Source organism: Sceloporus undulatus, chromosome 2, assembly GCF_019175285.1.
Source record: "Sceloporus undulatus isolate JIND9_A2432 ecotype Alabama chromosome 2, SceUnd_v1.1, whole genome shotgun sequence".
NCBI lineage: Eukaryota > Metazoa > Chordata > Lepidosauria > Squamata > Phrynosomatidae > Sceloporus > Sceloporus undulatus.
The window spans coordinates 123,819,958-123,964,136 of record NC_056523.1 but is presented as its reverse complement, the minus strand read 5'-3'; the positions used below and the strand labels follow the sequence as shown (position 1 = coordinate 123,964,136).

Sequence of the window (144,179 nt, the reverse complement as noted above, 5' to 3'; positions counted from 1 at the left end):
CCCAGAAGCCGATTGGCAGCTAGTGGAGATTTTAAAAAAGGTGTTATGTGGTCAAATCTGGATTTACCAGTGATCAGCCTGGCTGCCATATTCTGCACCTTGGTACCAAGTTAGCCCCATGTAGAATTCATTGCAGAAGTTGAGATGAGAGGTTACCAGCCCATGTACCACCATTTCTAGGTCCTCTGGCTCCAGGTAGGGTCACAGCTGGTGTATCAACCAAAGCTGATAGCAGGCACTTCTGGCCATCTATCTGAGTTGACAACTGGAGTGACGAGTCCAGGAGCACTCCCAAGCTGCGAACGCAGTCCTTTAGGGGATGTGTGACCCTGTCCAGAACTGGTTGGCATATCTCCAAGATCGGATTAGGGTTCCCTATGGTGAGTACCTCTGTCTTACTAGGATGCAACTTGAGTCTGTTTTTCCTTATCCAGTCCATTACTGACCTAAGACATTCATTCAGAGGAGAGATGCCTTCCTTAGTCACGAAGCAGTCCGAAACATGGAGAAACATATCTGGGTGTCATCAGTGTACTAATAACACCCGGCCCTTTACTCTGGATTATCTCACCCAGCTGTTTCATGTAAATGTTAAATAGCATAGGAGATAGAATGGCTCCTGAGGGACACCAGATTTTAGCTCCCTTTTCCAGGAGCAGCTGTCTCCTAGGCATCACCAACTAGAATCTGCCTGAGAGATAGCAATGGAACCACCGCAATAACAGTGCTTCCAATTCCCAGTTCTCCCAAACGTTCCAGAAGGATACCATGGTCGATGGTATCGAAGGCCCCTGAGAGGTCCAACAGGGTCACACTTCCCCTGTCGATGCCCAGACGAAGATCATTGATTAAGGCGGCCATAGCATTCGCAACTCCATATCCTGTCCTGAAGCTGGAGTGTTTATATTTTTAAAAGATAGCTGGATTGTAACCAGCTGAAAATCTTCGATCCAGGGGAGGCTTCCAGGGAATACGCAGGGGGATAATTTGCAGCAATTCCCCCATCCCCTGCATCATGCTCCCATGCCACTCCAACCCTGTTTCATGAATTCTACCACCCTTTGGAGCAGGCTGGGGAAGCAGGGTGTGGGGCCCCTCTTTAGAATCTGTGTGGGAGATGATGCAGGGGGATTCAGAAGGGAGGGGAGGAATTACTGAAAATTGCCCCTTCTCATCCAACTGATGGGTCAAAGACCATTCCACCCATAGAGTGGTGTCGTTTATTCTAGCTGATGTAGGTCCAAAACACACTGCAGAAATAATCCATTTGAGACCACTTTACCTGCCCTGGTTCAGTGCTAGGGAATTCTGGGAACTGTAGTTTTGTGGGACATCTGTCAGAGAACACTGGTGCCACAATAAGCTAAAATTCCCAGAATTCCCTAGCACTGAGCCAGGGCAGTTAAAGTGGTCTCAAACTGGATTGTTTCTTCAGTGTGTTTAGTACAGGGGTAGGCAACCTGCGGCCCGCGGGCCAAATGCGGCCCAGCGAGGCCTTGGAACCGGCCCCAGCCCGGTTCTGCCACCGATTGCCGCTGGGGCCTTTGGGGGGCAATTGTCTATAGAAGCCTCAGAAACATGCATTTATATTAAAAAAATTTTAAAAATCAGCAAATTTTTTTTGCATGTCCTCCATTTTTTTTAAAAAAGGGTCTTCCATTTGAAAATTTTGTCCTACATTTGTCCTGGTTTATTTATATATTTAATTTTTTAAAAATTATTTAATTATTTATTTTTTGGCTTCGGCCCCCCAGTTGTCTGAGGGACAGCAACCCGGCCCCCGGCTCAAAAAGATTGCCTACCCCTGGTTTAGTACCTCAGATAATTGATACACATCCACCTCAGTCTCAGGGCTGGGAGCCAAAGAATTGTGAGATCAGTTCTCAGAGGCCATGGATGCTTTTTTCCTGTTTCTTCAAAGCGTAATTCTCCTCCTCCCCTTATCATGAGACACATTGTTTTTGAAGTTGAAAAGAATTTCAAAAGCAGCTTGTGAATATTTTAATGGGGCAGCTGTTCAGAGAAAAAAGGTCAGATTCCACTGGGTTAGTGGATGGAGCTCATTCATCTTTGGACCCCAGCACAACATTTTAGTAAGCATGTGAGGCATTGCATTTCAATCCATAATGCATTGCCAGCACAAGTGATTTCAAAGTGGAACTTAAGGGAAAGCCATGAGACCATACAGAGTCATACATGATTATCTTTTGAAGCAGAGTCACTGCCTGAAAACCCGCTGTTCTTGTGCCCAAAGGACAGGAGATGTACAAATGCCTGAAGATTCAAGAGAGACACTAATCTAGTACTAATAGCCTATGGTAACTATGGTAACACAGTGGAGGCATTTATTCTCAAACATTTCTCTGCAATTTTGAGGGGAAATAGCCAGTTATTTTTCTGAAAATAGGGGGGGGGGGGAAATCATGGTATTAGCAAATCATGATGTGCATCCTTGTCCTTTTCAGAATCCTGGTGTGAAAGCCAGTACTTCTCTTTTTGGCGATTGTAGACCTTATTGCATTCTTCAGGTGTGTGAATGAATACATATGTGTGTAGCTGAGATCTTTATTAGATGGTTAAATGCACCTGTTTCATTTTAAGACATGAACTGTGACACACAGAATATGAATTGCAGCATAGCTATTAGATTGCATTCTGATTGATCTAATGATACTTTGCTGAGCCTCAGTGTCAGATGAAGGCAAGTTAGGATTTCTGCACAAGGCATTTTGTACACCATCAACTTACATAGCTGTAGCATCTTTGCAGCTTTTTCTCCTTATTTATTTTGGGTTTAAGTCTGTTGCGAAGGACAAGAGGTGCTTCGGGCAATATCAAATAATTATATTCATTGTGCTAGAGACATGAGATCTAACCATTAAGCTACTAACCATTGTTGCTAAAACTCATCCAGCATGACTTCCTATACTGGCTTGCATGTAATACTCCCAGTATAATGCAGTTTCCTGATCCATCTGTAAATGTCCTTAAGAGTTCTTTCTTTTAGTTATATGTCTGTCTTATGGTAGAAAGTTGTCCTTGGTACACTTTCTTTAGACTTAGCACAAATTTTACTCTGAGGATATTTATAGTAAGACTCAACAATGAAGAATGTCCCTGGTTTAAGCTCATAGAGTGCTCCCACTGCCCAGCACTAGTTCAAGGTTTTGATCAACATACCAGGGAAGAAGAATAAGCTCATCCTACATCCCTACCCATGTCATACACCTTTTTGCTTAAACTTCTTTAAGTCATATTTGTCCTCCTTCCTGATCTTCTGTTCACTTGGCTCAGTTTAAAGCCATGTCACCTTAAATAAATAATAAATAATATTTTTTTAATTTCTATCCCGCTTTTTGCCAGGCAATTAAAGCGGTGTACAACAGGTTAAAATACATCCATATATACATAATGCCCCCTGCCCCTTAAAACAAGATTAAACAATGTAAGATTAAAAACTACATATTAAAACCGACTAAGCTAAATAAAAATCATCATGGGCAGAGTTTACTGGATGGGAAGTCTTATTTGTGGCTGAGCATTTTTTTCTGGGAAGGCTTGCCGGAAGAGATCCGTCTTAATGGCCTTTTTAAAGCTCTCTAGATTGGTAATTTGGCGGATCTCATCTGGCAGGCCATTCCATAGGTTGGGAGCGGCTGCAGAGAATGTCCTCTGGGAGGTCGCTGTCAACCTAGTCTTTAAAGGCTGTAATAAATTCCTCCCAGAGGACCTGAGTGTACAGGGCAGATTATATGTAAGCAGGCGATCCCTTAGATAGGTTGGGCCCAAGCCATGTAGGGCTTTAAAGGTGATAACCAACACCTTGTGCCCGGAAACTGATAGGCAGCCAGTGGAGTGACTTCAGTATTGGTGTTATATGGTCACTCCTTGCTGTTCCCGTGACCAACCTGGCTGCCATATTCTGTACCAACTGGAGTTTCCGGACTAGGCACAAGAGTAGCCCCATGTAGAGCGCATTGCAAAAATCAAGTCTTGAGGTTATCAGTGCATGTACTACAGTTTTGAGGTCACCCTGTTCCAGGAAAGGGCGCAGCTGGCGTATCAGCCGAAGCAGATAGCAGGCACTCTTGATCGTTGCATTCACCTGATTCCTCATCTGAAGCGACAGGTCAAGAAGCACCCCCGGACTGTGAACACAGTCCTTTGAGGGGAGCGTGAGCCCCTCTAGGACTGGAGGTTGCAGCCCAATCCCTGGTTTGGGGGCCCCTACCATAAGTACCTCCGTTTTGTCTGGATTCAACTTGAGCTTGTTTTCCCTCATCCAATCCATACTGCCTGAAGACACTGGTTGAGGGAGAGATGCCATCTGTCATTGTTGCTGATGACTGGGACATGGAGAAGTTACTTGGGTATCATCAGCATATTGATAACACCCGACCCCTATCCTCGGATGATTTCTCCCAGCGGCTTCATATAGTGTTAAATAGCATCGGGGACAGGATGGCGCTTGAGGGACACCACAATTAGCTCTGTTTTTGAAGAGCAACTGTCCTGAGCATCACCCTCTGGAACCTGCCCAAGAGCAAAGCAGTGCCTCCAATTCCTAACTCTCTCGGGCATTCTAGAGGATATCGTGATTTACTGTATCAAATGCCCCTGAGAGGTCCAGCAACACCAACAGGTCACGCTCCCTCTGTCGATGGCTAGACGAAGGTCATCAGTTAAAGCGACCATGGCATCTCCACCCCATACCCGGTCCTGAACCCGTTTGAAATGGATCAAGAAAATTGGCTTCATCCAAGAGCGCATGGAGCTGAAGAGCAACTGCCCTCTCGATCACCTTGCTCAGAAATGGCAGATGAGAAACAGGCCTATAATTTTTCATCTCCAGGGGGTCCAGGGAGGGTTTTTTAAAGAGCAGTCTAATGATCACTTCTTTCAAAGTGGATGGTATATGACCCTCCCCAAGGGAAGCATTGATGATACGTCTAAGAAGTGCCATCAATGCCTCACCCCCCTGGACAGCCAGCCATGATGGGCAGGGATCAAGAGGGCATGTTGTCTTTTTTACCTTTCCAAGGATCTTGTCCACATCATCAGTACTCACAAGCTCAAACTGATCCAGTTTTAATCTCATAAACGGGTTTCTGGACCCCTCAATAGTCAGTTATTCTTCAACATTGGCATCCAAATGGGCTCTATCTGAGAGATTTTGTCTGCAAAGTAGTTGTTAAAGCGTCTCAGCAGGCCATTGTTGGGTTAAGTAGAGGGTTCTGGATAGATGGCATCACCGTCAGTTCCCTTGCCATATAGTGTACATGCAGCATTATTGAGGCTATAGCAGGCCATCCGTTTCCTTCTGTACACTGTTATAAACCAGTGTGGCATTTTCCGGCCTGTAAACCACTAACATTCTGAAGCTACATGCATAGATGCCAGCAACTTGATTAAGCTGAGATACATGCTTTGTGGGGATATGGTGGCTCAAGTGGCTAAGATACTCGACTCTGCTGATTGCAAGATAAGCAGGTTGGCAGTTTGAGGCCAGGTTGCCACATGATGGAGTGAGCTCCCATCACTAGTCTCAGCTTCTGCCAACCTATCAGTTTGAAGCATGCAAATGCTAGTACAGTCATCCCTCCTATCCACGGATTTGTTATCCATGGATTCAAGCATCACGGCTTGAAAATATTCCAAAAAAGTATAAATTCCAAATAATGAACCTTGATTTTCCATTTTATTATTTTATATTATTTTATTAACCTTTATTTTGAAGCGCTGTAAATTTACACAGCGCTGTACATACAATCTTTTAGTCGACGATTCTCTGCCCTCGGGCTTACAATCTAAAAGACAAAGACACAGAAGGAGAATGGAGTGGTGGAGGGAAGGGTAAGAGGTCCAGCAGTTTCTCTCTACTTCCAAGGCCTGGACCAAGGCAGATGGACTGGGGGAGGGCGAGGCTTCATAATGGATGGTTAATCATTTCCAGGGAAAATACATCTCTCAAGTAGGATAATACATATACAGTACATAGCAATACAGGAATGGTTCAATAAACAGGCACCACAAGAACATCAAATAGTAAGCGACAATTATGCAATGCCTGGGAAGGCTTTTCTAAACAGGATGGTTTTCACTCCGTTTTGAGCTGGTTAAAGAAGTTGATGCTCTTGCTTGTGGGGGAAGAAAGGTTTCCAGGAGTGAGGGGCAGCGAGTGAAAAGGGTGAATCTGAGATGGGGCAGAGGAAATCCTGGGCTGAGACAGGACCTTGACTACCAGAACGGAGGGCCCGATGGAAGGTGAGGAGAAAGAAGGTCTGATAAGTAGGGAGGGGCCAGTCCATGGAGGGCTTAAACAGGAGATTATACTGATGCGGAAAGGGAGGGGAGCCAGTGAAGGGATGCCACACAGGAGAGATATGGTCAGAGCAGTGGGTGGAATGATAATGTGTGCAGCTGAATGCTGAACAGAGATTAAAGGGATGAGGTGAGAAAGGAAGCCCGCCCGGAGGACATTACAGTATCAATCAAGTCGTGAGACCACTAGGGCATGGACCCGGATCTTGGCAGTAGAGGCGGAGAGATATTGTCGGATTTTGGCAAATAGTACAAAAAGAATCTACAAGCCTTGGCTGTGGTCTGGATCTGAGGGATCACGACAGAGAAGAGTCAAAGATAAAACCAAGACTGCGGGCTAGCGGACTGGTTGAATAGAAATGTTGTCCACAGAGACAGAAAAGGAGTGTTGAAGGGTGGACTTAGGAGGAAAGACAAGAAGCTCCGTCTTGGACATGTTGAGCTTCAAACGCCGATGGCACATCCACTGCGAAACAGCTGTGAGGCAAGACGAAACTTGCTGTTCAAGCCTGGAGAAAGGTCAGGGCGGGAAAGATACAGCTGGGGGTCATCGCATACAGATGTAGGAAAAGCCAAAAGAGCTGATGAGTTTTCCTAAGACAGTGGTAGAGAGAAAAACCGAAGGGGACCCAGAACAGAGCCCTGGGGAACTCCAACAGATAAGGGAACGAGAGAAGAAGCTGACCTCCTGCAACCACTGCAAAATCTTGCCAGACAGGTAAGATCTAAAACAGTCGAGAACAGAGTCTGAGAACCCAAGGTCAGAGAGTATTCAACTAGAAACAGTGATCAACGGTGTCAAAGGCTGTAGACGGATCAAGAAGGATGAGAACAGAGTAAAGGCCATTAGCCTTGGCCTGTAAAAGGTCATTCGAGATCTTGGGGAGCTGTTCTTGTGAATGCCTTGGGCGGAAGCCAGACTGAAAGGGATCAAGGAAGGAATTGGCTTCAGAAACTCAAGACAGCCGATAGACCACCCGTTCCAAAACCTTAGAAAGAAAGGGAAGAAGAAAATCGGACGATAGCTAGACAAGGAGGAGGGGTCAAGAGAAGGTTTTTCAGAATTGGGGGAAATGAGCGATGTTTGAAGTCTGAGGGGAAGGAGCCTGTAGAGAGAGAGAGATTGAAGATATGAAGATAAGGGACACCATTTTGCTCTGCCATTATACTTAATGCCATGGATTTGTTATCCACAGGGGATCCTGGAACCAAACCCCAGTGGATAACAAGGACCCACTGTAGATAATAGGTACCAATCTGGTGGGAAGGTAAACAGCATTTTGTGCAGTCATGCTAGCCACATGATCCAGAGTAGTCTCTGACAACGCTGGCTCTTTCGCTAGTAACGGAGTAAGCAACACCCACTATGGTCAGACACGACTTGACAACCTTGTCAACAGGGTACTTTACCTTTATGTGCTGTGTGGAGGCCCTGCATGAGGGAACTACTGTTTCTGGGCTCAGAGTGCTATGATGAAAAGGCAGTTAGGTTCCAGCCTTCACTATCTTGCTTCAAAAGCCACCCACAGATAGTTCCCATTGTGGCCTCCACACTGGATTTGTGTACTCAATTTACAGACACATAGTGAGAAAAGATAACAGATAATATCTCTCAATTAGTTATTGGTGTGATTTCACACAGTATATAACAATGTTGTTGCTTAAGGAGAGGCCTTCAGATTTTGAAGTTATTTATCAAAACACTTTTGAAATAAAACTGGTAAGTTATTCCCATTCATTTTCAAAGAGACCTGAAAATAATGCTTACTAAACTGCAACATGTATCATATTGGTTGCACTTAGCCAAAGAAAAAATCTGTAGATAGATCATAAATAGGAAGGGCGGAGAATTTGTTGCCAAGTACAGTGGTACCCGGGATACGAATTGATCGCGTTACGAAATTTCCGGGGTACGAAAAAGTTAGCTTGGAAAAAAACTGTTCCGTGGAACGAAAGATTTTTCGGGCTACGAAATTTTTTTTTGTGGTTTCGGCGCTTTTGGCACGAAATTTAAAAGCCGCGGCTTTCCAGCGCTAGCGGTTTCGGGTTGCGAAATCTTTCGGGTTACGAACGGCGCCGCGGACGAATTAATTCGTAACCCGGGGTACCCTGTATTATAGTCCCCTTCAGTTCAAAACTAAGTCTGGCTCACCCTCATGTGGTTTCTTTAAACCTATGACTTTCATGCAGAGGTACTTGCTATACAAGAAGCCATGGTAGAGGGCAGCTAGGGGAGTGCCAAGCAGAACTTAGGATAATTCTGAATTCTACATCTTGATCCTAGAATTTAGTTAGGGTACCAGTACATTTTTCATGAAGCTGCTGCATTGGTTCTTCAGCACTCTGCCTTCAGAAACCTTTGGGGTTTAGGGTGCAACGGATCCTGCTTAAAACTTGGTCCAAGTATTGCTTCATCTTTGCTGACTTTTGTCTCTTCCTCCTTAGCACTGCAGCTTCCTTTACCAATGATGGCAGCAGCCGCTCCTCCTCTTTGGAAAATTCACCCCAGCACACTCATCCATCACGCCCCCGAAATATGCTGGGCTTGCCTCCTCAGCCACCATTTCTCATGCACAGAAGCATGGGAGGTAAGAAAACTTGGACCAAAATAGGTGCTGGTGTTCTCTGTTGAATTTAATACAGAAAGAGTGACTGTCACCTTGGATAAAACCAGGTTTGGGCCTGAATGGCTTCTCCACATTAATTGTGGTTCTTTATTACTGTTGCTACAACATCTGACTATTTCACACTGGGCAGTATGTGAAGGCTTGAATTCTGGAGCCCCCAACTGCTCTCTACTGTTTTGAAAGTGCTGTCACTTACCTAAAGATTCTGTAACTATTACTTAATAGGCTAGTTTACCTGAGGACCTTTTGTAAATTCATTGTGATACCTTTTAGATAATAAGAAGCTGAAACTATGTTTATGAACAAGATCATGTACTAATGGGCTAATAATTCCGCCTATTGAATGAGTCATTTTTGCATGAACTAGAGGTATGCAGTGGGCATGCTAAATATAATGGCTATGATACTTAAATCTAATATGGCTACGAACTGCTGCTTACCATTATTATTACCACCAGATAATAAAAACTCAAGACTTAATGTGCATCATCGTTATTTACAACATGGTGAGAGATTTTCTCATTTGGAGCTGTTCATTGTTATAGGATTGTCTAGGCCCCTGTTGAGGATGGAAGTGTGCAGTCTTCCACTGTGTCTTGTGGGGGGCAATGAAAGAGATATATTTATATTCCTTTGTCATGGTAGGAGCAGCTCTACCACATTTTATCTTTTCTCCCTCTCCCTTTCTAGTATGAGATTGATCAGAAATTACAGGAAATTATGAAGCAAACGGGTTACTTGACCATTGGAGGACAGGTAAGATGATTTGATCTAGAGAGAGGTGAGAATTGTGTGGCCTCCAACTGTTGTTCTCTGCAGCTCCCAGCATTCTTCACATTGGCTGTGCTGGCTAGGGTTGTGGGTCATAGTCTGTACAAGATGGGTCATACCAAGCTGATAGCTAGCTAAGGCGGTGCCTTATTGGGGGCTGAGGAACAGGGAAGAGCTTGGTATCCTATTAATCTGATGCCTAAATGGCCCAGTCTGCACTTAGAATGTGGGGTTTTGGAACCTGTGTATCATTTCACTTTTATTCTCTTTATCATAGTGCAAATGATAAGTCGAAGAGTTAAGGAAGAAGTGGTATGCCTTTCAAAAAGACAAACCCACTCTCCTTGTGCACCCCAAATTTGTGCCCATGTCGGTGTGAAAACACATTGAAGTTGCCTTTGTATTTTATTTCCTCTTTATGTCACAGTACAGTGGTACCTCGGGATACGAAATGCGCGGGGTTACGAAATTTCCGGGTTACGAAAAAAATCCATAAAAAAAACTGTTCCGGGTTACGAACGTTTTTTCGGGTTACGAAAAATTTTTTGGTGCTTTTCGGCGCTATTTCACACCAAATCGCAGCTTTTCCCATTAGCCGCTATGGCATTTCGGCTTGCGAATGCTTTTTCGGTTACGAAAGCGGCGGCGGAACGAATTAATTTCGAACCCAAGGGAGCACTGTAGTTTCATGGGGCACATTTTAGCATATGAGGTGAGGGTGCAGCAGTTTAAAATAACTCAAAATCTGTTGGATAAGAGTTAATTTAAAAAGCAGTCACCTTGTTCTCCGTGTACAACTGATTGATAAACAGCATCATTATTTGTATTTGGTGCTCATCTTTCACAGACGATACCAAGCGAGAAATCAATGATTTAGAAAATCTGGGTGAGATATGGAAGTGGAACTTGTGGACAGGTGTGGAAAATGCGTTTCAAGAAGACAGGACCCTCATAGCTGTAAAGGTGAGGCAAATCTACTTGGGTGTTGAGGTACAGGCACCTTAAACTGAAAATAAACGTTTACAAAGGAGAGGACAGGATCCTGCATGGATTCACTGCGTATCAGGTAAATATTTAGGAGGCAGGATGATTTTGGTTCTTTTTACAGCCGTTGAAGGGGTGGGATTGGATGGGGATGAATAGTTTGATTTGAGGCTTTTAACTTTTTGGATGGAGAATGGTGATACTTCTTAGGAAGGAGACTCCGCCCTCCACAACCGCCATCTGCCGGCCTGAGAGGGAGTTCGCCAGGCAAGCCCAGCTCCATCAGGACTAAGCCTGAAGGAGGAGGACTCGCCCTCCCCAACTTCTGCCGGCCTGAGAGGGAGTTGGCCAGGCAAGTCCAGCTCCATCAGGGCTAGCCTGGAAGAAGGAAGAGCCCTCCCTCCAATCCATCTGCCTTGGTCCAGGCCTTAGAGGGAGAGAAGAACCACTGGACCTCATCCCCTTTCCCTCCATCATTCCCTTCTCCTTTTGTTTCGTGTCTTTTAGATTGTAAGCCTGAGGGCAGGGAACTGTCTCATTAAAAATAATATTGTAAGCCGCCCTGAGAGCCATTAGGGCTGAAGGGTGGGATATAAATACCTAAATAAATAAATAAATAAATTATCATAAAGAATTAACAGACTGTTGTGTAAAACCTCATCACACTCTGCTCTTCTCCATCTTCCCACTTTTGTTCACATGTGCCTCATTCTGTTTTCTTGTGTTCAGCAAATGCGTCGTTCGGGTAACAAAGAAGAGAACAAGAGGATCCTAATGGACCTGGATGTAGTGCTGAAGAGCCATGACTGTCCTTACATTGTTCAGTGCTTCGGGACTTTTATCACAAATGTATGTGAATCCATTGTTAATATCTTTTCTAGTTTATTTTTATGTTTAAATGCAATGTGATTAGCCTAGTCCTGTGATGGCGAACCCATGGCACGCATGCCACGGGTGGCACATGGCGCCATTTCGCCAGGCACGGGGCGAGGGAGAAGGCGGAATGGGTGCATGCCCGTTCCACCTCCTCCCTGCCATTTTTGGGCCTCCCGCTGTCTCTCTCAGAGAACGGGAAGCCAGAAAATGGTGCCTGGAAGGAGGAGAAAGAGGCGCGCGTGCGTCTGTCTCCTCCTCCCAGCCGTCTTCCCATTTCTCAGCACGAAAGGGCTCCATGGAGCCCTTTTGCGCGGAGGAAAGGGAAGCTGAGGAGGAGGAGGCTGGGACGCGTGCCCAGCCTCCTCCTCCTTGGCTTTTCCTACCCCCGTTCACCCTCCCAGGCCCATTCGGTTTGGGAATGCAAGGAAGGAAGGAGAAACGGCCCGTGCCCGCTTCTCCTTCCTTCCTCCCCTTCCCAGGCCCAAAGCTTCTCCTTCCCCTGCTCGCCCTCCCAGACCCACGGCTGCGCTGCCGTGGGTTTGGGGAGGCGAGGAGGGCAGGAGAAGGGGCCCCAGCTGGAGGCCAGGGAAAGGGTGGGGGGAGAAGCCCTGCCCCTGGAGAATAGAAAGCCCCACCCCCTGACACTCTGTCCCCGCCCCCAGGGTGTAAACCCCACCCCCAGCACACGGTCCCTGTCCCCAGGGGAAGAAGCCCTGGCACGCGAACCAAGAAAGGTTCGCCATCACTGGCCTAGTCATTGTGGCCTTAAAACAGTTTCCTTTGTTTCTTCTTATTTGCTGTTTAGACTGATGTTTTTATAGCCATGGAGTTGATGGGCACTTGTGCAGAGAAGCTGAAAAAACGCATTCAGGGACCTATTCCTGAGAGGATCTTGGGAAAAATGACTGTGGCGGTGAGTGCTGGACATCTCTTTTGCAGAATCTTAGAGAGCAACAAGGTGTTTTAAAAGGCTTCTCCCACTTGAGAAATGCGTTCTGTAAAAAAGTGATCTACTATACTCATGATATAGTAGTTGATGGGCACTTGTGCAGAGTGATTGAATACTTTTTGTTTTCAGAATGTATCTGCTTGCATGCCTTTCATTCATGTGGCCATAGTTTTCATCATCTATTGTAAACCACTGGAGGGTTCCTTCACTTACAGAAGGGATGGGCTTCTTCAGCATGGCCCAGAAGCCAAGTTTCTGCCTCTGGGATCCCCCTATAAGGGTGTGTAAACTATCAAAAATGCAAAAACAGCCCCCCCCCCGCCCCATTCTAGGAGTGGCTGGAATTGTATTTGTTTTAAACTGTGCAAACCATACCTGTGACTTATTTAAAAGGTTAATTGCTACTTTTTTGGAGGCTTCTGGAAGAGGCAGTGCTTCTCAGGCTGTCTGATGTGGATGACTGGCAATTTCCCCCCTTAATATACCAGAGTGCAGTTCCATATTTGTGCCATAGTTATTTTTGCTTTATTTTCCTGGAAACTTGGTCTGGCTGCCAACTGACAGATCGCAGACAAGCACAGGTCCATGGGTAGCCACTTTGAAAAGTTCTATGGGAATCAGCAAAGTTAGAAGATGCATACAATAAAACCATAAAAGAGGCCACATGGGAGCTCAGGAGCTTCATTCACCCTGGCTTACAGTAAATTGTTGATAATTTTTGTAGTGTTTTGTTTCTGACTTGATGCTTCCAGATTGTCAAAGCACTCTACTATCTGAAAGAGAAGCATGGTGTCATTCATAGAGATGTGAAGCCTTCTAATATCTTATTGGATGAGAGGGGGCAAATCAAACTGTGTGACTTCGGGATCAGTGGGAGACTAGTAGACTCGAAAGCCAAAACACGAAGTGCTGGTTGTGCAGCATATATGGCGGTAAGAATCAGAGAGGATCTGTGTCTGATATGTGATTCAGTTAATTTGTTAGAGTTGTAATTGCTTCTTCCTCCATTTTGCTTAGCCTTACATGTGATTCTTCTGTAGTCTCTGATCCAGACCTGCTTTGTTTGAACGGCTGAAATATAGCATGGGCCAAAGACCGTTCTCTGGGTCTCAGGTTTACATCTCTTTTTCATACTACTACAGAAAATTGCCACTAGAATCTTACTTGTGTGTTCAGAAAATGTGCTACAGTATAATCATAACTAACAAAAACATGTCCTTTCTGTTCCAAAACTATATTTTGGTTTGGATCATGTAATAAGAGCAATTTAAATAAGCTCAGATGAGAAACCAGCAGCAAAGCAGTGTTCTTTTGTTTGAGTTTCTAACAGCATTTTTATTTTTAGCCTGAGAGAATAGACCCCCCTGATCCCTCAAAACCAGACTATGATATCCGTGCAGATGTGTGGAGCCTGGGCATCTCTCTGGTATGTGAAACCTTCCGTTTTTAAAGTACATATGGGCAACCCAAGGGCTTTAAGGCATTCTTCTGTGTTGTATGCATGATACAAAATCTCCATAAAGTTAAGGAAATTTTATTTACCCTAACTATGGCTGTGTCTACACTGCAGAAATATTGCAGCTTGACAACACTCTAGCTACCATTGCTCACTTCTATGGAATTCTGGGATTTGTAGTTTGGTGTGGCACCAAAGTTCGCTGACCAGGAAGGCTAAATAGCCTGCAGAACTACAAATCCCAAAATTCCATAGCATTGAGTCAAGGCAGTTAAAGTGATGTCAAACTGCATTATTTCTGCAGTGCAGATGCAGCTATGTCTTTTGGTACTTGTTAGTTCATGCCCTAAGCAGTGCACAGATTTTTGAAGCTGGGCACTGAGATTGAAAACAGGAATTTGTTGGAGGGCATCATGCAGCTGATCTGAGATTTGAACACTAGGTTCCCTTCAGGAGATAATATGGGAGTGGCTAGACAAATAACCAGTGCTAGTTATGATGGCAGCCTGTTGTGTTCAGTATCGAAGGCAGTATGCCACCCAATGAGCCAGTGTGGTGTAGTGCTTTGAGTATTGGACTATGATTCTGGAGACCAGAATTTGAATCCCCGCTTGTCCATGGAAATCCACTGGGTGACTTTGGTCAAGTACACCTTTTTAGCATCAAGGAAAGTCAAACTCCCTCTGAACAAATCTTGCCAAGAAAACCCCAGAATAGGTTCGCCGTAAGTTGGAAACAGTTCGAAGGCACAGAGCAAGAAGAAATACAGTTCACTTATACAGCACACCAGTCTGCACATGTTTATTCAGAAGTGAGTTCCATAGTATTCAATAGGATTATTTCCTGATACTAATAAATATTTGATGTGATAATTTTCAAAAAAAATATAGCCTCACCTGAAACTGTAACGGGTATTTTTTCATCCTTTTCCCTCATGGAACTATCAACTGTACTGAGAGATTTGGGATTCTTGCTAGACTATTCTCAAACAATAGTGTTCCTTCTCATTTTCAATTCAGGTTGAGCTGGCTACAGGGCAGTTTCCTTACAAGAACTGCAAAACAGATTTTGAGGTCCTCACCAAGGTTTTGCAGGAAGATCCTCCTCTTCTCCCAAACAATATGGGTTTTTCTGTTGATTTCCAGTCATTTGTGAAAGACTGGTGAGTACAGTGTCACAAACACCATTTAATGCACAATGGTTGACAGAACTTTCTAATTTGTAGTTCTCTAGCGATGGAATGCTCTTCACTTGAAGCCCTGACTGATAGCAGCATCATCCTTATTTCACTGTCAGATCAAAGCTTACCTATTCACCCATTTGGGGTCTGTCTGTCAATCATGGCTGGGGGCTTCATGGATTTTACTCCACACTGAGATCTGTTGATATGGAGTGGGTTATTTACTTAAACAAATAAGTGATGGAGACCTGCCATAGTGTTAGCTCTGTAATTTCTATGATTCGTTTCCCAAAATACTATTACTATTGTCCTATGTCAGTGACTTCTTGGAATCGTGGTTTGAATATGTGTTTTCTTCTTTGCAGCCTTACTAAAGATCACAGGAAGAGACCAAAGTACAACAAGCTACTTGTAAGTATTCAACACACTGTAAATATTAAACATTTCCTCCGAGCTTGGCAAACAGTTCTATAGTTTTTAGAAATGGTCATTCCAGGAAATAATCAACATTTTACAGTGCTCATTTGTGCTGACTGGTTTGGAGTCTGAGATTAGTCTTACTTATCTCAGTGATCTTACTTATTTCTTAAAGCAAGGTTACTTTGATCATTTTTCACTTCTATGATTTTCTTTCCACTTACATTCATTGTAGAGGAGTGTCGTTTCTCCATGTTAGTATGCCTGCTAATATTTGTTCCATCACACTGTAAAAATATGTATGTATTTATTTAGAGCAGTGGTTCTCAAACATTTTTGGATTGCTGCTCCCTTACCTCTTGGATGACAATAGCACCTCCCCTCCCAAAAAAAATACCTTCAAAACAACTAATCTTAGTTGCTGCTTCCTTTGCCACCCTGGGAGCTGTTTCCTTTGCCACCCTGGGAGCAGCAACCAAGTGGCTGGGTTAGCATTGACTGAAAAGCCCCTTGCCCATGCCAGCGTTATGGCATAGTTGTCACTAGGGGATGAGGGGTGTGTACACCACACTGGGTGACACTACAGCCGTCATCCTACCAACACCACTATTGCTTCTTTTTGGAAGAAACGGGGCATACCATTTAACATACCTTGTAAGATACGAGGACCTCAGCAGAAGAGAAGGTGTGGCCAGAAAGTGGAGCAAACAAGGCCTCTCCTTTCTCTTTCCACTGAGCTTCAGACACCCTCTAGGAGAAGAGAAGGAGACATGGCAGGAGTTTGTTGGTTTCCCCCTACTCCTAGTATGGCCTAGTCCCATCTGTGAGAGAGGGAGAAGCAGGCAGCTTCAGGAGTGGAGTGCATGAGGAATCCAGGGATTCTTGTACCTCTTAACTCCCAAAGCAGAAAACTGTTGAGTCAGTTCTGCTTCAGTGGTAAAGGGGAGGAAGAATCCCAGGATCCCTCCTACATTCCACTCCCAGAGCAGGAGTCTCTTGTCTGAATGGGATACAGCAGCCTCCAGTTTAAGGAATTAGGAGGACAAAGTAATTGTTTAGGAGTTGTTTATTTCACAATTACATTCAATGATATATGGAATCATTAAGGTGTAACATTAGTACAAAAATATTATTAAGGATTCTGTATGTCCTGGTAGGGAAGGAGGTCTGTGAAAGGGTGACACCATAAGTTATTGCACCAGGTGATGCCAATCCTAATGACACCACTGCCTTGTGGCAAGGGCCAGTGTAGGCAAGAGGCCTCTTGGTGGCTGCTCAGCCAGTTGCTCAGTTGCAGCTCTCAGTGTGACCAGGTACAAAGGGAGAAGTCTCTTCCCAGTGAGGAAGAATGTTGGGGTGAACAGGGGCACAGCCAGACTGGATACTGGCAAAGATACGGAAAGGGAAATAAGAACTGCAGCTTCTCCAAGGCAAAGGACTCCTTCCAAGAATTGACCTCCTTTTCCTTCCACAAATAAGTGCTTTCCCCCACAGTTACAAGTGTTCCCCTCAACCCACCCCAGATACTGTTTCTTCTGCTACCTCTTCTCTTGGCCTGTCCAACAAAAGAAAGCAGAAACAGCAGTGCAACTCCTAAAGCTCACAAAGCTTAAGCAGGGTCCTAAATTTGACAGCTCTTTTCCTGCCACTTATCCCCCCTTGCCATGTGCTCTAATGGCTCAGCCCAGACTATGTTTCTGGAGGTCACGATTGGATTTTGCTTGGCTATGTAAACTCACACTCTCAACTCCAGAAAAGCCCATGATAGGATCACCTTTGGGTTGCCATAAGTTGGAAACATCTGGAACAACAACAATTTGTACCCTGCTCTTCAGCCAAAAACGTTTTCAAAACAGCTGATGAGGGCTCTTCCATCTTGTTTTTCCTCTTTCTTTACAGGAACACAACTTCATCAAACGTTATGAGACACTGGAAGTGGATGTGGCTTCCTGGTTTAAAGATGTCATGGCGAAGACAGAATCTCCCCGCACGAGCAGCATTCTCAGCCAACACCACCTGCCATTCTTTACCAGGTAGCCAGGTATCGTGGCTGTTGTGCCAAGGGAAGGGCCCCTTGGCAGCCAGAGAGCTCATGAGGTGGGGCAAGAGAGAGCACCACAGCAGGCATCTGTCTTCACAAGAGCAGCTCTTCAGTGGCATGAATTGTGTATGCTTCATCTGCTCTGTCATCCTTGCCCATTTCATCTTCTCCTTCAATATTTCCAGGAAGAGATGGGATGGTTGTCTGGTCTTTCTGGAACAGTAGGTGTATGGTGGAGGCTTTCGCATCTTGGGCACCAGGCAGCCTAAGAATAGAAGGTCTTTTCCAGCCTGTGCTTGTATGTTTCAGGGGCTAAGCATCTGCCATCAGGAGTTGCCACCAAATGATGCTGTGCTCCCTGCTTGTCTCTCTTCACCACGAACGGAGGCTCAAGGACATGCAACAGTGATCCTTGCTCACGCACTGTGAACAGACACAAAACACATAAAAGGAAAAAAAAGAAAGATATTTTTTTTACCACTTATTTATTAAGTTTGGACTTCTGGTGCTGTGGGCTGCCTACTGCACCCGTTCATCAATCCTTGTGTTATTATATGTTTTGTTTTGTTTTTGTTTGTGTTTTAGGTTTGTATTTGCTGAGGGGAATGGGGCTTTGGTTAGATGAATCAGTTGCTGCTTTAGATTCTGAGCTTAGCTATTGCTGTTGTCTTGGTTTCTTTTTTATTATTATTAAAGTTGGGAGGATAGGAAAGGGAAGGTTTGAAGATTATTCTCACCCAAGAGTAGCTCAGTTAGAGTGATTTTTTCCCATCTTCAATTCTTTTTGATCTCAGGGGTTCCTGGTTTTTTTAAAGTGTGAACAAAGTTTTATCAGTGGTGTTTTATTTACCAAAGTGTATATTTGGTGCTAGGTTAAATGCTTTTTCATTTTCTTGCAGTATTTTAAGAAAAGCAAAAGCAAAACTTAAAGGTAATCCTAGCACCAAGAAAGCCATTTAAAAAAAAAAAAAGATTCAGCCCAAATGATATGTTACTGCTGTGTCTTAGTGATTCTTTAAAAAAAGACAAATAGATAGTAACAAATTTATATTCTGTTGTAAGTCATGGCCACTTACTGGGCTAGATTTTTAACTGGTAACTTCTGTATTTCCAGTTGAAGAATAGTCGGTTTGCTCTTTGGAGGTCATAAGACAGAACCTGCACTGTCTTTGCATTCACAAAATATGTAGATTTTCAGAAGTGGGATCCTGAAAAATTCAAAAGGTTCAAAGGATGAAGACAGTCTGCCTCAGTCCTATCTGATTTACAAACAGAATTTCTTTCCTAGTGTATTTCACAAATAGAAGAGAGGAGGAACAGGATCTAGTAACCTCTAATTCAAGGGTGCCTCTTAGGTAGACAAGCATTCCCACATAAATGCAGGCTGTGGCACAGTAACCAAAGGGTTTGGCTCATATGATCTTTCATTGACACCAACAGCATTGCATATGAGAGGTGGCCAGAAGCTTTGGGAATGTGTCCAGGGATTTTTCTTGAGTCAGTCTCCCAGTAATAATTTCAGTTTTTCTGGTAGTCTAGAGACAAGCATGCAACCCTCCAGCGCTGCATGTTAACCTGAAAGTGAGTTGTATTCCTGCTTTCTCTTGCCTAAGAAAGGTTTGAGTATTGTGTTCTTCCTTTAGCTAATCCATTCGATTATTTATGTAAATCATGGTCCAGGCAGGAAAAAACTCTGTATGGCAGTAGTTCATCATGCTGGGGCACTGCACTCTCAGATGTTCTACTGAGAATCATATTTGCATACTAAATGCATAGGTCAACATTACAGTCCCAGTTTAAAAAAAAAAAAAGAACAAAAAATAAAAATTATTCCAGAAGCTTGAGGCCAAGGTCATGAACTATTTGGCATGTCCTGAAAAGGAGTTGCATCTGGAGTCATTGATGATCCAAGAATATTTACCTAGTGCCACTCTCTTGAGATGACATAATATGTATTTAAAAATTTATCTGTATTCTGACCTTTTCCAAAATGAGCATTTGCGTTTCCTAAAATGGAGCAGCAAAAAATAGATATGTTCACTGGTAGAATTAGTGTAAGAAGGAGCAGGTTTCTCAGTAGATAAGGGTCCTACCTTCTGTAGTTTGAGTTATGCTCCTCCCTCTCTCTCTCCAGATAGGCAGGAAAGAGAAAAAAGATTTTCCATTGATGTCCACATGGGGGGAACTAACCCATGCTCAGAAATTACTTGAAGATCACTTAGGAGTGAGAATCCAAAATGTCAGTCAGACTGTGGCGGAGCTGTGGATTGAGTGGTTAAACGTGCATGCCTTGGAGGAATATCTGTGTAGAATGTGTGGCTATTAGGATTTTCAGAACTGGCCAGATGCTTGGCAAAGAATGTCAGATACCGAAGAGACAGAGTTCTTATAATGAAAGCTGGGGGCCCTCAATTTATATGGATTGGGTAATGGTTGCAAATTTATGCAATGGCCTGAGTAGTGATTGCTTACATGGCAGCCTTTTTTCAGAATGTGTTGAAAGGCCATTTGTCTTACACACAGACTTTACAAGGCAAGTGGATCTGTGTCAAGAAGGAAACAGTATGAAGCAAGTTTTATAGAGATCGTTTGTATGGGTGAGGATAAGAAATGAAGAGCTGGAGAAAATAAATGCAGAGAGTGGAGGTAGGAGGTTTAAGATTAAGGTGGATACAAGCTATGTTGAAGCAAGGAAGGAATATTTGTGTGTTGTTTTTTTTTAATGAAATAGAAGAAGCCGAGTTATATGTTGTCCTAAGAATGTTTAAAAGTATAGTACTAGGCAGACAGTCTGTTTTAGAGATGCTTACCTTCCAAGATGAATTCCTTTAAAAATGTTCATATTGTACTTCTCCTCTGTGAACAATAGTTAACTGCAATGTCTTCCTAAAATTCCCAGCATCTGAAAAAATCTTCCAAAGGCATTATAGCTCAGTCCAGATTGTATTTTTCTGGCTTGATTAATGCATAGTTTAAAAAGCCAGGAACAAAAGTGGGGCTGTTGCTGTCCCCTCCATTTGGCACACTAATCTTGATTATCTTACACTGCAGTTCCTCCACTAAATTAGTTAGGAGTCACTGTAGACCCCTAACTCCAAATTTCTAATACACTAAATCTACAAAGATGATTTTTTCAATTGTGATTGTGTTGGGAAGAATATAGAGAGGGGTGCAGCCTCTTTCCATAAAATGACGAGAAGAGCACTGTTAGTGGCAAAATACAGTATTTTAGGTTTAAGAAGGGATGGGTCAGATGCAATGAATACCTGTATTGTAAGACATGAGGAAGAAGCTAACAAATTTGATGTGAAATTCAGAGTACACTGGGTAGCCCTTGATGAAGACTGGTCGCAGGAGAATGCTTTAGTAGGGTTGTCATAGAAATTTCAGTGTTTATGTTAAATACAGAGACTAGCTATCTTGGTGACACACTGGTGTTTATCACATTATACTCTTATAGTGCTACTATTCCACTTTGACTGCTCTAGCTGCCTCCTGTTGCATTCTGGGATTTGCAGTTTTAAGGAGGGATATTTAGAATGCTCAGGCAGAGAAGTTCTCTGCCTGAGAATTCTAAATACCCCTCCTTAAAACTGCCAATACCAGAATGCAACAGGAGGCAGCTAGAGCAGTCAAAGTGGAATAGTAGCACTATAAGAGTATAGTGTGGTAAACATCACTGTCACTCACCTGCCAGTTTTTACTGTATAAAAGTTGCTCTTCATTTTACTGTCCAGTTGGGGAATTTATCTTGGAAAGTAGATTATTAATCAGTCAAGTTCAGAGTCCTGTGCATGTATTGTTTTGGTAGGGAAATGAAATTTTCTGGATAACGGGATGTTGGGGAAGGTGAAGAGCAAAGAGATCTTGAAGAAAGAAAGATGAGAGTCCAGATTCAGGTTGAAGAAGAATATGTGCTAGGTGGGAGTGGAACTGGGCCGTGTGGAGAAGAACAACGTTCAGATCTGAACATTGAGTTTACGTGCAGAGTGTAGTGGAAGGTAAGGAAAGGGATAAATGGTTAATAGAAACCTTATTCTGGGAACCAGTTGAGAAGCCATGTCCTTTTAGTTCTTTTGGGTTTCCTGCTTGGCTTCATCTTACTACTCTGTAGAATGTACTTCGGCAAAGTAAACATGCTAGTTGGCAGAGAAGGGATGACACATGATTATGAAGGCTGGAACTGCTACCCCTCCAAAGTTGCCACGAGATCTTCAGGGTGCAGCTAGCTGTGAAATTGATTTCTGCCCTGATAGAAAAGGAATGGCATGGCTTTTAACACAGAGAATCCTTTAAACTTGTATTAGTAGTCACCAGCATGAATTGGTTAGAAATAGACCAGGCCACTGATGATCACTAGTGGTTGCTAGACTCCTGTAAATCTTAGTCAAGTGGTGATAGGTTGGGAGGCATCTGGTTGTGCAGAAATGTTCTTAAAGAAATAGATGGCCCAATGCTAATTGAAACCCAAAGCCCCATTAGTCATGAGATTGGCCTTGTAGAAATTAGAGTTTTCTTCTCTTTAAAGATGACTTGTGAATTGTGTGGTTGTGTACTTTTGTCAGAATTTGTAGATACCTGCTTTGCAGCTCTCTGAGTAAAGCATCTGATTAGGACTTCAAGCAGCAGAATTGCTCACTGCGTGAATACTTGCCTCTTTTTTGCCCTTGTTAGAAAACAATTTTGTCAATTTTTTTTAAAAAAACACTTTAATTTATGCTTTTGAACATTTTTGAGTCAAATCTTTTGAATTTGGACTTTAGTAAATCAGCACATTACTTAAGAGTTACTTAAAATAACCAATACTAAGAACATTGGTTGTGTTCATTCATGCACTCCTACCAAAAGCCTCCAAGATATAGAGACGCTTCACATATAACCTTGGAACATTTGGAGAAAAAAAATCTGTTCTCCATGTTGATTTTAAGAGCAGAGATACTAAACTGTTCTCTATATCACATGGGCTTGGTATCCAGTCGTCCAAGGCAGAAATTGTGCCACTGGCAGCAGGGATTTCAGGGGAATTAGTTTGTCTTGCCCTTCAGTGCAGTCACAATGGGGCTGCAGTGTCTGTCTGCTTGAATAATTATGAATTGGTGATGAAGGAAAGGCAGTGGCTTTGTAAAATGCTAGAACAAATAATAGAATTTTAATTAGAAAAAAATTGCAGTTGCCAAAATTATGCAAGTACTCTAAGAATGAAATTCTAGATAAGGAGTATCTTATTTAAGCGGAATGGGACATGATCAAAAATATGTGGTTTAAATTTTTTAAAAATATGTTTCAGTGAGTGATTCAGAATGATATGACCATTGCTACAGAGTTTGTAAATGGGAAGCAAATGTAGAGGTGCTGTATTTGTTCCCTGCCAGAAATTAGTTTAAATGCAGTATTCTTTTGCCTTTTCAATTTGAAACTCTCAGCTGCACACTGTCCTAAAATGATTACTTAGCCTCTTGAAAATCCTCTTCCTTTTGACTTCAAGAGAAAGCAAGAATAATATTTTTTCTACAGTAGTGAAGAGAGAACCTTTGACCCTCTGGATGTTTTGGACTTCATCTCCCAAAACCTGTAATTGCCATGGCCGATAAAATAAAGGATTATGGGAAATGTCCCAAATGTCTGGAAGACCAAAGAACTCCTTCCTTTCTAGGAGATTGGTTAACTTCCAAATGTGGAAGGCTGTCTTCCTTTCTCAAAATCAGGTTAAAATTTAGTTTGCATGGTTGGGAAAGCCTTGGGTGGGAGGGAGGTTAGTTTTTGGAAAGTATTAAAGGCTTTTTAAAATATTCAAAAACACAGGATATCTTTTCAAGTAAAATTGAGAAAAATGCAGTTTTATTGCATTTTTAGAATTATTTTTTTAATGTATTAATTTAGAACAAATCTTTGTTAATGTTATTTTTAATCTGGGTGGCTAAATGTTTACAATCACCTGCCTGACATCTGCTCTTAAAGTGTGTGGGGATATTGGGCTTGGGTGGGGCACATGTGTGCAGCGTGTGATGCATGCAATTCAAATGGGGGATTTTAAAATAAACAAAACTGTAAAAAAAAACATGCCAAAGGTAAGGCAGAGACTAGCTGGGTAGATGGTTATATTGTAGGCATTAGCATTTCACTATATTCTCTATATATCAAATATTATAAATTTGCATGTTAAAGTAAATAGAAATAACTTCTATCTTATATGGAAAGGGACTTTAATTTTGGATTACTTGTAAATCTGGTCACTTGTCTTGATTCAGGATTGCCTGAACACCTTAAGCTTTAGCAGCTGCTTGATTTTGTTTTGTATTTGTCTTGTTTTTGATAGCCACCAAACTCTCACTTTGCTGCCTTTTCATTAAAAAGGCCATGGTTTATCCAAAGTTTTATAGAGGGGTTTGAAAACAGAGCAATTAAACAGCAGCAGCAAAATTGACTTGAATTGAAGCCAACATAAAACTCGTGGCTAATGTGCATCTTCTCAAATACTGAAATTTTGCTGGCCTGTCAAACTGGAATCTACACAATGGAAACTCCTGAGAGCTTTGTTCCACTGAAATCCACCTGGACAATGCTATACTCTTGTGAGCAGTTGGAAGGTTTCAGTTCAGTTTTATTTGTTCAGCCAACCTCCCTCTTGTTAGTTCCAAGTAATCAAAGCTACATTTGTGCACATTTATTTATTGCCCACGGGGAACTGTGTGTATGTGTTAATTTATTTTTTTAAATGTCCCTTTTTTTGACTTCTTTTGGAGAGTGTATTTTTCAGTAATAGTGTTTGCCAAGTAGACTGTTAATCAAAGTGGAGGAAATGAGCAGATGGACTTAATTTCAAGCTGCACTCTTCAGACTCCTTTCCAAATAAATCCCCAAAGTTGAAAATTTGTAGTGCTCCATATGTGGGCAGGAGATGTGCTGGAACCATGTAAATTTGAAAATCCCCAAGGTTTGGTGGGCAATTATTTTGCTGTCCAAGGGACCCAGACAAAGGTAGATTGTAAACAAGGAAAGAAGGGGACAGGGTTGAGCAGTGGATCTGCTTCTGCTCTACTGGCCTTTGAGCCTACTGGGGTAAGTGAAATTGTTCATAGTCACTATGAGAAGAAAGACCAAGGCTGGAAGTCGGAATAGTCATAATTATATGGATTGACCAAATTCTGTCGAAGAATCATGACATTTGCTTTAAAACCTTAAGCTGGTCTCTATTATTTTTTCTTGTCTACTGATTTCTGACTTCTGATTTACAGCAAACATTGTGTTCAGTAATCAACACAACTTTTAAGGGGGAAAATACTTCATTTTAGAGCAATCAGTTTGAGATTTTCTTTCAAACATTTGATTTACAAAAGTTGCAATCAGGAACAGAGGAACATTCAGCATTATAAAAGAGCTGAAGATAGCTATGATAATTAAGCATTCGTTGGCCAGTAAATGAGATAGAAGGAGAGATGGCAGATATCCTTCAGTAATTCTCAAGTAGGACGAGAGCATTATTTCTCTGTTAAGTCTACCATAGTAGTAGATTTCACCTGACATCAGTGGAATCTACAGCTTCCAAGATTATAACATAGAAATTACAGCAGTTTAAAGTGGTGAACAGCATAAAGCAGGTTTTAGACTGGGGAGATGCAGGAAACTAGGGCTTTGTTCCCTATTGTTTTTTGACAATTCATGATTTGAGTGAGACTGTGTTATTCTGGACACTGTTCAGCGAAACTGTATTAATACTCAAAAAAGCTGTGACCAGATTTGAAGAGAAGCTCTTTCCTATTATCTTTCCTGAAGGAAACTATGTATAAGAGCAAAACCTACAACACCATATACAGTGCACCTGCGCCATGTGCAGAAGCATTTTATGCGGCTTTAAGCTTAGGCGGAAGCCTCTTGGGGAGGGAAAACAATGGTGTGTGCGCTCTACCACATGCATGAGTCCCATTATTTCCTATGGGGCTTGAGCATAGGCAGATTTTCCCTTACGCGGGTGGATCCCGAACGGATCCCCTCGCGTAGGGAGAGGGCCCACTGTGTAGATGTATGCATTGTGTAAGGTTTAAAAAATTATTTGGTTCTAGTTCCACATTGGTACTGAAACTAAACTGTTTTTAAAAGTAAGTGGTGTTTATGCCAGAGTACATCAGTGATTTACTTGGAAGGATGTGGAGGTTGGAAATGCCTGTTCAGATAACATGATCCTCTTTGCTAAGAGCCTGTCTACATGCTACTTATCCACACAGGAAACCACTTGAGTGTGGTAAGTCTCTTCGCTCCAGCATAATGTTTTGTACAATCTTACTCTTCCAACCAACACTGGATGTTCCTAAAAGCATCCAGCACTGATATGGAAAGGGTCCATGTGCCAGGCATACAAGATGTTATAACAGAGTGCAGACTGTGTCTACATGAAAGTGGCATATCCTAAGGAAAACATGCACAGTAGTCTTCAAATGAATGATACAGGAGTTTGTCTGAGAAGGGGAATGTTCTGGTTCTGTGGTTTGCATTTAATTGATTTCAAACACAGACAATATACTGCTCTGGATCCTCTGATTACTTTGTCTGTGTGTGATTGGCTGCTTAGATTGAACTCACAGCTTCTTGTATAGATGGAGAAATCTGGAAACATGCAGATATCTGTTCCCTTCGAAATCCAATTGTAGTTTCAGTTTTAAAAGTTAATTGGCAAATAGTACTTCCTTGAATGTATCCAGGTATCTGTGTGAAATGCTCTTTTCTGTATCATGTGGGAATGAACCCATCTTGTAGGTTTAATGCAGCAGCATAGGACAGCTCTTGGTCACCTGTTTCCATGTCTTGTTTGCTAGTCATCTCTCAGGGTGTGTTTTGTTTCCTGAATCCCATTGCCTATTATTTGGCCTGTGCTAAGACTCTGAATAGGGATTTTGCTTTTTTTTTTTTTTTTGTCACCACTCTCACTTCCTGCCTGTAGTCCAGACAACCGGTCAGAAGTAGTTGCCTGCCTCCAAGTAGCCAGGTCAGTCTGGCCAATTTCAGTAGATCTTTTAGATTTAAAAACACATCTACAGTAGTGTAAACTAAATTACATTCTTCATTACTTTTGAAAGGTTTTTTTTTACTCTGTAAAAACCCTCATAGAAGCTTAAAAATAAAACTTTCTTTCCCTAAGTGTGTGTGCCTTTCTATTTTCCAAGTTCATTTACATTTCTAGAGTTGTTGTCTCCTTTTCTCAGAAGGCTTTCATCCTAACCAAAATCATGAACCAGCTTGTTTTGGGGATTAGTTTAAAAAATGGTATGATGCTAAACCACACGTCAAGTGTCCTGTTTGTGGTTTCTCAGATGAGAAGTGCTGGGTTACTTAACAAAATCAGCAGCACATTTTCTAAGTATCTACTTTATTTTATATTTTCATTTTCATTTAAATTTTGTCCCCCCCCCCATTCACACACCAAAAGCAGGCAACTATTGAATAACAGCAACAACAACAACAGCAATGAATCATTTGCAGGATGTATATTAAAGGTTTCTAAATCGAAGAGTGAAAAAATGTAAAGAGTGTGATGGATTCTACAAGAAACTAGAGAATACATCTGTTACTTGCTATTGATCGTGAACAATGGGAACTGGTGCCGATTTCTCTTGATTCCTCTGTAATCATGGCTGAAGCCTACAATTGTATACCATACATTCCAAAGTGTAATACAGGAAGCATCCATAAGAAACTCTAAAAGTTCTGTGATTACTAGTGATTGCTTTATGAAATCTTCACTTGGCTTCAGCTTTGAATAATTGCTGCCACCCCATTGCATATCACAGCCACAGCCACATAGTTGAGGAACATGGTCAGTGTTTCTTTGAAATCTTGCTTATAAGCAACACTTGTGAGCAAGATGTTCTTCCACACATTTGGATGCCAACTATCCCGACTCAAATCCTTTATAACCCCTGTGCGTGCGTGCACACATACATGTACGTGTGTGGATGCACTGAGTCATGTTAAATGATATTCCTGCCTTCTGTATCCAGCTCACCCACATCCCCATTGTCAAGCAACACTGGAAATGTGGCTGGTGTTCTGGCAACAGAGGATCAGGTGTCCAGATCACACAGTTCTTTCCCTTGTGCTGGCAGCTGCAAAGCAGCAGTGCCCTTGAATAGGGGCTTACATTAAATGCCCTGTTCAGTTCCTTCATCTGTTGAATGCCTTGTATGCCTAATGCAGATGTGCATCAGATCTTAGAATCTACTTCTGCATCAGGATTTTAAACTTTCCTTGATAACATTTTCCTTTAGCAAGTTTACCAGGTTTCATTTACTCAGTTTTAACATTTACTTTATTGCTCAGAGGTACTAGATGCTTTATAGTTGACTTTGTCTCACCATTATATATTATGGTGCTGGTAGGTATCGCTACCTCTTGGGTAGAATGGTATGTGGAGAAATACCTTTAGGTTTATGGAGCTTGAGCCTATCCTCAGAGTCATCACTTCTTTATGGAGGGAGGCTTTGCATTCATATGACATCTGGAAATATGGTCATATGTGAATTAGACCAAAAGAATCAGAGTCCTATCAGAAGATTCAGGTTGTGAAATCGGCTACAGTCTTGACATGGGATGTGGCTAGCTGCTGGCTTAGGTTCACATTCCAGCAAACTCACCTAAGGTGCTGTCTCTTAGCCTAGTGTACTACATTAGGGTAACAGATGCTGGTCTGTTCAACCAGATTGCTGGTCCAGCTAATCCTGGACTAAGATAATGTTGGCTGGCAAGAGATTCCCCTGTTTTTTTCCTAGCTGAGTCACATAAATGGGAGCTCCTGGCAGAACATGAGATACTGTTGTTTTCTGATTCCTGTTAGATATTGGGGGGAGGGGGTGAAGCACTGGCCCTGGCTCAGGATGGTAAGGCTATCTCCTGAACTGCGCTATTTCTCATGTAAACAGTTGTAGTATAAAGATCCTATGCTCATTTGTTTTTGAGAAACGGCTGTAGAATGCAGTCTAAATTAAAGCCTTTAATTTTGCCAAAGTGAGGAGGACCATTTAAAATATGGTGCTTCAGAGAATTTATTTACATTGGCATGGTAATGCTTTGTGGCAAAGCAATAACCCTTGACAATACTTTGAAGTCCCCATGACTTAAGGTGTTTCTCGCATGTTTGTTTTAGGTTAGATAAATGTGGGTGTTCCCTGGAACACAGCAGCCTCTGTGTGTGTGCTTCCTTCCGTTCTGCCTCTCCACAATTCCAGCCAGTACACTACAAGTTGGGTTAGTCTCTGCCCATCCCACTCCATGCTTGATAAGTGGATATCAAAGGTGGATGGGAGCAGATCAAGAAATGTATCAGGCATAGCGAAAGTGGCTTAAAAGCAGGATTTTCAGGTAAGGAAGGAATGGAAAGACTGCCCAATCTCTGCATGGGGTGGGACTGAACTGTAAAGATCTAAACAAAATTGGCTCTCTGTCTTTGATCAGCCTGAGATAAATGCTTCAAGACTACATTATTGTGACAGAGGAGAACTCCGCCTAAAGCATGTGTTCCAGAGGTAACTGCGCAACACTTTTGTGTTCAGTTCTAGGAAAACAAAAAGTTTTTTAAAGACAAGAAAGAACAATAGATGGGAGGGGAGAGTGTGGGATGAAATATAAAGCAGAATTACTACTTTAATACAGAATTATATAAACAAGTTAGATTGAAATGCTGATTTTGAGGTGTTTTCAGGAGTTTTTCTTTCTTTCTTTTACATATGCATTTTTAAAGATTCTGGTTTCAGGGCAGTCAATGTGTGATTTTCTCCCCAGGAACCAAAAGAAAAGCCTGATATCAGCTTGTAAAGGAGACAGGAATCACAGTCTAGATGAAGAGGGGATGAGAACTAGTCAGAGCACACATGGGCCAGTTTTGGAAAGCAGTGAGATTGCCACAAGGAGCATGTAACTTGGCATGGCCAATTCCCACTTGCTGTAGGTGATCGTCAAGAAAATGTTTAGACTCCTTTCTGCAGAGGACAATGACAATCTCTATTCTCCATTTGAGTCTAGTAGAGTGTTTGCTATATTATCTTATTTAATCTTTTATCCCAAGACTAGGTATCATGTGACCCTGCAGATGGTGTTGATTGCAAATCCCAGAAGCCTTAGCTGTGCAAATGGTAAGGAATGCTGGGAGCTATAGTCCAACCATATTTGGAGAACCGTATGGTTCCCACCCTTGCTTTATCCAATGTCTTCAGCCTGGGTTTATTACCAGCCAGTGGAAAATTACCAAGAGCTGCTTGCCTGATGTGCTTGTTTCATGCATCTGCTTAAGTGGTTTTTACTTCATTCAGAACATATATTCAAAAATACATTTGTTAGATTTTTAAGACAGAGCCCTCCGAATGCTTTTGGGCTCCAACTCTCTCAACAATCCCAGCCACCCACTGTCAGACATAGTGGGTGTGGGGGAACCAGCCCAACAATGTTGGCTTATTACTTTTATATCTGTTCTTTCTTCACTGAGCTAAAAGAAGCATACATTGTTCTCCCCATTCCTGTTTCATCTTAACAATGACCTTATGAGGTAGGTCAGGTTGAGAGTGACTGACCCAGTGGTGACTTCAGCCCGGATCTTCCAGTCTAGTGCTCAAACTACTGCAGCCCCTTAGCTCTTAAAATCTGTTTTCTACCCATGCTTTACAGTGCTGCAATGCTCTGCGTTTTGCTTATCGTCTGGAGGAACTGAGGATAGCCATTGTCATGTCATGGAGCTATCCCCTTGCTTCTGTGACCTAGTCTTCTCTGTGAGTCTTAAGCCTTTCCTTTTAGACCTTTGAGTCTGTCTCAAAATCTACCACAGTGTCCTGTGTATCACAGATGAAGGCGGTGTAAAAGAACAACTCCCGCCCCCTCCTCTGAAAGTTTCTTTGAAATTCCTTCTCCATCCCTTGACCAGTGATCCATTAAAGCCAGGCCATTTACCTAGAATTTCCCCTTCCAAGCCTCACTTCATGGGGGTTGGCAGCAGGTCATGCTGACCCGAGTGTGGCACGGCTTGGGGGCCCTCTGCATACCTGTTGGTATCTGTCGAGGAGCCGCCTCCTCTTGTCTGCGTTAATCATAAATCCACCCATCTCCTTGGTAACCCAGGGCCTTGCCTTGTGTTTCTTATTTTCTGGGGCATTGTCAGGCTGAAGGTCACTCTTTTGGTGACTTTCGGCTTCCATGGACCTTTCTAGCTAGTGCAGGGGAGGTGGGGCAAGAGAAGGTACCATCTCCCTCCTTTGACAAGTGATGAAATAGTGACTAGTGGTAGGACAGTGTTGAAATCGGAGGCAGGAGGAGAGAAAGAGTCAAAAGGAGATCTGGATGCAGCTGTGGCTGGTGTCTGCGTTTTGCCTCTCTCTGACACCTTTCCTCCACTGCTAAAGTCCCTTAATAATAAACAGCTGACACCTAATCCAGACATCCTCCCTTGTGACTTGTAACTTATGTTGACCTGTATAATTTTTTTTAATTGTTTGTGAAACCGTACCAATGTGGAAACAGGAGGCACTGTCTGTGATTTCTGTATCTTCTGGAGTAGCGTGCAACTGCTGGCTGCTATCCTTCCTGTTCTTTGGGTCACTTTGTGGCATTTTGTCTGACTTCTGTTTAACTTTCCACTTAAACTGCATCTAGAACAAACCATAGCGGAGCAGCTCTGTCAGGCAAGGTAAGTGTTTGGGGGGCACCCTCTCCAAAATGTGGAATTTTGCAGATTGATTTCAGAGTTTTTACCTGTGGTGGGCAATGCAAAAACATAACACTGTTGAGACCTGCAACCCTTACACATCTTTCTCCAAACCAGAGCCAAACACCAGAAAGCAACCTCTGCAGCTGAGAAGGATAGAAGATTGTAGGGGAATTTAAGTTTGAAGGAGATAAAGTCTTTAATTACACCACTTGTACAGCATGTGGGAGAGGACTGGGACAGAGCATAACTCAGCTGTCAAACACGTAACTGTGCATGACATATTTTTTGGGGGGGGAAATCAGTCCGAGGCATCTTGAACAACTGGAAGCCAATGCTGGGGAAGAGTTATGCTGATAGGCCAGATAACATGGATCAAAGTGGTTCAGTAGCATAAATTTGGCAGTTTTTTGTGCTAAAGCAGTAGAAACAGTTTACAGAAGATTTGGAGCAGTTGGGGGGGATTTTGCTATTTTAGCTAGCTGTAGTTTTTCTCCCCTTTGTCGTGTATATCATTCTTTCTCACATAACTACGCAATCATAGGCACTTTGGTGCAACAACAAACTACAAATTCCATAGCATTGAGCCATGGCAGTTAAAGTGGTGTCAAACTGGGTTATTTCTGCAGTGCGGATGCAGCCATAGTGTTATTAGAGCCCTCCCTCCAATCCATCTGCCTTGGTCTAGGCCTCAGAGGGAGAGAAGAACTGCTGGACCTGATCCCCTTCCCCACTTCCATTCCCTTCTCCTTTTGTGTTGTGTCTTTAGATTGTAAGCCTGAGGGCAGGGAACCGTCTAATTAAAACAATAATAATTGTACGCCACTCTGAGGGTCTTCAATAAATAAATAAAAATCATAAAAATATTCCTGGGATCTTGGGATTGGCAGTGGAGGAAGGAGTCTCAGGAAACCTGAGCCAGGGAGCTCTTCCTCTCCTGCTTCTGAACAAACTACAAACCCCAGGATTCTATAGGATAAAGCCAGGGTAATTAAAATGGAAGCATTGTGTGGTATAATAGCATCTCTGGAAAGACAAGCATCCCCATGATCTGTGTTTACAGTTACTAGATCAGTTAGTATCTGGCATGCACTGAGATGGTGACACCTGTGCTTTCTCTCCCCTCGACCATGACAATTGTGGAGACAACAGGATGGTTGTAGGACTTCACAGTGTAATGAAATTGTTTTTGCCGATCTTGAGTATGTGCCTTTAGATGACATGCTCTGTATGTTTGCTGTGGGCAAAGCAAAGAAACATTTAACCTCCCATCCTGGAATCTGGAAAAGAAATTAAACTAATGAATGTGAGGCTGGGGAGTGGCAGGAAAGTATTTCCACAGAGCTCTGAGGTTCTGGAACAAAGTTCCCTTCAACTCTCTTGGGTCTCTTGATCTAGTTTTCTTTTCTTACCTAGAGTAAAGAAGATTTGCAGCCTTGTTTTGGATTTTGTTTTGGAAGCAATGTGTGGGAACTGCCAGCAACGAAGTTACCTGTGGAGATGGAAGCTGCTGCTTTTCTTCCTTTGGAGTTGCTCTGGTACAGGTAAATTCTATACATTGGAGATAGCTTTGGCATTTAGACTGGCTAGCAACAGTGATTTGCTAGGACTGATGTAGGGATGCCAAGAAGGGTAACAAGAATAATATTTCCCTCCACTTTCATAATAATAATAATAATAATAATAATAATAATAATAATAATAATTTATTTATTTATATCCTGCTCTTCAGCCAAGGTTATCAGACATCTTGTATGGTAATTCCTCAGGAGCAGCCACCTCTGTGGTCAGCTCACTGGTTCAAAATGCCGCATAGAATCAGAATCACAGAGTTGGAAGAGACCACAAGGTCCAACCACCTGCCATGCAGGATCTAATAATTAAAGCACCCCCAAGAGATGGCCATCCAGCCTCTGTTTAAAAATCTCCAAGGAAGGAGACTCCACCACTCTGAGGGAGTGTGTTCCACTGTCGAACAGCCCTTACTGTCAGGAAGTTCCTCCTAATGTTCAGGTGGAATCTCTTTTCCTGTAGCTTGCATCCATTGTTCCGTGTCTGTTCTCTGGAGCAGCAGAAAACAAGCTTGCTCCCTCCTCAATATGACATTCCTTCAAATGTTTAAACAAGGCTATGATATCACCTCTTAACCTTCTTTTTTCCAGACTAAACACCCCCAGCTCCCTAAATCGTTTCTCATAGGTGATGGTTTCCAGACCCTTCCCCATTTTGGTTGCCCTCCTCCTGACATGTCCCACCTTCTCAACATATTTTTTTTAATTGTGGGGACAACGTTTGCCTTACTCCAGTCTACTGGGACATCTCCAGTTCTCCAGGAGTTCTCAAAGATGATTGCCAATGGCTCTGAGATTATATTTACCAGTTATTTTAATACTCTTGGATGTAGTTAATCTAGTCCCAGATTTATTCATTTAGATTAACCAGGTATTCCTGCATACCACTTTATTTATTCTGTACTGCATTTCCCCTCTTGTATCCTCTGCTCCATCTTCCTCAGGTTGAGCACCCTTTTCTGACAACACTGAGGCAAAGAACATGTTGAGTAATTCTGCCTTGCCTCTGTCCCCTGTTAGCATTTCACCATCTTCCCCACACAGTGGCCCTACCCGAGTTCATTCTGTGCTTTAGCTTTTCTGACTTTATCCCTACATGTGCTCGCCATTTGTTTGAATTCCTCTTTGGGGATTTCTCCTTTTTTCCATTTCTTATACATGTTCCGTTTAAAACTTAGCTCAGTTGAAAGTTTCTTAGTCATCCATCCTGGTTTCTTGAGACACCTCCCATTTTTCTTTTTCACTGGAACTGTTTGAAATTGTGCCTTCAGTATCTCCCCCTTGAGAAACTCCCATCCATCTTTTAGTATTCCTGACCATGGGATCACCCCCAGTATTTCTCTAAGTTTACTGAAATCCGCTCTCCTAAAGTCTAGAATGTGTGTCTGTCTATGCCTGGCTTCTCCTTTCCACTGTATAACAAACTCCAGGAGTGCATGATCACTCCCACCTAAGGATCCCACCACTTGCACTCCATTAACTAGGGTCATCCCTGTTGGTTAGGATCAGATCCAAAATAGCTGATCCCCTTGTTGCCTCTTCCACCATTTGGACAATGAAATTGTCTCCAAGACCAGAGAGGAATTTGCTAGTCTTGTCAAGCCTACTGATCATTACCCCTTTCTTTTTGTTCATGTGTGAACCAATGATACTGCAACACATAGTGAATTAAAAGGACTGTGATGTCCTGCCAGGACTGATTGAATCTCCCCCTGCATTTTCTTTCACATTGGTTCAGGCCATTGTATGTTTAGTATAGGAAAAGTTCTTTGTATTAGTTGTGGGAGGAGCTGTAGGATCCCCTGCATTATTTTCAGGTTTGGTTTGCCCTTTTCCAGCATGCTCTGTTGTAGCTGGAAGCTTTTAGTTTTGGAGCAGTTTTTGCTGTGAGCAGGCAGAAAGCTGTCTTTTGGTGGCAAACAGGCCCAGACAGCCGGAAAGGGCATTTCTTACACGTTAGCCATTTCAGTTACCAGGTTTTAGCCATTTTAGATACCTACAGCAAGCGAATAAAGGAATTCAGGAGATGAAAGACCCTGCACCAGCTCCATTGAGAGAGGAGAGCAAACCAACATCAGACCCAGAAAGATGACATCCGGAAGATTGCTGAAACTGTAAACTATCTTTTATTTAGAGCTGGGGAGGAGAAAACTCTTTATTTTTGTCCTTTAAATTAAATTTCCCCCCTTTTGAACTTTACATTCAGCTTCAGAGCCTTTTTTGGGTAAAGAGTTTGATCTCACCAGGATACCAGCGTTGCACACCCAAACCAGCCATCACCTTTAGTTGGGTGTGTCTTCACAAGGACCATGTGGTACCTAAATACCAAATGCCGCAAACATTATTCTTTACACTAAGTAAGGGTGTATGTGTGTTAGAGAGCAAGTCCTCTGCAAAGAACACTACACAGTTGGCCTTCAGTATCATGGATTCTGCATCAATCATCAGTAGCTTGAAAATAATAAATGTTAGCTTAGTTGCATGAACTGAAGATTAGAGGACAGGAAGTCACATTTGTTACTACTGTTACTATAAAAGTTTTTGTTGGTGATTTTGTTATTGTTGTCAATTTTTTAAAAAAATGTTTGTTTGATGATGTTTGAGTGTTCTTAAATAAACTTTTTTTAAAAAAGGAAAAAAAAAGGGGCGGTAACTAATTTCAAAAAGCAAATCTTTATTCTGCCATTTTATATAAGGGTCACTGTTTTACTACACCATTATATGTAATGGAACTTAAGCATCTACATATTTTGGTATTGATGGGGTGGGTGGGTCTTGGAACCAAACCCCAGTGGATATCAAGGGCCTACTATAGTTACTTTGGAATATATGTAAAATAGATAAATAAATAATCACAACACTTAAAAATACACATTTACTTGCAACCTTGAGTGTATTAAACTTGTATTTATTGAACAGGAAGAATTTTGACCTAGATAAACTTCTCCACCTACCAGCCCTCCAACTCTAAACTGGAAACAAGAAGATTGCCACATTTCCTTCTAGTGGAGGATGAATGAATTGGATTAACCTGCTGAAAAACTGAAATACTTTGGACAGGAATTTATTTCTTGACACCATGGATGCTTCTGATAGAGTTATCTTCTGTGCTGTGAATCTACTTTCTGTTCAGTTTTCCTAGAGTATATGAGAGTGAGACACTTGGGTTTGCTAAATATTTCTTGTTTTTGTTTTGATTTTTGTCTGGGGTGGTGGTGATAGTGGTATTTGCTTCCATTGCATAAGATCTGTTTGTGGAATATGTTCCTAGAGAGTCAGGTGTGTACACTTGAGGACATACTTAATCTCCAGCTCTGGATGTGCGTTCTGAGAGAGCCTTGTGGTAGATGTTTCCTCTGGGTGACGTACAGAGTGTTGCTGGAGGTCCTTCAGTTCCAGCAGGATGTGGGTGGCTTCTATAAAAAAGAGAAGCCAAGGTTTTCCAAGTTGCCTAGGAGTCAAAGTTTTTGATTTTAATGGCAGGGAAAAGGGACTCATTGAGAAAGGTCCTCCTCTTGTTTGTAAGACTGAACAGGCACAATGAAAACACAGGTGCAGCATTTGTACGGCATCCTGTTTCTTTCCTCTGTCTCTCTTTAGGACAACTGTACAACTGTACATTGTTACAAGTAGAGCTTTTAAGAAAAAAAGCAACAAAATGGGAGAGCAGAATGAGCCTCCAGGTGCTAGGTGGGGTTTTATCCATTTAAGATAGAAGGTTAGGAATTAATATTTTGAAGCACTTCTCATGTATAAAACTCCCTGCAAGTAAAATAGTAGCATACTGGTGAAAAATAAATTGTTCCAGCTGTTCCTTGCCATGCTAGTTTTCTTTTCCTTTATCCCTTCCTTTCCTGTTGTTTGTTGTTGTTAGCTGATGTTGAGTCAACCTCAACTCATGGTGACTATGTGTATGAGACATCTCCAAGCCCCCCTAACCTCTGTTGCTCTGATTAGGTCTTGTAGTTTCAGGCCTGTGACCTCCCTGATTTAATCTGTCCATCTGGCCTACAGTCTTTCTCTCTTTCTGCTGCCCTCCACCTTCCCTAGCATTATTGTCTTTTCCAGTGATTCATGCCTTCTCAAGATGTGCCCAAAGTACAACAGCCTCAATTCAATCATCTTAGCTTCCAGTATTTATACCCTGCTCTTCACTCAGAATGGTTTACAAATTGTTAATTGGACAGTTCCTAGTCTTCAGATGTACAGTCTGCATAAAACACAGCACACAAGGAAAGAGGAATGGCAGTCGAGGAGGAGATTGCAGTACGTCCAGCAGAAGCTGGCTGTTCTTCTCCCCCTCTGAGATCACAGTGATGGCAGCTGGAATGGAGGGAGAGCTATAGCTTTTAAAAGGTCCAATAAGCTGCAGACAGATTGCTTAACTGAGGCTGGCTACAGGAAGCACACAACTCCCTCATTGCAACAGCTTCACTGGATTGCCTATTTATTTCTAGGAAGAATTCAAAGTGCTGGTTATTATCTGTAAAGCCCTTTACAGTTCTGATGCAGGTTATTAGAAGGACTGTACACATCTGCCTGAACCTGCCTGTGTTTTGAGATCTTCTGGGGAAGCTCTGCTCTCTGGACATTTGATGAGAAGATGGGAGAGAGCCTTCTCAGTGACTGCGCTGCCTTTCCAGAGACAGACAAAAAGCCTGTTCTAACAGGCGTTTGAGAATTGATTTTTCAGGGGAAACAGGCTTTGTACACTAGATGTTTAGTTGTTATTGTTTTAATTTGCTTTAATTGGTTTCAAATTTTGTGCTCATTTAATTGCTTTTTTAAAACATTTGTATGCTTTGAATTTTTAATTACGTTTGTTTAAACTGTGGCATACCACCTTCAGTCCCAACCTGGAAAAATTGCTGGATATAAATATAACTACAATAACAACAAAAACTTTTATACAGAACTAATTCAAAATATGTGTCCTTCCAATACACCTCAGTCTACTATTTCTGCCTCATTTTCACTCTTTTCATTCTTACTTTATTCAGTCTCTGTGTAGAAGCCAGTTCTAATGAATACATGGTGCAGGTTTTGCTCAAAGGCCGGTGATATGTTATCCTCATGGTTCACTGTATACAGTTGGAAGCTTTCACTCTACCATGTTAAATTATTAATTCCAGCTGTCTCTCCTTCACAACTGGAAGTGACAGTGGAAGAAAAGCTAATCTATTCTGTTCATATTCCACCACTTCTTCCCAAAAGTTGGGGTGATTCACAGTAATTCAGAGAAGGGAATGAATAATCACTCCCTCTAAAGGAAACTCAGATGGCTCAGTGCAAACAGGATTGGATCCAGACTGGATCCAATCCTGTTGGCATTGAACTATCTGAGAAATCACTGAGAAGCACACTTGAGAGAAACAGATGTATTCAAAAATACAAACAAAATCACCCCCAATTAACAGTTGATAACCCAATTAACACTTCATAACATACAAACCAAAGAAAGCTCTATCTGAATCAGACCAAAGACCAATTTAGTCTACCATTCTCTTCCTACTATGACCAATCAGTTACTCATGGCTGTAGGAGAAAAGACATGAAATGTTAATTCCCGGTTGAAAAAGAAAATCAGGAAACTAATGGAGACAGGTTAGCATTATTGGCTGGATTGAGAATACTATAGAGGAGGCAAATCTTGGAAAGGTTAGTTTTTTGTGGGTTTTTCGGGCTATGTGGCCATGTTCTAGAAGAGTTTATTCCTGATGTTTCACCAGCATCTGTGGCTGGCATCTTCAGAGAATGCTGGCTTAGAAGAGAGCTGGATATATATACATACTGTGTGACCCTGGGTCTGGAGGAATTCCATATTAATCTGTGTATTGTTCTGTTGTTGATGGCCTCCTCAGGGTGGGAGGATATGCAAAAGAGGATTAGTGTCTGCTAATTGGTGATCATTGTCTGCTGGGAAAGCCCCTGACCCTGGGTAGTTTCTCATTTGCATTTGCTGAGTCCTCATTTTGTTGTTCTTCAGGACTGGTAGCCACATTTTGTTCACTTTAAAGGTTTCTTCTTTCCGTTTGAAATTATCCAGATGTTTATGGATTTCAATGGTTTCCCTGTGCATTCTGACCAGATAGTTGTTGGCATGGTCCAGAAATTCAGTGTTATCAAACAGTATTTTAAGCCCCAAATGGTTTATAACATGTTCTGCTACTGCTGATTTTTCCAGCTGACTCAGTCTGCAGTGTCTCTCGTGTTCCTTGATTCATGTTTGGATACTGCGTTTGGTGATATCTATGTAGACTTGTCCACAGCTGCATGATATCTGGTAAACTCTTGCGGCTGTGAGAGGGTCTCTCTTGTCCTTCGCTGAGCGCAGCATTTGCTGGATTTTCTTGGTTGGTTTGTAAACCATTTGGATGTTGTTTCTTCACCAGTTTCCCTATTCTGCCTGTGACTCCTTTGATGTATGTAAAAATACCTTCCCTTTGGGTGGTTGCTTGTCTTCACTCCTCTGGACTTTTCTGGGCCTGATATCTGAGCTGGAATAACCTTGGAAAGGTTACTTTTATGGCTGCTACTCCCATAATCTCCGTCAGTACAGGCAGTGGCCATGTTGCCTGTGGGGCTCTGGGAATTATAATCAAAGTAGCTTTTCCAACTCTGGAGGGGACTATGGCTACCTGATGTTTGGAAAATGGAATGGGTTGTACATACTACAGTTGCAACATTTTGTGCCAGATCCCATTTGTAGGATCTAAAAACAAAATAAATATGAGCCTGAGAGCCCTATTTTGATGCCAGTCACACTGCAGAGCAATTTGGAGTGACTTCCTTGTGTGCATCAGAAAGCATGTGCTGACTCTTATTTGTGTCCTATTGCCTCATTTGTTTTTTTCTTCCTTGCCCTCTGTCATATTTGGCATTGCCAAATATTCCCCGTTCTTTGCATCTTGTAATAAATCTGGCAAAGAAATAAACAGATGTAAAATCTGGACCTCACACGTTTGACTGCTTTGGCCCAGAAATTGTTTTTGGGAGGAGAGAGATACAAAAGTACAATGGCCCCTTGGTATCCTCTGCAGTTTGGTACCAGTATCCCCGTAGATTCCAAAATCTGTGGATTCTCAAGTCACATTATATGTGTACAATGGCATAGTAAAATAGTGTCCCTTATATAAAATGGCAAAGTCAAGGTTTGCTTTTTGACTTTTATATTTTTTGAGTATTTTGAAGCTGTGGATAAAGAATCCGTAGATACAGAGGGCTGACTGTACCTCAGTTAACAAAGCCTCTGACAAAGAAGCTCCTTTTTACAAAGTCTTTTTACACTGGCCATTCCCTCTTTCCTCTTTCTCTTCTTTCTAGCTGGAAGGTTTTCTTTAGTAGCATCAGTATTGGAAACATAATAATAAATAATAATAATTTGTTTTATTTATATACCGCTATTCCGAAGATCATAGCGGTGAACAGCAAGTAAGCTAATTAGCAAGTAAGCTAATTTGCCCCCAACAGTCTGGGTACTCATTTTAGCGACCTTGGAAAGATGCAAGCCTGAGTCGAGCTTGGGCCCTTTTGCTGGTCTTGAACTCGCAACCTTGTGGTTTTGAGTGAATGGCTGCAGTACAGGCATTTAACCACTGTGCCACTTCCTGTGCCAGGTTGTAGCAACACATCTGCATTAAACAATACAATGAAGCTTGAATTGAGAAAGAATGGGATCCAATTCTAGCACACTCTATCTGTGTGTTCCTGCCTACAACAGGCAAGGCAAACAGCAACTGTCTCCAGAATTCTTTACTGGGCATGTGTAAACAGTAAAATGTATAGCAAAGGAGAGAACAGATTAGCTTGCCTGACCATCGTATTTAAATATAGATCTATAAGTCTGGCCCTCAAAATGGAAATTGTAAAAAAGTAGGAAAAAAATCCCCAGATGCATATTGGTGGAAGTTTTCAAGTACTGTAGTATGTAGAAGGTTCAAAATGCTTTTGTTTTCCTATGCAAAGCTTACCTGATCTGTTTCTTTTATCTTTCATGCACATGTTGACAGTTTTGAATAAAATGTTGGCTAAAAAAATTGAACATTCTTTTTTTTTTCTGATCTAAGAACCTATATCTGTTCTGTCCATGTTATTTCTGCCTGAAGCTACCAACTTGTAACTTTCATTCAGTCTCAAAGATGCTGCAAGATCTCTTTGCACACTAATTTTCCAGACTATCACAGCTATGTCTTTGATTTCTGCCTGGTACCAGTTTTTTTGTTAATGCCTAGGAACACATCTGCTTTATTAACTGAGGTATATCTTTATACCCACAGCTTAGGAAATATACTCCCTGAAACTCTCTTTCTTCCAATAAACAAACAAACAAAATCTGTTTCTTTTCTCTGCAGAAGCCAGGCACCATCTTGCGTGTCTCCCTTTGTCTGTTTCCACTCCACAACCTGTGCTGGGCTTCTGGGAGCTGTTGCGGAAAGGCACAGGATGCTCCAGCCAGGAGCGCTCTGCCACAGGGCAAGAAGTTCACATTGTCAGCCTGAGTAGTGGCATACCAGCTAATGGCCAGGTAGTATGTATAAGTGTTTGTTACTGCAGACTCTTTGTTCAGCCCCATAGTGCAGGAATTTAAGGACACATCCCTGGGTTGCTGAGGCCAACATTTTCCTATCTTGCTGCAGTGTGAGGGGGTGAGATGGATGCTGGAGGTGGAGAGATTATTGGTGCTCTCTTTTATAAGGGTTCCCCTCAAAATAATTGAGATAAGAAAGGCATTGTGGGAGATTCAGCAGAGAAGCTGCTCCATTATCCTCAGGTTGAGCTCCCTTTTCCTTTTCTGAGAAGACTGAGGCAAAGAAGGTGTTGAGTAATTCTGCCTTTTCTCTGTCCCCTGTTAGCATTTTGCCATCCTCTCGACGCAGTGGCCCGACCATTTCCTTCTTTCTTTTGCTGCAGACATATCCAAAAAATCCCTTTTTATTCTTTTTAACCTCTCTAGCAAGCCTGAGTTCATTCTGCGCTTTAGCTTTTCTGACTTTACCCCTACACCTGCCTGCTATTTCTTTGATTTCCTTTTTCGTGATTTCTCCCTTTTCCCATTTCTTATACATGTTCCGTTTCAAACTCAGCTCGGTTGAAAATTCCTTAGTCATCCATCCTGTTTTCTTGAGACACCTCCCATTTTTCTTTCTCACTGGAACTGTTTGAAATTGTGCCTTCAGTATCTCCCTTTTGAGAAACTCCCATCCGTCCTGAACTCCCTTCCCTTTTAGTGGTCAGAAATACACCTTCTTTGCCTCAGTCTTCTCAGAAAAGGCAAAGGGTGCTCAACCTGAGGATAATGGAGCAGAGGGCAGAATAGTGGAATTTCAGCACAGAATAAGTAAAGAGATAGTAGAGGAATACCTTGTTAATCTAAATGAATTTAAGTCTCCAAGACCAGATGAACTACATCTAAGGGTACCAAAAGAACTGGCAAATGTAATATCGGAGCCATTGGCAATCATATTTGAAAACTCCTGGAAAACAGGAGAAACCCCAGCAGAATGGAGGAGGGCAAACGTTGTCCCCATCTTCAAAAAGGGGAAAAAAGAGGATCCCAACAATTATCGTCCATCAATACCAGGAAAGATTCTGGAGCAGATCATTAAACAGAGAGTCTGTGAACATCTAGAAGGCAATGCCATAATCACAAAAAGTCAACATGGGTTTCAGAGAAACAAGTCATGCCAGACAAACCTAATCTCTTTCTTTGATAAAATTACCAGCTTGGTAGATGAAGGGAATGCTGTGGATATAATATATCTTGATTTCAGTAAGGCCTTTGACAAGGTTTCCCATGACATTCTTGCAAACAAGCTTGTAAAATGTGGGCTAGACAAAGTAAGTGTTACATGGATTTCTAACTGGTTGACCGGCCGAACCCAAAGGGTGCTCAACAATGGCTCCTTTTCATCCTGGAGGGAAGTGACCAGTGGGGTCCCACAGGGCTCTGTCCTGGGCCCAGTGTTATTCAACATCTTTATCAATGACCTGGATGAAAGAATTGGGAGCATACTTATTTGCAGATGACACCAAATTAGGAGTAATAGCTAATACTCCAGAGGACAGGATCAACATTCAAAATGACCTGAACAGACTAGAAAGCTGGGCCAAAGCTAACAAAATGAACTTCAACATGGAGAAATGTAAGGTATTGCACTTAGAGCAGAAAAATAAAATGCACCGATATAGGATGGGGGACACCTGGCTGAATGAAACTACATGTGAAAGGGATCTGGGAGTCCAAGTAGACCACAAGTTGAACATGAGTCAACAGTGTGATACGGCAGCTAAAAAGGCCAATGCAATTTTAGGCTGCATCAATAAAAGTATAGTGTCTAGATCAAGAGAAGTAATAGTGCCACTGTATTCTGCTCTGGTCAGGCCCCACCTGGAATATTGTGTCCAGTTCTGGGCACCACAATTCAAAAAGGACATTGAGAAACTGAAGCGTGTCCAGAGGAGGGCGACCAAAATGGTGAAAGGTCTGGAAACCATGCCCTATGAGGAACAACTCAGGGAGCTAGGGATGTTTAGCCTGGAGAAGAGAAGGTTAAGAGGTGATATGATAGCCCTGTTTAAATATTTGAAAGGATATCATGTTGAAGAGGGAGCAAGCTTGTTTTCTGCTGCTCCAGAGAACAGGACCCGGAACAATGGATGCAAGCTACAGGAAAAGAGATTCCACCTCAACATTAGGAAAAACTTCCTGACAGTAATGGCTGTTCGACAGTGGAATGCACTCCCTCGGAGTGTAGTGGAGTCTCCTTCCCTGGAGATCTTCAGAGGCTGGATGGCCATCTGTCGGGGATGCTTTGATTTGGATTTCCTGCATGGCATGGGGGTTGGACTGGATGGCCTGTGCGGTCTCTTCCAATTCTATGATTCTATGATTCTAAGATGCTAAGATGAAAGATTTCCCAGAAACTGAGCCAGTTTGAAACAATGATGATACAGCACCTTCAGAGCCCTCAGAATGTGAAAGAAATCTCTCGGGGTCACAGAAAAATTAAGATGGAGGGATGGGATAGGATGGACATGTTTGTGCATGTGTGCATGAATCAGTAGCCAGGTCTTGCCAGTCAGCTAGTCTGAAGCACAGAGGAGTATCCATTTACGTTGATATTGGCTAAACCCAATAGCCAATTGTCAGGAGTGTACAACATGTGATCCTCCACATTAATGGGCTGCAATTCCCATCATCTCTCATAACTGGCTATGTTGGTAAGAGCTATAGTCCAACAACATCTGGAGGGCCACAAGTTGCCCATCCCTGACCAAAGAGGGCTCAATAGCCAGGCTTTCATGTTGAACATTATACCACTATACTATACTGTACTGTATACTGAACATTATATACCTTCTGTACTGTCCATTTTTTTCTTTCTCTCCCCATTCTTTCCCTCCTTTCATTTGTTTATGGAGAAACTGCTTAACCCCATTTCAGATAACTCTTGTGGTGGCTCCAGATCCAAAAGATGGAGCTCCTGTCTTCATGCTATACTCCCAAGTACCTGTGCTTTGGATGCTGCCATCTCCCCCTGGAAAAAATTGGACCTTCCAGGTAAGAATAGTTACTAGACCGAAGAACTTGAGAACACCATGGGGATTATTCAGGGACTCACTCCCAAGAGGATGGTTGAAGTCCTTTGCCCTATGCAAACCAAGAGCAATAGATGTGGGCTATGGGTAGGAAAGATAAGAATGAAAACTCACCTGTTACCTACTTAACACTTTGAAAATATACAACATGATTTATTGTCTAGCCTTGTTTGTCTACAGAACCATTTTGTGTAGTAAGTAACTATTATTCCCACTTTAGAGATGGAAGAATTGAGGCTGAAACATGCCACCCAGTGAGTCTATTGCTGAGGTGGAACTTCAGTCTAAATTTCCCATATTAAGCTGCAACACGGTTAATCCTTAGTGCTTCTCGGCTTAGGGCATCAGAGAAATGCCAGGTCTGCCAGGCAGTATCTTTCACCATTCTTTCCCTCCTGTCTGCAGGTCTCCCTTGGCTCTAGTGTTTCAGCCTCTGAGCCTGGGGTTTTCACTAAGGAGACCAACTTTCCAGAGACACTTCGAGGCCTGCTCAAGTGGGCACGAAGAGAGCATGGAGGGATCACATCTCTGGCTGAGTACCATGGAGTCAACACTGTCTACATCCACCTGGGGGCTGGTATGGGCAAGGAGAAGAGAGAGGGGTGACACTGTAAGCCAATGCCAGTTCTGTAGCAGGGATGAGGCCACCAGGCTTGGGAAAGGTCTGCTGTTCAAGCTGGTAGACGAGGAAGCATAACCTTTTGGGCACTGAAGAGCACATCCACTGTCACCTGGTTCAGCATACATGTACACATACCTACACACAGAGCTTGGAACAGTTACTTTCTATGGAACTTTACTTCTGGAATCACTGAACCAGCATGATCAGTGAGCAGTTGTAGTGTAAAAAGGCACTTTTCCAAGTTTTGCAGGTGTGCTCTCACATGCAATCTTCTCACCCACTCGGTTCTTGGTGAGTAAGTATGGGGAAGTTTAAGCCCTTGTCGCTCTCTCTGAGATCAAGGTGTGTTTGTTTATGTGTGGGGGGGAGGGAGAACCTTTTTAATCCTGCAGTGATCTTCACTAGAAAAACCAAGAACGGAATGTGTAGATTTCCTCCAATTGTGGGGCCTGCATGATTTGCCCCCCTGAATTAGATAGCTGCTTGCGGTTGAAAGGATAGCATTACTCACCATGCTTTCTTTTAAGTGACTCTGCTCCAGTGACCACCGCAATTCTCAATTCCTGGCCTTTCTCCTTCAGATGAGACTGCACCAGCCACTTGCAAGTTGCACAGGAATTTCTTCACTTCCTTGCATTTTGCCTCTGAGCGCCAGCTTCAGCCTCTGCAAATCTGTCTGAATTCTTACCCTTCCCAGGACCTGGAAGTTCACATCATCTTCTGTAAAGGTCTTGCTCCAAGGTGTGTGCATGAGCTTGTCAATGTGAATCTGTGGCTGAACATATAAGAACCATAGCACATAATGGTGAGAGACATATGCAGAAAGCTGAAATGGTTTGCCATGTTAAAGAGGAAGGGACTGGCTTAGGAATCAAACAGGATAGGAAGGACCACATATACGATACAACGCTTTCGAATGAGATTTGTCTTTATAAATGAAGTATGCTGTAAATTAAAAAGGATATAGAATCAGGGATGGAGCCTAGGATTGGGAGGCAGTCAGTCAGTGCTGTTACAGCAGAGACAGAAGGAGTATTATCTAATTTCTCAGCAGTGCTTGGGTATGCAGTCAGATCTTTTTGCCTCTGCCGTGTGCTTTGTTCCCTAGTCTGATATTGGTGGGGATGGCAGTATGCTCTCTTCTAGGCCCAGTTTGGCTCATCTGACTGTGGAGCTTCATGATGTCCGAAGATCCCCTCGCCAGGCTTTGCTGTTGATACTGAAGAGTGAAGGAGCTGCCCAATGGAGGGTTCAGGCACACCGCTTCACTGGCCAACTGCACGTACTGGTATGGGTAGGACCTGGGCCAGCCACATACCCTGGGCTAATTAGAATTCTCTTCTTCCCTAGACAAGGGTGGCAGTGGTAACTTTGGGGAGGGGCACGTGTGTACATATGTATGTGCATAAGTAGATATATGTGTATATGTAGGCCCAAGAAGAGCTGCTCTCCTTCTTTACTTGTTTTTTTCCAGTCCTCTCTCTGTTGTTGGTGAAGGGTAAAGCTGCTTTTCTAGGAGCCTGTCTGGAAGCTACCACTTGATTCCCTGGGCCATTTCCCCTTTTGGCAGTCTGTTGCTTTTGTCCATATATCTGTTTTGTACTTAGGCTTGGTTTTCTTTCCAGGCTTCACACAAAGTCATTGTTAGCAGCACAGAAGCAGACCTACCTCTGATTGTGACCCAGCATACATCTCCTGGGTTGGCTTATATCAGGGATCCCTTGAAGTATGCAGCAAAGCAGAAGCTGCCTGCCTTCACATCTTATACTGAGGCTGAGCGAGTGAATCGGTTTCTCCTTGTGGTTGGAATGAATGGTAAGTGTAACATGGGGGATTCAAAGGGGCATCTGCTAGAGTGGTTGAGCATAGCAACAGTGTCCACTAGATGTTCCTGGCATTTTGTTTCAGCACTTGTATTATAAATCTGTCCTGCAAATTCATCCTCTACTTTCTCTTGCACCATTTTGTCTATTCCTGCCAAATTCTGACTGAACTAGATTTTACTTTAGACATACATCAGCCATTACCATTTTGAAAAATCTCCAATATTAAAAGTATGTTTCTGTGGTCATCAAATGCCTTTGACCTTTTTAGTTCTTGACTTTATCTTTTTCCTGGTCACAGCTCTATCTGATGCTTTTTTTTTGTCAGTAGCTATATGATCCCAGCCAATAAGGAAACATGTCATGAATAAATTAACTTTTGGTAAGCAGATTTTTTACTTTCACACATCAACACTAACTGTAAAGCTCCGAAAGACCTGTATCATCTTACGTAGCCCTTTGAAAATTTAGAACAAAGATCATGATTTGCATCTTTTTGGATCCTATTACATTCTGTCCTACTCCTACAACTGTGTAAATATGCTTTAAGTCTAAGACCTTAATACCACTCAGTACTGCATCTGAAGAAGTGGGTTTATATCCACGAAAGTTCATGCCAAAATACAAACTAATTAGTCTAAAACTTGCTGCCACATTTTTTCTCTTTTTCATCTCCCTTCCTTTCACCTTTTTATGCTGCAAGACACTATTTCTTTAAAATCTATTGAGATGGACCCATATAACTGATCAGATCTGGCTACATGAAAATAATAAGGCACTCTTTTCCATTTTTAGAATATTTCAACCAAGTTAACAACCACATAGTTGTTGGAGATGAGGAGAATTGCTGCAAAATTTCCTTTTAAAACAATGCTGCTGTGTGTTGAGTTTTTTTAAAGGCCTTAGTTTTGTCTATAGAAATTATTTCATTTCTCTGTTTCCCTTTGAATGCTGAGTATGGAAAGGAGATGGTGGGAAGGGACTCTGTCTTCTGACAGACTTTATACACCTGTCACTTAAGGAAAAAATGGGAGAATTCATCTTCTGACTAGCAGGGAACAGCTGGATATGTTGCACCTAGCTCCATCATATTTGCATATCTCTTATTTCTTTTTAGAGGCCACACCCACTATACCAGTAGATCCTAAGCTCTTTGGGCCATTGTTTCTGCCTCCCCCAAAACTCTTAGTCAAAAGACAACAGTTCCCAGAGGCTATCACAACAAGCTGGACAATAAGGCCAGAGATCTCAGAAGAAGACAGTTCTGTAATTCACCTGCTACCCACATCTAAAACAGAGGGACTGGAATCTACCCTGTGTCCTACTGGGGAGCAGAAACCCCTTCAGGAAAAGCAGGGCTTTCAGAGAGTGAGTACCCAAGTTTTTCATCATCTGATTGACAAAGAGACTCAGTTTTGTTTGTTTGTTTAATATCCTGCCTTATTCTCAGCATGGGATTCAGGGTAGCAGATTACCTTTTAAAAATACAATACAACTAAAACAAAGACTTCTTAGTACAAAGGTTAAAACAGAATTATGATGATAAGGCGGTTGGGCAGACTTTCTCCTGCCACTGAAGAATCTCATGACAAGAGACTGGATAAGCATCTGAAATAGTTTTTATGCAGTGTCAAAGACTGCTCTGGCTAGCTGAGGATTCTCTATTTGAACTGGTTCTTCTGTATACCAGGCAGAGGCTTATGCTAGTACTGTCACCCAACAGTCATTTCTCTGGAGATGCTGGGAATGGAACCAGCGTCTTTTTCCATCCCAGGATTCTGCCATTAGCATTCAGAGTTCCCTTTGTGAGCTTTATACTTATTACGGCAGTGTATGAGAATTTTGAGCTGGTGATGCTCACTCAGAAGTTGGCTTTTAGCTTTTAGCTCCCCACATGGAGATGTTTTCTGCTCAGCAGTTTGCCCTTGATTTGGATGTTCTCTTGGCTACTGCTGTGCATGAAGATCCCATGTGGGCTGATATCTCTCATGCAGGTCTCCCGTGCCTCATCATCTTCAACCCAGACCTCTCCCCAAGAAGCCACCATGGCCTTTCAGGATCTTCCTTTCCACCATGGTAATGTTCTGCTCAGCCTAGAGGTGTACAGCTCAGACTCTTTTGCTAATCAACCAGGACCCTGTGCAGTCTCTGCCAACAGCTGGGTCTTTGTGGAGGTAAAGCTGATATTTCTACCTTGCAGGAATTGGCTTTGAACCCAATGCTAGATTTTGGAGTCTTTCCCCTAAATGAGCCCAAGCTTCCTTGGTATCAGAGGTAGGGGATTTCAGGCCTCATGGCCTAATCTGTCCACAAGGGGTTCCCCAAAAAACAATATCCATCCCCTGTAATTTCAACCTTTAGTAGTTTCCCAGCATTTGTACAAGTGTTACCTCATTATTTTTGTGGAAGAGTTCAGTCCTAAAGAATAAAACATTCATTGCTTAAGAAGCAATGGGAGTTGCTGAATGTACCAAACCAAACAGGATAAAGGAAGCAATTTTAAGAAAGTAAGATTTATCCAGGGAAAACTATAAACATCACTTTTAAAAAAATATCACATGTGCACTGTGATTCCACTGAAGCAGAGAGAATTCGCAGAATACTTTGCCTCAGAATTAGGTTTATCTTAATGCAGATGTTGTTTTTATTACTGTTGGTGGCATACACAACTCTGCCCCATAATAGGGATTTTAATTCTACAAGGAACAGGAGAGCTCAGTTATATGGGAAAAGCCCTTAATATGTGGCTCAGTGATTTTGACTGGTAGTGGAGGGATCTCAGGGTCTGGGGGACTTAAGAGCTCACTCCAGGGTACTTTAGAGGTGGGCCATGTAACTACTTTCTGTGGAAGAAAAAGGAGGCTGATATCCAAGGTGCCTAGGCATTTGAAGTATAGACAATGGGGCCTGCCTTTGACCATCTATGATGTATCAATAACAATTGACCAGATGATACCTTTGAGGGGGATTAGGGGAAGCAGTTGCCATTTTGGCTCACAGTGCCACAGCAGCTGCCTTGTATGATATTGTCACTGTCTCGTCTTTCAGCTTGTTCGAGAATCAGGCACTCTTGTGCTTCCATGTTAACTGCACTTCCTTCTGTCTCTAGGCTTCCTTAGCTTCCTACGACTTGTGTCTTGGCTTCACCATCCAGCGGTGCTTCATCTCCCCCTCTTCTGATCCTTTGGTGGCTTCTTCATATCTGCTGGTCCAGCACGGGTGTGCTGTTGATGCCCATGTCAACATGTCAGAGTTGGAGCAGGCAACCCAGGGCCAGGCATTGCCTCCAGGTTACCAGGAACGCCAACGACTGAGCTTCCTGCTGCAGCCTCGCTTCAATGACTCTATTCAGTTCCTGCACTGCCACCTGGTGCTCTGCAGCAGGGACCCTCAGGATCCCAGCAAGCCCAAAGGCCCAATCCCAAAGGTCTCTGACTCCTCCGGCAAGGGGACACTGATCTCTAGCAGCTATCCAGTGGCTCTGTGCCACCTCTTGCCTGTGTACTGTTAGAGACTTGGTGCTCTTGGTGGGAGATCATTATGTAAGAAACTGTGCCCTGCCAAGTTGGACTATCAGGATATTCTCCTCTGGCTTGCAGCCTCTCACTGTGGTCTTGGGCAGAGATTTTTCCCATCACCTGTTCTTCTTGTTAGGAGATGCTGAAGCTGAGGTCTTCTGTATGGAAAACGTGTTCTGCCACTGAACCATGGTCCTACCAATAATCTTAGATGCACCCCTTTCCTTGTGATGGAAGGGTACTGTCTAAGAACTGGTGTGGTAGTAGTAAGTTAGAGTGGTGGATAGGGGCTTGGGGAATCCAGGTTCTGCCTTCCACAGAGCCATGAAATTCACCTTGGGCCTAATGATGTACTCATACACTGACCTAGTTTTCAGGTTTGTTATGAGGATAAAGTGTGTATGGAGAGCCATGTATGCCACCTTGAATTCACAGGAGAAAAGGTGTGGTATACTGCATATGTAAATAAACTAATAAATGAGGGGATAGGATTAAGACCATAGTGAAGCACCTTGGATGAGGTGAAAGCACTCTAGAATGGGCTTATTAAACCTGGGTTTCTTTAGAATGGGAGAGGATCTGGGTCCAGGCTGTTTCCTTCTGCCAGAGGTGAAGCATTCTTTTATGTTTCAGTGCCCATCAGAGAATGAGGCCTGCAAAGGAGAAGTGGAGCTGGCCAGAAATCACTTCCAACGCACTGTCACAAAACCCATCATTGTGACAGTGGAGGCTCCACTCAGAGCTGCCATTCCAGGTCTGAGAACAGGTGGGTGGTAAGATTGGAATGCGTTCTGGAGACTAGTCAGAAGAAAGCTGTTGGACTCAGTGGCTTCACAATTACATAGGTGCTGCCTGAGTCTGACCATGGGCCCATCTAGTCTGATGCTGTCAGTTCTGACTGGCAATGGTGGCTTTCAGGAGCTTGAGAGAAGTTTCTTTCCTAGCCTTATCTGGAGATTCCTGGCATTCTCCTGTGGTCTCACGCCCAGATATTAAATGGACTGGACAGTGCTTTGCTTCCAGAATCAAGGGAGCTAAGGCATGTTCAGAGTGGCACAATGGATGCCAAACTGCATAGCAGTGACTCTTTGTAAACCAGTGAGTGCCCTGTGCCTTCACTTCTAGAGTATCAGGGAGTGGAAGAAGGAGCTGGCAAGAATGAGACTGACCTGAACATCTGATCTCAACAAGCTGGAGACTCAGAATTTGCCAGGCTTGTCTGTGCTGAGAAGTTCAGGATATTTGCTGGGCAGAAGGGACTTCAATTAAGTGTCTCTTTTTTTTAAAGATTGTTTTCCTGTGTGTGATGTTTTTCCTGCTTTACAAGGGGATGCTTTTCATAGAATCATAGAGTTGGAAGAGACCAGAAGGGCCATCCAGTCCAACCCCCTGCCATGCAGGAATTCACAATCGAAGCACCCCGACAGATGGCCATCCAGCTTCTGTTTAAAGATATCCAAAGAAGGAGACACTACTACACTCTGAGGGAGTGTGTTCCACTGTCAGACAGCTCTTACTGTTAGGAAATTCCTCCTGAGGTTTAGATGGAATCTCTTTTCCTGCATCCATTGTTCCCGGTCCTCTTCTCTGGAGCAAGAGAAAACAAGCTTGCTCCATCCTCAGTATGACATCCCTTCAAATATTTAAACAAGGCTATCATATCATCTCTTAACCTTCTCTTCTCCAGGCTAAACATACCCAGCTCCATTAGTCTCTCCTTTAATTATTAAGTGTTTGCTAGTAATCACCTATAACTTTCTGGAGAATAGGTAGGATATAAATGTTTTAAAATAAAACTGTGTATTATTTTTTTTATGGCTGTCCATAAGCAGACACTCTCTCAGGGTGTCCCCTTTCCAAATCCCTTCTTTTCTGTAGATAATTTCCCACCCAGCCATCAAGGAAAAGCACTGAAGGATCCACTCCACTCATGGAAGACACAGCCAGTCCCAAGTAAGTACATTTTGGTTACCCTCTCTCACTAGTCTGATTCCCCTGAGATTGAGAGACTGGGACCTCCTCTGAACCCGGATTCCACCTCTAACTCTAGGAGAAGTGGAGTCAAGGACTAGTCTAGCCATGTGGACTGGAAGTGGGAAAGGCATTAGTGAGCTTCCTATAAATAGGGTTGCCATCCCGGAGGACCTCAAAACCGGGAAAAATGTAGGACAAGGTTTAAAAATGTAGGATTTTTTTTTTTATTTCCTGGCCAGGAAATTAACCAAAAAAAGGTCCTACATTTTTAAACCTTCTCCAAGGCCTCGCTGGGCCTGGGAGACAGCCTCTCCCAAGCCCCAGCGAGGCCTTGGAGGACTCTAGGGCCCCGCTGGGGCCTGGGAGACTCTGTAGGCAAGAGGTGCACCATCTTAAGAACTGCATTAAGCAAACTTAGGCTGCTGCACACTGCTTTCACTCTCATCACTCCATCCTATGGAATCCTGGGATTTGTAGTTTGTTGTGGTGCCAGGGCTGGGCTTTGAAATCTCAAGCATAAGAGAGGCAAAAGGCTTGGGCTGCATCTACACTGGAGAAATAATCTGGTTTGAGACCACTTTAACTGCCTCGGCTCAATGCTATGGAATTCTGGGAATGGTGGTCCCTTTGCAAACTGACTCACACAGCTAGGACTTTGGATAATGATGATGATAATAATAATAATAATAATAAACATGGAAGGTCCCTTTGCAAACTCACTCACACTCACACAGCTAGGAAGCCAAAAACGCACACACACCCCGGCCCAGAGAGGCCTACCTTTGGTCCTCTCCTTTCCCTTTTGCTGCTGCTGCCCCCACTTTTGTTGCGGCTGGGGCTGCCCTCCGCTCCAGTCCTTTGCCGGCCCAGGAAGTAAACAGAGGAGAGCTCATCCTCTTTAAGCTGGGCGGCCAATGGGGCAGAGAGCTGTTCCGCTATTAGCCAGCCAGGCCCAGCTTGCCAGCCAATAGTAGGTGGCCCTCCAGCGCGCCCGGGAAGATTAAATGTGAGTGTGGGCGCGCGGAGGCGTGGGGCTCAGCACAGGCAGCAGGCCCGGCTTGCGGAGCCGAACCGCGGCGGCGGCAGCGGCCAGAGGAGCAGCCACAGCAGGCCACACAGTGATGGCTGCAATGGTGGTGGCGGCGGTGGCGGCCACAAGAGCTGCCAAAGGCGCCGCCATAGCAGCGCAATAACAAAGCCCGGGAGCGGGGGGCAAACCGTACCGTGACCGTGCAGACGGTCCAAAAGCGGGAAATTCCCGCCCCCCCGCCGGGTTATAGCAACCCTACCTATAAATGGTTTTGCCACCTGAGGCAGAGCAACAAATGGTGGTCTCCCCATCTAAGTCAAGGCACATAGTATCTAAAGCCAGCCAAATTATTTTGGCTTGCATGAGGCTAAGGTTATTTAACAGAATAATATGAAACTGATCCCCAGGTGCATCCCTCCCCTTCCCTGGAAGTAAAAATAGAACATGAATACATTAAATAACTAAGATTTTCCCTGTCTTATTATGATATCCAAAATCTTCTGCCTGAGTGGCTATCTCATGCATGGTAGGGTGAGCCCTGCATGAGGCAAGATGACTTTTCTCCATGTTTCTGGAGTTGGGTGTAGCAGGAGTCCTGAGTCTGGGACATCATTCTGTGCCACCTCATTTTAGAGCTGTAAAAACGCCACAGAATCAGTTTTCATTCACTTCCCTATGCATTTCCCTCCCTGTTTCCGGTTCTCTATAGCTGCAGCTGCACCAGGCCTAGAGCTCCCAGCTGTATTTGGTATTGCCTTTTCAGCCTTCATCATCGGTGTGTCCCTCACTGGTGGGCTTTGGTTCATTCATTCCCAGACAGGTAGGTATGAAGCTCAAAGCAGTCAGATGGCCTTGAGAATGCTTTAGTAATGTGCATGGCAAATGCATTGGACTAAATGGTCCTTGTGGCCTATGATTCAGTGAGGAGTGTGCTCAGCTCCCCCCTCCCCTTTCATTCAAATAAACTCTGATTTATAGTGAACCCATCCTAGGGTTTTCTTGGTCAGATTTATTCATGTTTTCCTTTCAGGCTGAGCATGTGATGTGCTCAAGGTCACTCAGTGGGCTTCCAGGGATGAAAGAGGAAATGAACCCTGGTCTCCCAGGGTCCTAGTCCCACACTCAAGCTGCTTTATATCCAGTAGAGCCACCATGGTGTAGTGGATTAGCATTCCAGGAGTCCAGAGTTCAAATCCCCACGTCCATGGAAACCCACTGGGTGACCTTGAGCATGCCACACTGTCTCAGCCTTAAGGGAAGCAATGCCAAAACTCTGGACATATCCTGCCAAGAAAATCCCATGATAGGGTTACTTTAGGATTGCCATATGTCAGAAACAACTTGAAAGCACACAACAAGTTATATTCAAAGATCTCAAGCAGTATGCAATAATATCAGTTTAAGACAATAAATAACAATAATGATAATTTTTAAAAAATACATTAAGTCATTTATCACTTAGAACCAGATTATTTAAAACTATCTTAAACAATTTAAAAGAATGCCGATTGTAGCAGATGTACAAATTGGATAAATTAAGTTAGGCCTCAAAAGCTTACAGTCTCAAATAGGACATAGGGGAAACATCAGAGGGAGGGAAGAGGAGGAAGTCAGAGATAAACTGGGGAAGAATAGCTATTCAGTTATAAATACTCCAACTTGATTTTGGTAGGACACAGGCTAGATGGAGGAAGTTGAGGCAATGTTTTCCTTGCAGGCCAGTTCTGGACAAGATCAGATAATGGCACCATGGTTCTTGGGGCTTTGTGATGAACTCAGATTATGCAGAGATTGGAATCAATGGCCTGGCCATCTGGCCTGAGTCTCATGCCACAGAAGGGATTAGGTGTCCAGCACATTTGATGTTTGGCTTATTATGACCAGTACAGCAATATGCCTAATCATATTTGTCAAGGTCTGTGGACCCCACTATGGAGAAAGAAGTGGAACAGATGGGGGAATAAAAGGGCAAACAGTGACACAATTGACAGACAGTGGAGATCACAAGGGAAAGAATCAGAATTTGTATGCCTTTCAAAGTCTTGACCCTCATCCATGGGCTTCTTTTTTGTTTTGTTTTTTTAGCAGATATCTCATGCATTTTTATGCCTTTCTCTGAAACAATGAGATCTAGAAACATTCATTTCTAGACTTTAATGCCAGCCTTGAACTCTTAGGTGAGGCAACTATCAGAAACAGAAGTCGACCGACAGCTGAGAGAGGTGAGGAGGACTGCTACACATTGAAAATCTTGCCTCAGTGGCAGAGATTATGATGCTGTATTCATTTCTATCCCTGATCGTAAAGGGTGTTGTGTTGACCACTTTAGGAAACGTCTGTGTGGGCAAACATTCATTGGTTTTATTGTTGTGGTTATTCCCAAAGAAAAAAGGGGAATGCCTAGTTGTAGTAAAAAGGCACTTGGTGCGCACAGAGGTGGGAATTTCAGGGGGTGGGATAAAAAAAAAAAAGGTCAGATCTCTAAGCAAGAGAACCACTTAGTGCTCTATGGCTAGGGTTCCCAAACCATGACTCTTGTGCCTCTGAGCTGGTTTTGTTTTACCACCACCACTGTCCCCTGTGCTTAGTGGCAGAAAAACATGCAAAGATGTAGACAAGAATCCTTTTGGCGATGCATGCTGGTATAATCCAGCGTCTATACTTTTTTGTTTGGGGTATTGTGAAAGGAAGAGCTACTGTGTTGTAGTAGTTTGAGTGCTGGACTAGAGCACTGGGAGACCAGGACTTACATTCCCTGTCAGCCACAGAAACCCACTGGGTGAACTTGGGCAAATCACACACTCTCAGCCTCAGAAGAAGTCAAGGGCAAAACCCTTGAGAACAAATCCTGCCAAGAAAATCCTATGACAGGTTTGTCTTAGGGTCATAAGTCAGAAATGACCTGAAGGCACACAGCAACAACAAAATGTAGAAAGAGATATTTGGTATCTTTTTCTATATTGTTCTTCCCCCAAATGGCCAAGAGCAGTAGATGAGGTTTCCTAGCTGCATTCCCCCAGCTACCGATGGGCTGTGGGCATATTTTGGCTTCCTTTGTAACTCTGGGGAAGAAGGAGCAGCCTTAGGTTGCGGATGGCAGGTGTGCAAGGGCAGCTGGACCTCAGCCACATACACCACATAGCCAATCAGTTGTCCAGGGAATATAGCTGTGCAAGGGATCACAGAGAGAAAGGAGTAGCCTTCATGACTGTTGTTAAGTATGGTGGTGGAGACTTAATGCCCAACCTTGGATAAATATACAAAAAGCAAAGGGTAGGTTCACTTGGTTCTCTTTTCTTCATAGCATGAAGAAAAGAGTATGGGATGGGGAGACAGAGAGGTGTCACCCCTGCACCTTTTTTCTTTTCTTCCTGACAGGTCTTGAAGAAACAGCCATTCCAAAGTCCCTAGAAGTTTCCTCAGCCCTGACTGCAGCAAGCTCTGCGCATGGCTCCCTGCCGTAACAAAGACAGGTAGCTGGATGTAAAAAAGTTAATGAGAGTAAGGATGGTCAGGAATTTTCATGGGGAAAGGAGGCAATATCTTTAAAGGAGAATGGTTAAATCTGCTGCACAGAATGGTTCTTGTGATCTCTTTCAACTCTGATTCTATTACTGTTTCCTTCCATTCTTGAACATTTTTTGCATGAAAATACAAAAAATGTAGGTGCTTAGGCTCCTAAATTATACAAATTAACAAGAAAATCTAATTGATATACAAAGTGGCCTCTAATTTTGTTGCCCATATTTATTATCTTGGGGACTTGCACAGTTCTTGTTGGGCATACAGAACCCAGGGCACATATATTGAGAAGCTATGGCACTCCAGATGTTAATGTAATGTATTATTTCACTATCCTCCTCCACCATCACTGGCCAAGCTAGATAGGCACTATAATATCTGTGTGGTCCATGACTGAAATGCTTGGGAATACCTTGCTAGCAGAATTGATACTGGTGGTGTTAATACTTTCATTGGACTACTAAAATATAATTTAAAAAATGAACTGGTTTTGTCCTTCCAAACTCCTCCTGAATAATGTAAAAGTTCAAAAATAATCCTGACTAGTATTGTAGCCACGAGATACATAGTTCATTTAACTCCTAGAATGGAGACTGTAAACTTGAAGAATCATCTTGGAAGTATGTCTCAAGTTACATCTTGTAGGAAATAGACTCAGATGGCTTTCTTCATCTCCATAGACAGAAGGGCTTGCAGAAGGGCTTGCCTCACTCAGCCCTGCAGACAAAAAGGCCGAATGAGGTACTTAGTGACTCTGTGTCACATTCAGTCAAAACACTTAGCTGAGTGAAGTAGTAGTGGTGACTAAATATATCTATAGTAGTTAGGTTGAAGTGAATTGGACCCACAGTGGTGTTGCCGGAAAGATGGAAGTGGTATATTTTTACTCATGCTGATTCTACGTCTGTTTTGTAGATTCTCAGCTGTGTTTTGCCTGTGACCAAGCATTTGTTCCAGCAAACCTGTGTTCCCCAGTACCAAAGCCACCTACTTATGAAGATGTCAACCTAACATCAGTCTTTAAACCGGTATTATCCATGTTGCATAAACTCACATTCACTCTAAGCTTTAGCTTAAATGAGTAACCTGTTTGTAGGCAGCAGTAGTACAGTTTTTTCATGCCTTAATTTGGGCACTTCTGCTGCCCCCCCCCTCTTTTGACTCTTCATTTCTGCACTGATGTTTGGACAAAGAGGAACTCTCCTGCTCTGGTCTCTGGAGGACATAACATTTGCCAGTGAAGTAGCAGGACAGCTGCTCCCCCTGCCTGGCCTGGCGGGGAAACTGCCAACTGACACACTGCAGGAGAAGACAAAAGGCCCAGGTGTGTGTGTGGGAAGGGAGGGGGGCTGCCATTTCATGAGGGGAATTTGGACAGAATCACACTTGACAGGTTTACTGATCTGCCTGCAGTAATATCTTGTGCTCTTCTGATGAATGTTAATCTCTGTTGAGAGATGCTGGCTTTCATGCACCTTTGAAGCACAGGCTTCCCAACTTCCTGAGGAAACAAAGATCACTGCCAAAACCCAAGATTTAAATGTAAGCATACTTTAGAGGGGGCATTTCTGGTGTTCTACCTTGCAAATGATGTAGCCTTTTATTAAACTGCTATACAGCAGACTTGTAAGAGTCCACTGTGATTATTTCAGCCAGCAGATGTGACTGGCTTTCAATGACTGCTGTGCTATTAAAATGCCACACATTCTGTTGGCAGTTTCTTTACAAGCTTGATTGAGCAGGCCAGACTGTTAATGGCTGCATTACTGTACTTGAGGATTTATGAGAGGGCAAAGTAAATGCCCTTTGTTTAATCTTACATATGGTCGTTGGTGCATTTTCCTCATAGTATGTATAGAAACTATCAGTTTCACCATAAACTACAACAACATAGCATTAAAGGGGAACTTAATTTGGTTGGGATTCCCTGCTTGGCCATGAAAGCCACTGGGTGACTTTGGGCAAGTAAGTCACATACTCTCAGCCTCAGGAGAAGGCAATGGCAAACCTCCTCTGAACAAATCTTGCCAAGAAAACCCCATGATAGGTTGCCTTAAGTCAAAAACCACTTGAAGACACACTGCAACAACAAGGGGGTTGACAACCTATGGCCTACTGAATGATACTGGGAGTCCAATACCCATTAGCCCCCACCAGCATGCATGATGCATTATGACCTTCCACCTGGTATTTATAGGTTTCCCATTTCTGTGCTATGTCCAGAGCTCAACCTTCTTGAAAATATCTGATTATTTACATGAGCTCTTGAGTGTTTCAAAATGGGATATTAATCTGGATTTTCTGTAGCCATACAGAGAGTTTTGTGAATAATACATATGCATCTTCCTCCAGGCAAATAACTGTAATTTAGCACTTGACTACTTTACCCTGCACATACTGGCACTAACAAGTGGGAGCATGCTTCCCTCAAATATTTGCAAAGTCCCTTCCCCTGCAAGGCCTGAGACGGAGTTATTAAGACAGTGTAAATAGTTTATTTTGCTTTTGAAATTACAGATATTTTGTACAATAGTATTTGTTTTAAAATGGTCACAGGCTAGAAAGAATAAAACTTATTATTCTGAGGAGCATAGAAGGGACTCTGGTACACAGTTACACTAAACACATGATTTCAGGAACAGTTGGGCCAGTGAGGAGATAAAAGGTGCTCTCCAACCTGGAAAGCAAACACACACTGTAACCTGCAATTTCCTCCTGGATAGAAGCAGCTTGCTGTTTACTAGTAGTGAGTGGTCTAGCTGCACAGATTATGGGGTACATGGTACATTAATATACAAAGATGAAATGTGGATAGGTTCCCTTTTGCCAGGAGAGATCGTAGCACAGGTAAGAATCCCAGCAGAGGCCTAATTCAGCATTTAATACCCTCTACCCCTTCCCCTTGATCCCCAACTCTTATATTCTTTCATGCATACTATTTCACAAGTTGACACAAATCGAGGCCAGATATGCAAACGAAGGGTGGCAGGTTTATATCACTAACTATGCCAGCTAATTCCACTGTACTTGAATGGTCTGTAATTTTGGAATGAATTTCAGGAACTACCATCCAAAGAGTAAAAATCCTTCATACTTTTACATGCACATGACCATATTCTTGTTTTGGGATTTTCCAAGCATGCTCTCTTATCCAGTCTGATGCGCCTAATTTTGTTTTGTTTTTTTAAAATAAAATTAATAAGATTAATAATCAACCTTTAATTTAGAGACATAGCAGTGTCAGTCTACAAAAGCTCATGCTACAACTTTGTTTGCTCAGTTAGGCGGGATATAGACCGCCAATTTGGGGCGGTCTGGCCCCGCCCCTTTCCCCACCGGAGCGGGGCCTCAGCGGTCAGAACGGCAGCCGCTGAGGCCCCGATCCGCCGCCTTTCGGATCTAAACTCATCTGTTCTACCACCTGAATTCACTTTTCCTTTCTTTAAACCACTAACCTGTCCCCTAGCCTTCTCCAAGCCTCACTGCAATGTAATTCCTGCCTAATGTTAGTGCCACCAAAATCTCCCTCCCATCATGTCAGCCCCCTCCCCACCCCATTTACAGGAAGAGTGAGAAGCAACAGAATCCCAACAGTGCAATCTTTCAGTGCCTTTGCAGGAACAAATCCTAAGCAAGGTTATCCTTCTGATTTCCGCAGAAATCAGAAGGTTTTCCCCCATCACCATGATGGTATTTAAAAAAAAAAAAACAACCTATCTAATAGTGAAAAGATCTTTTGTCTTTTAAGGGAAGGGATAACAAATTTAGGGAAAGACTGGCAGCACAGTCTAAGAACACTCACAGTGAAATTTCCACTCAGCTTTGCAACTGCTGTTATTTACAGTCTGTAGACAGCAACAACATTAATGATGGAGGAGAAATTTGCCTCATCATTCTCATATTTATCCTCGATTTTATGTACCATGCAGCCTACCTTTTAAAAAGTGGCCATTGTTTTTATACAATACATACCCGCTCCAATTGTAAATGAATGTTTTTATTGCAAACTGGTTGGAGGGGCAAATAACACACAGTGGTACCCCGGGTTACGAAATTAATTCGTTCCGCGGTTAATTTCGTAACCCGAAATACCTTCGTAAGCCGAATTCCCATAGGCGCTAATGGAAAAATAGCTCTCTGCTGCCCTCCGGTGGCGGAAAATAGCGCCGCGGTTTTTTCGTAACCCGAAGAAACCTTCGTAAGCCGAAGCAATAAATCCCTATGGGATTTTTTCGTATCCCGAAAAATTCGTAACCCGGCGCATTCGTATCCCGGGGTACCACTGCATTTCAGAAGTGCCCATGTGCCAGTGCCAACCAAAGCCAGCTGTGCCCTGTTTCAGACTTAACTAGGCATGAGTTGTTTTTCAAAGCTATCTTCAGAAGAGAAAATGAACAGCTATGGGGTGAATAGCAGTAGTACTTTCAATGTAACTCACCTTGTTTTAAAATGTGGAGGTCTGTGTTCGCCATTAGTTTTTTATAAAAGAGTAAAAACAAGGGCTTGAGGACTACTTTTTGGTTTGTTCTAACTTCTGGTTCCTATTCTACTCTATCTCTTGGAGGACAGTGTCTTTTAGATCCTGTGCTTGGGGCTGGCATGAATTGGGGTTGATGTAATTAACAGGGTGTCACCCAAAGTTATTCACAGTAGTAAATTCAAAAATTTCCTGCTTCTACAGAAGGGGATGTTGTGGCACATGAGAAGGAAGTCCAGTGTCAAAGCTGGAAGGATAGTGGGTGCATTCCTTATGCTGGTGTAAACACAACACTACATTACTTTCCCTCTATGAAGAAGGGAAAGAATTACTATTAAAGTGCAAGTTGAACCATGTCAGCAGCTATCAAAGTCACACACAAGCACCTTTTCCAGCCTGTTCTGCCCAAGTGAACAGGCTGGGTCCACACAAATGGCTGCTCTAACCTACTGCCTCCCCCTGGTAAGAATGGGCAGCCTGCTACAGAGCACAGGGAAGGTCCTAAATCTGATAACCCAGTGCTATTGAGAATATTGGAGGGCCACATGAGAAGCCCAAGGAGGGATGAAATGGGCTTTGGGCTTCTCATGCAGTCTGTGCAAATTTGCATTTGGGCAGAAATAGGTAGGCACCAGAGAGCAGTCTGCATGGACAGATATGTTTCCATCTGTCTCTCACCTGGTTCCAGACTTATGGGATACTCTAGCTGTCTGTCCCATACTGCAGGGCACTGAGTGGGCTAAAGTATTTGGCACCTTCAGTTTGAACTACACAGGAGTAGCTGCAAAGGGAAATTCATAGGAAGAAAGCTCACAAAAGCCATGATGTGTAAGCAAATGTACACTATCCTTTACAACACTTTGCGCTAATAATTGTGTATTTTAAAAAAAACTGTGGGGCAGGAAACAAGGATGACAGATGGCTTGATATGACAGTGCCTCATGCTAACATTCAGAGAAGTTCCTGCTGGTAAGGGACTCTAGCCAGGCAGAAAACACGGATCAAAAACAATAGTGCCCAGGAAGAGTCTAGTGTAACAAGGCAGGTGGAACATTGGCTTGGCTCTTGCTTAGTACAAAAGAGAATAGACCCACCAAATCAACTCTTCTATGGTAAGTCCCACTGATTCAATGGGTCTACTCTACTTGGAAATAGCAATGTAATTTTTGCCATTCTAGGCAAAAAGATATAGTTTTCCATTTCAGGAGCTTCTGAACACATTATTACCAATGTAGCTAATTGTTACAACTACAAAAAAATTGCAAGTCCTTGGACATGTCATTAGAGTTTCTAAAACATTGTTGTTGTTTTTTTTTGTTTGGGGAGGGGTGTTATCTGCACATGAACAGATTATTTGTCAAGGACTGAAGACTAGGCCTACACAAGAAAGATCAGCATCACTCCACAATAAGCAATGAGGTTATGATTTTTTTTAGGTATGACATACTATCATTCAGTTCCCTGGGAATTCTCTCCCTGTCTACCATTCAGCTAAATTCATGCTATCTTGAATCAGAAGAATGCCTTGTGCTCTATAGTAGCAGAATGAGAATTGTTGCTCCCATCTCTCATCCAGTCCCTTAATACCTTTACTATTTCCCTGGCTGGAAGGAATTGATTAGGTTTCAATTAGAAATAAATTAGTGTTTTAAAACATTTATTGCATGTTGTCCAGTGTAGTGATTTTTACTACATGGTTTTAGGTTACTCACGCAGTGCTCCAGAAGGTTATAAAGAAATATTCTCTGCTGGGAAGCAGCAGAAGTCAAGGACCTCATTTGACTTATTCTCATGGTATTGCATAGGCCTGGTCTCAGAGATCAGATACTTTGGGGAGAAAGCTCACATTTGGACCATATAGCAAGTATGCTAGCCTGCCAACACTGCACTTATAGAAGCTGTGAAGTAGTTGGGGTAACCACTGATAACAATAAATCACACTTTTTCATGGCCATGGTTTCAAATGCTGTTACAAATGTCAATAACGGTGGGAATCAATAACTGTAGTGTAGATTAGAAGAGGTCAAATGTTACAAACTTTGGTTGGTTGTGCCAGAGTAAACCAAACTCATACATTCATAACCAAATGACTTTCAGATTATAAAAACAACAACAGGGAGCCTTGACCAAAACAAGTTGAGGAAAAATTTTGGAGTTGAGTTTGTCCAAAAGAGTCTGGCTTTCTCCCATTTACTCCTACAACCCCCAAAGGCGCTACTTCAGAATTAGAAACAGCAGTGATTAAAACTCTTCCTGACATGGAATCCTGGAGGCAGCAAGCATTCAAGTTAGCACTACACAAACAAACATCAACAACAGCTAGGAATTATGCACAAACTGGCGAACAGTTTCACAGGCCAGCCAACACTACAAATGTGCCCACTGCTAGCAATGGGGGCCGGGGAGAAGGTAGCAGATCGAAAATTAAAGTATCGTCACCAGCAGACCAACAACACAAGCAGATCAATGCAAAGGTGCAGGGCTGAATTTCTGTTTGGACGACATATTGTGTTGTTGATTTCTGAGGACAGACTGAATAATGGCAAAGTAAATCACAGGATTTGGCAATAAAGTGTAGCATGTATGTACAGAATACATCTATTAAAATATTGAAGATTATACCAAACTGGAGCCTTTCCTCAGGCCTATTTATATAAATACATAATTATAATAACTTCAGGACCACCAATGAGGTGGGTTGGGCTGGTGTAGGTTTGCCTGCCTGATTCAGCAAATGCTAATTTAATCTCATGACAGGAGTCTACAACATAGGAGTCGAAAACAATCAACAAAGCTTGCTTGCTGTGTTGATAAGACACAATAACATTTGGAAAATCCAAGGACCTCCTTCACAAGGGATGAAATGAATTATAAACTCATGCCAAGGAAGCTGTTTTCAGAAAGAAAGATCTGTGAGCCTGTTACAGAACACTACTAATAAATAATGTTGCAGGATTTAGAAATTAGGTAAAATCAAAAGGCATATTTGTTAGTAAACAGCACAGTGTATGAAAAGAGTATTGAAAGATGGATGAAGAGAAAGTTAGTCCATAACAAGAAACATTCTTCCTTCCCTGAAGGCAAAAACATTCAACTTGCAAATTCAGAAACTAGTCCACAAATTCAGTGCACAGAAGATTCTCATTAACCAGCACTTGCTTAAGGGAACTGCCTACCACCTTGGTGGGGTCAAAGCCAGACCTCTTAGGGCCCACATGCTGAGGAAAACACATCTTCCCCCTGCACTGCCATTCTGAAGTCCTTGGCATTTCCTAATACTGTACCACTTGATCTTCATTCCCTGTCAGGAACATTTGTAATAATGCTTTTATTTAAATACCTTGCAAGGCTATGTATCTGATAGCAGGATAGCTCTGGCTAAGGCCTTAATGACCATGTTACATTAAATGACTTTATGGATTTTAAGCGATGACTTTGTCACTTAAGGGAAATGGGGCAAAATCAGACTGTGACTATACGATAATTAGAAAACATGTTTGCTTGTATAATACATAAGACTCCTCTTAAAGGAATGCTTAAAGGAACACTTAAAGGAATGGGGCAGAATCAAACTAGCAGGCTTGGGCCCTGAAAATGAAAGAGAGAACTATGAGTACCAACTGCTGTATAGCACCAAAACTTGCAATTATCTTCCCCAGCTGGTGTGGTTGAGAGGGGGAGTGTAAAATCAACATATAATATATGCAAGGGCTCACCCTATAATACAGACATCTAAATTGTTATGGCACTTTTTTCAGTTGGGTTGGGGACCATGCCACAGTCCCTTTAAAATGTTCTCAAGCAGACCACGAGTGACTAATTGTGGATTAAGAATTCTCCGTTTTCCCATTTCTATTGGTGGGCTGAGTTAGTAAATTTCAAGTTAAGTGAAGGTGAGAAGCTGATGTCAGTGAGAAGGGAATATTTTTTCTTCTTCCCCAGACCAATTAAGAAAAAAAACCCAGCTATTGATGCAAGTGACATTTCTAGGAGCAATGTTACAATCAAACATGTTTTCTGGTTATCATATAGGCAAAGAGAGTGGGGGGGAGGCTGAGGCCATTTACATGGGACTAGCCATTGGAGTACAAGAGGCCAACACACCTCTCACTGACTCTCTCCTGCAGCCCCAACTCCATTAGTGTTAGAAAGCAAACTGGGAGGTGGGAATCACATATTTGCTTCATGGGCAGATGCACATATAGGAGAGTATGGGTATATCCATTTTTAAAAATTGGGGAAGATCACAAGTCTTGACAGCCCAATAATTCCCATCTTTCCACATGCTAGCTTTGCTTCTCAACAACAAAAGCATTTTTCAACTTACTTTCTCAGATACTTGAAAATTAAGCCAGTTATTTTGACCTAGTGAATCATGAACCAAATAAAAAGCTCAGGAAGGAACTTATTAACTTCGCTTTCATTCCTAAATAAAATATATTTGCTAGGTGTTTTGAAGGACTGTCACCTACCTGAAACAAATCTGGTACTGGTTGAATTTTCCTGGAACTAGTGTTTGAAGAGACAGCCATACAGGTGGAGTTGTGGAAGAATACAGCACCATTCCACACAATTCCAGGCAAGAAATCCTTGAAAAACTGCTGTTTTACCATAGGGAGTAAGAGAGCATCTAGCTCTCCTGTTATGGTTGCAGCACAACAGAATTACAGCTGCAGGCAAAATGAACCACAGAAGGTATAATACTAAACACCTCCCTTACCACAACACAGTTATATAGAAAAGATTCTGTATCTTTAGCTACAGAAGCAGTTCTGGCTGCTCCAGAAAAGCCCTCACAATCATTGAACTTAAAGCTTTATGCCAAGGCTTCTCTAAGGGAGAAGGTTTGGCAATCACACAGTATAAATAAATAATATATGCAGGAACAAAAATATAATTTTTTTCTCTAGCACGCAATCCTCCTTTGACAAGCACACTCAACACACACTCTTTCCTGTCCTTTCCCTGCTCTGAAAATCACAAGCAAGTGTGGAGGCATTTGATTTTCTTCTATGTATGCAGAACAGCAGGTGAACGGACATATATATAAATAAAGGGAAGACTGGCCCCTCTCCTCTCTCTAAGGAGCAACAAGGAGACAGATTAATTAGTACCGGACTGCATTTGATGGAACTAGTGGACTGTTTCCTTCTGTTGCCCCTTCAAGGTTCTTGAGTGCGAAAAACCTGGGGGTGGGGAAAGAAAATTGAAAAAGCTGTGGCAACAGGGGTGGGGTGGGAAAAATGTGAATGAGGCCAATACATGGGTTTGGATTTTAACTCACCAGTGACCATAGAGCTGGGGGGAGGGGGAGGCAGTGCAGACAATAATCAATCAATAGAGAAGGTCCAAGTAATTCAGGCCAGCTGTAGACAAGGCCTTTCCCTTGTGCCATCCCGACAGGGGCTGCTCAGTTGCATCTTACACAATCTGTCTCTATCTCTGGCCCCCTCAGTACAGCCTGGTCAGAGGACCAAGTGCCTTCCAGATGCAGGTGGGATGGCAGGCCTCTGTCCTCATTTGCCCAGAGCTTCTGCAAAGATGATCTCGCCATTGGGCTCAGTGGCAGAGGCAGGATCATCTGGATCACTATCTGTGGTTCCATCACTGTCCTTGCCAGAGCTCTCAGCACCCCGTAGAAAGTGTGCATTATGGGGAGATAGTGGGTACAAGACATCTTGCAGGGCACCCACTACCATAGGGCTGGTCAGCAGCTCTTCATCTGAGGAATGCAGCGAGTCATCATCCACTGCCAGATGACTCACAATATGGATGCCATCAAAGCCCATGGAGTCCTCAAAAGGTTTCTGTCCCTTCATCAGCCGGATCTATGGGAGACAGACAGGAAGTATTAAGGTTAAGGGCAGTGACAGAGACATGGCACTCAGTATCTGGGTACCTTCTTGGCATTCCAGTGCAGAGCAGGTATCCACCACAGAGTATGTTCCCTTTTTCTGTGCTTCTGTGTAATATATGCTCCTCCTGAAGCTCCTGTGGAACTATTGTGTTCAGATGTTCTGCCCCTCCCCAGTAAATGTATATGTATTCAAACAGCAGAATCAGTACTCACTCTGAACTTTTGTCTGTGTAGACAAACATCCTCCTGTTCCTCTAGAGTTGCTAAAAGAGGAGATGTATAAAAGGATACACAGCAATAGTAACCCCACTCTTTATAACCAAGTTCCCTTTTTTGGACAACAATCCCACAGAGAGCATGATAATACCTATTCTGGCTGGGAATGCAGGAGTCATAACTTATCCCTGCTCTGCCTTAGAAAGAGCAGACTGGTTGACAGAATTGAATGAGGCAAGAACAGCTACTATTAGGACAAACTGGAGGGAATCTTTAAAACACGCATGTGAATACTATGCCTTTCATTGCTATTAAATGCCTGCTCTTACAAAAGCAGCTTCTGAGAATGTGTGAATCCTCCCTTGTCATGCTCCTTTGGCATAATTCTGACATTTTATGTTGCAAACTTGGTAGGCAGGCATCTTAAAAGCTGTCTTCTGATCAGGAAGAAAACAGTAGTCCTTCAGGGATGTTGTTCTTCAGTTTGGTACTTACATCAAAAATAGGTGGCTATAGCTTGGCATGGAGACTAACTGGGAAGTTGTAAAACATGGACCATTTACAGATTTCTCATCTTTCTTGCACCCACTTGGGCTCACCTCTGCCTTGAGTTCATCAATTTGATCCTTGAGTTCACGAATGTACTGGGAGGAGTCAGAATTGTTCAGTTGGCCCTGGATCATCCCTTCTTCCCTCTATGTGTGGAATGAAGAAGAAATGGAATTTGGAAGAGTCACATGTTTGACTGAAACTATTATTACTATTGTTGTTGTTGCTATTATTATTTTAATATATTTGTATCAAATATCTCAGGGTGGTTACTAATAGCATTAAAACAAGTTAAACAGTTTAAAAAAATAAAATAATTAATTACACTAAAAACCTATTAAACATCAATAGAAGTTAAGAACAGATCTTGAAGTTTTAAAAGTTTTAAAAAACTATATACAACCATATTTGGGATGAATTAATGAGGTCCAAGACTTCGATGAATACCCACATTTTAACTTGAATGACCAGACTGCTGGTGCTAGTAAGGTGTCGGGGGGGGGGGGGGGGGGGATTTCATAATTGGGGTGCCACTACTGAGAAGGCTCTCTCCCATGTCCTAACAGTGTATTGATCTCATCAGTGGGACAGAAGAGGGCCCCCCCAGCAGATCTTGATCCTTGGGCAGCCACATATGGATTGAGGCACTCCCCCAGTGTCAAAGTCCAAAACGGTTTAAAGCTTTGAATGTCATCACAAGAACCTTGAATCCAGACTGAAAATGTATTGGCAGACAGACTAAACAAACAAATTCCATCCCTTTTCTCCACAGAATGGCATTTTGGAACTGTAATTCTAATTCCTGACCTTCAAGACATCTTTAGGGTTTTAGCTCAAACAACTGCATCAACCAAGAAACTTCTGAGTTTTTAAGAACTCCTTTACTGTGTATACATGCTTTTCTACTTACTGGGAAGCATCGGCTGTGAGCAATGGAGGTCTGTTCCTCTGTCACTTGGGAGTTGAGTGCCTTTTCCACCCCTTCCCATTGAGTGATCACTGGTGCAACAGGAAGAAGCAGGACATATGTTGCAATTCTCCCTTGTGCCAGAGTTCACTTGCACAAAGGGAGATCAGGACCATCAGCCAACTGCTTCTTGACTGACAGAGGAACAGACCTTCGTTTCTTGTAGTGGCTGCTTCCCAGTAACTGGGGAATAAGGGAATTTCATGGTACCTATATAGCCCCTAAATTAGGAGGTACGTGGAGATCATGAATATGTAACAGTCATGAGTGTGTAACTCCAGGTTATGCATTTGTAACTGCCATAGAGGATTCTGGCCAACTACTCCTGAGATAAAATGCCGTGTTGGATCAAAGGCAGGTTCCTTGTTAATCTTCTTTTGCCCCTCACCTGGATCTCCAGCTCAGCAATCCGTTGCCGCATTTCTGCCACAGCAGCCATGCTGTCAGCTTCTCGCAGGCGCACAGCCATCACCTCTTCTTTGCTCTGCAACACAAATTTAAAATCAATGACAGCTGCCTGGCAGAGCCTAATCAAGCAGATCAGCCCCGGGTGAGGGTCAGACACAATCACAACCCATGACTGGCAGCTTTGTATGACAAGATGGCCATGAAGAATCATTACCATTGTCCAGAATTTCCAGGGTCAGAGAGAACTCTATAAAAACAGGACAATGATGAAAGCCAAGTAAGGTCTCATCTTCTTAATAAGGTTGATTTGCAAACTGTAATGTACCAATGCCTATAATTCCAACAAGTACAAGGAACACTCTGCCTCACTAGCAACAAGAATTATTAGCCTTAAAGATCTGGAAACTCACACAGTTTCTGTTTTGACTTCTTGTCCTCTGGGCACTAATTCAATAAGGCTCATTTGCACTATGTATGAAAGAACAGGGCAAAGCAGCATATGACCACTGCACAGCACCATGTCAGACCTCACCTTGCATTCGGATTCAGCATGTTTGCGCTTGGTCTCACTTAGCTGAGTCTGCAGTCCCTTGTTCTGGGCAGTAAGGTACTGAACCTTTTCATGCAGCCCAGAACACTCCTGCTCCATCCGGTTTAGATGGTTGCTGTGAATCTGATCCTGGAAGACAGGGTTAAAGGCAACCTGATAATCTGGTATTTTCAAAACCAGACACACTTATGACAAACATGTCTCTGTGTACCACATCCCCAGAGTCTGGAAAATTTACTGTACATGCTATTTGAAGGATTCTGGGAGCTGCTATTCAAAAAAGTAATGTTTAGAAGTTCTGCATATCCTTCCCTATGATCCCTTCAGTGTTTTCAGTGCACACAGAAAAACACACAGTCCTCTTCCATTGGCTTCAAAATGGCACATGTTTCATCTGATTAAGAAAGGAAACAACACACTTAATATAGCAGGCAGACATACTTGGGGATGTTTAGCCTGGAGAAAAGAAGGTTAAGAGGTGATAGCCCTGTTTAAATATTTGAAAGGATGTCATATTGAAGAGGGAGCAAGCTTGTTTTCTGCTGCTCCAGAGAACAGGACCCGGAACAATGGATGCAAGCTACAGGAAAAGAGATTCCACTTGAACATTAGGAGGAACTTCCTGACAGTAAGGGCTGTTCGACAGTGGAATGCACTCCCTCAGAGGGTGATAGAGTCTCCTTCCTTGGAGGTCTTTAAACAGAGGCTGGATGGCCATCTGTCAGGGATGCTTTGATTTTGATTTCCTGCATGGCAGGGGGTTGGACTGGATGGCCCTAGTGGTCTCTTCCAACTCTACGATTCTATGATTCTATGACTCTATGATACCTTAAGTAAGTTTCAAGCCTTCTTCATAAAAGAATAGATAGGAAAAAGCACAATTTCTTAAGGCATTTGCATAAATGATGCTCTTTTGTTAATAATATTCACTTGCCTGTGTTTCAAGCTCCACTACCCTCTGGCGCAGTTCTCGGACCTCAGCCTGAGCTTGTGTCTCACGGAGACGAAGGCTCATCAGTTCATCTTGGAGATCATTCATGGTGTTCTTGCGAGGTGAGTCCTTCCATCTCCCACCTGTCCGACTCAGATGGGCCTAGATTAGGGAAGCCAGAATGATAACCTCCAAGTCTAAGTCTTCATGGGTACTGATCAATGTAAGATATGGACACAACAGAATAGGACATGACACTATTGAAGCACTGTTCAGAATGGGTAAGGGACTGGCACAAGTAACAGCAGTTGTTTTGAGTTAGACTGGAAATCAATCTGCACAATTTCTTGTTTCCATTCTGTCTATTACTGATATGTCACAGGAAAAAGGGAGCATACAAATCAATAATGGAGTATTAGACTTCCTGTAAAAATCCACTTGATGGCACCAAGTGATGTTATATTCTGAACACTAGAATGTTTCTTTTACATCAACAATAGTTTCTAAGAGCATTATTTCAAAGGCCCAACTTTACATGGAGGAATCCCTGAAGTGAAATTCAATTCAGGCTTTCATCATAAGGGACGATTTAAACCGCCCCTTCTGAAAGTGGATCGGGGCTGCAGCAACCACATGCCACAGTTTCATATTTTCAAACACATCAAATTCAGGCAATTTGTATGCAAATACATGTATTTTTTGTGATTGATTTGCCTTCAAAATCAATTTTTTTCTTTTTTTTTTTAATGGGAACATATTATTTCTGTTGGGTAAGAACTTAAAAGGATTTAAGAATTATTACTCTCACTCTTCCCATTTGTATTTTTACACTTTTTTTTGTTTTATAAAATGTTGTTGGTTATATTTTTATTTTAAAAAAAAATTGAGGAGCCCCGCCAGGTGAGAGCGGCGGGGATAAAAGCCGGGGAACCGGACCTCCCGACACGCCCCCTTCCGCCCTCCACACGCCGAACCACACCGTCGCCGCCGCTGCCAGGGACTGCGCCTTGCCGGGCGGCTCTCCCGGTGGTATCGAGGTGCGCATCTGCGCACCGCCCCGGGAGTGCCGCCCACGGACTAGGAGCACCCCCGGGACTCCTCTGGGACCTTGCGGCCCACTGGTTTTGGCGTTTGGCGGCCAGTTTGGGCGTGCGGGGCACTTTAAGGACCACCTGGGGGACGTTGGGAGGAGCCCCGCAGGTGAGAGCGGCGGGGATAAAAGCCGGGGAACCGGACCCTCCCGAAAGCCCCCTTCCACCCCACCGCGGGCCACCGCCGTCGCCGCCCGCTGCCAGGGACTGCGCCTTCCGGGCGGCCTCCTCCCTGGTATCGGAGGTCTCATCTGCGCACCGCCCCGGGAGTGCCGCCCACGGACTAGGAGCACTCCCCCGCTGCTGCGTATCTGCGCAGTTGCGCAGCGTTTATGGTGTGGGAGGCTTGGGTTGGCCCTGGGAGCAGAGGATGCCTGTAGTGGCTAACCTCTGTTCCCTTAGTGGCCATAGAGGGGTGGGGGGAGGATAGGGATGCGGGGGATGCCTGGGCCGGGGATAACACCTCGGCGGGCGGAGCTCCGATCGAGGTTGTGTGGGGCAGGGGGAGGTATGGTGGTGGGAGAAGGGACTTCCGTTCCAGGGGAAGGCGTGATCGATGCATCATATCTATCTCGCCTTCCTGTCCCCCTCCCAACCTGATGGACCTGAGGGTCACTCCAACCGTGCCACAAACCCTGTCGCTGCTCCTGTGCAATGCCAGGTCGGTTAACAATAAGACCCACATCCTCCAGGATCTACTGGAGGACTCTAAGTGCGACCTGGCTTGCATTACCGAGACCTGGCTGGGGCCTGAAGGGGATGCTGTGTGGGCTCAGGCCCTGCCTGCTGGGTTCTCGGTGAAGGACCAGCGCAGGTTAGGTGGGCGGGGGTGTGTGTGGCCTTGGTACATAGGAACACCGTGTCCCTCACCAGGAACCACATCCGACAGACATCCTATATCGAGTGTATTTACCTGACCCTAAAGGCTAGGGACAGTCTAGGGATTCTATTAGTGTATCGGCCACCCCGTGCATTAGCGGACTCCCTTAACGAGCTGACACAGCTGGTCGCTGAGCTGATGTTGGAGACGCCCAGGCTTCTTGTCCTGGGTGACTTCAACATCTCCCTCACGGCCAGCCATGTTCCATCCGGTGCGGCTCGGGAATTCATGGAGACCATGGCGGCCATGGGCCTGTCCCAGCTGATACAGGGTCCCACGCATTGTGCGGGTAATACTCTCGATTTGGTCTTCTGTTCGGATGCGGAGAATCCGTGGGTGGAAATAGTTAATGTTTCCCCCCTGTCATGGACGGATCATTTCCTGGTAGAGGTGAAAATCAAGGCCTCTACCCAGATCCCCCCCCGGGGGTGGTGGACCTGTTAGGATGGTCCACCCTCGAAGGCTGATGGAACCTGAAAGGTTCCAAGAAGCCTTAGAGGGGCTCACGGTTGGAAATGACGGCGACTCTGTTGATGCCCTCACCGGTATCTGGAATACCGGCCTTTCCAGGGCTATACACAGTATCGCTCCCAAGCGCCCTCTCAGGCCTGCTTCCAAATGTAAGCCCTGGTACACGGAAGATCTCCGGGCGAGGAAGCGGGTTCTGCGACGGCTAGAGTACCGTTGGCGGAAACACCTTTGCTTAGACGACAAGGCTCTCCTAGACCAACTGTTAGAGGACTACGGAGAGGCAATACGAGCAACAAAGAATTCGTTCTATGGTGCTCGTATTGCGTCCGCTGAGTTGCGTCCGGCAGAGTTGTTCAGGGTGGTCAGGGAGCTAACTCAGCTCCCTCCCGCCCTGAACCAGATCCTTGAACCTTCTAAGGCCTGCTGCGACTTGTTTAACGACTTTTTTGCGGATAAAACCTCTCGTATAAGCGAAGGTCTGAACGCCAACATTTTAGCAGAACCTAGGGTAGAAGTGTCCAGAGCCTCCGTGGACTATGTTCAACTGGATCAGTTTGAGTTGGTGAGTACCGAGGATGTGGACAAGATCCTCGGAAGTGTTCGGAAAACAACCTGCTCTCTTGATCCCTGTCCCTCGTGGTTAGCGGCCCAGGGGGGGCCGGCGGTAATATCTTTGTTACGCCGGATAATTAACACATCTTTAAGGGATGGGCGATTTCCATCGGATCTTAAATTGGCCATAGTAAGACCGATCCTAAAAAAGCCCTCCCTTGACCCCCTGGTACATAATAATTATCGGCCTGTTTCGCTGCTACCATTTTTGGGAAAGGTGATCGAGAGGGCGGTTGCGATCCAGCTTCAGGCGGTCTTGGATGAAACGGATTATCTGGACCCATTTCAAACTGGCTTCCGGGCGGGTTACGGGGTTGAGACGGCCATGGTCGCCTTGGTCGATGATCTCCATCTGGGCATCGACGGGGGAAGCGTGTCCCTGTTGGTGCTCTTGGACATCTCAGCGGCTTTCGATACCATAGACCATGGTATCCTTCTGGGGCGCCTCGCAGAGGTGGGGATCGGGGGCACTGCACTCCAGTGGTTCCGTTCCTACCTCTCGGGGAGGTCCCAGATGGTGCAGCTGGGAGACGTGTGTTCCGATGAGAGGCCCCTTAGAACTGGGGTCCCTCAAGGGGCCATTCTGTCTCCCATGCTATTTAACATTTACATGAAACCGCTGGGAGAGATCATCCGGAGACATGGGGCGCGGGGTTATCAGTACGCTGATGACACCCAAATCATCTTCTCTATGTCTCCGACTGATGCAGTGACTGGGGATGGTGTCTCTCCTCTCGTGGCCTGTCTGGAGTCAGTAATGGGCTGGATGAGGGAAAACCGACTCAAATTGAATCCAGAGAAAACGGAGGTACTAGTGATAGGTTCCCCTGGTCCAGGAATGGCGGTGGTTCCACCTGTCCTGAACGGGGTCACGCTCCCTGTGAAGGACTCCGTGCGCAGTCTGGGGGTGCTTCTTGACTCGTCGCTTCACCTGACTGCTCAGGTGAATGCGACGGTCAAGAGCACTTGTTATCAGCTTCGGCTGATTCGCCAGCTGCGCCCATACCTGGCCCAGAGGGACCTAGAAACTGTTGTACATGCTCTGGTAACTTCGAGACTGGATTTCTGCAATGTACTCTACATGGGGCAACCCTTATACCAAACTCGGAAGCTGCAAATGGTGCAAAATATGGCAGCCCGGCTGGTCACTGGTGCGCCCAGGACCAGCCATATAACACCAGTTTTAAAAGATCTTCATTGGCTGCCCATTCGCTTCCGAGCTCAATATAAGGTGTTGGTAATTACCTATAAAGCCCTAAATGGCTTGGGCCCAGGATACCTGAAGGACCGCCTCTCCCCGTACATTCCGCCTCACACCCTCAGAACGTCTGGGCAGCAGCTACTGAAGGTGCCTGGGGCTAGGTTGGCCTCCACCACCCGGAGGACGTTCTCCATAGCTGCCCCAGCCCTTTGGAATGCGCTACCCACAGAGCTCCGCTCGTCCACTACCCTGGCCCAATTTAGGAAGGACCTTAAAACCTTCCTATTCCAACAGGCATTCCCCGAGTAAATATCCTGTGGGCCTCCCTCCTCTTTTTCGTGGCCAAGAGGTTGGGCTTTGGGGCTTTACTGTTGGTTTGTTTTTAAAAGTGTTTTTATTGTAATTGTTTGTATTTTAATATGTTGTGAGCCGCCCTGATTGGAGGAAGGGCGGCATATAAATAAAAAAAATTATTTATTTATTTATTCATATAATTCAGTTTTGTGTACACTTTCACCTGAGTAAGTTCATTTTTCTGTCCAAGTTTCCTTATTTTATATGTTTTTGTGTACATTTTTTGATTTGCAAACTGCCCCACAAAATTCAGCAAAGTGTGTGTGTCACTGTGTTCCTTGGTTTCAACTGACACATAGATTCTGGAGGGACAAATCTGATTAATTTGCATTAAAATGCAACCAAACAGATTTCTTACATATCTCTAGAATTCATGTCTCATTTTTATCTTTTCTACTTTCAAACTTTCAAACAAGATAAACAGACTGAGAATTCAAACCCAGGTTATTATTAAAATAAGTGCAGAAAGTTCATATAAAAAAATCTTCTGAAAATAAAAGAACACTGTATCAAGTGCCATAGAAAAGCACAGGTGAAAGCCTTCTATTGAGTTGGACCACTGATTCAGCATTATCCACACTCTAGAACATCCCTCCAGAGGTTTAGACAGTGGTCTTCCCCAGACTTACTTGGAGATATTGGGAAGTGAACCTGGGACCTTCTGAATGTAGACCATGGACTCTTTCAATGGGCTACAGCCTTTCCTTTTCCCAAATAACCACACACTATTTACTACCTTTTAAAAAGTTAGAAATTTTGAGACCCTGTTTATTATTCCCTAATATGTCATAAAGGGAGCCAGCATGGTGTAATGGTTTGAGTGTTGGGCTAGAATTCCAGGAGATCAGGGTTCAAATCCTCACTCAGCCATGGAAAGTCAGTCAGGGACCTTGGACAAGTCTCATTCTCTCAGCCTGAGAGGAAGGATTTGTAAATCTCTGAATAAATCTTGCCAAGAAAACACAATAAGTTTGCTGTTGGGTCACCTTATGCCAGAAATGGCTTGAAAGCACAAAGCAACAACATAAGTATTTTTGTACTTAATTTAAAAAAACCAACAACCTCTGTTACCTTGCTTTGATATTAGTGCTATGCAGTTTAAATATTCAGCCCCTACAGCCTTCTGTTTTAAAAGGCTTATCAACAATACATGCTGGGAACAGTGAAAATCCTTACCAGTCATAACAAGGAAGTAGACAGCTGCCAAATAGACAGTCATTCTGTTATGTAGAACATACCTGCCAGTTGTCATTGAGCTCCTTCACTTGCTGCTGGAGTTCCCTGAAGGACTTCATAGCCTCAGTCTCTCGCACCTTCATTGCCTTCAGTTCTTCCTGCAGGCGAGCTACATTGTTTTCATCGGGAAGCAAGCTGTTCTTCTGCAAAGTGAAAGGAAGTCAGAAAGATGACTTAAGGGTTCAGACTAACTCCCATGCTCAGACTTCTAATACCCACTCTAAAAATGTCAGAGCTGGCTGACACGTGCTTCAAACATCCTGTTTGGATTGTTTCAACATATTCAAAGTATGTGAGCCTACCTTTGGAAAATGTGCATAAATTTCAACAGGTCCAAAAAAGTGCAGCTAGGTGCTGGTTGCAAGAAACACCCTTGTTGCACCAGCTTTACTGGCACGTAGTCTATTTCCACACAGAATGCATCCATATTGCAGAAATAATCCAGTATTACACCATTTTAACTTTCTTGGTTTAATGCTATGAAATTCTGGGAGCTGTAGTATTGTGAGACATTTAGCTTTCTCTGTCAGAGTTCTGGTGCTACTACGATTCCCAAGGATTCCACTAAACTGAGTCATGACAGTGGTATCAAACTACATTCTTTCCATAGTGTGAATGCAGCCAAAGTGCTGATTATGAGCTATAAAGCCTTATAGCTTGAATCCAGGCTATCTGAAGGACTATATTGTCCCATATGAGCATGGCTATGTTTTGAGATCTTCTGGGAAGACCTGTCTCCCTGTTCCACAACCCACACAGGCACATCTGGTGGGAACATGAGAGAGGAACTTCTCAGTGTCTGCTTCCAGCCTGTAGAACTCCCTTTCACAGGAGGCACACCTGGATCACTCTCTGGTCCATGTTTGCCAGAAGGCAAAGATCTTTTCATTTATTCAGGCCTTTGGCTGTTAATCAGATATGGCAGAAGGGTCTTTTAATGTGGCATCTCGTACTTTTTAATGTTAATTATCTTCACTCTGTTTTAAACGGATTTCAAAATGTTTTACGTGACAATGAAGAGATCGTACAGGAATATCTGGTTAATCGAAACCAATATAAGTCGCCAGGACAACTGTTACATGGATTTGTAATTGGTTGACTGGCCGAACCCAAAGGGTGCTCAACAATGGTTCTTTTTCATCCTGGAGAGAAGTGACAAGTGGAGTCCCACAGGGTTCTGTCCTGGGCCCAGTGCTATTCAACATCTTTAGCAATGACTTGGATGACAGAATTGGGGGCATACTTATCAAATGTACAGATGTAAGACGAATGAGTGAGCTCTGACTTAAACCCAGAGCTGAAGAACCGAAGAACCAAGGAATTGTGCTTTAAACATAGCTAAAGGACCAAACAAGATGGTTCCGCGCAAAGCACTGATGTGACGAAGGTATTTGGCAACCGAGGCGAGGAAAGTCTGAAGCTTGGAAGCTGAAGCGGGGTGCCGTCCAGGTGTGACGAACCATGACCGGGAAGAACCTTATCTCCTGAGTCGCCCTGATGAGGAACTGACAGGACAATGGAGGACTTTGAACAGAACGAGTTGCTTTGAACACGGACTGATCTGAACAACCTGTCTGTCCTCCCAAAAGAAGAAGTTGAGTAATGGGCTGCAATATTGCAAGACTTCAGCAGCCAAGAGCCAGAGAGAAGAAAAAGTATAAAGACCCTGGACTTTCATCTCCATTTTGTTGGCATCTACCGCGGCAACGGTGTCATCCCCAGCCTTCGAGAACAACTGATCAATGTTCGGCGGAAGGAAAGTGTGTGTGAGTATTGTATGAATGTGTGAGTGAAAGAGCTCTTGATAATCAATGTTTGTGTTACTTGTGTGATTCAATAAATGTTACATGCATGGTGTTTAAAACCAAATTTGGTGTCTCAATGTCTTTCTCAGCCTTGCTGTGAATAGGTCCACGGAGGGAGAGGTTTTCATCACACGCTCTCAGGATAAACAGGTTGCCCTTACAATCTTGGGCATAACACAGATGACACCAAACTAGGAGGAGCAGCTAATACCCTATAGGACAGGATCAAAATTCAAAATGACCTTAATAGATTAGAAAGCTGGGCCAAAGCTAACAAAATGAATTTCAACATGGAGAAATGCAAGGGACTACACTTAGGGCGGAAAAATAAAATGCACAGATATAGGATGGGTGACACCTGGCTAAATGAGACTACGTGTGAAAGGGATCTAGGAGTCCAAGTAGACCACAAGTTGAACATGAGTCAGTGCGATGTGGCAACTAACAAGGCCAATGCAATTTTAGGCTGCATCAACAGAAGTATAGTGTCTAGGTCAAGGGAAGTAATAGTGCCACTCTATTCTGCTTTGGTCAGGCCCCACCTGGAATACTGCATCCAGTTCTGGGCACCACAATTTAAAAAGGATGTGGAGAAACTGGAGCATGTCCAAAGGAGGGCGACTAAAATGGTGAAGGGTCTGGAAACCATGCTCTATGAGGAAAGACTTAGAGAGCTGGCGATGTTTAGCCTGGAGAAGAGAAGGTTAAGAGGTGATATGATAGCCCTGTTTAAATACTTGAAGGGATGTCACATTGAGGAGGGAGCTAGCTTGTTTTCTGTTGCTCCAGAGACTAAGACCCGGAGCAATGGATGCAAGCTAAAGGAAAAGAGATTCCACCTCAACATTAGGAGGAACTTCCTGTCATTAAGGGCTGCTCGACAGTGGAAAACACTCCCTTAGAGTGTATTGGAGTTTCCTTCTCTGGAAGTCTTCAAACGGAGGCTGGATGGCCATCTGTCGGGGATGCTTTGATTGAAATTTCCTGCATGGCAGAATGGTTGGACTGGATGGCCCTTGTGGTCTCTTCCAACTCTATGATTCTGTGACTGTTTTTAATAGGAGTTGCTATAATAATAATAATAATAAGCCATATATATAGATAATGTCTAACTGAAGTAATCATAGTAATAATGAAAATACTAGTGATAATATTAATGTTAGTAATAGTGATAGTAACAGTAATTATAATAATAAAAACAGACCTTGACAAAATAGCAAATAAAATTGTCACCATAACCCAACATATAACAAATCCAGTCCATTATTATTACACCTTTAGCTATCTTTTGTTTAAAACTATAGTTTATGTTGCCTTGGATCCCATGCCAGGAGGTAGGGAGGATGTAAATCAAATTAATAAATAAGTAGTGGATAACTGCATGCCTTTAAATAAAGCACACACTAGAGAGCCTCAAGTTCAATGTTTGAGGGGGAAACCCCCTCAAAGTTTCTTGTTCTACATCATCGTTTTGTGGAGATTTCTTCTGAGAGTTTTTTGAGGTGGTAAAATTAAAGTAGATGTTGAACACATACTTTAGTATTACTGGCATGATTATCAGAGGGATCCAGGACCTGCCTTCCATGGATGAAACAGCTCTACAAAGAGTGGGTCTCTTTGCCTCATTTTTGGTGTCTTTCCTTCTCTGCCAGCACCACAGCCCAACCCATTCGTCAGGGTCCTCTAATCCTCTGTGCAGCATATTCAAGCAGCTGGAAGGCCTGTTGTGGGGATGGGGGGATGGGGGAAAACCACTTCAACCAGCCCATTCACATGTATCTAAATTGGGATCCAATGGAATAATTAAACATGTAATGAAAGCAAGTTGTTTTCAGTATTGCTATCTTCATTTACATCAGCCATGCAAAGAAATCTGTATTAGTGAATGAACTTTCCTGAGAAGCTCCAGCCAATTCAGGCTTTAGCTTCCTAAAGCATGCATGCTTCCTTCCTTCCATGCCACTTCATTTGTAAATGTACCTTCTCCATATCCAGGACTTTGTCCTGCATCTCTTTAAGTGCACCCAGAGTCTCAGATTCCCTCAGGCGTGACTGCTCCAGCTCTGTTTCCAGGTGACTCACAAATTCTTCAGAGTAGCGAGGATTTCCCTACATGGGAGGAAGATCGTTGCTGAATCAGTACAATTGCAAGGTGCTGAAGCCATTCATAAGCCATGAAGTAAAGAATGCTGTCTTCACTGTTTTTACAGAATCTACTGGTCTTACTGAGATCCACTGTGATGTAGTGAGTTGAGCACCGGAGACCAAGGTTCAAATCCCTCCTCAGCCATAGAAACCCATAAGGCTCCAAGATGGCAAACTCTCTCAGCCTTTTCAGAGGAAGAAAAAGGCAAAACCTCCTCTGAATAAATCTTGCCAAGAAACGTCCATGAGAGGGTCACCACAAATTGAAAACAACTTGAAGGCACACAAAAACAAATAGTTCTTACTAGAATAAAGTGAAATATTTACAGCTGGAAGACAGAACCAAAACAGATATAACCAGTAGTGTCACTTGTGTTGGTGCTACCTAGTGTGGGTGCTCAGAAAGGACTGCCGGGGGTGAGAAATGATGGCAGTGGCCTTCCCACTGCCTCGCCCACCTGACTAGACCTAGAAAGGTCTGTTGGGGAGATGGTGACAGCAGGAGGGAAGGAAGGGCAGGGCAATGGTCTGCAATGATGGCATCCTCTTCTTCCATGCCCCACCCTTCCCTCTTTTGCAGAAGCAACCTGGCTGACAGTGGGAAATGGACAGACAATGAGCAGCCACACCACTGGGTGTTCACCCCCCCCCCCGAGCTATCACCCGGTACGTTTTACAGCTCTGCATTCCCTTAATGACACCCATGTATATGTCATGGGAGGTCTTTGCACAGTCTCTCAGTGTCTAGTGTTGTTTCTGCATGTGATTTAAGAGAAATGTAGCTGAATTACCATGGAACCTCCCTCATTGTTGCATTTTGGGAGTAAAAACTGAGGAGACTAGTCACAGATTTTTTTACATTATATGTAGTTTGGCCTTTCATAATAGACTGTAACTGTCTAGGATTAGCCACTAGTAACAGATGGGTATGTTTATATAGTGTACCCATATGTTATACAGTGTACATATATGTATTTATATATGTCACTCCACATGTTGTTGGAATGCAACTCCTAGCATCCCTCTGCCATAAGCAATGCTAGCTACGGCTGTTGGCTGTTGTGAGGCATCATTCCAGCCAATGACAGTGGAGGATCACAAAGGCCATCAGGTCTAGACTGCCATATAAGAATTCAAACAACTGCACAAATAATATGAATAAATACATTCATGAAGTGGGAAGGGTGAACTGTCAGGCCCTTTGTTTGCCTGGCCTGTCTCAAGGAAAACCACCACTACCAAAACAAACCAATTACCCCACAACTCTTTAATTCTGCCACCTCACCACCCACTTTGTGGTATCATGTGTGACATCACCCTGTTACCTGCTGGTCCTGCAGCTGCCGAATAGTGCTTTGGGCCTTCTGTAAGTTCTCTGTTGCTGTGCAGCACTGCTGCCTTACTACAGCCAACTCCCTCTTAATGATGTAGTTCTCCTCAGCTTCCTGTGCTCGGGTGACTTGGCCCTATAAAGGAAAGAGACTAGAAGCTATTTTCTGAAGAAAAGTGCATCTATACAAGGCTTTTCTATGACATAAAAGACAAGGATCACAACAGAAAAATTGTTGCATGGTAGTAAGCAAAAACCTGAACTGTTAGGGTTTCCAGGTTGAAAAGCATGGTAATAAGTGAGTACGGTGGACCTTTATTATACACTGGGGTTTGGTTCCAAGATTATCTGTGTATAACAAAATCCGTATATGCTCAAGTCCCATGAAATATGACATAGCAAAATGATGTTCCTTATAAAAAATGGAAAATCAAGGTTTGATATTTGAAATTTATACTTTTTTGAACATTTTCAAACTGTGTATGCTTGAATCCATGTATAAAAAAATCAGTGTATAAGAAGGGCTGACTGTATAAATTCTCACTTAAACACAACTTTAATGTTTGTGTATAGGTGGGAATTTCAGCAAATGTTGCTTTTCATGCAACCAGGTAACAAGGAACACCTGCTGAACTTCCCTCTTTTATGCAGGAGCCCTCTCCACTTTTCACTCTGGCAACTCTATAAACAGTTAATGTAAAATTTCTCACCAGGCCTGCATCATCACTGAGGCTTACCAAATCACTGCTCTGGTGCCAGTGACACACAGAGAGGATCCAAAAGTTGGTGTTACCACTTGTTCTGAATTTTTTTAAAAACTTAAAGCCTGGCTCAGGGTTAATTCATTCTTTCAAAACTACCTGTGATGAAATCCTGCACAGAGGTGCGCCATATCACAAGGCATATGAGGAGGATTGCTCCTTGGAAAGCATGTCAGTTCCTTCCTGGGTATGGAAAAGCTAGCATCTAGGGTACATCCACACTGTAGAAATAATCAAGTTTGACACCACTTTAAGTCTTGTTGCTCCATCCTATGAGATCCTGAGATTTGTAGTTTTACAAGGTCTTTAGCCTTCTCTGCCAAAGAGTGCTGGTGCTTCACAAAACTACAAATCCAGGATTCTGCAGGATGGAGCCATGACAATTAAAGTGCTATCAAACTGCATTATTTCTACAGTGAAGATGCACCCTTAGAAGGCTTAGGTAGTATCCTTTTCCTTATCTGAATGGGATAGTTTAATCTCAGTGGCAGCAGATGGCTTCCCTGACTGTAGAATCTGCTTCATGTTTTAGCCCAAACTAACTTTAAAGGAATCATTGAAGTTGCTTAACCCTTCCCCTAAGCCTTTTAAGTTCCTTTAAAGAATGTACTAAAACCCAGAGTAGATTCACTACCAAACTGGCCAGGAAACCACTAGCTGCCACTGTTGCATGTACAGCTGCAGTTGAGATTATCGCCTCCTGATGTTGCTGAACTCCCATCAGTTCTGACTGTCAGCCAGTCAGAAATGTATGCAGAGAATCTCTTGCATTTTCATACCAAAACACCTCCTGCAGCAAGGCAGGAATCCTGTGGCCTTCCAGATTCCCTTGAACCCCAGCTTGGCTGACAGTACAGTACAGAACGAAAATGTTTCATAATACTTGTATTCTTTTGTTAGCACCTGAAAATGTAACACTGAGTGTATTTGTCTTCAGAAGAAGCATTTGGACAGAACTTGTCCTCCACCATATTGTCATAAGGGGAATATAGCCAAAGCGATCCACAAAGTCACAGAAAGTCAATGGCTGAGCAGAAAACGGATTGGGGAATGCTTATAATAGCTAGGGGACTATCTGGGGGGGATGCTAATAATATCTAGCCACATTTTGGCCTTGCTAGCTGTTTTGGCTACAAATATGAAACAGACTATTTAAATATAAGGCAATAAGTCACACATTTGGACTGGTTCAAGAAAAGAGTAGGTAAAGGGGGTTGGGAATTACAAAACCCTATAAATCTTATTCCAGCTAGGGAGGGGAATGGGTTCTAGGGAAGCTTGCATCTGGTCCAGCTCTTCCAGAAAAGGAATGCAATAGACTTAGAGAAAGGTTAACAAAATTGTCAGGTTTGATTTACAGCCAGCAGTAAAGTTCACACAGAATCCAATCTCTCTGCTCCAAAGCAACCTTTTAAAAGGGGGTGTTATTAGAGAGTAGTTTTTATACTTACTATGTGGCTGCTGCTGGTAAGTTTCTTCACAGCACTGCCATTATCTTAGCTGTAGCACAGGTGAAGTCACCTTTATTCTGTGAAGAACTGCTGCAAATGAACAGCAGCTACCACATGGCAACAGAATTGCCAAGAGGAACAATTTAAAGCGGGAGCCTATCTTGTAAAGGCAATACAGTATAACTGGGTTTTTTAAGTAGCCTCATCGATATTGTTTCTTTAAACTGAAATAATTCTAGTGAATGAGCACAGCTTATTCATTGCTCTTCAGTAACTTGTGTCTTTGTACTTCTCAGATTAATTTGGTATTTATCATGTTCTCCTACATGGATCCTTCAGTTGTTATTTTTGTAGTTTTTGTGGGTTTTTCGGGCTATGTGGCCATGTTCTAGCAGAGTTTCTTCCTGATGTTTTGCCAGCATCTGTGGCTGGCATCTTCATGTTATTTTTGTATCTGGACTCCTCTCTGCAGAGCTCCAAATAGTAGTTTTATGCTCACAGCCACCCAGTGTGGTAGGTTAGGATAAGACATTTTGACTTACTCATGGCATGAATGAGACAGAAAGGAGTATGAACTTTTCCCCAGTTCAAGCATTTTAGTCACTGAACCACATGGAACACACCTCTGCCTCTCTGAACAATATTATCTGTACAGACTATGGTTCCTTTTCAGTTCCTCTGCTGGAAATAATGTCAAGTAGCACATCAACCTGGTTTTATAAGTACCCACTGTCTGGGTCCCATCAGAAGCACCACTACATTGTTTCTATAATCTCCTGATCCATCTTGTTTGATGAGATGGTCCACAAAGAACTTCACATTTGGACCATGTTAATGAACAGTGTGAACCAATAGGGTGGGAAGATGCCTATCCATCAACTTGTCAGTCTTATCCTTACATGCAGAGTTTTTAGCTTGCCTCACCTCTAAGGACCTAATGCCCAACAAAATATATTAATGTTAATAGGAATGGACTAAATGGCATTAAAGCAGAAATTTTCAGATGGCCTCTTACATTCTGAGGAAGGACCCTAATATTACAGGTCACTTGGGCTTGTTGGTCTCTTTGGTGAAATGTATTATCAGCTTTCCCATGGAGCTCTCTGGAGCCCCAGCCAGGCAAAGACAACACTCTGAGGACTCCTCAGAGTAAGACGTCTGTCTGTATTCTTCTGCTCCAGCATTTACAACAGATTTGCCAGTGTGGTCATCTATGCAGAGCAAGGCATGGTAGGTGGTTGTTCTAAAGAGCCATACCAGTTTCTTTCCTGATGTGGCATTTATAGGAACACAAGAGCACTCAGCAGTACTGCCTAGGAGTCCTCAGAGTGCAGTATTGGTCTGGCTGGTGACAGCTGGCTAGCCAGCAATGGGCAACCCTTTAGGGTGGTATAGTGTGTGATCTCAAGTCACATTTTCTCAGTGCCAAACCCCCTCTACAGAAACTTGCCAAGGAAACTCGATGATAGTTTTGCCTTAGGGTATCCATAAGTCAAAACAACTTGAAGGCACACAAGTGTGTGATCTGCTACCCTTCCTGTCACTTACAGCAAGGATTTCACCCTGCCATATGAGAAGGGTGGCCTTATAACTGTCATAGTTTGCTAGCTTTATACTTTTAAACTTTTAGTCACCCCTCTCTTTTTAATGCATCAATGAAAATGTCTGAAGTTTTCCATGAAAAGTAGGTAAAGCAAAAATGTTTACATTGAGAACGGTCTGTCTCCCATAACAATGCTGGCATATGGGTTGCATAGACTTTAAAACACCCTAGGAACTCATTCATACATTACCCCAGGCAGGTTGACAGGGACGTAGCCAGGATTTTAGGAAGGGGGGGGGGGTCCAGACTAAGTGCCACCATTATAATGGGGCTTGGGCGCGGCAGCGCAGCAGCACGCACCATTCATTTTTCTCATGGAAGGGGGGGTCTGGACCCCAAGAACCCCTCCCCCCCTTGGCTACGTCCCTGAGGTTAAGCATAATGTAGGAAGAAAAGCACCTCTGTTCATTTGGCAGAGGCAGTATGGATATCATCTTTTTCTTTAACTACATGCAGGATTTACCCAGTTGGAGTCTTGTTCAAAACATTCCTGGTTCTTTTCTAGAGGGGAGGAAGGTGCTGGCACCAGTGTGAATTAGTTCACATCTATTGCCATATGCATCAAATCCATTATTTCAGAAGTTGACTTGAAGTGAAATATTCTATTCCAGTGTCAAATAGGCAAGAAATGGCTTTCCATAAAAAGGTTCAGAAATTGTGTGTATGCACAGCGTATATGATCATATCATTTGCCTAGTCATTTTATCCTACCCTCACCCATCATGAGCTAGAATATACTTTGAGCATAGGCTGCCAAAGGAAGTCCTCTGGCCAATAGCAAATTCTGCTTATACTCTATGATGTTGTAACTCTCCACCCCATACATAGATGAAGGTAAAAACCAAAGGATCAATCTCCCAATGGCACCTGTTGGGTCCTTTTAACATTCTAATCAAAGATAAGATTAGAAATCCATAAATGAAGATTTTTGCTGTGCACATTAAATCCCAGGAAAGGAATTTGGGGAATCTTTTCACCAAGGAATCTACAAGGGGACATTAACACAGAATGCTTGTAGTCCTACATTTTCTTCACTCTCTTGCAGTGGTGCCTTCAGGTCCAAGGTCTTACTCAGCAGAATGAATGCCCAAACAAAGGAGGGTTGTCTACCACACTTCAAAGTTAAGTGCTATACATTATTCTCTTGCTCCATTATGACCCTACTAAATGGGTTTACCTCATGTCCATCTGTCCTCTGCTCTCCTCTTTCATATTAGGGCTTTATACTCAACAATGAAAATACACTGCTTGTTCCCTTTTGAATGTTTTCCAAAAATACTTTTAAATTGATTTTCTCAGCCTGTCAATGTCTATTGTGCTAGTTTTTAACTCTGTAAATCTCAGATTTCATTAGAAGCTTGAAACGAGCTGCTTAACCTTGTCATGCTCTGATTATAATAAATCACCAGCATCCAGCATGCCAGGGGCTGAGAAACACAAGTCAGATGTACAAAAAGCAGCATCTCTGCAGCAGTCAAATCAAGAACAACCTATTGTGGACTGTTGAGAGGGGGAGTTAATGCACCATGGTTCTGAATTTTCATTCCCTTCATAGGTTCCACCTGCCATGGCTCAATGATATGGAATCCTGGGATTTGTAGTTAGTTGTGGCCCCAGACCTCTGGCAAGGAAGGCTAAGTATCCCACAAAATGACAAATCCCAGAATGCAATAGCAGTGAGCCATGTCAATTAAAGCAGTGTCCAATTGAATTATTTCTGGAGTGCAGATGGAACTCTAGTTGAGAACCCTTCCTAGTAGCATTCTGTATGTGTCTTGAATACTAAGGCCATGGGGTTGAGTTTCTCTCCTGGTAGGAGGAATGCCTGCTTGGGGATAATCACCTAGCCTTTTATACGAAGAAGAGCAGCATCCAAACAAAGGCAAGAAGAGACTATGCACACTTGTCAGGTAATTACTTTTGTTTCTGGCCAGGCTTCTCTGATGAAGAGCACAACAAGATGATTCTTTCCAAGCACTGAAAACTACTCAGTAATTATTTGTATTTGTTTCTAAGCATCAGCTTATAAAGTGGAAGGGGAGGCGAAAGACATCAGATTCACTTCACTCTTCTTGTAGTTTGCTTTAAAGTAAGAAAGCAGCCGTAATCTCTACAACAGAAGAGACTCAAGAGCGGTTCCTATTTTTTCCACTCCCATAGCAACCCTGCACACAGCCTTTGACGACGCTTGAAATTTGTTTTCTTTATAGGCTGCTGTGGACAGAGGCTTGGGAATGGTGGGAAGCAATAAGTAATTAAGTATGAGTGCTGTACAAGGTTGCAATACTATGCATACATACCATAGTCTAAAATCCACTGAAAATCCAACAACAATATTTATTAAACAAGTAGTATTAGACATTCAAGCAAGGTATAATCCTAAGCATCTTTGCTGAGAATGGACTTCACAGCTGACTGCTAGACACTAAAGCTTGGCTAACAGGTGCAGGCACAACTGATAATGCCATGTAAATCACTCTTCTTTGAAAATCCTTGTCTCTAGCACCTTCACTCCCCCAAATAAGGCACTTATTGCCAGAGACCTATTTACTCAGAATCTGATAAACCCTCATGAATGTGTTTGCATGGAATATAGGACGGCACACATACTTGTAAGTCACAGACTTGGTAACACAACACTCAGACACATGCCTGCAAGGAACATGCATAACAATATCATACTAGTAAGCAGCACAGGCTTCTTGGTAGTTTTGCATGAGGTGTTTTCAACATATCATCTGTACATCAACACAAACACAGGAGAAGGAAAACACATATTGACAAAGCAAAACTATGTACAGATTTCATCCTTAGTGTGCAGGGAGTGAATATTATTTGTTTAGTACAGCATTCTCATACAATCCATATAGTCTGATTCTAATGTTGATTCTAATGCTCTAGTTAGTACTACATGGAGATGACCTGGGTCCTGAGTTGTGTCAATGTCTGGTTGTGCCACCTGCAGCATTAGCTACCAGACCTGTAATATTCTAGAATTTTTAAAATGTGTGTGTCTTTCTAAGACTATCTAAAGATGACAAAGGAAAGCTTGAGAACCAATACAGAATGGTTAGTCTGGATGGAAGAGCCAAGCAACTCCAAACACTGCATAGAGAGAAGGTTGCAAGTGGTTTAGCTGGACTGGAATGAAATGAACCACCAAGAGGAGAGTTGGAAACAAACAAACAAAAAGGTTTACTATACCTGAATCAGTCTATCTGCCAAGGCAGCACTCTCCTATAGACCCAGAAGAGGGAGATCCAGAAGAGGAATGAAAGATGAAGAAAAGAAAAAAGATACAACAGCAAGGTCACACAAGCACTCTACCGAGAGCTAGAAACACAGAAGAAAACGACAAAGATCCCAACAGAGCCCAAGAAGAGAACTTCCATTCCAGAACAGTCCCAACTCTGCAGTGTGTCACTTCTCTTCGTGGGAGAAGCAGTGGAACGTGTATGTATGTAATTCTGCCTGTCCATAAATGAAAACATTAGCCTGTCACGTAAGAATTTTAATTCAATCTTGCATCTGATTGCCTATACTCTGTTTGCATGTCAGACTGACAAAGACATCTCCAGACTAGAGAAGCCAAGCTTGCGTGACACAAAGATTTTAACTAGATGGACACAAGTCTCTTATTGTCAGGACTTCCTGGAGTTGCTGCATCTAGAAAATTCTCTAAGATTTCCTCCAGATTTGTATCAGAAATCAGAATGATGCCAAAGATTTTTGGTATTTTTCATGTAAAAGTTTAATATTTAGCACAAAGACATTATGTGAGGTAGATGGCGGGAAGAGAATTAACGTTCAACTGTCACACAATAAAGCCAGCCAGAAGGCAGGGTAAATGGCTGCTTATCCAGAATGTCAGTTATGTATGTTCAAGTTACCATGTTCCTGAATGCTTTTTTCCAGTTGGCAACTTTTCCTACAGGGCTTGCACATTACTTTTTCCATCTTAAAGCATCCAAGCAGCAGGTCACTAGTGATTTACTTCATCATCATTACCAGCAAAGGTAACAATGTAGAAAGGTCAATAGGCACGGCCTTGGGAAAGCACATTCTCTATCCTTGGAATGGCTTCAGAGATAAATGCCCACAGCAGTCCCTGTGAAGATGCACAGCAGAGACTAATGGTTGGCACTTGGAATAGTGTCTATAGTCAACTGAGAGTGATGGCTGTTTAATGTCTCATTTTTGGTGGTCAAACTAGTCTGGAAGCGGAGGAAGTGGATTCTCATGCGGCTGGGCACGCTTCTCACCTTCTCCAGGGTTTCAATTCTCTGTTTCAGGAGGCGGTTCTCAGTACGAAGCCTCTGTAAGCAAGATCAAAATCAGCATGTGTTCTAATGTGTAAGCATGAGCTTTTGTTAAGTGATTGCCAGCATACAAAATTACGTTGATATTTTGAATACCACTCTAAAGCCATCTGCGCAATCAGCTGTTTGAACAGCCAGGAAAGGAAAGATTATATCACATTCACACATGGAAATGATTAGACCTGAAGTTCAGTAGGTGGGAATCCTTTAAATTTCTATCATACACTGTATCCTACCATTAGAAAAGGTTATCAGGTCTACTGACTGAACAATGAGTATTTTTTTAAAAAAAACAAGGTCACTGTTCTTTTGTATTTAACTAGAATACACACCTCCCTATAGATAGAAGGAAAAACTACCACAGCAGAAGTTCAGGGCACAACTATAAGAGGACATGGGAGAATGCAACAATCTATGTAGAACAAATACAGACATCAACCATCATTTAAGGACCAGCGTTTTGCCTCTGTAGTATGTGGAATATGAGGCTATAGTAACTTAGGAAACAAAGCACACAGAACTCCCATAGTCTAATACTGTGCTCTGCTGAAATGTGCACAACACAAGTACAAGACTACATGAAAGAGGGCTGACCTTGATTTCAATCTGCTCTTCCATCTCCCTGTTCTTGATTGCAGTGTACTCCTTCTCCAGTCTGTAATGCAGGCAGAATGCAATTCACCAGGCTTCTCCTTACATAATAATGTTTAAGCTCTAAGCATACCCTGATGGTCAAAATTGATATGAAGGAAGTAGAATTGTGCTTTTAAATTGACACCTGCTGCAATCACATACAAAGTGGCAGGTTAGGGTTAAAAGAAATATCCAACTATCATCTGCCTCAGCCAGCATGACCAACAGCAAGGTGTTATGGAAGTTATAGCTGAACAACATTTGGAGCATCAAATTCTCTAAGACTGTGGGCCCAATTCAGCATGCAGAGGTTTCCCATCCAGCACACAGCTTTCACAAAGCCTCTTCAAGTTGGTCAAGTGAGAAGCCCCAATATTTCTGATCACAGACTAGAAATATAAAGTGTCCTTTCCATACTCTCATTCAGCCCTCCCCAGGTGCCAGCATCAAGACTCAGCAGCTGGTTGAGAGTGCCTCACTCTTTCTCCTGTCACTTCCTACACAAAGCCAGGTTCCAGCTAAGCCCCATGCGAAGAAGCTCCACCTGGCACTTTGGCTGGGAATCCAATGGCATGTGGGTAAGGGGCAAAGCAGGGTTACAGTAGGATTAAACCCCTCCTTCCCCAATGTAGCCCCCCAGCCTTGCCCTAAGCAGTTTGTCCCAGTCAGCATCAGTCCTGGTACTAGAGCCTGGGAAATGATCTGTAGAAAGGTAAGCAATTGGTGCAGATGCAGTGGAGGCTCAACTCTCTTTGCTAGTAGGCCCTTTATCTTCACTGAGCCAGAATTCCTTCCCTGATTTTCATATAATGATGGAAAATCAATGTTTAACCACTGATTTGCCACAACTGCAATCAGTTGTGTTTATTCTGAGTTTAGAAGAGCCACTGTTGTGGACAGTTATGCTGGCATTATACTACTCCAACATTTCTCTAATCACATTTCATTACTATGCCATGTGATATAACCTTCATCTTGATCTTGGTAGGGAACTGGATGCCAATGAAGACTATTCTCTCTTGGATACCTTAGATGTACTCAGGAGACCCTAGTTTGGAAGTTTAAACAAAATTTCCAATTAAGTCAGCTGAAGACAGTTAACTTCGTTCAGCAGTATGCATTCGGGCCCAAAGACACATTCATTTTCTAGTCTTCTGCAACATATTAGTCTATAACAGCAGTAGGTACAGCCTTACTCAACTGCCCGCTTCACAAACTGTTGCCACTGTTGCTACCATAAGCAGCTAGTTCTTTCAGAGGAACTGGCTGCTTCCGGACTGCCTGGCTTTGGGTCTTCAGAGTCAGGCCATGTGGGTGGGACAGGGCTGACTAGGGAAGTCATCTGTGCTATACCACAGGTAATTTTTCTGTTAACCCCAGCCCCCCCCCCCCTGCCTAGTTCTAAAAATTGAGATCTGATCAGTCGATAAATAGCTAGCTTTAATCTACTGTAGAACTGGCTGTTAATACCAGCAGTGGCAACATGTTATGATGTGTATATATATGTGTGTGTATATATATGGTGTATTCTTTTAACCCTGTAAGTCGTTTTGATTGTTTTCACAAAAAGCAGGGTAGAAATAAAAGTTTTATTTATTTTATTATTTATGACACAAATAGATGGAAAGGTGAGATTGTTGTGCCACCCTGTCCTCTTTAGCTGATAGTCCCAGCATTTTTTTTGTCCAAAGATTGAAGGAGGGAAGGAGGGAGACACAAATTTTTGAGAGGCAATCTAATTACAGAAGGATTTGCCCAGGGTTGATGGGAATGGGGAAAGTGGAGCTTAAATGTCACGAAAGTGATCATTTGCTGCTTAAATTCAATGAAAAGCTACAATACCAATTTTGGTGGTGGTGGGAGGGAAGGTTTTAAATTAAGGAAGACTGGGGCCTCATGCAGCTGTACATTTCCCACTCCTGTTCTAGAATACCTCTCATGTTGTTCCATAGCAAGAGCCCAAATCTATGAGTATTTTAAAAGAAGGCAAGCTCCCTCTTTACTTTATAGTAAGTTAGAATTCATGACCTATGAATTTATTCAACCACCTCCAAACAGCCCCACCACTTCTTCCCTTGCCCCAATAGCTATTGAACTGAATCAACCCCATCCCTTTATAAAGAGCCATTTGGATTTCTTCCTGCTAAAGACTGATTTTAACATCAGGTGGTTTTCTGGTGTCTTAACAAGTTCAAATACTGCTTACACCTATATGTTCTTGGGTAGCTTACTGCCTACACATATATGTTTTGGGGTAGCCTTCTAGTTGAGCTGATCCATCCCATCACCTTTACCTAGTCTCTCTATTTTCCAGATAATTTAAGTTATTCTGTATTCTCCAATCAAGCTGAATATGATGGAGGGCTAAAACTTACCGTTTCATTTTCTTAGGATTGTATTTGACCTGATAGGCCTTCAAGATGAGCTTATCAGGGCAGCTGTCAAACTGATGAGGAATTACCTTCTGGAAATACTGTGAAAGAGATAATACTCAAGTCAGAATAGATCTCTTACATTCTCTGAAAGCAAACATGATTCTAATGCCCTGTGACAAGATGCCCAAGTGCTGATCACTTATATTTTACTCCCAGAGAGTTCCAACATTATGATCAGCTGGATTCAGGAATGAAAGAAGGTGGAAAACCCATAACTGACCACATGCATTATAATTTATCAAAAGCATTCAGACAATTTTAAACCTTGCTTACTTGGGAGGTCCATATGCTTATATAGGCTATACAATATAGTATAGGACAAAATATATCTTGACTTGATATGTGGAAGGGTCAGACAGTGCAGCCAGAATGGACAAATGAAGCAATGAAATTCCTACTGTAGTAGGTAGGTCATAGCTTCTTGATATCCACAAGAGTCAATGCAAAAGAATCAACAGCTGTTCATGTCTTTACACTGTTTGAAGCTCTCTCAAGCAGCAAGTGGAGATCCTTACTGCTCCACTAATAGCAATAGCAGCTTCATTTATATACCGCTTCATACTGAACTAAGCAGTCTCTAAGTGGTCTACACTAAAGCAAGCCAAGATCATATTATTGTTTCTCATTCTAGTTCTCTAGAATGCAACAGAAGAGAAAACATTCTCCCTCAGCCATCTTATCCTGCTGTTGAATTAAAGTCCTAAGAAAACAGAGATGTTTTGTGGTCTGGGAAGACACCCAACACAAGAATTTTTAAAAAACGTTTGGCACAAGCCTCACAATGGAAATGTCAAATAGGAAGACTGTTTATTATTTAAAAATGCTTTTACTCCACCAACTTCAAAGATGGCCAGAATGACTTATGTTAAAGACCAGTAATAAAGACCAGTAAGCAAACTGGACCCAAATTATGTTTAAATGGTGGGAAAGTCTATTGTCTGACTACTCACAAAGCTGAAATGGGGATCAGTTTTCAAGAAGCTTTCATACTTGAAAATATCAAGTCACTATCTAGTATTTAGAAGTATCTAGATGTCACTAGATTGCAGCTTCCATAATTAATTATGGTAGTTTGGGCTTATGAGAGACACAGTCTAACAAAATTTAAAGAACACTAGTTTTAGTCTGTATTGTTTTAATACGTTGTACGCTACCATGAGTTATTGGGGAAAGGGTGGGACATAAATGAATAAAATAATAGCAACAGTTAGTTGCCCACCCCTGCTTTGAAGGCAGAAGGCAAAACAATTTAGAATCTGTTTCACTGTCATGTACTGTTTATACATTTTACTCCTTGGACTAGCATTTTAGCATTTTTCTATAGCTGATTTTTCCAACACAATGTATTTAGGACCTTGACCATTATCTCTGCAGCCCTGAATGCTTGAAAAAATAGGAATTCAGCATTGCAAGCTGCCAGTCACTTAGCTGAACTGGAGACAACCTGAAATGCATAAGCCAACCCATCCATACTGTATCTAGCTACCCTCATCATGTCACTTCTAGCATCTACAACAGTAGATTTCCTACTATTGTAGGAAAAAAGGAATAAAACGTGTTTAGTCATCACAGCACGGTAATAGGCTCCTAATACCTTCACTAAATATTTTCTTCTTCCTCTAAGCATTTTAACTTTATTTACAGCAAATCCCACAGCACAATAGTTATGAACTGCAGTTCACCATCTTTAAGGAGAGAGAGGCAGGCTAGCTCCACCAGGCCTGCCTGGAAGAAGACAAGCCCTCCCTTCAGCCACCATCTTGAGGGAGAGAGAGGCAGGCTAGCTCTACCAGGCCTGCCAGGAAGAAGACAAGCCCTCCCTTCAGCCACCATCTTCAGGGAGAGAGAGAGGCAGGCTAGCTCCACACCAGGCCTGCCTGGAAGAAGACAAGCTGTCCCTCTGGTCCATCTGCCTTGGTCTAGGCCTCCGAGGGAGAGAAGAACTGCTGGACCTGATCCCCTCCTCTCCTCACCATTCCCTTCTCCTTTTGTGTCGTGTCTTTTAGATTGTAAGCCTGAGGGCAGGGAACCGTCTGTTATCCCCTCTGTTGTAAGCTGCCTGGATTCCCAGTGATTGGGTGGTATATAAATAAATCCTATTATTATTATTATTTCATTATTTATTTATTATTTCTCACTAAGATCTCGAATGACCTTTTACAGGCCAAGGCTAATGGCCTTTACTCTGTTCTCATTCTTCTCGATCTGTCTGCAGCCTTTGACACTGTTGATCACTGTCTTCTAGTTGACATACTCTCTGACCTTGGGTTCTCAGACTCTGTTCTCGACTGGTTTAGATCTTACTTGTCTGGCAGATCTTTTGCAGTAGTTGCAGGGGGTCAGACTTCTTCTCCTGTTCCCTTATCTGTTGGAGTTCCCCAGGGCTCTGTTCTGGGTCCCCTTCTGTTTTCTCTCTACACACTGTCCTTAGGAAAACTCATCAGCTCTTTTGGTTTTTCCTACCATCTGTATGCCGATGACACCCAGCTGTATCTTTCTGCCCCTGACCTTTCTCCAAGGCTTGAACAGCAAGTCTCATCTTGCCTTACAGCTGTCTCGCAGTGGATGCGCCATCGGCGTTTGAAGCTCAACATGTCCAAGACGGAGCTTCTTGTCTTTCCTCCTAAGCCCAACCTTCAACACTCCTTTTCTGTCTCTGTGGACAACATTTCCATTCAACCAGTCCAGCAAGCCCGCAGTCTTGGCTTTATCTTTGACTCTTCTCTGTCGTGTATCCCTCAGATCCAGACCACAGCCAAGGCTTGTAGATTCTTTTTGTACAATATTGCCAAAATCCGACCATATCTCACTGCCTCTACTGCCAAGATCCTGGTCCATGCCCTAGTGATCTCACGACTTGATTACTGTAACGTCCTCCTGGCTGGGCTTCCTCTTTCTCACCTCCGTCCTTTAATCTCTGTCCAGCATTCAGCTGCACGCATTATCACTTCCACCCACCGCTCTGACCACATCTCTCCTGTGTTGGCATCCCTTCACTGGCTCCCTCTCCCTTTCCGCATTCAGTATAAGCTCCTGCTGTCGACATTCAAAGCCCTCCATGGACTGGCCCCTCCTTACTTATCAGACCTTCTTTCTCCTCACCTTCCCACCAGGGCCCTCCGTTCTGGTAGTCAAGGGTTCCTGTCTCAGCCCGGATTTCCTCTGCCCCATCCCGGATTCGCCCCTTTTCACTTGCTGCCCCTCACTCCTGGAACCTTCTTCCTCCACAAGCAAGAGCCATCACTTCTTTAACCAGCTTCAAAACGGAGCTGAAAACCATCCTATTCAGAGAAGCCTTCCCAGGCATCGCATAATTGTCGCTTACTATCTGATGTTCTGTTGTTGGCTGTTTATCGATCCATTTCCTGTATTCCTATGTACTGTATATGTATTATCCTACTTGTGATTATGTATTTTCCCTGGATAATGATTAACCATCCATTATGAAGCCTTGCCCTCCCTCCAGTCCATCTGCCTTGGTCCAGGCCTCGGAGGTTGAGAGGAACTGCTGGACCTCTTACCCTTTCTCGTCACCACTCCCTTCTCCTTCTGTATCATGTCTTTTTTAGATTGTAAGCCTGAGGGCAGGGAACCGTCTAACTAAAAAGATTGCATGTACAGCGCTGTGTAAATTTACAGCGCTTCATAAATAAAGGTTAATAATAATATTATTATTATTATTATTATTATTATTATTAATTTATATACCGCTATTCCAAAGATCATAGTGGTGAACAGCAAGCTAATTAGCAAGTAAGCTAATTTGCCCCCAACAGTCTGGGTACTCATTTTAGCGACCTCGGAAGGATGCAAGCCTGAGTTGAGCTTGGGCCCTTTTGCTGGTCTTGAACTTGCAACCTTGTAGTTCTGAGTGAATGGCTGCAGTACAGGCATTTAACCACTGCGCCACCAGGGCTCCTAATTATTATTATTATTATTATTATTATTATTATTATTATTGTTGTAGATTATTTTATTGTGATATCATTCTCTCCTCCCCAGAAGATCCCTTACACCACTAGACTGATACACGGGAATGAAATAAGCAGGTGATGTGTCTGAACAATACTACCTTATCCTGCACCCCCCCAAAGCTGCTTTTAAGTACCAATTTGTGATAAAGGAAACAGCTGACTATGCCTCATCATATAAACTACAAAGGAATGAGGAGCAGCTAATACTTAGGCTTTTGGATTTGTTTGCTTTGGAGCTGGCTCTGACACTTGGCCATAACAGCCAGATCCAAATAGTTTGGGTTGAGAAGACTGTATAGAATCATAGAGTTGGAAGATACCACAAGGGCCATCCAGTCCAACCCCCTGCCATGCAGGAAGTCTCAAAGCATCCACGACAGATGGCCATCCAGCCTCTGCTGAAGACCTCCAAGGAGGGAGACGCCACTATACTCCAAGGGAGTGTGTTCCATTGTCGAAAAGCCCTTACTATCAGGAAGTTCTTTCTAATGTTGAGGTGGAATCTCTTTTCCTGTAGCTTGCATCCATTGCTTCGGGTCCTAGTCTCTGGAGCATCAGAAAACAAGTCAGCTCCCTCCTTGGTATTTAAACAGGGCTATCATATCACCTCTTAACTTTCTCTTCTCCAGGCTAAACATCCCCAGCTCCTTAAGTTGTTCCTCATAGGACATGGTTTCCAGACCTTTCACCATTTTGGTTGCCCTCCTGTATTTCAAGGATGTTAAAGGGGTCACTGTTCTCAAACCAGGTCCCCATTTCAGTTCCCCCCCTCCCGCAGAAATCTGCTCAAACCCAATACAGAAATCTAAAAGAAACTAAAATTTTGCATCCCATGACATCTAGCAAGTCTACTTCTAGTCTCACAGTGCACTGTAGAGCTGACCTGTGACATCCCTTCCATGTCCAGTTGCATCAGTTCAGCTTGGTTGAATTGTAGAAGAGCCATCCCTACACGGAAAATTATTTCCAGTCCCTGGAAATAAGTCAACAGAAGTTAGATGGACTCTACTCCAAAGGGAGTTTCTCATAGTTTGGCATAACTGTCAAATTGCCACTTCTTATGTTGAACAGACATGAACAAACTTAGAAGACACTTGACAGGAGAGTAAGATGCTTCTCTTTCCTCACATTGTCATGTCATACTAAGAACTCAGAATTAAATAATTCTGAATGAATTGCTTATGCAGGAACTGGCATATAAACTGGAAAATAAAGTATGTGCTAGCATACAGATATTAAAATGGATGGCAGCTATGTAGATAGCTTTGAAATGAGCTCAGATAAGTTCATGGAGAGTAAGGCTAGCTATAGCTACTAGTCATCATCACAGAGGCAACATGTCTCTGTGTACCAGCTGCTGAAAAACATGGTGATGTTCTCATGTTCTGTGTTGGTTTGAAGAGATATATCATCCACTCCGTTTTATAGAGCCAGTATGGTGTAGTGGTCTGAGTGTTGGGCTGCAACTCTAGAGACCACGTTTTGATTCCCAGCTCAGCCATTTGGGTGATCACAGACAAGTCACTCTCTCAGCCTCAGGGGAAAGGAAGAGCAAACCTTCTCTGAACAAATCTTGCCAAGGAACCTGCTTATGGTCACCACAAGTTGGAAATGTCTTGAAGGCACACAACAACAACAACAATTATTATACAGAGCTCAACTAGCAGGACTGGGGAGATGGGAAAATTATCAGAATCTGCTCTGTAACAGCAATGTCTAATAGCAGTAGATCAGTTTCTGATGTAGAAGCAAACCCCAAGAGAAGCATACTTAGCTTCATTCCGATTTATTCTAAAATGTCTTTGACATGTGTACACTATACTTATGCAATCTCCATCTCATACCATACAATGGTGTGGAATGCATAATTTTAAGAACAGCCACAATATTTCCTTGACTTGCTATGTAACTTCTCTTCCCCACATTATGTCCCCAATTGCATTTTAAATACCAAACACTTTACCTCATACATGAAGATGTCAAACACTCGAGTGGCCACAGATAGTGGAAAGGTGGTGAGGAAGAGGGTAAGAAACCAAGATGATGCATACATGGAAGTAAGGAAGCTTTGGGAACGGAAGTGGATATTCAGTTCAGGTAGTTGCTCCTAAAGAGACATAGAACACAACTCTTGAGACCAGTAAAACCCTAACATCACAGTTCTATGCCTAACTGCCCTGCAAAGCAGCAAGCTCTTGCACAGCTGTGTAAGCCAAGATCCAAATGCTTCTTGATAACACATCAGATGCAATATTTTACCTGCAGCATGTATTCAAACTGGTAGATGCAGAGTCCCAGCTCAGCCATAGTGGGTTTGAATAGTTCCCGTAACCTATACTCTTGCATCAGCCGTACAAACACGCAGAAGGCCTCTTCTTCAGGCATCTAGAATCAGACAAGAGACTTGCATATGTCTTTGCAAAGCTTACTCAATGATAAAACCAGAATGATCCTGTACTAAAAGCCAAAACCTGAAGAAGCTTTACACTAGTCTCATCAGGATGTCCATTTTAAAGAACCAACCAACCAACCAATCAAAAAGAGTACATGAAAGGACCATAAACTCTCTACTTGCAAAAGGTCCTACACTTATTGCATGGCATCCCATTACAGTGTGCAGAATCTGATTAGAGTCATCAGTTGTCTGAAGAAGTGGGCTGCAGTCCACAAAAACCTATGGTGAACTAAATTGGTTACTCTTAAAGATACCACAAGACTTTCTCAATCTTCCCCTCTTTTTGTCTAACTTTATTTAGAACAATGTTCAAGTTAAGCATTTACTACTACATTGCCACAGGAGTGTGCAAGGAGTCTTAGCTAAAAAGGATATATTGAGCAAGAACACGCTTTTAAAATATCTCTGGTACAAGCTGCTTGCAAAGACCAGCATCCATCACAGCACTAGTGTGTTGCTTCTAACATTAAAGGACTGTCCTCACCTCCCTTATGGAGGTCTCCATACTGCCCTGAAATCTACTCTGGAGGGCTTCCTAGCCTTTCAGATAAGATGGATGGTGTGTGGAGGGAATCCTGACCCTCCCCACATTTGGTAGCTAGAACTGCTCCCATCAGTGGAATGATACTGTTAGAACCTGGTCAATACACAGAAATGTCAATTGATTGTACAGTGGACCTTTGTTATACGCTGGGGTTTGGTTCCAAGATCCCCCGTGTATAACAAAATCCGTGTATGCTCAAGTCCCATTAAATATAATGACATAGCAAAATTGTGTCCCTTATAAAAAATGGAAAATCAAGGTTTGATAGTTGAAATTTATACTTTTTTTGGAACATTTTTAAACCGTGTATGCTTGAATCCGTGTATAAAAAATCTGTGTATAAGAAGGGCTGACTGTATTAGTGTATTCAACTAATAGGAATAAAATTCAACTAATTTTATGTGATCTAGCGTGATCAAGGTAGTCTTCCTGCCAATGCTCCAAGGCAATCCTTTTACCTCAGAAACATTCCTGAATCTTTGGTCTTGATAGTTGCCCCTTTTATACACCTTTTACACTTCCTTTTAAATGAATTAGGTTTGGGGTCCCCAGTGCCTTTCTCTTATATGTGTTTAGTGTTTGGTAGAATGATATATGTGTTGTACTCTTGTCAATTCATTCAACCAGTACTCCCTTTTGAAACAAGTGAACTTTACCTTTATTTACAAGCATATGGTATGTTAAGATTGTATCTTTTCAAGGTTGTTTCACAAATCATATGGTTACAGTAGTCACAGTACTTTAACAGTTGCAAATTGTTTCTTATTCAGTTACCTCACTGAACTCCTTTAAAAGTAAACTGTTTCTTGTTTCCTTTAAACACCTTCTTTTACACCATTAAACTGCTTTCCTTTTAACAGAATTATGAATTTTGTTAAGGTCCTCTGGCCTGAATCCCAGAAGTCAACTCTCAGAATGGAATTGCTCTGAACTGATTTTTAAACTGACCCACATATCTCTCACTCTGACTGGCTCCTCCCCTTTTATAGTCATTCTTCCCACATCAGCCCCTCCTTTACAGCCAGCCTGAACCATTCTTTTTACCTAAGAGAACATCTCTCTAGGAATCTCCAGGTCCTCCAGTGCAACTCGGTGGTCAACATCTGTCGGAATTTGATCAGAGAATCATGCTGGAGGACTAGAGATTCCTAGACAGGACATATTAATTAAAACCACAAATAATTAAATCCACAAAAGTCAAAGCCACAAACGTGGAGGGCCAACTGTATAATGTTAGGGTTTCTCAGGAAGTTGTTACTCTTGCCTAAGCCACCATATTGGTTTTCACTTGCAGCAATAACACAAAAGTTGTGCCTGATTATAGGTTCATTAGTAATGATTATAGATTCTTTAGAATCTTTTCTGAGTCAAAGTCTAAGAAATGCCTATTGTATGTTATATTGACATATGAATGATACCACACCTAGCACAGTTCAATTCAAAATACACAGTCTTATTCTCTTTTGAAGCATCTGAGGTTAGATATACTTGCCACTAAAAACTTGATGACTATGGGCCTGTGCAGACTGCCCCTAAGGGGCAGCTGCGCCGGATTAGGGCTGTGGCAACCACACAGCATGGCCCCCCCAAAGCGGCTCCTTTTGCGCCCGGGAAAGGGTGTGACAGCCACAGAGCTGCGACTTTAAGGCATTCCTTTGGTGCTGCGTCATGTGGCCACAGCGCCAGAGGAACACCATGATGCCGTGCAGAGCTGCACACAGAATCATGCCGCCCTGAGGGTGGAGTTGGGGTATGCGTCATGTGGACGCCATGCCCTGACTCCGCCCCCAGGCTGGCCTTTATGGCCAGTCTGCTTAGGATCTACGGTATGTTGCCAGTCTTGCACAGTAGCCCACACTAATAATAAAATTCAAGCAACTTGATTATGAATGTTATAATGAACCTATGGCAATAATTTCTCAGAAAAGTTGCCTAGAAATTTCTGAGTAATGATGAACACCTGAACACAGACAAACATCTATCTCTTATTACACACACCTGCATGAGAAGTAATCCCACAATGAATGCGCTGCCTTGGCAGTACCCAACCTCACGGTCGACTAGAGAGTAAGCCTGAAAGAGATGGAAATTTAGGCAAGAGAAAACTTAAACCCATTTGCTCAGAGCTCAGTAACACAGCCATCAAGTGCATTTACTGAGCCACATAAGTTAAAAACATTAAATACTATGTCTCTGTTTACACACAAAGAAACAAACAGTGGTTACTACTTTCCAAAGCATCAGGGCCTCTTACTTGCCTTCATGACATTGAAGAGGACCTCTTGGCCCAGACTGTCCTGTCCCTTAAAGAACTCATGCTCAGGATATGTCCTAGCAATGTCCCTCCTGATCAGCTTTTCACAAGGAGAAGACATCTTCAGCAACTCTGAATATTGATTCTTCACAGGCATATCAGTGGCACTGCACAGAAGCTGCCAAACAATGGCTCGGAAGTGATGGGGAATTCCTTTCCTAATGAGCTCCTGAATTAAAATAAAGCATGAAAAATTCCAAGTGACTTTAAACATGAGAACTCCAGAGTCCACTTTATATCACAAGGCGATTGCTAATTTAGCCTTTGTCATGCTCTAAGAAGATGCTGAGTTCATTCTATTATGATTGTAACAAAATTTTTATAGAATCAGAAATCAGCTTCTAATTGAGAAGTCAGCTTAGTATTTAAAAAAAAAAAAAAGCTCTGAATTCTCTTTTACTGAGGATTGCCTTTAAGGTTAGAATCAAAGAATGTAAGTTTTCAATATTTTAACCAGCCAGCTATTAGGGCAAAATCCTTGTTTCTCAGCCAGTTCCCTGGCCTTACCTCTATACCAGGCCTGCACAACTTGGCAGTAGGTAAGGGCCAAAATTAAAATAGGCTAAACTTCTTCAGGCCACAGATAGGTTTTAATTAAATATTAATTAATTAATAATTCTAATTAATATTAGAATTTATTAATATTCATTCCCTCCTCCTCTGCCTGGCGCTCTCCTCAAGAAAAAGCTGAACTGCAGTGGAGCTTTTCCTGTCCTCCTCCTCCTCTGCCTGGACTTCTCCTTGGGAGAAGGCTGAATGAAGGAGGAGCCTTGAGGGGTGAGCATTTACCCTTCTTCTTCCTCTGCCACCTAGCCTTGCCAGGAGAAAGCTGGGCAAGGGAAGAGCCTAGCAGGGTAAGTGTTTGTCCATCCTCCTCCACCTGGCCTTCTCCTTAGGGGAAAGCTGAGCAGTGGAGGAGCCTTGCAGGATAAGTGTTTGCTTGTCCTCCTCCTCTTCCTCCACTACCTGGCCTTCTCCTCAGGAGAAAACCAGGTGGCAGAGGAGCCTTGCAGGGTGAGCGTTCGCCCTTCCTCTTCCTCTCCTCCTCAGGAGAAGGCTAAGTGGCAGAGAAACCTTGAAGCCATTGCACATCCCTACAAGCCACCCAAAATCCTTTGGTGGGCCACATGCAGTCCCTGAGTCATATGTCATGCAGGTTTGCTCTATACTATTGCATCACAATTTCCCATTCTATCTTTTGTAAGGTTTCATATAGATAAATGACTACAGAAACAATCTCTTTCCGTTCAACATTTGTCATTGATCAAAAATACATCTGCTTCTTCTCAACTGCTATCAACTGTACAGTTACAACTGTAATGTATGGAAACAGAACTGGAAAATAGATTGGTAGTCCAATCAAGCATAGCTTGTAGAAAATGGGAATAAGTCCATGTCACCTCAGCTATGGCCATCACCAGACACACCCTTTCTCTCACCTTGAGCAGTTTTTCCTTCTTTTTCCGCCATTCTTCCCATTCATTGACAATCCTCCCCCACAGGATCCAGGTATCCTCTTCAAGATGGCTCAAATTGGATGAGGCAGAAGAGCTGGAGACCAAAGAGGACCCACTGTTCCTTCGTGAGCCATTCATGGAGCGCAGTGACTTGGAATCTGCTTCCAGAAGCCTGGAAAATGTCATCTACAATCAATAGCATCCTTACTAGGCCAACAATGACATTGACCTTTAGACTTGTGTAGGTTACCCCAACACCTATTGAAGGTGCCACAGAGGTAGGTCTCTCCTGCTTCTTCAGCTGACAAACAAATTTCACACCCATACAGCTGTAAGCAGAGAGCTGCCAAATAAAATGAAATAAATGTTCCCTTGTACCCAAACTTTGTGTCATGCCAACACTTTTGGAGGCGCTTTGTCCAATACTGTAAGTACTAGCAAGACATTAATACACACATATATGTATAATTCACAGCATATTATACATACTCATACTCAATAATGTACATTTCCACAGTTGCAAAACTTTGATGAATTGGAGGGAAAAGTTATTACATATTGTAATGACTGGGCTACCAGTCATTTGAGGACGCCTCTCAAACCACAAAGGGTTAAGCTGGGGGGAGGTACATGCTAATAAGAGCTCACATCACATGCTAATGAGAAGTTACATCATAGCTCACCTAAGGCCCAACTGGCCAATCAGTAGAGCAGGACTGGGTTTTTCAAGAACCTTCCAACAGAGGTCTTTAAAAGGCCTCTGAGGCCATGTGGTCTTTCGTCTTTTGTTTTGGAAGCCCAGCTGTCGAGCCTATGCCAAAAGGCAGGCTTAAGGGATGCAAGTTGAGCTAGGCAATGACAGCCAGCTCCTTGCATCCAAAAACCCATCAAGGACTGCAGAACCCATCTCTGTGTGAGTTGCTTAGGAAATGTGTTAGTTAGTGCGTCTAGGTTTTGTTATGTTGATCCTTTGGCTTGCCTGAAATGAGCATCTTGTAACTATGCATTCTGTACCTGAAAGGCAAGGAGGCCTTGCATGAATGATATCTCATTGCTCTATTCTGTCTACTTAGAATAAATACCTTTCTTTAAAAGTATCTGCTGTCTCTGTACTCCTATACACGTGCCTTAGCTCGGTTGTGCTTGCTCAGGTTATCAAGGGAAGGAACGTAAGTCCTTAGCATGCATGTGCCACCACTGGAGATGGCGTGGGCTTGCCATCCGCGAATGATCGAAACTGCAAATGGCAATCCACAGACACTGAGGGACAACTGTATATTAAAGTGGAAAATATAGTTTGGGCAGAAAGAAACACAAATTTACCACTTTATCTTTAATTTTTGTTGCAAATGCTGAACTCTAAGAAATCTTTTTTTTCCATTTTGTGATAAATAGCAAAAAAAATATGCCATCAGTATAATGGCAACACCAAGGAAAAGAGATTATGGATTCTCAAATTAGTCTTCTCCATATGTCAAGCACAAATAGTAAGCACTCATTTTCAGAAAATGAGGTGATGAAAAAGGGAATTGCCAAGAGTCTCTACATGAAACCTTATCTAATTAGTGTTCTTTTCTCAGCTATTACTATGAATATTTTCTGTTTTTTGGAACCTTTATTTTAGTCATTGTCATGAACGTCTAAAACAGAAGGCTTTCTCAAAGCAAAACAAGCTTCTCTCTACCCTTTCACGTGTCTATTTCATGGTGTAGCATACTTCCAAATACAGACCAGTTTCTTTTACATGTGGTACAAGATGGATGAATGTGAAGCAAGCAAGCAAGCAAGAGGAATTAGATGCTATGTCATGCAAAAGCCTTGCCAACATGTTGCAGAAAAGATATGCTTGACAGAATCCTATAATACATTCCTGGATCAACTGAAAGGCACTTTCTTAGGTATGTTCAGAAATCACCTTAAAGGTGTAAAGGTCAGCCAGCAATATATGAGCAACATGTAAGGGGGCTGGATTTCATGGTCCTTGTAGTCTCTTCCAGCTCTATGATTCTAGTAGACTGTCAACTTCTTTTTCTTTTCCTCCTCCTCTCCCTTTCCCTCCCCCCCACCTCCCCTTATGCCTCACTGTTATCAATATCTCATTTCCTTCTGTAAAACTGGGACTCAAAGCAGCTCATGATTTAAAAGACAATACAAGGTAAAACATACCAAAAATGAGTGACCAACATTAAAACAGAATTAAACTATTACAATATCACAACAAATCACACAATAAATGAATAAAATATAGTTTTAAAAAAATTAAAAAGGTGTTACATTCAGCTAAAACAATACAGCACCCCATAGCCCATTCTTTAAAAACTTTGTTTTAAAAACCTTATTTAAATAAAATAAGGCTAAAAAGGAGGGGGTTATTCTGGCCTCCCAAGGAAAAGAGCAATTTCTGAGAAGGGCCTGCCTCACATGCACACCAACCATGCTTATGATAGTGGTGGGATGGAGAGAAGGACCTCTCCTGGTGATTTCAGAGACTGGGGCAGCCAATACAGGGAAATAATAATAATAATAATAATAATAATAATAGGATTTATTTATATGGTGCCCAAACACTGGGAATCCAGGCAGTTTACAACAGAGGGGATAATAGACGGTTCCCTGCCCTCAGCCTTACAATCTAAAAAGACACAACACAAAAGGAGAAGGGAATGGTGAGGGGATCAGGTCCAGCAATCTTCTCTCCCTCTGAGGCCTGGACCAAGACAGATGGACTGGAGGGAGGGCTCTGCTTCTTCAGGCTAGCCAAATCCTGGCCCGTTACAGACGTGCCTTAAACTATGGAATCAGTCCGTACTAGGGTTAAAAAGGGGCGTCGCTTCCGGACGCCCCTAACCCTAGTACGGACTGAATCCGTACAAAATGGCGGCGCCCCTTCCACATGGGGGCCGCCATGACGACGTCACAAACGCGCCACCTCCAAACAAGGCGGCGCGAACGTGATGTTGTCGCACTGCGCGAGGGCGCTTAGTGCGCCCTTTCGGCGGAGCACGAAGGAGCTCCGAAACGAAGCTCCTTCCTGGTTTGCGTTGCTGTCGCAGCCATGTGAAGGCTGCGCCAACGACGCAAATCAGAAAGGGCCCGAGTGGCCCCTTTCTGAGAGTCCCCGAGGACACCTCTTTCCAGGCGGGGAAAGGGCCGGTTACAGGCCGCCCCAAAAGGGCAGTCTGTAACGCGCCACTGTCTGCCAAAGAGTCTGGACCTGAGCCATACATAGTTTTATAATCTTCTTAGGTAAGGAATACTCAGAAGAGGTTTTGCCATTTACTTCTTCTAAAATATGGTATGCATTAGTGATCACTCATCCAAGTCCTAACCAGGGCTGACCATGCTTAGCAATCAGACAGGATCTGGTGCCATTAGGGTATTTAAGCCCTATGAACAACTTAGCTTAAAAAATTCTTCACAATCTAAAGGTACTGTATTTCATAATCATCATCCATATTTTTCTCTTTAAAAAAAGCCTAGGGAAACAGGAAAAAACCAGTTTCCCCCCTAATTTTCTCATATCTCCACAAGTAAGGCAATTAAAAAAAATCCCCAGAAGTAAAAGTGGAATGGATGAATTCACAAAGTCACTATAATGCATGCAAAACATAAACAGGACTTGCTTGTCTGTTTATAAAATACAAATCATTCAGTGGTGTAGGAGAGGAGACGAAAGGACATAACTCACTCCTTGATTTACTATATCTCCCTTTATCTGGGAAGAGTACAGGATACTAATTTGCTCCATGTCCCAAGTGTATCAAAAGTTCACTCCCACCTCTAAATTTAAATCATTTTGTCAAAATAAAGGTGGTGTGTGTTCAACCACAGAACTAAAGAATTTGATCAAATTCTAATTTATTGGTTTTTAACAAATCATTTTCAAGGGAATACTCTTGCTGGATCAACTATATATCAACTAGCTATTTTCCTACATTTAATGTATTCTGCACAGTCATTCATTTTTGTACACTTATACACAAATAATAATAACAACTTGTTTTCTATTCTCAGCTCAGCAGAATTTGATTCCACAGATTATAACAGAAGTTCTGCTTTCTCATCAGCAAAGTATTCATGGCATTTTATCCACTTCACACTTCTGATCATCACAGTCATGATAAAAGTGGCCAGGTAAATCAAATTGCTTTGGAATCAACAAAATAGCTATTACAAATACTTCAAAGGAACAGCCAAGTAACAAGATACCAAGGCCCTTATCACATGAGCAAAATTTGAAGTTATCCCAGGGTCAATGTGAAGGCAATGTGAAGACAATGCAGGGGCAATCATGAGGTTTCAAGTTTGTTTATCACACAACACCAAATGTAATCAGGAGCCATCCTAAACACAATCGGGGGTCATTCCAGGATTAGGTAAATTGGGGGAAAAAGAGGATTTACCCAACCCTGGAATGACCCTGGTATGACCCCCGACTGTGTTTAAGATGGCTCCTGATTGAAACCCTATGATTGCCCCTGCATTGCCTTCACATTGACCCTGGGATAATTTCAAATTTTGCTTGTGTAATAAAGGCCCAAAAATCACTGTTTACTCTATTCAATTATTGGTGGCTACCATTATCACTGTAATAATAATCTGATGTTACAATGCCACCTTATGGCCATTCAGAAAATCAAGCAGGACATAGAAGGAGCCCAGAGCTACTGAAACTGCAGTCATTGACATGATCTGAGCAGTTATCACATCCATGAACAAAAAAACCTAAAAGGTAAATTAAGCAGAGTTATAATTACTTATTTATTTAGTCAACCTGCTTACTTCTTTGAAATTATCTACAGTGGGCCCTTGGTATCCACTGAGGTGTGGTTCCAGGACCCCGTGTGGATACCAAATTCCATAGATACTCAAATCCCATTATATACAGTGCCTCTTATATAAAATCAAGGTGTGCTTTTGGGATTTTTAAAAAAACATTTTCAAGCCATGGATGATAGAATCCATGGATGCAGAATCCACGAATACGGAGAATTAAAGTTAGTTCCTCCCCTAGCCCCACGCAGAGAAACTGCTATTTGTTGATGTGTGCTTTCAAGCCATTTCTGACAGAAAGGAGAATCTAAGGCGAATCTATAATAGGGTTTCTTGGTAAGATTTATTCAGAGGTTCCCCTTGACTGAGAGACTAACTTGCCTAATGTCATGCAATGGGCTTCCATGGTGGAGTGGGAATTCAAACTCTGGGCTCCAAGTGTAATCCAGCCCTCAAACCACTACACCACACTGGCTCTAAACTGCTATAAGCACTGACATTTGAACAATATAAGGACTAATAGGTGCTTACTGACTGTTAGGACGTCTTACTCAAAATCTTTCTTGAAAAACTCACATTACAGTCAGCCCTCCATACCCATGGATTCTTTATCCACAGATTCAACCATCACAGCTAAAAATTCCAAGAAGCAAAACTTGATTTTTTGCCATCTCATCCAAGTACTAACAAGAGCTGACTTGATCAGTGTATATAACGGGACTTGAGCATCCATGTTTTTTGGTATCCATGGGAGGTCCTGATACCAAATCCCAGTGGATAGCAAGGGCCCATTGCATTAGATCTAGCAGGAACATTAACAAAGCGGGTGAAAGGAAACAGGCAGAAACCAGCAAATCATTCATTTGGTGTTACAGAACTGTTTGCTATTTGTATTTTTAGACTTCAGCAAACACTTTAATATATGTTTGGGTAAAACATTTGAACAACAGGATACAGATTTCACCTTTAGTATTCAAAAAGATTACTTTTTAAATAAATTAGTATATATGCCTATATTTAGTCCACTCATCCATCAAATGGAGATAGGCTGTTACCAAAGTTGATCAGATAGACTTTCAGTTTTCATATCAAACTATTTACTTATGTATTTCTTTATGAGAGCCAGAACATATAGTAGTTTGGGCACTGGACTGGGATTTTGGGATTCAGCCATGGAAATCCACTGGTTGACATTGAGCAACTCACACTCTTCCAGCCTCAGAGGAAAGCAAAGCAAACTCCCTCTGAATAAAACATGTCAAGTAAACCCCAGAATAGGGGTCCTCTTGGGTGTGTTTTCCCCTTCAAGTTATCTGTCAATTTATGGCAACCCCATGAATTTTGTAGAGTTTTATTAGGAAAGAGATACTCAGAGGTGGTTTTGCCAGTTCCTTCCTCTGAAACATAGCCCACAGCAACTGGTATTCATTGCTGGTCTCTCATCCAAGTACTAACAAGAGCTGACCCTGCTTAGCTTCCAAGATTAGACAGGATCTGGTGCTTTTAGGTTACCATATATACTCGACTATAAGTTGACCTCATGTATAAGTCGAGGGCAGGTTTTGGGGCCAAAATTGTGGATTTTGATATGATCCGTGGATAGGTTGGGGGTAAAACTTAGGGGTATGTAACAAAGGATGTAAAGGATGATGCAAAGGAAAATGATGCCGAAGAACTTAGAAAATTCTGTCAGGTATAACTGTCTGTGTTCATTCTAAAGGCTGGATGGATGAGAGAGCAGAGGGGATCCATGCTTCTTTTTGGTGCTCCCATGATGGACCAAGCTCTTGCCTTTTACTACTCTGTTCAGAGAAAAGGGATGGCTCATATATATATATATATTATAGTTAAGGTACAGTACTTACATTGACTCGTGGAAAAGCCGACCCAGGTTTTCTGGGTCAATTTTTTTTACTAAAATTATACATGAGCATATACGTACAGTATTTGGGTATTTACTGTGTATAATGTACTTGTGTACAAGCTGACCTCATGTATAAGTTGGGGGAAGGTTTTAGGGCCAAAATCATGGATTTTTTTTTTTGGTCTCTTGGATAAATTGAGGATAAAACGTACAGGTATGCAACAAAGGATGTAAAGGGGAAAACGCACTTCCTTCCCTCCCTCTCCTTCTCTGGACCTCTCCTGACCACCTAACACCACTTCCCTGGTGCCAGAGGAGAAGATTTTAACATTGGATTGGGAAGGGAAGGAAGTGGAGGGTAATGGGGTGTTTGATGGGGAAAGAAGGTTCTGACATTGGATTGAGAAGGAAGAGTTAAATGGGGTGTTTGGTGGGGAGAGAGATCCAGAAGAGGAGGAGGACAGGGAAAGGTTTCAACATTGGACTGAGAAGAGAATCACCTCTTTCACACACATACACACACTCCTGCCTGGACTGCTCTTTCAGAAATCACTGCCGAGGCACATGGTGTTGTGCCTCTCTCAGGACTTTTTTTAACTAGCATTACTGTATTGACCCTTATATAAGTTGACCCAGGATTTTAGGGTAAATTTTTGGGCATAAATTTTTCAAGTTATACAGTAGTCCCTCCTAGTTTGTAGACTTCCCATTCGTGGTCTTGAATTTATTTATTTTATTATTTATTTATTTATGGTTTTTATACCCCGCCCTTCAGCACTAAAGGCTATCAGAGCAGCTTACAATTATTATTTTTAATTAAACGGCTCCCTGCCCTCAAGCTTACAATAAAAAAAAAAATTCCATGGACAGGAAGCCAGGAGGGACAAAAAGGTGTGCGTAGGACCGTGTGGTCATTATAGCCAATGGAGCTTGGATATTTGTGGTTTTACTGATTCACTGGGGGGAGGACCGGATCCCCTGTGAACTGGGAGGGACAACTGTAGTTGAGTATGTATGGTATGCTTTTAGAGTCACCTTAGGAACAGCATAAATAAGAAATGACTTAAAGGTACACAACAACAATTCCTGCTTGGCAATGTGTGGGACTAGATTGCTCTTGTGGTCCCTTCTAACTCTATGATTCTATTATTAGAAAGATTCCATTTGAAAAACGGTTTACAACTCTGGATTAGCATTTTAGTTTCATCATCTCTGATATACGATCAATGTAGCTTATGCCAGGTTCAGAGACATTACTATTTATTGGCTTTAAACAGCAATATAGCAATAGTGAAAGCTGAGAACTTCTCACCTGTTTTGTTCTTCTAGCTTTGCTAATAGTTCCAACTCATCAGGGCTCAGGTTCTCACAATCAGAAGTAGGAGAGCAAGCAGGCATAGAGTTGACAGAAGAGAGTCCTTCATGGGAAGAAGAATCAGGGCTGATAGCTGGACTTGCCATCTCAGGCAGTTTGAGAGTAACGGGGATGTTCATTCAAAAAAAAAAATAAAAAAATCCTCAGATACAGTTTCCAGAAAAGTCAAAGTATCATCTGAAAGTGGAAAACAGAGCTCTTAAAGCAACAGCCAGTTCTCTTTTACGTCAATTCTCTCATCAATAGCCTCCTGAAAACTGCCATGATAGATCAGACCAAGAGATCTTTAACTGCTGCTAGAGATTAAACAAAACATGAAGACTTTCCCCAAATTCCTAAGATATGAGGGTGGCTCTCTGGTGAATTCCCTGTCTGCAGAGAATGGACTGATCTCCACAATATTTTTATTTAAGCATTAGTTTATACCAGTGAAAACTAATTGTTCTTTAACTCTGCTGTTAGTTTATTTTATAGTATTTGTTGTAATTCTAAAAATACAAATAAAATAACAGATTAACATTTAATGTTGCTTCATTTTATTGCTAGTTGCCCTGTCTCCTTCAAAGTGAGGAATACTGGGCCTCACTGCCTACTAAAAGCTTCCCAAAAGCATCTGACTGGTCTTTGTGGAATCAGAATGCTGACAGACCTATAGCCCAATCAGGTACAGCTCCTCTTAGTTTCTTAAAAACAGAAATATGGCCCTGAGATGTACCTATAGATAAAAGAGTTGCTAGTCTGCTAAATCTTCCACAGTTCAACCAACACAGAAGAAAGCATTGCACATTCTCATCTAAATATGCACAAAGCTTTCCATATCCAATTGATGGACTACAATGAGAACATAATATATGGTAGATAAGACAGATCTTTGATCTGCTTGAACACAGCTCTTATATTCTGAAGTTTACTTCTCACCATTTAATAAAAAGGAGATACACATATTTACATTCAATGTCATTTCTGAAGATAAAATGCCACAATAGTATTTCATCAGCACTTCATTTCTGAAGTGCTCACTTTGGCACTCAATACTCGACAGCTCATCACCTTAATTTGAACACAAGTAGGAATTTACAGATCTCACAGCAAGTTAAACTCTGCTTTCTGAAAAACACAAACTGAGTAGGCAGTATATTACTTGCCACAAATTAACTCCACTCAAGATAATTACAAATATGGACAGAGTTGATGCTTTGCATCTGCCTGTTTTAGTAAGGGACAAACAATCTGAATTTACTTATCAAGCTTCTAAATTACAGTAATACTTATATATTTTAAAACAAGAAAACGAGATGGAGGCAAATGCAGTGTGAACCACGCTCCACTGTCAAATCGATCCATCAATTCAGATTGCAAACTGATTTATTTGTAAGTGGGAATGAGGACTTATTTTCACTAAGAAGCAAATGCTGTAATATTGCTGTATATGCTTGACTGTAAGTCAACTTCATGTATAAGTTGAGGGCAGGTTGTGGGGCCAAAATTAAGGATTTTTACATGACCCATGAATACTGTAAGTCGAGGGTAAAACTTAGCGGCATCCATAAAGGATGAAGTAAAGCAAAACAATGCCAAAAAGTTTACAAAATTCCAGCAGGCATGTTTGTGCTCATATTAAAGGCTGGATGGATGGGAGAATAGTTGAGGGATCAGTGATTCCAGGAGAGATTATGCTTTTGCCTTTCTCCAGGTGATGTTTCCCTTTTAAAATAACAGTTAAAGTACAGTATCTACACTCACCCATGGATAAGTCGACTCAGTTTTTTTGGGTCAATTTTTTGACCAAAATTTCTAGACTTATACATGAGTGTACATATAGCAGGCCTGGTAGAAGCAAACCAATTCAAGACTGTTATCAAGAGATGACAGTTTCCAATGTAAGATTAAGGGCAAAAATATGAATTCCAGGAAAAAAATAGTTGTGAACAATGTAAAATCCAGGCATCTCCATTTCAAAAACAAAACAAAAACCATACACAAGCATGAGCTTTACAGGACCTGTAAATTCTTCATTCCTAACAAAAGACCTTCACAGATGAATTGCACTAACCATGACAGACTGTACAAACCAGACAGGCAGGATATCGACAGGACTACCTTGCACTTGCAAAAGTGAGCTTTGGTGAACTAGTACTTTTTTAATACGACAGCAATACAAATAATTTACTTAAAAGTTATATAGGGAGACCAGGAGAAGAAGTTATGATTAATGTTTTATTCAGGATATTTATTTGCTCCAATATATAGTGGGCCTTGTACATTTGCTGGGGTTAGTGGCACAAGACCTTTGTGAAAGTGGGAAAACTACAAATAAAAAACCTCTATGTTTTTAGCTGAGAAAACATCTCTCTAGGAATCTCTAGGTCCTGCAGCACAACTCTATGGTCAACATCTGCCAGAAGGTGATAACAGAATCACACTGGAAGACCTACAATGCCTAGAGAAGGGTTTTCTCTAGTAATCTCTAAGTCCTCCTATGCAACTTCCAGTAGAGTTGTGCTGGAGGACCTAGAGGTTGCTAGAGAGAACATATTAATCAAATCCTCAAATAATCAAATCCACAAAAGTCAAATCAGCAAACGTGGAGGGCTGAAAGTATAGTTTCAAATCTCTCTCCCTGCCCCTGATACATACTGCCATATCTTGTAAACATTTTGGAGCAACAAGGCCTCAAAACAAATCAGTTTTTAACTGGACATTTCAAAGAATACAAACATGATGAATTCTACAGAATTCTCCCGTAGATGATGACATCTACTGGAGAAGAACTTTCAAGATGCAACAGATCAGCTGTATATGAAAACTAGGCTGATGTTTATTGATTTCCCTACATCACATCTTGTGTTCTCTGACTGCAAATGCACCACTGACTTTCCTATCAATAGCAACAAATACTTTACTTTGAAGCTAACAAAGAATTCAGACTCAAGGACAAGTCCTTTTGTGAAAAAGCTTCTAACACTTTCTAATAGAGAGGTCAGACCACTTTTCCTTAGTATACTAAGCAGTTCGGTCAAACTCACAGGACTTAATTAAGTTGCCTTTTGCACAGAACCTAAAAATAAGTAAAGTAATATCCTGAAGGAGTTTGTTCAGCCACCCTCACTTCATGCTCTTTTTAAATTCCTTGCAAATCTTTTTGAATATATTGGCTTCGATGTGCATTGCAGTTACAGATTTGTAACCTGGAGTTACAGATCTGCAATCGTTCCCAGTGCCACATGGCTTGGTGGAGGGACCTGTTTGCGTGAATATCCCTCCAAAGAACACCGAGAACATACTGAGAAAATGCAAGCCTGTGACTAACATCATCATTTTATAATTTTCCTCCGGTATGTTCTTAACACCTTTGCTTGATGAAGAAGCCAGTGGAACTACAAAAACGTGCATCATGTATTTTGTGCAAAGGTATTACTGCTTTGTGGATTTTCAATTGTACTTTGCTCCACATTCAGTAAGACTATGTAGAACTTTAAGATTATATAAATGCCCCTCCCATCAACCTGCCCCCCCGATCAGGTGAAGCAAGTCTGTTCATCTACTGACTGAGGTGCACAGAGAATGACATTTTCAACCCTCTACCGCCAGCAAGTGAGGCTGCAATAAGCAGAACTCCTGTCAAACATCCTTGTCACAGTCTTCTTTGCTGGCTGGAAAAGGCTGGGAACATCGTCCTTGTACCCCAATCAGCAGCTAACTGACCTTTACCCAATCCAGCTGCTGGCTGTTAAGGGAGGTCAGGCCATGAGACGTTACTTAGTTACTTGTACATAACTAAATAACCAATGTAGAATATTGGCAGATATTTTTAGTTATGTCATGAAAAACCGTAACAATGACATCTCACTCACTCAGCTCAACATTTTCACAATGGTACAGTCACCTCTTTGTATTCGCGGATGAGAAAAATGCAGGACCTCAAGTCCTGCTGTCCCCAATGGCAGCATGACATGTTCATGGCTACTGGCGTGGGCGCGTGCACGTCTCCATTGGGAACAATGCTTTGAGACAGCTTTGAAGCATTAGCAAAATTCATGGAGGATGAATTTCTCAGTGGTTTTATGGAACCTCCATGTTCAGAAGCAGTATGCCACCAAATACAGTGGAACAGCAGCAGGAGAGGGCTATCTTCTTGCACAGTCTCCCCTGGATCACTGTAGGACAGTTAAGAAGCTGGATTGGATGGACTTTTAACCTGATCAAACAAGGCTCTTAAATTACATTAGTTCTTAAACCTTTTCTAACTATTGCTATCTGGCACTTTTAAAGAATTACTTTTACCAAACAATGAAGCTGAAACAATTTATCACAATTCAGTGAAAAGGCAAAAATGAAGTTGAAAACAGAACGGAATGTGCCACACTTCTCTTTCTTGCCTAGTTCTTCCTGCTTCTGATTCTCTTCTTTCTTTCTCAGAGAATCTTGGTGTGTATTCAACAGAAGGTGAATCAAAGGACAACCTCAGTAACTTCCTTCTGTCCTATGCCACCGGGAAGTGTTGTGCTTGAAGCAGCATTGAGTCTAAGAGAAAGAAGCTTTTGCAGTTAAGTCTTAAGTTTGTGCTATAAGATCCCTGAGCACATTATTGCCACAACAGGAAGCAGAGCTGGTTCACAGTATTGCAGTTCTCTTCCAATGTCCCTCAAAATGTTTTGGACTACACCTTGTATTAGCAAGAGGCATGATTTAACACACCAGGTATCAGGCAATCTTTCCCACATCATGATGATTAAATTAAAATTTTAATATGGATTTATACACTCCTCTCCTACTTTGGACTCATTGTGCTTAAGTACATGGGATCAGATGACATAATTTTTGCTGAAGGTGTGTGCATACGTGTACAGACGTAACATGAGTATTACACCGTCAACAGCAGCAAAATGTGTGCTAGTTTGGTGTGTGATCCAAGTGATGTTTCGAACTGAACACTAGGTATGTGGACATGCTGAAAGAAATTAGTTTCTACGTACTCAGTTCCTACAAGGGGAGGGTATGGTAATTAACAGGAGCTGGCAAACTGTCTAAAACAAATAAAAAACTCTAGTATGGGAGACACACATACAAACACAAAGTGAAATCCTTGCTAGCTTGGCATTGTTGATTCTTTCATCATGATATGATTTTATGTTGAAATATCATTTGCCCAACTGCAGTATCAACTTAACACCTCTGTAAAGGTTTCTAAGACAGCAGCTCTATTTACAACCGCTCCAAAACAAAATCTAATTTAACTATGCAAAGGGATCTTGTAGCACTTTTCAGACTAACTGAAAGAAAGAAGTTGGTAGCATGAGCTTTTGTAGACTTGCATTTGAGGAAGGCTCAAGTCTACAAAAGCTCCTGCTGCCAACTTCTTTCTTTCAGTTAGTCTCAAAGGTGCCACAAGATCTCTCTACACAGTGATTCTTTAGAGTAACAGGGCTATGTTTCTGAATTCTAGATCCACTGAGTTCATTATTTATATTAAATTCATAATTTAATAACAATGACAGGGGAAAGATTGCCTGATAGCTGATGTGTTAAATAATGCCTCTTGCTAACGCAAAGTGTAGTCCAAAACATGTCGAGGGTCTCCGTAATAATAATAATAATAATAATAATAATAATAATAAATATTTATTTGTATTCCACCTCTCCCATTTGAGGATTGAAGGATACAGCAAGGAAAATTTCAAATACAAGTCACAGAAAAAATAAGGAAAAATTTTCCCCCAAAACCCCACCCTTCCACCCTCCCTCCCATCAATACAAAATAATAACAATAAAAACATTTAACTGGAATAACATCAGTTAAAACAGATCATCAAGAAGTGATAGCAATATGACAATAATGAGCAATAATAAAAGGGTCTTTGGAGGAAAACTGCAATACTGTGAACCAGCTCTGCTCCCTGATGTGGCAATAATGTACAAAGGGATGTTGTAGCACCTCTTGAGACTTAACTGCAAAAACTTCTTTCTCTCAGACTCAAAGGTGCTACAAGATCCCTTAGCATATTGAGGCCTGGTACACACGGGCTCCTTGTGGCGTGGCAGCGCCAATTCTAGGGTTCCGGAGTACGCAGCAACCGCACGCTCCGGAACCCTAGAATGTGCCACTGCCACCATCAAGCTGGCATTCCATCTACACGGCAGCCACGATGACGTCACTTCCAGGAAGTGATGTCATGGCGGTGCCCTTTCTGTTTTATGGAGCCGCAAAAAAGAAGCCGCTTAGAGTGGCTTCTTTTTGGTAGTGTGTTGGTGCTGCACGGTGCAGCTGCTGCGGCACTGACAAGGGGGAAAGACGGGCAGCACGGAGCTGCCCATCTGTACCACACCTGATATATTCCAAACAAACATGGCTGTGTATTTGAATTGTACCTCTTTGGCAACAGTAGAATCATAGGATCATAGAGTTGGAAGAGACCGCAAGGGACATCCAACCCTCTGCCATGCAGGAAATCTAAATCAAAGCATCCCTGTCAGATGGCCATCCAGCCTCTGTTTAAAGACCTCTAAGGAAGGAGACAGCACTACACTCCGAGGGAATGTGTTCCACTGTTGAACAGCCATTACTGTCAGGAAGTTCCTCCTAATGTTGTGGTGGAATCTCTTTTCCTGTAGCTTGCATCCATTGCTCCGGGTCCTAACCTCTGTAGCTGCAGAGTATATAAGCTGTTAGGGGCAAGAAAGTCTTCCAAATAAAGAAGGCCTTTCTCTTTGCTGAACAGGAATGGAACCAAGTTGCACAAATTCATGCAGCATACTGATTTTCCAGACTAAGATGGTTATATATTTGAATTCTTTTTATTTATTTATTTAATTTTTATTGAGAAATTTAAAAGATATACATATAACATAAACCAAATACTTAACACCTTAAAGAAGTTATCTATCCGTTAAGCAAGTATAAAATAAATTCCATTCTGTCCTGATTTGTATCTTATATTAGCTTGTACTTAGTTCTTCCAAAACTTTACTATATGACTTCAAATAATAAACTTTGTAATGTCCCAGACATCTTTAGTATTATTACTTACTTCTTTCTCATTTCTCATTTATTTAGACAGCTCATTATAAACTTAGGACTTTATCTCGGTATATATTTCCCTATGTTTTTTCTAAACACAGAAAACTAACGGTTGGAGGGTAAACTTTCTCCAACTTCCTCCGTCTATAACTACCAAAGGGAAATTTCTATATCCACCTGAGATTAAAAAAAATTGCTTTCTCTTGTGTCTTTACTTGTTGTTTACTACTGCTTATTAACTCTTTTATATAAAGTATTTCCTCCTTTTTCTACCTTTATCCTTTCTACACCAAAATACAGAGGTTGAAATATATAAATCAATAGCAATAAAGCATACATAACTTTCAAACAGAACACAATCTTAATTCTTCTGCTTTAGTACTATTTCCTCCAGTAACACAAAAAGTTTCAAAAAGGATCATAGTCGATATTCCATTGTTGTTTTATATAATTAAGTACATTATTCCAGTCCTTTGAGATTTTCTTTGTATTTTGTCTACACAAGATTTTCGTCAGTTTGTCAGCTTCAACTGCTTCAAGCAGTTTTTTTGCCCATTCTTCTATCTCGGGTGTTTTCAGCTGCTTCCAAGCTTGCGCCAGAGTCATTCTAGCTGTCGATATTAAATAGAAAATCATTCTACCATGTGTTTTTTCCAAATCTTTCTCTACAATATTTAACAAAAACAATTCTGGAGTGAATTTTAAATTTATATTTAACAATTTAGACATTTCCATATGGATCAATTTCCAATATTTTTTAACTTCTACACATGTCCACCACAAATGAAAGAATGTTCCCTTTTCTTTACTGCATTTCCAACACTGATCAGAATTCTTTTTAGAGATTTTATGTAATTTTTCTGGAGTGATGTACAATCTAAAAAATACTTCATAGTAATTCTCCCTTATTGCTTGGCTAGCGGTATATCTCAGCCTATTCTTCCAGGTGGTTTCCCACTGTTCAAAGTTGATAGAATATCCAATATTTCTAGACCATTGTACCATGTTATCTTTAACCACATCTTTTTCCATTTCATATTTTAACAAGATTTTATACAACTTAGATAACAAAGGCCCAATACTCTTACTTAATAAGGAACTCAGTTCGGATTCATTTGTGTCTATCCCAATATTTCTATTGTCCATATAATATCTTTGTTTTAGCTGCCAGTAAAGGAACCAACTACATTGTAGGCCATCTTCCCTAATCTGTTCTAAGGTTTTTAAACTAGTTTGCATCCCCTTCTGTTTCAACAAGTTTTTGTATGTTAACCTCATTTAACCATGGGTCGCTTTTATACAAGGCTTCATGTGGTGATGTCTAAATAGGTATACCTTCACTTATATACCTTTTATATTTATTCCAAACTTGTAGGAGGGGCTTTTTTATACAGTGGTTATTGACTGCTCTGTTAGCTTTTTCTTTCCCATACATAAAGCATGAAGACCAAATTTTAGATCTACCCTCAATAAGACTTTCTCTTTTAGCTGAACCCACTCTTTAAATAAGATTAGACATGTCACTTTGTAGTATATTTTCAGGTTTGGAAGTGACAATCCACCTCTTTTCTGAGCATCCTGAAGGTATCTAAGTTTAATTCTGGTTTTTTCCCCATTCCAGATGAAGTCCGCCAAGTCTCTATTCCAGTCCTTAAAGGGTTTATTATTTGTTAATATTGGTAGGTGTGGAAATAAAAATAAGATTTTAGGTAGGGTCATCATCTTGAATGTAGATATTCTCCCAAGCATTGATAGGTGTAGATTTTTCCATTTCTTCAACTGTAGCTTGATTTTTGTCCACACCTTCTTATAGTTGTTTTGAAATAATTCTGAATTTTTATTAGTGACTTCAATACCCAGATATCTGACCTTTTTAGAATTTTGAGGCTTGTTTATTGTTCAAGTGACGCCTTTTCTTTATCGTCTAGGTTTTTAGTCAAAATGACTGTCTTGTCCATATTTATTTTTAAACCTGTCATTTTACTAAACTGTGCAAATTTTTCCAAAAGCAAATTAACATCATCAGAAGGTTTACTTAAAGAGATTACAATATCGTCAGCAAATGCAAATCAATTAAATCAAAAAATTACACAACAAGTAGCTGAAAGGGTGAAATATACAAAACAACATTACTTCAAACATGCCAATAAATCAGGTAAATGGCTGGCATATAAAATTAAAAAACAAAGAGAAAACAAAACTATAATTAAACTGAAAGAGAAAGGTAAAGAACATATTCACCCTAAGCAAATTAGAAGAATAGTTACAAATTATTATAAAAACCTTTATAAAGCAGAAGAATTAACTGAAATTAAAGAAAAAGAAATAAAAGAATTTATAAAAAGTGGGAAAATAAACAAATTCACGGCAGAACAGAGAGAGATAATGAATGCTCCAATTACAAAGGATGAAGTAAGGGTGGCAATTAAGAAATTAAAAGAAAACAAAGCTCCAGGACCAGATGGGTTGACAGCTAAATATTATAAAACTTTTGCAGAAGAAATAATAACACCTTTATATCATACCATAAAAGAAATAGAAATGGGAAGATACCCGCAAACTTGGTGCAATGCATTGATTTCTCTAATACCAAAAGAAAAGAGAGATAGTGAAGTGATTGACAACTACAGACCAATTTCCCTTTTAAACCTGGATTATAAAATTTTCATTTCAATATTGGCCGATAGATTGAAGCAAACCTTATCACGGTGGATACACAAAGATCAAGCGGGATTTCTTCCAGATCGGCAGATTAAAAACAATACCAGAATTCTAATGAATATAATTGAATATCACGAATTGTATAAGGAGAAAAAATTGGGTATTATATTGCTTGACTTAGAGAAGACATTTGATAATGCCAACTGGTTTTTTTTTTTAAAGAGGTGTTGAAACAGAGTGAAATTGGAGACAAATTTGCAAAATGGGTCAATATAATTTATAAAAATCAATATGCACAAATAGTAATCAACGGTGAGAGATTGGCAAGCTGTAAAATAGATAAAGGGACAAGGCAAGGTTGCCCTTTGTCCCCACTCCTATTTATAATGATGATGGAAGTTATATTAAAAAAAATAGAGAAGATGATCAAATTAAAGGAGTACAGATTAAAAACTATCAGTTCGTTAAGAGCTTTTGCAGATGACATTGTATTATTTGTAGATAATCCCACTAATTGTATTTTGAGAATTGAGGCAACTCTGGAAAAAGCATGTGAGATGGCAGGATTTAAAATCAATAAACAGAAGAGTTGCATTTTGACAAAAAATGTTTCCAAAACAGAAGAAAAAGAATTAGAGGGGGAAACGGATCTAAAAATTGTAAAAAAAGCTAAATATTTAGGTATTACTATTACAAGTAAAAATTCTGACCTAATAGAAAATAATTATACTACAACCTGGGAAAAAGTGAGAAATAATCTAAAAAAGTGGAAAAGGTTACAAATATCACTACTAGGAAGGATAGCATTAATAAAAATGTATGTGCTCCCGAAGATGAATTTTCTTTTTCAGACCATTCCAGTCATAACATCTAGCAAAATATTCAAATTGTGGAATAAGGATATTCAAGATTTTATCTGGCAAGGAAAGAAATCTAGAATTAAAATAACTTATTTGCAAGACCAAAGGGAGAGAGGTGGGTTAGGGCTACCTAACCTACAATTGTATTACAGCGCATGTGCCCTAACATGGATAAAAGAATGGATAAACTTAAATGACGAAGAACTGTTGGTGTTAGAAGGAATTAAATTAGAAAATGGTTGGCATGCTTACCTATGTTATGAAAGGAAAGACCTTAAAGAATGGAACAAACACATAATAAGGAGAACTTTAATTAAGATCTGGGAAAAATATAAAAAGTTTTGGTATACTGGAATACCGAGATGGACTTCGGTCCAGGAAGCATTTTACAGGTCAGAGGAACCCCCAAAAAAGAAATGGATTAGGTATTCTGATATTCTCATTAAAATAGGAAAAGGACAAGGAATTAAAACAAAAGAACAACTAAAAAAAGAAGGAATTGAAATAAACTGGCTTTTTTACTACAAATTAAAAGGAAGGTATAACAAAGATAAAAATGACACTGGTGTTGAAACAGAAGTAAATGTTTTGGACAAAACAATGCTTAAGGGACAGAAACATATGGTGACAAGGGTGTATAAAATATTACTGGGTATTGAACTAGAAAGTGAATTGTCCATATTTATTTTTAAACCTGTCATTTTACTAAACTGTGCAAATTTTTCCAAAAGCAAATTAACATCATCAGAAGGGTTACTTAAAGAGATTACAATATCATCAGCAAATGCATTGGTTTTAAATTCACAGCCTTTAATTTTTATTCCCCTAATCTCTTTTTCTTCTCTTATATCAGTAAAAATTCCAAAGTTAATATAAATAATAATGGGGAAAGTGGGCATCCTTGTCTGGCTAGAATTTGAATTCTAACATAACTATGAAAACCATATCTGCTAATATGTAAAACTGTAATGGCACTGTTTAAGATTATGCACCTATCAGCTTAGAAACCTAGTGACTACTAAGTTAGAAAGTCTTTATTTACTGCAGTGGTTCCCAAACTTTGGTCCTTTGTTCTTTTGGGTTTCAGCTCCCAGAAGCCCCTGACAGCTTGGTTAATAGTCAGAAATTCTGCGAGCTGAAGTCCAAAAAATCTAGAGGACCAAAGTTTGGGAATCAGCGATACATAGTTTGCCAGATGCTGTGAGCAAACAGTTGCTTCAAGTAAAACTATTAGCTATGGAACCCAAATGAAGTTATTGCCTTTTCCAACTTCTCACCAATAGAAAGCACTTAAGATACCTTCAGCTTGAAAACACAGATTTCTCATTTCTACTTACAGCTAAAACCAACAGACTATGTTACCACTAATAAAGGTAGGCTGCAATCAATATGAAAGTAAGCAAGCCACTTAGGATCAGCAAACCACCTTGGATCCCATCCTAGGAGAAAGGAAGGGGTATAAATTCAATAATTTAATAAATTATAAAGCCAGACAGCATCTCTACATTTTAGATTAAAGGTGGGCAATAGTGGAATAGAATCATAGACTTGGAAGAGACCTCAAGGGCCATCCAGTCCAACCCCCTGCCATGTAGAAATACACAATCAAAGCACTCTCAACAGATTGTCTTTTTAAAAACCTCCAAAGGAGGAAACACCACCATTCTGCAAGGGAGAGTGTTCCACTGTTGAACAGCTCTTGCTGTTAGGAAGTTCTTCCTAACATTGAGGTGGAATCTCTTTTCCTGTAGCTTGAATTCACTGCTCCGGGTCCTATTCCCTAGAGCAGAAGAAAACAAACTTACTCCATCTTCGCTGTCACATACTTTCAAATATTAGGAGTCTGCATTAGCCCCTTGGGAGAATTTGAAGGGCTGCATCCTCCTCACTTCACTTCCTCCTGCCTAAATCCCCCACAAAAATCAATACTTTTTGCCCCCAAACACCCTCTAGGGGACTTGGGGACATATTCTGGTGCCTCCCTGGGCCAAAATGGCATTTTGAGGCAAAAAAAAAAAGTTTTGTTAAAAATGTTTTTGACTCCTGGAAGGTCCAGGAGGGCTCCAGACATAGTGGAAATACCCTCCACACCCACTAGAAATTGTATTTTGACATTCAAGAGCAATAGAACATTTTCCGACCCCTGTTTTAAATGGAAGAGTGCACAAGCAAGCAGCCTTGTCATCAAGAGTTGGTTCAAGACTACTTCAAAACACTCATACTGGAGAAAGAACATGGCTTCAGGAGGAGACAGCAGCTGTCATTTATCACATCAACCAGTGTGGGTCAGATACTGCAGCTAGCCTCCAAATAAAAATACTAAATGCATGTTCATATGCACAATTTTGAATATAAGCCAACACTTTTTGTCTCAATTTTCTCACTTTGATATATGAAATAAGTCTTTAAAAAGATAGGTTTACAGTGACACGTTACTGCAAGACTATATGCACATCTAGCTACAGGTAGATGCTCTTCAACTGTTAGTGTATGATAAGAAAGCCTATGCAGATTTCAGGGCAGTAAGGACACTTTTTATTAACCACTATATAAAAACTATTTCTTGTTTTGTGGGCTCTAGTCAAATACTTGTGGAACAATAAGAATTCATTTTTGAGATGCCACCAGATTACGTGTCATTGATACTACAACAGACTTACATAGCTACCTCTCTAGAACTTTACCTCAAACATTTTGGATGCAGGGTTAAATACATATTAATGGCACTGGTTCACAGTAGAGCAGGCCTATAACTAGACACTAGTCTACTCTTCTCCTAAGGTAGGCAATCAGTTGCAGCCAACCATACAGGATGACTTACACAAGTTGTTTCCTTCCATTTCTACCAAGAAAGAGAAAAATTATGTATGTATGCATCTGTAGGTGGGCTTGTAAGCATTTGAGTTTGTAGTGCCTGAACATATTTCATTGGAGCAGGAAAAACTAAAAAGAGAATACAAGGCAAGAGTATCCATTTTCGGGTTTCACTCTTATCCTTCTTTTCACGGTCTCAAACATATGCATACTTCTGGGCAGCCACAGTATCCAGAGGACAGGGAGGAGATGCTGGAATGAACACTCTGTTGACCAACCAGGAGAAACTACTGAGGGTTTGCTATCTTTTAAAACACAGCAGAGATACAATTTGTAGTTAGAGGAGGAGGAAGCTATCCCTCATAGCTAGCAAGATCCATATTTCAAAAGCTATCCAAGAAAAAGCACAGTAACCACCACCACCATCTTGACAAAATGCAGGCCTGAGACTAACATTGTCAATTTTTCTCCTGTTTTATTTTTAACACCTCTGCCTGATGCAGAAGCTTGCGACATATATTTTATACATTTTGGGTGGCCCAATAAAGGCAGTACTGTTTTGTGGATTTTGGATGTTACTGTACTTTGCTATATGGCCAACACGGCTACCCCTGGCTATGTTTTCAAGAAAAAACAAGTTATGCAAAACACATCAGACACTCAGAAACTTTTTAACAGTTCAGTCATTCTACCAAAAAGGTCAACAAGTAGTTACCTAAACATTGAAAACAATTGCAAACTGATGTAATATATGGTTTTGTTGTTGCTGTGAGTTTTGAAGCCATTTCCAACTTATAGCGAACCTATCATGGGGTTTCCTTGGCAAGTTACTTCAGAAAGGGTTTGCCATTGCCATCCCTCTCAGGCTGAGAGTGTGTGACTTGCCTCATGATGTGTCATACCCAATACTGCCGCCCGATTCTTTTTAAAATGTAGTTTACCTGTCCCTTAAGATCAAGTCCTGCATAGTAGTAGTACAAGATCTGGGCAAGAAGGAGCAACAAAAAGACTATCAATCTACTGGATTGCAAAGGGGAGGATTTTAATTTGTGTATAATTTCACTCTGTTACAGCCAGGTTTTCAGCAGGGACACACATGAATAATTTATTCATGAGCTAATATGAGGGAATTCTGCTCTTGAAGAAGACTGATCTTGCATCTGCATTCGTTTTTAGAGTGTACCACTGTGTAAAATCACATCTTTAAACAGTATTTTCACTGTAATAGACTAACCCTGCAATGCCCTTGAAAATAATTTGTATGTGTTACTGCATAACGAGTTTTCAGCATAAACACTAGCAATAGGTAGCAGTGCCTTTAGGTGCAAATAGTTCTGTAATGACTTTTAGACCACTTGCCCAACCATATAAGAATTACAAAATAAAAGTGGATAATTTATAGAATTTAAGTAAAGTAGTTTTCTTTATAATTTGGTTTTTTTTAATGGCAGGATATTAAAATAGATAAGACCAGTTCCTTCACCTATTCAACTGGTGCTGTAGATCAATGTGTTGTAATATATGACAGACCACTTAAGCCACAGTACAGACAATAAGATATGGTAAACAAACCAGTATTTGAACAAAAATGAATAACAGCAATGAAAAACTCTTAATGAAAAACTCCAATAAGTGGAACACACTTCCTCGGGGAATGGTGGACTCTCCCTGCTTGGAAGTCTTTAAACAGAAGCTGGATGGGTTTGATTGAGAATTCCTGCATGGCAGCGGTTGGACTGGATGGCCCTTGTGGTCTCTTCCAACTCTATGATTCTAATTGCATATTTCATTTCTAATGGGCAATATCTAAAAGCACTAACACGCACAGAACAACCTTTCAAGCAGGCAACTCTATTTGTTCTACAGATTAAGTATTAGTAACAGTGAAATGTACCCTAAATCAGACTTCAAATCTGACACTTTGGCCATGCTAATATAATATACTGGGGACTGGGAGTGCTAACAGGACTCAAAATGGTGATAATAAAAGTTTGATACTGTCAACACATTCCAGTTTGTTAAGTGGTTAGCTGCCTTGGTTCGCCACAGAATCAGACACTCAGTGAATGTCAAAACGATAGCTGAAAAAGCTCTTAAGTTTCGAAAATGATTCCATATCCCAGGTTTACCACAGTTCAGAGAAGAAATCACTTTCCATTTTCAGTGTTGTGACATGACTTCACATTGCTGACATCAAGAGCAAAGATGTTAAATATTAAGTCTTATGGGCACCTGAAGGCTGAGATTCCAAGCAATCATTCACTCTCAACTATAGAAGCTAGAAATGACTGTTTGCCACCAAATGTTAAACACTAGCTCAGATACAGCTTTTATCATTTCTGTTTATTAGGCTATGGCCTTATACATCAGGAGAGAAGCCAGAAACAAACCATTCATGAGTCAGTGTTACCAAGTCGAACAGTGTTTTCAACACTACATTTGTACCACAATATTTTCAGTAACATGCATTTTTTGAGAGCTATAGTCAAGAGCTACTTAATAACTATGATAGTCAACTGAGATTTTTGTGCATGCCCTCCCCACACATTTTTCAGGGCATTCAACAACAGTTGGCACCCATGCATACATTACTTCTTCCTTCTTTTGCAGATACTGTTTGGAAACAGTTCCCCCATTGTTTAGGCTGTAACACTGGACTCCAACTAGGGCTAAAAACAACTGCCTAATAACATTAGAAAGCTTCCACTGGTATTTAATGGTGTGCAAGCGTGTAGAACAGCTGTGCTTTCCTTTAAGTTTAATACAAATATGGATGGATAGATAGATAGATAGATAGAGAGAGAGAGAGAGAGAGAGATCTCTGCTGTCTGCCTTCTAGGCAGTTAATATGAATACTTGGTTATTTAAAGCTCTTCTCTTTTCCCAATTCAAAACACAATTAAAGGAGATAAACTTCACAATGCTGTTTATTTTAGACAAATTAATTTTACATTCATTAATACTAAAGCCAAATATATGCAGCAATCTTTCAGTGAGGAACAGATAGCTGAATGGTGCTGCACTGTATAAAAACTGTATCAAGAAAAATACCAGTAAGTGCCTTTCCTAATTACTGAAATCCATCAGAAGTGAACATAATAAAGATCATTCCATTGTAAGCAACAGAACAATGACAACCTATCTTCTGAGCACATTCAGTCAAACTAGGAGAAGGAATTATCAGGCTCTCCAGATGTTGTTGGACTGCAACTACCAACAGCCTTAGTCAACATAACCAAAAGTGAGAGATGTTGGGAGTTGCAGGCCAACAACATGGGGAAGGCTGCTCAATTGCCGCCTTAGAACTAGACCATGGAAATATCACTGAACAACCTAAAAAACATATTTCAATGAGAGGAGAGGAGACAATGAGGAGACAGAATGATAGAAATAGTGAAGGTGAAATTGTCTGGAACCAAAAGGAGTCAAGATTCTTTTCAGAAGAACTGAGTTATTCTAGCTGGTAAACTACAGTAATTACATTTTCTTTAACCCATACAAAGCTGGTAACATCTAAAACAAACACAGTCCTTCAATTTGTTTGAAGTCTGCAAATTTGCATTTCACATTAAGACAATGGCCACGTCATCTGTTCTCTGATCGAAGAGAATGATAAAGATGAAAATATGATCACAGAGAAGCTATACACAGATGAATCTTTTAGACCAAGAGCATCTCTAGCCTCAAAGTATACTACTTCTCCTAATAAATGACAACACTGATGGGTCAGAAAGTAGTTACCAAAGAAAGGGAAGTCTGTCATCTAACTGATGTTGGTAATGGGCATAGGAATTTAAGAACAATCTGGAGGAATTAGAGCAAAGGCCTACCCAATCCAACATTCTGTTCACACAGTGGTCAAGCAGTTGACTATGGGGAGAAGACAATGGGACACAACAACATCCTCCTGCTTCTCTTCCCCAGCAATTTGCATAGTGTTGTTGCAGTGTGCCTTCAAGTCCTTTCCAGTTTACAGTGACCCTAAAATGAACCTATCCTGGAGCTTCCTTGGCTAGATTGGTTCAGAGGGGGGTTGCTTTCGCCTTTCTTTGAGGTTGAGAGAATGTGTCTTGCTGAAGGTCACCCAGTAAATTTCCATGGACAAGTGAGGATTTGGATCCTGGTCTCCAGGGTCACAGGCCTGTGTTCAAAGCACTACACCACACTGGCTCATAGGGTGTTATATTGCCTCCAATACTGCACACAACATGCTGCCATCATAAGTAACCATCATTATTTGCCTAGCTACTCTCACCTTATCTTCTGGAGGGAGCCTAGGGTCCAAACCTCAGGTCAGCTGAACACATACTGGAAGCCCTCCATCAAGTTCCTATTTTCAGCCTTAGTGCCTGGATTCAAAATCACACAGGTTGGAGGAGGAAATAAATGAAAAGGGTTGCACAACCCCCTCAACTCTCGAATTATGTAATAAATGATAACTGGTGACCTGCCTTGGGGCAAGAAATCACAAACCACTCCTTAGTTGGCAGGGAGCGAGAAAGGAGAAGCCATTACTTCAGGGGATTAGCACAGATTGTGTGACACACCTTCACAGTTTGGGAAGGAAGCCTCTTCCTTCATAATAAACTGGGGGAGACTGGCAGGGAAGGAAGGAAGGAAGGAAGGAAGGAAGGGGAAAGCAGCCTTATTAATTACCCCTTCCATAGAAGTAGGCAGCCCTACTGAGGGAGGCAATTAGGCAGCTTGGGCCAATTTCATGTATAAGTCTAGAAATTTTAGTCAAATAATTGACCTTAAAAACCCGACCCCACTTATCCACAGGTCAAAGTACTGGGCTTTAACATTGGGACTGAACAGACAGGCCAAAATAAAGCTGCTTCAGGTCACTTTAGAGGTATGCTGTTTAAATGACATATGCATCTGAAAAGGCCAGATGCTGTGCCAAAGCTGCGCTTCAATCCTTAAGACTGGAGCAAGGTTTTGGCATGGCTTCTGCCTTCTTAGGACGCACGCATCATTTAAACAGCATACCTCCAAAGTGACCTGAAGCAGCTTTATTTTGGCCTGTCTGTTTGGGCCCATTATACATCACAAAGGAACCATCCCCCTGGAGAAAGAAAGGCAAGAGGTGAAAGGCAAGGTAATCTGCCCTGGAACCACCATCTCATCCATCCAGTCTTTAGTAGGAGCTCAAATGGTTATGCCTGCTGGAATTCTGTAAGTTCTTTGGCATCGTTTTCCTTGGCTTCATCCTTCGTTACATGCCCTTAGGTTTTACCCCCAACTTATGCATAGGTCATATCAAAATCCAATATTTTAGGCCCCAAACCTGCCCTCGACTTATACATGAGGCTGACTTATAGTTGAGTATATGTGGAATTCTCTTAGTTTCACTAAACCCAGTGTTTAGCAGTCTGAGTGTTGGACTATGGCTCCGGAGACCAGGCTTCAAATCCCGGCTTGATCCCACCGGGGGTGACCTTGGCCAAGTCAAATCAAATTTGCAGATGACACCAAATTAGGAGGAGTAGCTAATACCCCTGAGGACGGGATCAAAATTCAAAATGATCTGAATAGACTAGAAAGCTGGGCCAAAGCTAACAAAATGAAATTCAACACAGAGAAATGAAAGGTAGGGTGGAAAAATGAAATGCACAGATATAGGATGGGCTACACCTGGTTTAAGGAGACTACGTGTGAAAGGGATCTAGGAGTCCAAGTAGACCACAAATTGAACATGAGTCAAGAGTGTGATGCAGCAGCTAAAAAGGCCAATGCGATTTTAGGCTGCATCAATAGAAGTATAGTGTCTAGATCAAGAGAAGTAATAGTGCCACTGTATTCTGCTCTGGTCAGGCCCCACCTGGAATATTGTGTCCAGTTCTGGGCATCACAATTTAAAAAGGATGTGGAGAAACTGGAGCATGTCCAAAGGAGGGCGACTAAAATGGTGAAGGGTCTGGAAACCTTGCCCTATGAGGAACGTCTTAGGGAGCTGGGGATGTTTAGCATGGAGAAGAGAAGGTTAAGAGATGATATGATAGCCCTGTTTAAATACAGTGGGCCCTCGCCTTATGCGGGGATTCGTTCTGGATCCCACCGCGTAAGGCAAATTCCGCCTATGCTCAAGCCCCATTATAAACAATGGGGCTTGTGCACGGTGGCGCGGTGGTGCGCGGGGCGCAAGCGCCCATTCAATTGAATGGAACACGCTGCCCCTTCAGCCCCGCGCACGCCCCGCAGTTTAAGCGCCGTGCCCGTGAATGATGTGGGCATGTTGTATTTGAAGGGATGTCATGTTGAGGAGGGAGCAAGCTTGTTGCAGGAAAAGAGATTCCATCTCAACATTAGGAAGAACTTCCTGACAGTAAGGGCTGTTCGACAGTGGAACACACTTCTTCAATGGAGAGCGGTGGAGTCTCCTTCCTTGGAGGCCTTTAAGCAGAGGCTGGATAGCCATCTGTCAGGGAGAGTTCCTGCATGGCAGAATAAAGGGGTTGGGCTGGATGGCCCTTGAGGTCTCTTCCAACTCTACGACTGTATGATTCTCAGCCCCAAGGGCCGGCCACGGCAAACAAACAAACCCCTCTTCTGAAGCAACGCGCCAGGAACGACTTGAGAAAGGCCCACCGCCACAGCCCAAGGCACAGGGTGGACCCAGGATGGGAAGGAAGCGCCAGACCCTGGACTTGGCTGCCTCCCCGTCCTGAGACTTCGGGCGGGGGGAGGGAAGGAAGGAGAAAGCTTCCCAGGACTCCGGAGCAGGAGGAGGAGGAGGAGGAGGAAGGCTTCCCCTGCAGGGAGGGAGCGGTGGGGGTGTCTATGGACGCTTCCAGGGAGAAGGAGCCAGGCCCAGCGCCACAAAAGGGCCACAAAAAGGCGGGGGAGCTGTTCCTGGAGGGGCCTCTTACCTGGGCGGCCATTTCAGCTCAGGGAGGCGGGGGTCCCAAGCCTCCGGGCCCGGCCTCGACGGCCGCCGCCTCCCCTTCTGTCAGCAGCAGCAGCACATGCAGCGCGGCGGAGGGGGCCACGCCGGGAGCCGCAGTGGCCATGGAGGGGAGGAGGAGGAGGAAGAGACGCCGCCGGAGGTGATGCTGTCAAGGAGGAGCAGCCGTTAACAGCTCCCTCCCTCCCGCCGCCACCCCAATTAAACGCCTCACAACCCAACACTCTCTCTGACTGACTGGCCGGCTGACTCCGCCCCCTCCCCCCACCCTGTCCCTTGATTGGCCACTCCGCGACGGGGTCCCGCCTACCTTTTCAGCTTCCTCCAATAGGAACCCGGGTTTCGCCCAAGGCTAGCCAATTACCGCTCAGGGAAGGGAAAGGGGAGAAAGAGAACGCGACTGACAGCCGAGGGCGCGCGAGAGAAAGAAAGGAAGGAAGGAAAGAAGGTGGCAGTGGCGGCGGGCGGGAATATGAAGCCCCTGTCCACCAATCGTCGTTTCGACCAATAGCGGGCCGGGAAAGACGTGACGGACAGCTCTTGGGTTTTAAGAGCTAAAATGGGAGGGGGCGGTTTTGAGGGTTTTAGGCCTGAAAAGGAGGGTTTGGGTGAAGGGAAAGTAGGCAGTGCGTCTGCTCGGGCCTCGACGCGGCGGAGCCCTGGTTTTGCTTGTGGGCGGGCTCCTGAGGACTGTTTGCCTGAGTGACGAGGCGGCCAGCCAATGAAACGAAACCAGGGCAGCTCTGCTGGAGCCTTTCAGGCCACAGAGCTCCCGCTTTAGGGCTTTCTCTAGGGTTGCCATAAGTCAGGACCTCCAAACCGGGACAAATGTAGGACAAATGTAGGATAATTTCCCCAAAATGTAGGACACATTTTTTAAAAATGGAGGACCTGCGAAAAAATTGATTTTTTTTTTAATGTTAATCTAAATGCCTGTTTCTTAGGCATGATCAAAATGGAGGACATTTGGGCACTTATTTCTAGACAGATGGCAGAAATGGACTTCCCTTTCTGGCAAAAACACCCCGACCTCCATTCCAAAACACACATGACAGCACATTTGGGCATTTCACATGGCTTTACTGAAAATGGCCTCTTGCATCAGCGGCTTATTCCATAACCAAATCCCTTGGGTTTAACACTAGCATGGTTTAACAGGCTATGCATATTTAACATGTCAAGGTGGATTCACCGTTCTTGCCCCAAGTGTACTTCTCAGAAGTGTGTGTCAAGGGACTTTGGTTTTTCTTCACTGCGCATGAGTTGTTTAAAAATCACAGCAATTTACATGCCAGGCCTCAGAACCAAAACCACATAGAAAAGGCACTTTGGAAAGGCACACTCTCTCGGCTTCTGAAACAGTGCATGCATGCCTCTCAAGCTGACCCACTCATATCATCTTCATCTCATCATCACCACCACACTATCACTGTCAAAGTAAGGGAGACTTGTTGCATTAAAAGCACACTCCCCCCCCCAAAAAAAAACCCACCTTGAGGCCTCTCTGGCCACTCACTCTTTCCCCTCCTCCTTTTCCTCCCCCTCCCCTCCTCCTCCTCCCCCTCCTCCATTCGCCTGGGGGCTGGGGCGGACGGGGCGGGAGGAGGAGGGTGGCGCGCGGCTCTGCGCGCAGGAGGCGAACCGACTCCCGCTTCGCCTCCTCCACGTGGCCGTGCGGCCTGGAGAGAGGGGGCGGAGGAGGAGGTGAGTGGCGCGGCCGCGCAGGAGGCAAAGGCGGACGGAGCCAGCGCCTCTTGCGCGCGGGGCGCGCCACCCTCCCTGCCTCCCCGCGCGGGCGCGCCACCTTCCCCCGCTCCTCGCCCCCTCTTCTCCTCCTCCCCGTGCGCACACGCGCAAGAGGCACTGGCTCCGTCCGCCTTTGCCTCTATGCTGCGGGCGGGCGGGAGGAGGAGAAGAGGGGGCAGGGAGGCGGGGGAAGGTGACGCGCCCGTGCGGGGAGGCGCCTCCTCCGCCCCAGGCAGGCCTCGCTGTCCTCCTCTTCCTCCCTGCCTCCCCGAGGCGGAGGAGGAGGGCAGCGAGGCCTTCAGGCTGCAGCAACTTGGCTGCAACCGGGGGGGGGGGTCCTGGTTTTTGGGCTGCACCCGTGCCGGGAGGGGCCCGGGGCCCCCAAAATCCGGAAATGCACGGGTGCAGCCGGGTTATGGCCAGCCTAGCTTCTGCGGAAGAGGCAGGTGGTGCATTCCCCCAGTTCGAGCACTGAGACAGTGGGGCTGCATCCACACTGGGGAATAACCCGGCTTGGCACTGCTTTAACTGCCCTGGCTCAAGGCTATGGAATTCTGGGGTTGGTTTGTTGTGGGCCCAGAAACTGGCTGGGGACACCCTTCTAGAACAGATGACCACACATTCAGAAAAAGAGGATGTAGTGGTGATGGGCGACTTCAACTATCCTGATATTTGCTGGAAGTCCAACTCAGCAAAATCCTCAGGCCTAGCAATCCTCACTTGCCTGGAAGACAATTTCATGGTCCAAAAGTAAAAGAGACAACAAGGGGGTCAGCTATTTTAGATCTGATACTACCCAACCAGGATGACTTGGTTAATGGGGTGCAAGTGGTGGGATCTTAGGTGGAAGTGACCACGTTCTCCTGAGTTTGTTATACAATGGAAAGGAGAAGGCCAGGCATAGTCAGACACGCATCCTAGACTTTAGGAGAGCGGATTTCAGTAAACTTGAGAAGTATTGAGGGCAATTCCATGGTCAGAATACTAAAAGTAAAGAGTTCAGGATGGATGGGACTTTCTCAAAAGGGAGTACTGAAGCACAATTTCAAACAGTTCCAGTGAGAAAGAAAAACTGGAGGTGTCTCAAGAAACCAGATGGATGACTAGGAACTTTCAACCGACTAAGTTTGAAACGCAACATGTATAAGAAATGGAAAAAGGGGGGAAATCACAAAAAGGAATTCAAAGAAATGCAGGCTTTGTAGGGGTAAATCAGAAAAGCTAAAGCGCACGAATGAACTCAGGCTTGCTAGAGAGGTTAAGAACAATAAAAAGGGCTTTTTTGGATATGTCCGCCGCAAAAGGAAGAAGGAGGAAACGGGTAGGGCCACTGCGTGGAGAAGATGGCAAAATGCTAACAGAAGACAGAGAAAAGGCAGAAATACTCAACACCTTCTTTGCCTCAGTCTTCTCAGAAAAGGAAAAGGGTGCTCAACCTGAGGATATGGACAGAGGACGAATAGGGGCATTCCAGTACAGAATAAAGTAAAGAGTAGTAGGGAACACCTTATTAATCTAAATGAATTTAAGTCTCCGGGACCAGATGAACTCCATCCAAGGGTATTAAAAGAAACTGGCAAATGTAATATCGGAGCCTTGCAATAATCTTTGAAAACTCTGGAGAACAGGGAAATCCCAGCAGACTGGCGGAGGGCAAACGGTTGTCCCCATCTTCAAAAAGGGGAAAAAAGAGGATCCCAACAATTATCGTCCAGTTAGTCTGACATCAGTACTAGGAAAGATTCTGGAGCAGATCATTAAACAGAGAGTCTGTGAACATCTAGAAGGCAATGCCATAATCACAAAAAGTCAACATGGGTTTCAGAGAAACAAGTCATGCCAGACAAACCTGATCTCTTTCTTCGATAAAATTACCAGCTTGGTAGATGAAGGGAATGCTGTGGATATAGTATATCTTGATTTCAGTAAGGCCTTTGACAAAGTTCCCCATGATATTCTTGCAAACAAGCTTGTAAAAGGTGGACTAGACAAGGTAACTGTTACATGGTTTTGTAACTGGTTGACCAGCTGAACCCAAAGGGTGCTCAGCAATGACTTCATCTTGGAGAGGAGTGACCAATGGGGTGCCACAGGGTTCTGTCCTGGGCCTATTACTATTCAACATCTTTGTCAGTGATTTGGATGGAAGAATAGAGGGCATGCTTATCAAATTTGCAAATGACACCAAATTAGGAGGAGTAGCTAATACCCCAGAGAAGAGGACCATAATTTAAAATGACTTTAATAAAACTAACAAAATGGTGAAGGGTCTGGAAACCATGCCTTATGAGGAAAGGCTTAGGGAGCTGGGTATGTTTATCCTGGAGAAGGTTAAGAGGTGATATGATAGCACTGTTTCAATATTTGAAGGGAAGTCATGTTGAGGATGGAGCAAACTTGTTTTCTATTGTTCCAGAGACTAGGACCCAGAACAATGGATGCAAGCTATAGGAAAAGAGATTCCACCTCAACATTAGGAGAACATCCTGACAGTAAGAGCTGTTTTGACAGTGGAACACACTCCCTCAGAGTGTGGTGAAGTCTCCTTCTTTGGAGGTTTTTAAACAGAGGCTGGATTGCCATCAGGGGTGCTTTGATTGTGGATTCCTGCATGGCAGGGAAGGGGAAGGAGAGAGAGAGACAAGTAGAAAATGCTGCCACCAGTGTGGTGACTTTAATGAGGCAACCAGAATTATTTGATTTATTGATTTTATCTGATTTTTGATTTTGTTCCCTGTTTGCTTCTGGATCCAATTCCAGGGGCTGGTTTTAACCTGTAACATTCTAAATGACTTGAAGTTCCATTGGGATCGCAGCCTTCTCATTTGTGGCACTAATGTTGAATAATTTCCTCAGAACAGCTTCTCAAAGACCAGTTACTGTATGGGCTCAAGCGGCATAAATCCTGAGACTGCTTTCTACTTCCTGTGTCTTGTGTGTTAGCAAAGTGTACAGTGGTATTTTTGTGTGTGTGTGTGGCTCCTCAGATTGACTGTGCTGCTTTCTTTTTTCATTTCTCCTGGCAGTTTATACAGATCAGGTTGTTGGTTGTCAATTACCTTGCATTATGTAATAAGTGGCATATAACTTTTTAGAAGAAAGAGAAGAGTGGATAAACAAAAGCACAGACTTCATCCATGATGTGCTTCAGAAGATGGGAATAACTGCATGGAATAATTCTTCTGGTCCCCATAGCCTGCTATGTGAGGCTTCAGAAATAAGCTCATTCAGTAATAGTTTCCTGCTGAAACTGAAAACAAAGGTTATGCTGTACTCTGCCACTGTTTTCTGTAGACATTACCCTTGGTACGTATGTTAAAGGGCTTTCCTTGTAGTTTGTTCTTGTGCATTCATAATGCTCCTTTAACCTAAAGCCATTCTCCCTCTGTTATCCTATCCACTGTTTTCCCCTGGCTGGTTCCTACTCTATGTTTTAATGTTGCTAGTGGCTGTTTCACACATAACAGATTTAGATGCTGAACTACACTAAAGCTGGGCATTCAACCGCCTACCCCCACCCCAACATACTGTTGGTTAATAAAACTAATAAATACAATCAAGTAAAACCTGATCTAAACACTAAAATCATATTAGCCATCTTAATGAGTTAAGACAATGTAACATGTTTCTTTGAATGAGAGGGACACTGATCATGTCTTTGTAGTCTTGATATATAAACAGAATGTGATCAAAGTAAATAGGTATAAAGCTGACTATCAGGGTACCCCAGTGAAGACCCACCCCTACGTCCAGCTGCTTCAAGTCAGCTAAACTCTACTCCCTCCCCTAAACTCAATAGCTTAAATTCTTAGAGTCCCTGAAAAAAAACAAACCTAATTGTCAACGATTTGATGTAAACAATTGTTAAAAACTATTGACAGGATAAGGGATTTGATTAAGCAATGCAACAATATGTATTTAGACTTCAGGTATAGTTTCCATAGAGTTTTACACTGGACATTCTAACTAGTAATGGATTGTCATAAGATGGTCCACATCTGGTTGGAAAGCTGGAGCTAAGTGCTACAAGTTAGAACATGTGACATTCAAAGGAATATTGAGAAAAAAGACACAGAATGGTCTATAAGGACTTGTCCTGATTTTCTTCCATGCTAATGTGGTAAAATAGTACAATCCTATGCCCAGCTTTAAAACCAGCTAGGATATCTCAAAGTCAAACAACACCAGCCTGACATTAGATCTCTTGACATATTTGCCTTCTAAAAGTAATTGTAGGGCAGAGGAGGCAGGATTCACAGTGGGAATGCTGCACCAAGAGAGAAGTAACCACTTTTCCTTCAAACCTCTCCTCTGAAGCAGATCTCCCATGGACTTTATCACACATTGACCTATGTGCTTCCATCCCAAAAATGGTTAAAGTGCTGGCATCCCACAAAAGCAAATCCATTTGCTATTGGTTATCTCACACAGAACACAACAAGGGGTTAAAAGCATATTAAAGTAGGCCCAATGCGAATTTGGGTATCAAAAGGAGACAAATAAATCCCCATTGCCAGCTTAGAAATAACTTTTCTATGCATGCTCGAAGCTGTCATTCCCACAAGTGTCCCCCCCCCCACATGCTCCAGAGAGCGGAGGGAAGGGGATACCGGGGGGGGGGGGGGCGGGGACAGAATCCTCTTTGCCATAAAAGCCCCAAAAGGTGTTTCAGAGGAAGGCAGAATGAGGCTTCCTTTTGCAAACTCCAAAACCACACACACACATGAGAGAGAGAGAGAGAGAAAGGAGGGGACTGGGTCCATAAGCATGCCTAATTCTGTGCCCTCCTTTTCCAGGGCATGTCCTCCATGTCTCCCTCCTGTCCAGGAGGACTTCCAAAATGCCCACTCTGCCTTCTCCCACAAGATCTTCCCTTAATTAGAGCCTACAGAGTGTAGGAAAGCAGCAAAGGGGAGGAAAGCGAGGGAAGTGTGTGTGAATCCCTTTAAGATTCTCCCTCTTTGGCACAGCAAGGGAGCTTGGGAAATCAGGAAAACGAATGCATTTGGAGCCTTACATTTTCAGACAGCGTGCATTACGTGAAGGGTGTCAATTTTCAAGCAAAATGGAAACGTAAATCTGGTAATTTTGCGAATTTGCTTATTTCCTGATGGACTTCAAATTCTCTCTGGAATCTCTCCTGATTGCATGCAGCGTCATGTGAAAAGCAGCTGCGAACTTGTCCCTAAACCCTGGATGACTCTGCATTGGGACTACTTTAACCCTCCAATTTTCCCTCGTGTGAAAGAGTCCCATGTCAGAACTTGGGAAAGTTATTTTTTTGCACAACTCCCAGAGCAACACCCCTGTGGGGGATTCTCACATTTCCCCCCCCCCCCCCAAGTTCTGTTTCCACAACATATGATCAAGATACTATTTGCTTACAGGAGGTAAAATGCAGTGCAAATAACAGCCACATTAGTGGTAAAATGGAGACTGTTTATGTCATGAAATTAGCATAAAAGAGGTTTTCTTTTAATGCTACACTTCCATTCAACATTTAAGAGGAAAAATAATTTGAAGATGCAATCACCTCAGAAGTGTAGTGATTGTGAGTATCTAGTGCAGGGGGTGGAGTGGGCAAAGGCTACATTGATCAAAGGGCATCCTAAGCCACGTGAGAAGCCACCAGTTAGCTCAAACTGCTTACTTGGCATGTTCTGGCCTCACATCATCTGATTAGTCCTGGCAATTGCAGTCTCTCCAGGGTGCCTCCAAGAACTAGAATTCCACCCATGTAGAACTTGTGCTTACTTACCTATGGACCTACTTTAGCCTTGGCTGTGGCACTGTATAGTTGACTAAACTGCATCCCTTTGATCACTGGCTTCGTGGGTGGGGAGATGTCTTTGAGAAAGTGTTGCCTCGCCTGCATCCTCTCTTTTGCCACTGACATGAATGCTTCTGGCCATGCTATCCAAACCGGTTCTCTTCATTCAAAGATCTTCACAGAATTCAAACTCATGCAGCTAATTTCCAATTCTAGATCTGGCAAAGAAGTCCATTGTTTCAGATAGGCATTCGTTCCTTTGTAGGACTTGAATCTTTGTTGGAAGGAGCCTACATGTTTTCCATGCCTCTTTCTTCTCAAATAAGCTCATCATGTCCCCTTCAGAACACCTGATCTCATATGATTTAGAAGCCTGGTTAACACTTGGATGGGAAAATGCCAGGGGTTGCTGGGAAAGAATTGTGCCTGAAAATGCCTGTGAAGATGCACCCATGCTGCTGCTACTTAGCAAGATTAATGCAGTTTGACACTGCTTTAACTGTCATGACTCCATCCCATGGAATCCTGGGATTTGTGGTTTGTTTTGGCGTGAGTTCACTCAGAAAGAAGGCTAAATATCTCACAAAACTACAAATCCCAGAATGTCATAGCATTGAACCATGGCGGTTCAAGTGGTATCAAACTTGCATGAATTCTGCAGTGTAGATGCAGCCCTTGTCAAAGTTTATAATACTGGGCTAGATGGAACACACTCTCTCTGTGTATATAGAAAAAAACCAAAGAGGAACCAGAGTATGTATGAGCTGCAGATGTGTCCTGACTAAGGTAGATTGTAAAGCTCACACTGAATATGTTGCAGTGGTTGATGGTACTCAGGATGCTGTGATGTAGTAGTATGGGCAGAGCCAGCATGGTATAGTGGTCTGAGCACTGGACTACAACTTTAGACCAGGGATCAAATCCTTATTTAGATATAGAAACCAACTGGGTAAGGTTAAGCAAGTCACACTCTCTCAGTCTTGAGGAAGGGCAAAGACAAAACCCCTCTGAACAAGCCTTGCCAAGAATAATCCATTATAGGTCCACCTTAGGGTTGCCATAAATTGGAAACTACTTGAAGGTACACAACAACAACAACAAGTAGTTTCAGTGCAATGGGCTACCAGCATGGCATCATCTTCTGTTGTTCATGTTTTGGTACTCTCTATGCAAGTTTAAAATGGGGGTCCTGACTCCACACTGTGTGAATGGCATATGAGGCAACATTGTGGTTGATGCTTTAGGTTTGTCTGATGTTGCTCTTGCTCAAAAAAACCTGGAATTTTCTTCTCAACTTTGTTACTGGGCTCACATGAGATGCCATATACTACAGTATTGCTACGCTGATGTTAGGGGACTGTAAAGAATTAGCAGTGCCCTGTAAGGAGAATATACTCCTTGTTATATTTATATTATCATATACAGCTTATAAAAACTAGGAATAAATGCAGTTAAATATCAAAATGACATCAATATGGGCTATAAAGAATATTGTAAGTTAAAAAAATAAGTAACCAGGCTTAAAAACAAGGAATAAAAGGCTGAAGATGTATAAATCCTAATGTGCATACAGTATAAGTAAGTAGTGAAATACTGTTTGGGGGGGGATTGGGGGGGGAGAGAAGAAATGCCATTGGGTTCGTGTGTGAAAAGAATCATATGTGAGACTAGGAAAGGAGGAGTTTTCTGAGAGTTTGCACTGGCCAAGTGTCATCGGTTATACTGTGTTCAGATGTGATCACTGTTGAATCTACCAGCAAAGAAGTAACTTTTCCAAACTCTACTTTCCCTAGGCTCAATGGAATTTGTGTGGATATCAATGGGAGAAGGACGCAAACAGATCATTCTGTCTCTTGTCCAATAATGGCTGAAATGGCAAGGAGATGGCGCTGAGTTCAGCAAACCTATGTCAATGGAAAGGCACAGGCTATACAGTTCAAGCATATATGCTATATGTAAATGTGAGATGCTGATTATGCTTGAGTGGTTTCACTGCTAGTCTGGATTCTAGCTGTTATGTTTTTTTTTTAAATGGCAAGTGAAAAGAGTAGGACTGGAAAAGAAATGATGAGTCAGTTTTATTTTTTAGTCACTCCTCTGAGCCTCTTCTTCAGCCCACCAGGTTTTTTGTATAGCACTCAACCAAATCAAATGGACTCTTCCTGAATGCTAAAAGGCAGAATGTTGGCCTTGTTGCCAACATTTCTGAGCATAAATCAGACTCTTTGTTTTCACATAGTTTTCATGCTTGAACTATGTAGCCCGCACATTCACACTGAAGAGATTTGTTACTAAATGATGTCCCTGTGAATGACAAGCAAGACCTTAAACAAAAAGGGGCTCCTTATTTCCTCATTCATAAGATCTCCGTATGCAAAACCATCTTGATAGTTCTCAAAATGGTGTTGGGGGACAGAGAAATTGTTGTTTGTTTATATCCCACCTTTTTCTCAAGATGGTTTAGGACCATCACATGAGGCCGCCAGAGCAGGATTGCACTAGGATTGTAGCATCTGTAGCTGTATGTTATCACATGATGCTGTGTCTGTAGCTGCTTCATCTTTCATCTGTTCTGAAGTGTTCCTTTTCACTGATAGGCAAAGCCTTTCAGTACCTCCCAATCACACTGTTTTCCCACTATTGATTCATGTATGATAAGTTCCTCCCACTGCAATTCTGATATGCTGGCTTTCGTGTGTGTGTGTGTGTGATTATATTCCTCTCCCACCCCTTTCCCAAACAGGCTGTTTTTCTTTCCCCCCAATTTCTTTTCTTTTTTACTTTATTGGTGTGACTACACAATTTAAATTGAAATTGAAGAGAGGGAAAAAGACTAAAAGGCATGATGGGAAGTACATACGGCAGAAAGGCAGGGTTATGAAGGCTGGCATGCTGAAGACAGAATGCAGATAGATTATAGCAACAGCACGGCACTTTTGAAGACTTGTGCAAAAATGACTATTCCCAAGCTGGTATGTTTCTGTTTCCTACTCCAAGTTTCCTTACTTAGTATCCTGGTGTGATAAAGCCCTTATACATTAAGAAGATTGCAATTAAAAACATACAAGAAGCCACATTAAAATGGAATTAAACTTTATTTAAAACATACAGTGTAAAAACATTTTTTTAAAAAAATAATACAATCAAAATAGGACAGCACTTACAGCTCGTTTTCAGTTCTTAAAGCCTGGGTGAATAATAAAAAAAGCCTTCCCCTTCTGATGGAATGACAGCAAGGGTGGGGCCATTCTAGCCTCCCTAGGGAGGGAGTTCCATAGTGTTGGGGCAGCCACTGAGAAGGCCCTCTCTTCTCTTCTCACCAGTCATATCTATAAAGGTGGCAGGACTAAGAGAATGGCCTCTTCTGTGAATCTCAGGGTCCAGGTAGGCTTATACTGGGAGATACAGCCAGTCAGATAGCCTGGACCTAAGCTATATAGGGCTTTATTGGTCATAACTAGCACCTTGGATTGTGACCCCAAACAAACTGGGAGCCAGTGGAGGTGTTGTAATCAGTGGTGCCCCCAGGCTTGGTGTTATCCGGTGTGCAGGGCTGCTGGGTGTGGTGGCAGTGGCTTCCCTTGTTTCCCCCATTTCTTTGCTTGGCTACCCACTCACCCAAGGCTGCTGGGCAAGTAAGGCAGTGAGGAGGACAGAAGGGGCATGACTGCCCCTTCTCCTTTGCCACCACATGGTTTCCACCTAAGGAGGGTGCCTGGTGATGATGAAGCCAGGGGGATTGGGCTTGCCCCTGCTCCTTTACTGCCACCAGGCTTTCTCCTATGGAGGAAGTCCAGTGATGGTGAAGCCGGAGGGGTGCACTCACTTCTCCTACTACTACTACTTCTTTTCTTGCCTCCCCCACTCCAGCCTGCCACCCAAACAAGCTTCATTTATATACCGTTTCATACCACCTAAGCAGAGTCTGAGCGGTTCACAACTGTAAGCTAATTTGCCCCCAGCAATCTGGGTACTCATTTTAGCGACCTCAGAAGGTTGCAAGCCTGAGACAAGTTTGAGCCTTTTTGCTCTTCTTGAACTCGCAACCTTGTGGTTTTGAGTGAGTGGCTGCAGTACAGACATTTAACCACTGTGCCACCAGAAAGGGCTGCCGAGTGGCAGAGGCCTATCCTGTCTTCCCTTCGTCCTCTCTGATAGCATCATTTGGCCACCCAGCTGCCATCCACCCAGGCTTAATGTGGGCACCACAGGCAAGTGAGGCAGTGAGAGGGGAGGGGAGGGGGCATGCTGCCCCTCCTTCTCTTCCACTGCCTTGGCTTCCTCCTCGTGGAGGGAGTCAGGGCAGTGCAGAAGAAAAGGAATACATAGCAACAGCACACCCTGCATTGGGAGGAGGGCCCAACCAGATATCACCCCTTTTCTGAGGCATCACCTGGTGTGGGTCCC

General features: G+C 42.5%; 3 protein-coding genes across 16 annotated transcripts in view; 2 read left to right on the top strand and 1 right to left on the bottom strand.

Moving 5' to 3' along the window:
• The window catches only part of MAP2K7 (mitogen-activated protein kinase kinase 7), a 42,194-nt gene extending 22,740 nt beyond the window's left edge, over positions 1-19,454 (top strand). Inside the window, 12 exon segments of the mRNA XM_042447529.1 lie at positions 8,767-8,781; positions 8,784-8,909; positions 10,567-10,613; positions 10,615-10,663; positions 10,666-10,682; positions 11,433-11,552; positions 12,385-12,492; positions 13,281-13,460; positions 13,874-13,954; positions 15,004-15,146; positions 15,530-15,575; positions 17,481-19,454. Of these exon segments, the coding sequence (XP_042303463.1) occupies positions 8,767-8,781; positions 8,784-8,909; positions 10,567-10,613; positions 10,615-10,663; positions 10,666-10,682; positions 11,433-11,552; positions 12,385-12,492; positions 13,281-13,460; positions 13,874-13,954; positions 15,004-15,146; positions 15,530-15,575; positions 17,481-17,618 (1,070 nt within the window). The 3' untranslated portion in view covers positions 17,619-19,454.
• A 9,053-nt stretch (positions 19,455-28,507) lies between these two features.
• LOC121923615 (transforming growth factor beta receptor type 3-like) lies at positions 28,508-58,581 on the top strand. 11 transcript variants are annotated; one of them, XM_042454175.1, is made up of 19 exons: positions 28,509-28,971; positions 29,065-29,135; positions 29,675-29,741; positions 30,271-30,371; positions 32,717-32,844; positions 41,223-41,398; positions 44,315-44,431; positions 44,875-45,046; positions 45,673-45,832; positions 46,223-46,379; positions 46,717-46,906; positions 48,032-48,282; positions 48,909-49,088; positions 50,024-50,341; positions 51,066-51,198; positions 52,311-52,385; positions 54,146-54,256; positions 55,614-55,658; positions 57,874-58,581. In XM_042454175.1, exons 5-19 carry the CDS (start codon positions 32,763-32,765, stop codon positions 58,041-58,043), a joined length of 2,337 nt encoding a protein of 778 aa, XP_042310109.1. In that variant the 5' UTR covers positions 28,509-28,971; positions 29,065-29,135; positions 29,675-29,741; positions 30,271-30,371; positions 32,717-32,762; the 3' UTR covers positions 58,044-58,581. The 11 variants fall into 11 exon arrangements, 9 of the variants coding, with proteins under 9 accessions (XP_042310109.1, XP_042310112.1, XP_042310110.1 ...); XM_042454173.1 differs by lacking the exon at positions 30,271-30,371 and having other exon boundaries at positions 28,510-28,971; XM_042454180.1 differs by lacking the exons at positions 29,065-29,135; positions 30,271-30,371 and adding an exon at positions 56,815-56,909 and having other exon boundaries at positions 28,515-28,971; positions 57,874-58,013.
• EVI5L (ecotropic viral integration site 5 like) lies at positions 45,850-132,486 on the bottom strand. Of its 4 annotated transcripts, none has more exons than XR_006102415.1 (21): positions 132,222-132,486; positions 111,934-112,173; positions 103,967-104,156; positions 102,472-102,696; positions 102,212-102,286; positions 99,474-99,599; positions 99,178-99,321; positions 98,098-98,187; positions 93,181-93,278; positions 90,767-90,827; positions 90,116-90,169; positions 89,058-89,090; positions 82,034-82,174; positions 80,544-80,672; positions 76,761-76,901; positions 70,917-71,075; positions 69,965-70,111; positions 69,413-69,508; positions 68,108-68,203; positions 66,720-67,263; positions 45,850-45,866 (listed from the first exon to the last, which is right to left on the bottom strand). XR_006102415.1 is itself a non-coding variant. In XM_042454169.1 (20 exons), the coding sequence occupies exons 2-20, from the start codon at positions 112,113-112,115 to the stop codon at positions 66,952-66,954; spliced, it is 2,499 nt and encodes an 832-aa protein (XP_042310103.1). In that variant the 5' UTR covers positions 112,116-112,173; positions 132,222-132,486; the 3' UTR covers positions 62,727-66,951. The 4 variants fall into 4 exon arrangements, 2 of the variants coding, with proteins under 2 accessions (XP_042310103.1, XP_042310104.1); XR_006102414.1 differs by lacking the exon at positions 45,850-45,866 and adding an exon at positions 62,727-66,621; XM_042454169.1 differs by lacking the exon at positions 45,850-45,866 and having other exon boundaries at positions 62,727-67,263.
• Between the last annotated feature and the right edge of the window lie 11,693 nt (positions 132,487-144,179).

Bases quoted from the DNA above. Each gene is read 5' to 3' on its own strand.
- LOC121923615 (XM_042454176.1), top strand. From the start codon at position 32,763: ATGTGTGGGAACTGCCAGCAACGAAGTTACCTGTGGAGATGGAAGCTG. The intron at 48,283-48,908 runs GTGAGTACCCAA...TCTCTCATGCAG, and splicing joins AAAAGCAGGGCTTTCAGAGA to GTCTCCCGTGCCTCATCATC. The intron at 54,257-55,613 runs GTAGGTATGAAG...TTGAACTCTTAG, and splicing joins GTTCATTCATTCCCAGACAG to GTGAGGCAACTATCAGAAAC.
- EVI5L (XM_042454169.1), bottom strand. From the start codon at position 112,115: ATGAACATCCCCGTTACTCTCAAACTGCCTGAGATGGCAAGTCCAGCT. The intron at 90,828-93,180 runs GTAAGTTTTAGC...CCTGCATTACAG, and splicing joins AATCCTAAGAAAATGAAACG to ACTGGAGAAGGAGTACACTG. The intron at 70,112-70,916 runs GCAAGTGAATAT...CCTGTCTTCCAG, and splicing joins TAGTGGAGCTTGAAACACAG to GATCAGATTCACAGCAACCA.